At 38.9% G+C, this 144,179-nt stretch overlaps 2 protein-coding genes across 3 annotated transcripts; both read right to left on the bottom strand.

Moving 5' to 3' along the window:
- Positions 1 to 67,619: 67,619 nt before the first annotated feature.
- Positions 67,620 to 99,121, bottom strand: GXYLT1 (glucoside xylosyltransferase 1). Of its 2 annotated transcripts, XM_082280688.1 has the most exons (8): positions 98,914 to 99,121; positions 89,639 to 89,731; positions 80,096 to 80,270; positions 79,014 to 79,139; positions 77,946 to 78,197; positions 71,830 to 71,953; positions 71,354 to 71,526; positions 67,620 to 69,289 (listed from the first exon to the last, which is right to left on the bottom strand). In XM_082280688.1, exons 1-8 carry the CDS (start codon positions 99,111 to 99,113, stop codon positions 69,128 to 69,130), a joined length of 1,305 nt encoding a protein of 434 aa, XP_082136814.1. In that variant the 5' UTR covers positions 99,114 to 99,121; the 3' UTR covers positions 67,620 to 69,127. The 2 variants fall into 2 exon arrangements, with proteins under 2 accessions (XP_082136814.1, XP_082136815.1); XM_082280689.1 differs by lacking the exon at positions 89,639 to 89,731.
- Positions 99,122 to 107,800: 8,679 nt separating this feature from the next.
- On the bottom strand, positions 107,801 to 140,032 carry YAF2 (YY1 associated factor 2). Its single transcript, XM_082280691.1, has 4 exons — positions 139,703 to 140,032; positions 139,438 to 139,563; positions 119,638 to 119,790; positions 107,801 to 117,036 (listed from the first exon to the last, which is right to left on the bottom strand). The coding sequence occupies exons 1-4, from the start codon at positions 139,726 to 139,728 to the stop codon at positions 116,799 to 116,801; spliced, it is 543 nt and encodes a 180-aa protein (XP_082136817.1). The 5' UTR covers positions 139,729 to 140,032; the 3' UTR covers positions 107,801 to 116,798.
- Between the last annotated feature and the right edge of the window lie 4,147 nt (positions 140,033 to 144,179).

The raw sequence follows: 144,179 nt of genomic DNA, 5'->3' as shown, positions 1-144,179 counted from the left end.
TCTGTTTATCAATTGCTTTACCTATCCCATATTGCTCTGCCCCCCGCTTTCCCTTGCCCTAGCCCTGGCCACTCCCTCAGGCTCTCCCTATTGATTCCTGTACCCCAACTCTGCCCAGGTACTGCCCCTGCAATCTGACAAAACCCCCCTGCGCTCGATCACGAGGTCTCTCTGCTTCTTTGGGGTGACAGGGACAAGCTGTGAGATTGAAGTCCTCTGAAACCCTTATGGAGAGACCCTTCTCACCTCCTTCGCCGTCACTGGATTGTAGAGCTGAGAGCTGCCGGAGCAAGAGTGCGGGGCCATCCAAAAAGGACTACGGGAGGACAGAGTGGCTGTCCTGCCCTAAGAAGCCCCGCTGAGCTCCCAGGGAAAGCTGCAGCTTGCCAAACTAAACCTAGCACTACAACAAGAGAACATAAAAGACACATTCTACCTACATTTCTTAGGATTACAAATCACTAAATTGTAACCTTCACTTAACCTTACAAATTTGATAAAAACATTAATAGAATTAGGAGCTTATCTGCCTTACCAGGAGATTGTTAAAAACGGAAGCTGCAGCAACATGAAAGAAAGTAAAAAAAGATGGAAAGACATCTATTTTTATGGCCAAACCTGCTTGTATTTCTTATGTTTGACGTAAGGAGTAACTGTGTTTTCTCTTGTTCTGCAAGATTATACAAACCTTTTTAAAACAATGGAAGAAATCCTACCCATTATGGTATGCTTGTTTGGGTTTCATACATAATTAAAGCTCAACAAAGGCAGCCTCTGATCAGACACTAACAAGCAAATCGAAAAAGTCCAGCAGCAACCTGGTGCTGATAAACAGGAATTCTGAAGGGCTGATAAGCAGAGAGCCATTATTATCCAGGAGAGGATTTACTAGCCTCTGTTTGGTTTGTTTGCTGGCTTCAGGGCAGGATCATCTTCTGTAAAAAATATTGAGCTTTAATTGCTCTTCAGTATGCCCAGGTTCAATGAGCCTTGAAGCCAGTCAGATTTCCATCAGTTTCAGTGGGACTGAGATCACACTTGAGATGTGAGAAAAGTCCTACATCTTTTCTCTTTCCATCCCTGCCTTTGTGCAACACCCAAGTGAGTTTGAAATGTGTTCCAAATTTATCCTTGCATTGCTTTTTAACCCCTCCCCTTAAAAAAGTAATAAATTTGAATTTTACTACTTCTGTGCAAAACTACAATGTGGTATGCAGTAGTCTCTGAAGCTGTCAAGATGCGCAGATAAAATGGGTCCTACTCTCAGTCTGGCTACATGAAATCAAAGTAGGATTTAGAAGCTCCAACAAAAATAACTCATGCTGGCTCTGTTGAAGCGTGAGGAAGTTAGTGAGAAAGGTAACTTTTTCCCCAGGCTGCACAGAAGCAGTAGCTATTCTGGAAGTGTTACAGTATCGCGCACAGCTGATGTGCATCTCCTGGCAGCATAGAGAGCAGTTAGATCAGCATTGCTAAGGATGCCATCCTACCCCTGGGCAATGTCGTTCTTCTTAGTAAACAACAGCATTGTTGAATGAAGAACCTGCACATTCTACATGCATATTTCTAGTACCCAGCATGCTCCTGCAGCCATCCCAAGTGGCCTTAGCCTAAGACAGACATCACCTTCTGGCACCTGGAACAGGGAGGAGAATAGAACTAGGCAACTTAAGTAATAGTAAGTTTATTGCCGATGCTGGTGCTCATAAGACTCTCACAGTGCTGGATGTGGAACTGGATGTGGAAGAATTGAAGCCATGAAGGACAAATTGCCTTGTAAGACATTTGCACATAATAGGTATTGATGTACCGATTTGTACATCTAAACTGAGTGCAGAAATACTATGCTTTTGAGGTAAAACTGGGCCCTCTATAAGATCTCCTTCTTGACTTGATCTCCTTTTATGACCAGGTGATCCACCTAGTGAATGAGGGAAAAGCTGTGGATGCTGTCTACCTGAACTTCAGTAAAGCTTTTGACACTCTCTCCCATATCATACCCTTGGAGAAGGTGACAGCCTGTGGCTTAGGAGGGTGCATTCTTTGCTGGGTAAAAACCCGTCTGGATGGCTGGGCCCAGAGAGTGGTGGTGAATGGAGTTATATCCAGTTGGAGGCCAGTCACCAGTGGTGCTCCGCAGGGATCAGTACTAGGGGCCAGCCCTGTTTAGTATCTTTATCGATGATCTGGATAACAAGATTGAGTGCATCCTCAGCAAGTTCACAGACAACACCAAGTGGGGTGGGACTGTTGATCTGCTGGAGGCCAGGAAGATTCTGCAGAGAGATCTGGACAGGCTGGATTGATGGGCCAAGGCCAACTGTATAAAATTCAACAAGGCAAAGCATCAAGTCCAGCATGTGGGTCACAACAACTCCTTGTAGTGCTACAGACTTGGGGAAGAGTAGCTGGAAAACTGCTCAGCAGAAAAGGACCGGGGGATGCTGACCAGCAGCAGAGTGCCCAGGTGACCAAGGGCCAATGGCAACCAGGACTGTGAGAAGTGGCTGAGGGAATTTACATTGTTTAATCTGGAGAAAAGGAAGCTCAGGGGAGACCTTATCACTCTCTACAACCACCTGTCATGAAGGATTTTTCAGTTGCTCAAAGAATCACCAGCAAAGGTATCGGCAAAAGCAGGCTTAATATAAAAGTGAAAGCGTGACAAAGTTTGTCAGCAATGTTCACTCTTCTAATTACTAGATGGTCAAAGCTCACAGAGAAAAATTGGACTAAAATATAAAGTCAATCAATCTAAAATTAAAATCAGTCAAAAAATATATATATGGAGGCTGGGGATGGAAAAGGGTAGGGATGGGAAAGAGTAAGGATAAAAAAAAATAAGGGAGACCCTCCTGTCAAGTTACAAGATCCAGAGTGAACCATCTTGCCAAACTTATCCTTGGACTTGACAGTTAAACTTAACATTTAATCAACAGCCTAATTTAAATTTAACTAAAATTTCCATAGAATTTACTATAAGCACAACAGCAACACACAGGCCTAACAAACTCAAAAATCTTCTGTATGTCTGTGAGGACATGGACAGTTGTGCTACCACGTTACCTGAAAGGGTGTTGTGACAAGGTGGGGATCAGTCTCTTCTCCCAGATAACAAGCAATAGGACAAGAGGAAATGGCCTCAAGTTGCACCAAGGGAGACTCAGGTTGGGTATTAGGAAAAATTTCTGCAGTGAAACAGTAGTTAAGACTTAAGTGGAACAGGCTGCCTAGGGAAGTGGTGGAGTCACCATTCCTGAAATTGCTCAAAAACTGAATAGATGTGGCACTTTGCAGTATAGTTTAGTGGGCATGGTGGTATTCAGTCAAAGACTTCATGATTTTGGAAGTCTTCTCCAGCCTTAGTGACTCTATGATCTCAAAGACGTACACTATAAGGGGTCAAATGAGCAAAGAGCAGTTTCTGGGGAAAGGCACGAGGAGTGTTTGTTTATGCCCTGGGCATGTAAATTCCCTTTGAAGTCCCTGGAGGTCTAGCCAGGAGACCCTGGGAGTCTGTAGACCAATTGAGTTTGCCCCAGACACCCAATAGGTTCAGGGACTGCTTGACAGAAACCCAACCCAAAAGAACCTCTCTAGTTCCCTTCCTTGTGCTGATGAGGACGGTCTGAGTTGCCTGTTCATAATGTCTGGTGGTGCCTGGGATGGCCTGGGTCAGCCCAGAAGTGTGAGTCCCCAGCAGGCACTCTGTCATAGATGCCATCTTGAGCCTGTGGCACCCCAGGGCATCTCAAGTAGATGTCTATGATTACACGATTGAATTGATTCATGTTTTAGAAACTGGACTCTTGGGGGGAAAAAAAAACCCAAACAAAATCAAAAAAACACAGAAGCAGCATTTCATAAGGGCTTTTACTCAGTGGTACATACCAGAAAAGGACCTTGTGCAACTAATATTGTCTCTGCAGGAGCAGCAATGGTCAGATCACAAACCCAGCTCATTTACAAAAACTGACTTAATGAAATCCCTTGGGATATCACCTCAAAATTGGATGGAGTGGGGAAAGCCAGAAAACCAGACATCTGCCAGACCCAGGAGGCCTCAAGATTTTGACTTTACCAAAGGTACTGTCTTCCAGTCAAACATCTGAAAGAAAGGAAGCAAAGACCTCTGAACCTTAGCTCCTCTGAATGGAGTTAGGACAAGACTTGCATACCATAGGTTCCTTTGGAAGAGTGGGGGATTGCCAAGGCAAAGGTTGAAGGTAGTTATCTTTTAAGTGATTTTATTTATGTGTCTGTCTGGGGGATCTGGCTCTCTGGAAGAATTATAAAAGCCTGACTGATCACTCTTGCCATCTGAGATTACAAAATTTCTCCACAGTTTTAAATCAACCTGAGGTAAAAAGGGCTTGGAAGTTTAATAGAAAATTGAAAAATAAAATTAATTTTTTTAACTTGCTGCAAAGACATGAATAAATCTAAAAGAACTATGGCAGTTCATGAACTACAGGAGGTAACTAATTCAGTAAATATTGCTAAATATTAACATTTTGAACAACAGGATGTAACATATAGGCATACCTAATGTCTGGTTGTCATCATAGGGTGTGTGAGTAGTTACTATGCAAGCCCAAATTATGCACGAGACTTCCCTGTGTTAGATTTATCCAGAAAAAAATATTTTTAAATAGTTTTCTGCTTCTCTTTGTAGTTATTGAATGTTAATGGCTGGATGAAAATCCAAACTTAGAATTAAAACATTACACCAAAATACATTTCAAAGGTTTTAGTCTGTGTTCTGAAATATTTTCTCTTTTTCATGATCATTAAAAATACTTCCTGGAGCTAATTTCACACAGCTCACAGTTCTGAAAACTTCATTCTGGTTTGTCAAAATACAAATTCCCTGTCTATGGTGTGAAATCTTATAATCTGCCTTAGAAGCTTTTCTTCAGCTTGCGGACTCATGTGAGTAAAGCAAGAAGGATTTGGCAATATTTTTGTTTCGAAGTAAGCCTGCTTGCAGGAAATTTGTTTCTAATCTAGCTTTATTTCTGAGTTGTCTACTATCCAATATAGATTTCTTAAATAGCATTTGTTATCTGTGTTATTGTGTATTTTTATTATATTGATGCCTAAAGACCTTTATGAGGCTTGCAATTCTATTGTAGTAGATGGTGAATAAATAGGAAAATAAAAAGATAATGTGTGCCCTGGAGGCCTTACAGTTGATAAATATTTGCTTAGTTGTTTAAAGAAATAAAATTCTGCACATGGCTTGTTTGAAGCTATTCATTTCAGCTGTCCACTGCAAGGGTTACTCTGTGTCCTGCCTCACAGCCCACTTATTTTGTTCCCTAACTGGATGACAAACCTTTTAAGCAATAGAAAGATGAATGGTGAACAGTAAATAGCACTTTTCCTAGAGGAATTTTTGGGCAAATGACCACCTGTGCTAAAAGCAGTGAAACACTGAGGACTCATAAATATTCACAAAAACATTTGACAGTTCTCCAAATGTTTGCAAATTAGCAACATGACTCTACAAATAATGGTGACACTATACATTTCTGGAAAATAATTAGAATATATAGATGTGCTGTTCAATTTTGCATGCTTCCAGGTGTTTTCTGTTAACAAACCTCCCTTCTGAAAGATTTTTTCATCTCACTTCTTAAAGTAAGTATTACCACATATGCCACTGTCAAACACTTTCCTGAAAACAGCAGCAGCACTCTTGGCTTGAGATAGAGTTTTCCAGTGACACCACACATTTCAAACAAAGAGTACTGAGCACAAGAAATATGGCCAGGGCAGCATCTTTATAGATATCTCCAATAGATATGGTCTGGGATGGAAATTCATCTCAGGAGGGCAATAATTCCAGGAATGTTATTGTAAAGCTGCTGACATCCATTCCTATTAAGGGGAAACATGCAGTAAAATTCTTTCCCCTTCTAGAAACATCTGTACACAGACACCCATTTTTTCTCAACATGTCCAGAAAACAGCAGTAGCCAACCCAGACCCTTGTGTATCCAAGCAATTAAACCCACTGCAATTAGAAATAGGCCATTTAAGATAATAGCATTTTTAGAGATGAAGAAAAGCCTTTTAGAGAGATGAAGAAAAGCCACAGGTGGTAAATCATAGTCTGAAAAGATTTGCTAAACATACAAGAAGACCAAAGATTTGTAATCGTATACTTTGTTGATCAAACAATGGGGATATAAGCACGTCTTCTTCAAAATAACTCAACAAAGAAGGCAAAGAATAATCTAACACAAACCCATCTGTGAATAGAGTGATTCAGCTAAAGTTATAAACAGTACAAGTAAAAGAGGAAATAACTTGTGAGATTACAACAATATATTACTAATAATAAAAAAGCAGAATTAGTTCAGTGTAAAGAAACTTCTAAAATGTTTCTAAAAACAGAAGAAAAAAAGTTGAAATGCAGGATGTTATCCCTTCTTAAATTTACTTCCAACTCAGAAGCAGAAAGACTGCACACTATTTATATGACACCACAGAAGTGCATGGCTTCTTTTCTGTGATATATAAGCAATTTCGCACTTTAAAGAGCTCACAGTCTAAGCATCAGATTTCTCAAATGATACCATCAGTCACAAAGTTTAGTATCCTGAGTACTCCTTTTCTGAAACCAATCTTTAACTCACCTACTGCTCCTGTTCTGTTAGTGTTCATGGAAAAAGATGAAACACAGAGCACTCTCAGGTTGATGCTATAATTTCACAGTGGACACCACTCTATGCTAGAAATTAAATAATCGATACTGTTCCCCAATTAGAAGTGAGATTGGCACAACAGGCTGTTAAAACATATAACAATCAAATTACAGACTAAAATATTAATTGCTTATTTAATGACCCGTTCAATATATAATATTTATTTCTAAATGTACTAGGAGAGCTTTTTCTTCCCTTACATATTACTGGGAGCTTCTTGGCACTTTGATTTTGTAGCCCTGGTCTTACCAGAGTGAAAAAACCTCTGGTGTATTTCTGATACAAAACCCTAATGAAAGTTGCTGAACAGAGAGACCATCTGTCCTGTGCTTTACACGAAAGGGAAATGGGATTTTCCAATCTACTAACAACCTAGAACATCCCAGCTCATACTGTTAGCTGCATCAGTGGATGCTAGAAACTCAAAAAATGAGAAGGATAAACAAACAGAGAAATCAGTAGAAATTCTTAATTGTGAAAAAAAAACCCAAACTAACTGGATGCTGCAGTCAATCAGATATTACTTGAATTTTATAGATTAATGTGACACCGATAGTTATTTACGGTACAGAAGGGAAGAGTCACATCTGCAGCCTTTGACTGACTGACTGTTATCACATCCCTTCTTCCAAGGGCTCTTTAGAATTTTTTCTAGTGCTATTCATTCTTTCCTTCCTTATCTGCATTTCATCTTCTTCTTTTTTTTCCAAATGAAGTTTCATATAATTTTGTCTTTGAGGAAGCCCAGCAACTGGCATCTTAAAGACAGACCATTCATGGACATGAGGACATGTACCCCAGCACAGCTGAAAAACAAGTCACCTGAACAAGGATTTGAATTCAGTCCACTTACGAAGAAATGCTGATATTATCTACTTCTTGAAAAGACTCTTCTGTGCAGACCAGAAAGTGGAGGAAGTAGAAAGCTTTCTGACTACTAAATGTTTTCCATTTATCGTGGTTTCTGTGATATCCTGGCAGAGATTGATTTATAAAGCCAGTGGTCCTTAGTAGTTGCTAGGAAACAGTGCTCTGCACTCCATCTGCACACAAGGGGATGCACAGCTAGAAACTGTGGTTTCTAATGGAGTAATTCTTCTGACTCAACCTTGCACAGAGAAATATCATTGCACGGTTTCCCCAGAACAACACAAGCAAGTTTTAGTCCTGTGTGCATATATTGTGACTAAAACCAAGCTCAGCTAAACTGAGTCCTTAATAGCTTCTTTCCCCAGGTCCAATGACCTGCTGCACATTCCAAGTACAGAATGTATTCGTTACAGAAATTTAGAAAATCCAGGGATAAGCTGGGAGGGAATTCCTGGGTCATATATCCAGTCCTTTGATATGTCTGACCACCTATATAATCCCCTCCTTACATTTATCAAGCTCTATCTTTAAAAAAAGACAGGATTTTGTGCACTACAAACTACCCTGGTAAATAGCAGCCCTCTTTTAATGTGTAGCATAAATTTATTTACGGATGTTTTTGGGGTGTTGGCTGTTGTGAACATTTTAGTTTCAGCTAAACAGCTTTCTTGTCCTTTTTTTACCACATCAATTTGTCTTATCTCCTCTAAGTCTGCTTTTGTTTGACTAACACCAAACCCAACAAAACTCCATTACTCTTGTACTGTGAGATCTCTTTTCCTGTTGTAGTGTGATGCAGCACTTTTCTGTAATTCTTTCTTTGAATTTTTCTTTCTTGAATGTTGGTGAACATGAATGTGCACAGTGATTCCAAGTAACATATAAAAGCACATGGGTGCTTTCCCCTCTCTACTGGAAATACTTCTCCTGATACTGCCTAGCGTATGCATTGTTTTGTTTGTTTGTTTGTTCACACCAGTGGTTCAGCAACATCCTGTGACTGAAAAATATAAAACCCATCTATTTTTTCTTTTTTTCCTACCCATTCTCAGTGGGTAGCAACCATTCTTGTTATTCCTTCTTTAAAGAATCACCTTGGATTTTGTTCTAGTTTATCTAATTCCACTCTATAATTGCAGGCATCAAGTTAACCAGATTTCTACTGAATTTGCCCTATTGATATGCTTTGTACCTTCAACAAACTTAATTATTGCACATTGACTTCTTGATCACTAATAGAAGTATTTAAGGAACATTGTTTTAGAGTGCTAGTTTCCCTGTCAGCATAATACATCACTGTCTGCCCTTTGAGGAGTTCCTTGTACTAATTCTGGTGTCAAGGAATACCTAACCATTATATGAAATATTTTACTGAAGAAAAGGTAGGCTACAGATACTGTGTTGCTATTTTCCCTCTGCCCCCCAAAAAATAAAATTTAAAAAAAAAAAAAATCAGTCATTAAAGAAGCCTAAAAGTAGGTCCCTTTTAGTAAGATGATACAGTATTTTAGGATATCATCTATTACTCCCCATGGCTTTCATTTTCCCTAAAATATTGCACATCAGAACAGTTGGCCTGTGGCTCCTAAGTTTGTCCTTTAGCATGTTTTTGTAACTGACTCTTACCAGCCTTCATTCAGATGGGCATATCAACTTGGTGAGTTCTGAGCCAACATTTGTGGAGCCATTTCCACTTCTTATTACCCTGTTTCCCATAAACAGTCCTGCTGTCACATCTCTGTTCCACCTGCTTGTCTTCAGAGGTAGAGAAAAAGCATTATTTGTTTGGGGACCATCCCTACACTAGCCTTAAATAGTATCCTTAGGGTTTTTTCCTAGCACTTTATTTATTACAACTGGAGAATCTTTAACTTTTTCTTCTGATTTCTCAAGGTCTAAATTATTCCTGCAGTTCACAATTCACATTCTGGTCTTTCACTTTCAATCCTTCAAGTTGTGGGGTTTTTTTCTGAGCCAATCTGTTTTGACTCTGATCTCAAAAATCCTTTGACAAATTTCAACAGCCTGTTTAGTAGAATTATTTTTCTAGAGAGGTCTGGAGTTCTATTGCTTAAGAATACAAAATTCAGACCAGCACTCTACCCCAATAGTGTGTCTTTGCTGTTCAGAGTGAATTGCTATGATATAGTCTTCCCCTTTACAGCCTAACACCACAACTACCAACTGGTCTTTGTAGATACTGTTATTTCATTTAAATTGGAATCGGAGCAGTACTGTCATCACTTGATAGTGCATTATTTTCTCTATTACTTTCTGTATAATAACTTTGCTACTTGCCCATCACCAACTTAAAATACTATAAACTCTTAGGAGTTCCATGGCTTCTTCAAATAGGAGATATTTTAATCTTCCACTCTGAAAAATTACTGTGGATGTAACATCTGTTCTCCAGTCTGTGAATGTGGAATTTAAACTCTCCCACACAATCACCACGTAGCTTTATCTCTCTCATGATACTAAAGCAACCCCAAGTTCAACATTCATTGTAGAAACCAATCCCTTTCCCACTACAGAATCCTTTCCCAAAACATTTTGACATAAGCTGATCCTCTCTTATCCATACAATTAATTAACATTTCTCTACTGCCAGCCATATTCTTCATATATAATGTTACCACATTATCTTTACAATTCCTCCTGCATTCCTTTCAGAGTGTTCACCCTGTAGTACTTGCACTCCAGTTGCAATTAATATTCTATCACGTTTCCACTATCCCTCTACTATTCTGTTTCATGTCATGCATCAATAAGCCTTCTTCTTCCATCTTTGTGTTCAGGTAGCATTGTCGCATCTGTTATTGCCATCTCACTTCACCTGGTTTTGTAGCTTCCCTACCCAGAGCATTGGAAAGAGCTCCCCAGCCTGTTGTGTAGCCTTTGGAGTCAGCCAGGAGCAAGTGCAGATCATAATCAGGGGAACAGAAAGCCAAAAGTGCGTCTGTTAAGCCTGGGAAAATACAAGCTGACAGAGGATATCATGCCTCTCTGTAAACACATCCAGTATATAAGCACCAGGGAAAGGAAGAACTGTTTACTCTAAAAGCCAATGCTGGCACAAGTACAAATAGACCCAAACTGGCTGTGAGTACATTTTTACTGGGCATTTTAAGAAAACGTCCAATCCCCAGAGCAGTGAGGTTCTGAAACAGCCACTGAGAAGGCTGTTTGAATGAAAACCTGAGTCTCTTCAAGCTGAAATCAGTCAGTTTATTAACAGTGATCTAACACCACTGTTCAAGAGAACAGACACTTGATTCATGTCCCACGAGGTTGGTCCCAATCCTATGTTTCTTCCTAAATAATAATACATATTAATAAACCAACTTTTTCTCTTCAAAAACTGATTGCTTAAAGAACCTGTCAACAAGTGCTATGATTTCTTCTTAGAAGAGGGTATGCTGTGGTGAGGAGCTTGATCAGCTCAGTCCTGCATCTCATCTCAGGAAAAGCTTTAAATATAAGGTGTTATGATGAAAAAAAAAAATTGCAAGCATCATTGACTTATATTTAGAAGTATCTGAATAACAACGAGCACATGCCTGTTAACCCTTGAAAGTATTCTAAATAAAGATAAGCATATGTTTACACAGACATCGGCATGTAAACTCTTCAGGGCAAGGAGTCTGCCTGTACATTTTTTTTTTAAGCAAAGTACACATCTATATAAGCAACTACAAGTTTAGATTATACTGTTGATGGCCAGTTGACAGTTACTTCATTAACATCAGATGTGCAAGAGATTCCTGCCAGGTACTCAGACCTTTTTGAGCAGTGAGACATCTGAAATACTGTGCACTGGGCCTATTTCTTACATCCACAGCAGGGGTGTAAATATTCACAGTCATCTGAGCATCACTTAAGCAACAGCAATAAAGACCCTGAGCATTTTGTGAGAATTAATGACTGCTGACAGTGTTAATAGCCTGAGGTGGAACTTTGGGCCATTAACCCCAACTGGCCATTAAACTTCAAGAGAGGTCCAAGGCTGAGGTCATTATGACAGTTACAAATTCTGGGGGGAAAGGTATTTTTATATATGATGATTGAACAGTATTTAATCTGTACTTTTGTAGATCAAAGCTACAGATAGGGTAAAGAAACTACAGATCTCTAAAAGCTGGTAACAACCAATAACCCTTCTTCACCTCAACAGAAAAGACTGAAAATGTCAATATATCAGGAAATTCACAGCCAGGTTGAAAATGTGTTCAGCATTTGTAAAACATTCACAAAATTATGGAGGGACTTCTAAAATTTTCGTGAAATAAACCCTGGAGAATCAATCCAGACTTCTGCCTTAGAGTCACACAGATCCTTGTATGTATAAGCCCAAACACAAGGCAGGAGAAGGAATGTGAGGTGCATATAGACACTAAAGGGGTGAAGTTCACCCAGATCCAGGATCTAGCTCTTCTTGAAGTCGCATATGTATCTTGATGGTACTCAATGCACAGGCCACCTGCCAGCTTCTAGACCAATATGTAGTTTACACACCATGTGTTTCTGGCAGTGCACAGCTTTGCCACACACATGAGAGACAGGAGGAGGACCCTGAGTGCAGACAAGGGGCAGCACTCACACCAGCTCAGGAGCTGCCCACCACATGCAATGTTGTGGGTCAGAAGAGACCTGAGAGGAGCAAGGCACCCAGAGCACTGACCTCAGGTCTCAAGCACCCAGTTAAAAAAGGACACATAGCTACGGGCATCCAGATACTCCTTACACAAATGAATGAGTTAAGAGCAGTGCAAATGCCTTGATTTGTAAGTATTGAAGGGTGCTGCTTCATGTGTCAATGGAGCTGCCGTAATGACTAGGTGCCTCTCAGAGAGCATCCCTAATCCCCCACTTACTCTCCAGCTCCTGATTTTGTGGTCCGGCACTTTTCAGACACCTCTGTAAGACCATTCAGCTCACTGAACTGACAGAAACCTGGAAGACAGGGGGTATTTTCCCTTTCCTGGTCTGTTTATTTGGGAATCAGTAGGAGAGCACACCTTGCAACCAGGAAATGGGGATGGAGAGACACCACCCATTTAGATCAGCTCACCCTAAGCGATACACCATTTCACACAGCCAGAAAGAAGTATTAAGCTACAGTGATTTGAAAAGCTTATCAAACAGGGCAGAAAAGCCCCATGGAGAAATCTGTCTCCATGAAAGACAATGGCAAAATTCCCACCAGCTTCACTGGAGACAGGAGCTCACAGACATTCTTTGCCACATCTTGAGCAAGATTTCCTGCTAATTTCTAGGGAAGAACTGAATAGTACTAAAAAGCTTTAGAAAGACAAATAAAAATTTTTAAAAAAGAGCTAAGTAAACATATTACTCTCAGTTATTCGGAACAATTAAAATGTAGAGACAAGTCGCATTTCAGATATACACATACCCACTAAAGAGAAAAACTGCTCACAATATATCTAATTCCCCAGCTGTTTTAGCCTTAGCAGTAGTAGAAACCAGGCATGAAGTAAACTGTTGGCAAGGAGCCAGAGCATTCCTGGATCGCACATATGTTAGATGTGCCTGGCATTTACTACAGCAGTGCAAGAGCACCTCTGCAGTCAAGGGTCAGTGAGTATTTCTAATATAAACAAAGAAGTCAGGACTCTAATAGATTGCTTGTTTCAGAAGTAAAAAAATACAAAAAAAACAGATGTGTAGAGAAAAGCTTGACAAAGAAGGCTATCAGCCAATTTTAGTTCAGAGATCTTCCAACCTCAATTTTTTCAGAGCCTGGGGAAAAAAATGGCCTGTAATACTATTTTTAAAGCTTTTAGTTTGCTGGCCATTCTGGAGGTAGTACACATTTTTTTCATCTGCATGTTTGACCCATGAACAGTCGTGGCATCCTCATGCTCTCTGCCCTTGGTTCTCACCTCATACAGAAATCACAAAGCACAGCCACACATTTAGAGCAGGAGGTTATGGCTCACGCTCTCTCTAAAGGACTGGGAAAGGTTAATGCACCTGCCAGACACATCTTGATAGACAAAGTTTATTTTGCCTTCACAGGTCAGCAAGCTACCTCCCTATCAACCACATGTTAAACTGAGATTCTGCAATGCCCACACAGACATTGGCAAATGGATATTGATGTCCTGGGCTGCTTCGAATAAAATCAGCATACTCTGAGTGAGCCACCACGGCCTCAGGCCCATGCCAGATGTCAGACCCTGTGCCACAGTCTCCCCCCCAGCTGGAGCTGTCTGTGTTAGGTGGCCTCCAGTGTGTGCTGTGCAAAGCCTGTTAAGAGTGAGGCTTGCAAAGCACACCTAATTCTTCATGATAAAGGAGCGATTATTGGTGTGTGCCACTTGCACCAAAGGTAACAAGTAACTGAGATTATGCCTGTGCCTTGAATTCAGTGGGAGTAATCTGTTATTTCCATCTAAAAACTGAACAAGAAAGAACCTAACAGTGTTCTTTGGCCAGACATGACTGTTGTGGTGACTCTGAAATTGCTGTGACAGCTGCCTGTTTGAAGGAACAAAACAGAATTTAATAATTTATATTCCTTCCTTCCCACAAAGCATTAACCCAAGTTGTTACTAGGGATAGAAACACCACCATCACTCTACTAATGGGCTCTTGTAGATCCAGCATCATGCCACACAAAATGCCATGCTTTCTGGGATATTTATAAACAGACCTGAAGTATTGGCACACCCAATGCAGATGGGAATTCACCTTTTAAAGAATGAGCCAAATACTAAAGCATTCACTTTTTCAAGAAAAGGACAGGAGCCAAACAGTTGCTGTGCAGCCTCTTCTGTTAGCAAGAGTATCCACCAGTTTCACCTGCGTTGAGGGGCATTGCCTTCAGAAGGGCAGGTTTTTAGAACATGTCACATAGGTGTACTAAGCAAGAAACATTAGCATGCCCTTAAATCCTAGCTGAGACAGTGCAAACTCCTGCTCTCTGAGGACATGTCCTGGCCAGAGAGAAGGAATGGATTCAAAAGTTCCCCATCTCCCCTCAACATGAAGAAAAGCTATAGATAATGGCCTGTGGTTTGCAGTTATCTGCTCCTAGTTCTGTACAATCAGGGGGATGCCACATATCCCACAAGCTGAGTGCAAGATGAAGCAATTAAAGCAGATACTTAAAAGCAGCCTAAGTACACTTTGCTTGGAGCTATCCATTACAACAAGCAATATATCAGACACCCTTCATTATCAGGAATCTGTCCTGCAGGTACTGGAATTTCTCCCGCTTGCTTTATATTGGGCAAGAAGGTGAATTTTTCCCTATAGTCCCATACAAAGGATCTTACACCCGTTCCCACTGAGACTCATAAGCATACGCTGAGAGACCAGGATCTGAACTTTGAGTAAGATTTATGGATATGTTCAGGCACTCTAGCTAAGTGTAATGCTGAGTGACCTCATGTAGATAACTAACTACTGCTTACAGCAACTCTCCCATTCCTATTAGCTGGTATCAACTTCTGGCTACCTTTTACTTTGACAATATTTTTAATACCATTTCATTGCATATCATATGCATAACATTGTAAGAAGCCACCAGTGTGGTCACAGATATTTGTATTATGTTTGCTTTACTTTGATCTGCCCTCATTGCCTCTGATGCAGCACTCACCTTCCTTTTATGTTGGAGTCTCTGGACCAAAATCGGGTGTCAGAGTGTGAGGCTGTGACAATCTTTTTGGAGAGTTAGTTTGATTTTCTTCTCTCTGTCCTCTCTGTGGTGTAATAAAGATTCAGAATCTAGATCAGAGGAAATACTATTATTCCAGGACTAAAGCTGGAAAGGTTCAAGACATTGAGTGCTCTGTACTTTGGGGGCTTTTTCAGTAGATTCTTCAAGAAGAAAAAGTATTTGCCATGAAAATCCTACTCCTTACCCCCTTTTGTGTGTTTTGTGGCTAGGAGTAAGTTGTCTCTGAGGAAATTTATATTCATGCACTAAAAACCACCCGTTCTCCTTAACAACTGTAAATTTCATCATTACCTTCCATAATTTCAAGATCCTGCCCAGTCCATTTCCTATTGAACACTCCTTGGTTTCCCCTTCCTGTTTTAGCTCTGTGCTGCTGGAAGTACAGGAAGGTCTCATGCAAACTCCAAGCTGGCACCCTTTGGAGGGCTTTGGATTAAAAGAAATTGAAATGCTTTTACTTTCCTCGCTCCCTTGGTTTTAATAATTATTCTTTCCATGACAGTTCCCATCCTCAAATCTGGGTTATTTTGGTTCTTTGGATGTGACTCTAGTCCTTAATATCCCTTCTACAATGAAGCATAGGTGGGGTTCTTGTCTAATTAAGGAAGACACCCCTGTGAGAGCACCATCATGGAGCTGGAGTGCACACACATGCAGCTCTTTAGTGTTGGCTCCCTACACACCCCCACTTCAGGAGCACATCCTTCAAGGATCAGCTTCAGCAACAGAGAGTGAAAGTTTCCTTGCTTTGGAGATTAAAGTAAAAGTTCATGTGTGGTGCCCAGGCTGCGCACTGCTGATTGTTGCTTAGCAATGAAATGTGCAGCACACAGTGATGGTGCAAAGATACCAGAGCATTTTTTTGAAAAGGAAAAAGGAAAGGGATAAAAAGGTCACACTAATAATCATGAGAGAAATGGGAACATTATCAGATGCAGCAGCTAGAGACGAGGTCATACTCCCTAGTCTGTCTGTGAAATGTTCTTTCCTCATTTACTTCCAACTCTAAGGGACAAAAGCAGAGAGGCAAATTCAAAGTGTTTTGTTCCCACACCTTACTGTTAGCAATCCTATTCCATTTTAGAACACTGGAATAGGATCTTCTTCGTGTTTTTTTCAATGCAAGCTTGCTCCTGGGTTAAAGTGAAAAAGGCAAAAAATCTGCCACATTACACTGAAATAATGGTTTTAGAAAGAACAACATTTACTAGTGTGGATGAAAACATGAATACTATTTTCAGGCTAGAGCAAGACATCCCATTAATAATGTTCTAGCAAGGATCCCAGAGGCAGCTAAATAAAACAGGAAGGCCAGGCTGAGCTAGGCAAGCAGCTTATGATCACAGTTATACTCCAGCCCCAGTGGAAAAAAATTTGAAGAGAGAGAACTGACATCCTTCACAAAGCAGTGTACAGAAGAAATGTGACTTGTGGCCTTTTGTTAATACAGTATCAACTTTAATTGAACCTTCAGGCTTTGATTCAAGTCAATATATCTGGAGCTTCCTTGAACAATAAATCTTGATGTTAACCACAGTAGAGGTCAATTTCTGTCTAATATATGCTTTGCAATGCATTTAAAGTGGAGCTATAGTATGTAGATGGTGAATTATTCATACACACAAACTCTTAATGAATAAGTCAATATACAGATAAGATTTGGGGCCCTTAATATTACCAAGAGGAATTAGCTCTGCGAGAACACAGGTTCCCAAAGACAGTCTGACACCATGACTCACCTGTGCACTCATTCTATTTGTTTTTACCTCAATTATTTTTACCTCATCTGAGTCCATTTTTAGACCGAAAATTTGCATTCTGAGACTTGCTGCCTGGGAACATGCCTCTCCCATGTGGCACACAACCTGTGGGGAGAGACTGAGACCTAGCCATGGCTTGGAGGAAGCTGTGGTTTCCTACCAGAGCTGCCCTGCCTGGGGCTACAATGCATTCCTGACAAGGCACCACCTCACCCAGCCTCCCCATACCTCTCTTTGGCTGTGTGGCAATGTCAGCAAACTCTGGTGGTTCTTGCATTCCTCCCCCACCTCGGGCAGGCTGGATGAAGGACTGCAGCTGAAGCTGCAAATTCTTTCCTTCTGCCTGCCAGCTGTGGGAGGGAAGAAGGCAGACACCAAGGACCACAGGCACTGCAGCCACCAGAGAGGAGGCTCATTTCATATCCTGCAGCTTATCTATGCCTACTGGACTCACAATTCAAAGATGTTCCATAAATCATGGTACCGATGGGCACGGCCACTTGGCTCATCAGGTCTGAGGGTGGAAGAGAGATTACAGCCTGCATCAAACAGGAGACAGGGCCATGTGATGGTGGGCACAGCTGGGTCTCCCATGAATGAGTTGCCATTTTACAATGTACCCTGGTGTCTCAGCATAACAAACCATTAGCCTCAAAATTAAAGACCATGTACAAAAGCATGGCTGCAATTAAACCTGTTGAAAGCAAAGAAAGCCACCTCCAATTCCTCTGTGATACACAGTCAGTCCAGTCAATCCCTGCTCATAGATATTGCTAAAGAATATTACACAGTCATCTTTGAGACACTCTCATGAAAAGAAAGCCATTCTATGAAAACTGAAGTTGTAATGTTTAACCTCTGGTGCAGGAAAAGAAAAAGCAAGGAAATCCAGTAAGATACAATTTTAAGCAACATGTTTCCTGAGAAACCCAGTCACAGTTAGTGAGTACAAAAGACATGGGCAAGCCTGTGGCTCTTGGATGCAAGAAGAGATGTGTTAGAATACCTGCAACAAGAATGGGGGTTCTGCTTTAAACGAGATATGTCTTTCTTCATTCCTCAGTGAGCACACATCTTTTCCAATAACATTCAAGGAAGTCAGTAAGCACATCAATAAGAGAATGTGGCAGTGTTTGCCAAGTGTCATTCAGATGTGAGAGAGATTTAACCATTTAGCAGAGCTCCCCTGTCCCATCCAATCATTGGACTTGCTTGTTACAGCTGGCAGATTCTGAACAAATGTCTTGACAGAAGGATCCCCACTGGTATTGCTGCCAAGTCAGTCAGAGTGCCTTATCAGAGGAGAAAAAAAATTAGGGATGCAAACTTCATTCCCTAGACAGCAAGAACTTGCTGTGGTGAATAACAACTGCAAAACTTCACTTGGGCCTTTGCTAGATTTAAACAATCTATAGTAATTTCACCCAAATATAAATATGTGGGTTTTGTAATGTAATCTGATTTTTCTGTAATGCAATCTAACCCACTAACTCTGTGAAAAGTGCAGAGATCAAACAGACGAGGAATCACCACCTTGATTTCTTGGAAAAAGTCTATTTTTCAAATCGTAGTGCTGCTGTTTGGTGTGTTGTGCCACTGAAGTGACAGCAGTGGGTGGCTGACAGCTTCCTGCAAATGTCTGTCTGTAGTCCTTGGGTCATGGAAAGCAGCTTTCAAACACAGGAGCTTTGCTCTTCTTCTCTTTCCTCTCCAGTATGTTTCTGTCAAAAGTTCCCACCACCTCCAGCTTGAAGGATTTGTCTGGATACTTGCAATGATCATTTCTGTTGTTTTTTGTTCATGACAGCATCTTTCTTTCTGTGTAAAAAACTCATTATCACAGTTGTCTAGAAGACTGGACTATGCAGAAAGAGTTGGAAAACTTCAATAAAATAAAAATCTGGGTTTGCTGCCTATTCTACTCCCTTTAGCTGAATTCTAGACACAGATTTTATACTCTAATTTAACCATTGTTCCTGAAAATGCCAAGGAAAACACTTCTGTGTATCAGCAACCAGACTTCTTGGGGTGTCAGCACAGAGACTCTATCGGAAGAGGAGGAGCAGGCACTGATCTATTCTCTGTGGTGACCAGTGACAGGACCCAAGGAAATGGCCTGAAGATGAGTCAGGGGAAGTTTAGGTTGGGTATCAGTTGGGCACTGGCACAGGCTCCCCAGGGAAGTGGTCACAGCACCAGCCTGACAGAGTTCAAGAATTGTTTGAACAGCACTCTCAGGCACAATGGTGTGATTCCTGGGGATGGTGCTGTGCTGGACCAGGAGTTGGACTCAATGATCCTTGTGAGTCCCTTCCATCTCTTAATCTCTGATTCTGCAGATGTGACTTCTTGATATATGTAGCTACAGTGAAGAGCAATGTAACTTTTCAAGCAATTCAACACATTCAATATTTGAACTTCTCATTTCAAAAATTTACTATTCTTAATTTTGTGTTAGAGAAAAGAAGAAAGAGGATGAGCATTGTGTAGCTATGAGTTCTGACACAACACAGACCAGCTTCCATACCACTTACATACCAACCTCCCTACCCAGTATCCCTAAAACTAAATGACTGTCAGTGCCAGCTTCCCACTTCCTAATTTTTCACTATCATCTGCAACAATACTGATAGTTCTGTGGAAGAAAAAAAAACATTTTCTTTCACATTAGTGATTTTCTCATTCCTTAAAAATACTTTTATCAATAATTCTTGACAAAGCAGTCATTATTAGCAGTCTAGTGTCTTTTCTCAAGATATTTAAAGCTAACAAGATTTGCCATAGCTTGTTAATGCTCTCACTAGGCAGCCATTATCCAGACTAACCACCAGCTTCATGGCTAATATTGTTACTGAAATGTGGAACTTGAACTTTTAACCATTTGACTTACAGGACTGGTGTATTTGATAAACTCATAACTAACAGGGTAAATTGAGAGGGACAGGAAGTGTTTGCTCTTTCAGGCATTAAGCAGATGTTTAAAAGCTTCATGCATTTATGGAAATACTGGAGCATAGGTCTGCAAAAGGTCAAACAGACCAAAAGGTCCAGCTCCCAGCAATCAAGGACAATATGGAATAACTGTGTAGTCCAAAGAAGTGTATAGGACTGTAGAAAGCTTCTAGTCCTCTAGGTCTGCTGTTCCTGGAACACCTGTCTCACAAAGCCCTGCTCACCAGAGACAACAAATTACTTCTCAGTACTCTGTGTCAAAATGAAACTTTGTAGTCCAACTAAAGACTAAAAGATCAGAGGTATATGAATGCACCAAAGGTAAATACAAGGGGAGATCACTGATAAAAATATCTAAAGTCCCAAATGGAAGCCTCTAATAATCCTGTGGAATAGACTGGAGATAGTGAGTAGAACAATGTACAAAACATAAGCAAGACAAATTGCTTGGTATTACAAAGAAATTGGTAAATATTTTTCTTTAAAAATGCTCTTAACCTAATGACAACTCCACGTCAAAATTTCCTCTCAACAGCTTTCAGGAGTAAGCTATAAATGGATTTTCCTTTGAAGTTTAGGAACATTGTAATCTTGAGGGATTTGGAAAGTCACTCCTTATTAGAATTATATAGAATTAGGCACCCTACCCTCTGGAAGGCTTTGAAAGATTTACACTGAAAATCCTCGGCCCCCTCTTTAACCAATATGCCCAAGAAAATCAGGTACCATCATAGCCAGACCTCTGCATCTCTCCTTGGGTTGAGTTAGAGTCAGGCAGACGAGGGTGACACTGTCTCTGATGGAGGGATGCTTCGTCTTCTGGATTAAGCAGGATGCTGACCCTGTACTTTTAGCACTTGACCTATTTGTGCATGCTTATCCATACGAGAATATGGTTATGCATAGAATGTCCACCAGAGCAACAAGAGCAAGGGTGATCTTGAGGAGTGCCAAAGCATTTGAACTTAAGTTCAGTAGCTGGAATATAATCCATTTTATTAGTTACTGAAAGCTGTTTGTGTGCAATGGCTTTACTGTAGCCTCCTGGTATGTGGAATGACCTGATGGTTCCCCAGCTAGATCCTGTTGGTGAGGGTTGTAGATCCCTTTGTCAGTCTGATCTGCTCAGAGTCAGCAGAGGTCTGAAAATTACTAACGTCTCCTTCAACTCACTCTGTAAAAAAAGATATGCTAGCTGGGTCTTTCAGGGAAATTAATTTTCTCCTAAAGCTAGGTGCAATATCATGTCAATAGGTTTGCAGAGCAATGCTTCGAGATGCAAGTGATGCTGCAAACCTGTGTTTGCATGCTAGGGACAACTTGGGGTTTTGAAAGGACACTGTAAGCTACCAAGCTCAGAGTTTGTTTCTCTGAGAAATGAGTAGGAGGTCAGTGTTCTGGCACCCCAGAAGCACATGGCACGTTAAAGCCCGCTGGTGCCCTCCTCCTTGTCCCTTGCACTTTATGCGGCAGTTTCTGCTGACCACTGCCTCCCACTGACAGAGCTCAGGCTGTTTGCTCTCAGCTGGATACAGTGACTGAAGAAAATGGTGAAGATTTTTGTAGGCATTGCAGACAGGCTTTTACTCTGCTTGTGCATTTTATTTGACTGTGTCATGCAGTCCCTCATAGCATTCCCACCTCTGCCATTGCAGAGAAGATTTAGTTTCCTGGCTGCCTGTGCCGAGCAGCCTGCTGACAGACACAGGTCAGTGGGTGAGATAACTAGCTACCTCTCACTGAGACAGAGGCAAAGAGGAAGACCTGATGAGCTATACATATGTATCTACATGCCAGGCATATTATACCACTCAGTAGGTTTCCTACTCTAGCCTCTGAACCTCTCTTTTCCATTTTGCTGGCATCTGCCTCTGTTGCTTTCATAGATCTCACCTGGAGGTTTGCTGTATAAATGTTTTCACAAATGAGTTGTTAAAAATCATCTAATTGCTAATCAAATATTACAAAGCTGCTTTGTTACAGGTATGTTTTCTACCTCTTGACTAGAAGACCCTTGGATTCCCACATTTCTGTAAAAGGATGCACTCTCTACGTTTGCTCCTCTCCGCATTCCTCCTTTAGTCTAATTCCTCCCAATAACTACAATTTTACTTTCCATAATTTGCTCTTGCCCTGAACTTTCCTTCCTTGGATTCATGGTAACTGTAACAGCATTTCTGCCATCCTCAGAGAGCAGTTTCACTGGCCTCACAGATTCTGGCTTTTCCTGCCTCCAGAGCAGTAACACAAACAGTCTCTCTTTCCTACCACAATCCTCATTATTATCTATACTACAGAAATGTTCAGCCTATGATGGGATTACCTTCCAAGATGAAAAGCAGGATCCCTTAACTTAAAATACCTTCATTCCCAAACACAGTTAGCTCAGCCAGTGAGTGACCCCAGGAGACCCCTAGGAGTTTGTGCCCAGCTTCCGAAGAGTTTGCAAAAGGTGACTAAGAAAAGCAAAACTCCTCATACTGTAGAAGGGGCTCTACATGCTGTATATGAGAAATGTCTACAGAGGTTCACACATCTAGTTGCTCTGCACCTCTGAAGAGTTGAGACCTACTACAGGAGACAAAAGGAAAACCACGATGTGCTAAAGATGCCTTTTCACAGACCTTTTCCATATTTCCAGTGTCAAGGATTAATTTTCAATCCTAGTCCATCCAGGATTTAACAATGAAAGTTAACTAATCAGTGCCATCTCACAGATTTCCACCATTTCCATTTAACTCCTTTTGAAATATGACTGCAATGACCAAACCAGAGAATCTGCAGAGCAATCCTGCAGCCACCATCCTCAGATATCACTCAAGCCATCAACTCAGTCAATACACTCGAGTTAACTCGCCTTTGAGCAAAGCCTACACTGAACACTAGTGCTGATTCTTTACTAAAAAAACCTTTCTGATGGTGGCAAACTATTTCTGAAGACAGTTACCTGGAAATAAGCAACTGCTGAGTGCATCAACAGTGATCAACAAGTAGCTGCTGAACTGTTCTGTTCTTCAGGGTGAAAAGAAGTCCTGAAATTCTGCAGTTATTTACCATATGATTACTCTGAATCTTGAAAGAACAGTTCCACATTTAATATAAGAACAGTGAGCTTAATATAATATTAACGTTATGAATTCTTTGGGGATTTTGTTGTTGTTGCTGTTGTTACTGTCCTGTAACAAGTCATGTGGAAATACCTAAAAACTGGAAATTGGATATCTAGTGTAGATAAGCAGAACCTGAAATGACCCTGACAATACAGATGAATGATGCAAAAACTTCATCATCTCCTTCATCCTCAGACCAAACTGCCCACAAAGTGCTTCTGGTTTTGGGGGACTCCAGATTCTTCAAACTTTCTGGGCACCCAAAAACATTTCAGTGGTAAAATGTCCACTGTTGCCTTGATTAAGTGGAAGACTACGTATTTCCTAACAGATACACAGCTAGAACTGGTGATTTATGCACAGGCCTCATGTTTTTGCTCGACTGAAAGTGGCTTAACTTGTTAATACCATCTGCTTAGCAGTTTACATGTTAAACTCTTAGATATTATATGTATTTTCAAGACAGATCTTTCAAGACAGCTATTCAGAAAGTATCCAGAAATTATAAGCTTCATTGTCAAATGAGAAATTATTTATTAAAGAGTAAAAGATGGACATTAATATGAGATTTCTATATTGCATAGCTAACTAGCTGAAGGAGAGATGATCCTGTTCGTAATGGAAAAATTAAATCCTGCGCTGGAGGGAATTTTATGCATTAACAAGGCATGGGGCAAAAAAAAGGTACACTGCTAAAATTTGCTCAGGCATTCTTTGCAGAAAAGGTCCAGAGTGGAGTGTCATATGTAGGGACTGTGTAACCTTGAAGATTTAAGTAATAGAGGGAATTTAATAGAAGACATGAAAGGTCATGCCTGTAAAGATATTCCGCTACAGAAAATGTTTCTGTTAATAGCTGGGATTGCCCCTATTAGAAGTAAGAAAAAAGATATACTTGGATATACTAGGTGAGTACCTGGTGACTCTGAAGTGCCAGTATACTATGGCAATAAAAAGACCCCAGAGGAATCTGAATGTGTACCAGTATTTCCAGCAGAGTCAAGCTCCAGTAAGGAAAATTCATTCTGATGGACTTACCATTGCCAGACTATTTTCTACAGACAAAAGGCTGACCTAGGATTAAATGGCTATATACTTACCTGAACAAATTTCATGCAGAAATTAAAAGGCTTCTAAGTGTGAGAGGAGTGGATTTTTGGTATCAGAATGAAAGAAGATTTCTGGTATCTCTGAATGAAAGAAGAGGAAATAATAAACACCTCTGTTATTTTTAAGATGCAACGATCAGTTCTACAGCAGGATTATTCAGAGCTTTGTAGGGTCAGTGGTAACAGGGGATTAGGCTCAACACCAAATGTTCATCTGTATCCTCTACCCCTAGGTCTATACATCACCATACATACTTACGGTTGCTGCCTCCTGTTGCACATGGAGCATTATGCAGAAGCAATCCAGTCCTCCAGTTCAGGGCTGACATCGTTTCATCAGCTCTCATTTTCCACAACACCTTCCACTGGAGATACGAGGACACTGAGAAAAAGAATCATAAGAGCCACAAAAAAAATTAACATTGGTAGGACTGGATCAGGAGCATGGAACTCACTTGGTGCATATCCTCTGATACTAGCTCAGTTTGTCAGAGCATGACATCAGTAACACCAAGGTTGTGGTTTGATCTCTGCATGGGCCATTCACTGAAGAGTAGGACTTGATGATTCTTGTGGATCCCTTCCAGCTCAGAATCTTCTGTGATTTTGTCATCTCTATTAGCCTTTAGCACAGACCAGTAACACATCTATGAAGTGAACCTCCTGGTTGCACCAATGTAGAAGTGTTTGACTGTGTGCCGAGCTATACAAGCATGAACTGGATTCATTTCCAATAAAACTAAACCAGAGGATGCAATCTAGATGTACATGGATCCTCTCCCATAGTAACTGCTGCTGAGTCCTTGAGACCAGAAGAGCCTGGTACAAACTAATTTGCAGCACATCTCCAAAATGGGAAGAATGGGGCTGGACTGCTGGATCCACGGCACCAACTGATTTGCTTTGTAGATCTATTCCTGTTGCACCACAGTATTGCTTATGTAGATGAACCTGCTTATTCTTATCAGATAGAAATTACCATGTCCCTCAGAACAAAAAAATCTATGTAAAACTGATTTTTTTTTTAGTCCTTTCTTAGCAGTTTTGTACTATGCCTACTACAAATTTCCTGGCAAGTGTTATCAAAGTACTTACTATAAAGTCTATTGAAAATTGCTCTTTTTCATTTTATTTTGTGGGAAGAGTTTAGATAAGAAAGCCTGATGGAGCATGCAAATAGGGAATCCATGGGAACAGACTTTTCTCAAATGCATTTCAAAACCTTCCCCTGGAAACCTCAATGTGGGAATTTCAGATCAGTATGCAGTCTTACCAGAGTTCATGTTCACAGATCTGATGTTTACATCTACAAAAGTTCTTGTCAGATGGTGTTGTCTGATTTCTGCTGTTTCTTATTTCTGCTTCTACCCATCCTCCTTTCGGAACTGAAAAGTGAAGAACAACAACAAAAAAAAGACAATTTTGTTTTATACACTGTTGGCTTTGGAAAATCAGAGGCATTCTCCCCAGTACCAGACAGTTTCTGACTGCAGGCTCTGATCTTCCAATTGATAGGGTCTAAAATTAGGGTGAAATGGGCCAACATATTTACCCTAGGTCATTTGTTATTTCTGCCTGATGCTGTGGAAGCTCCAGGAGATGACTGCACAGTATGCATTGCTGAATTATGCAGATAACATATGAATTTAGGGCAGGGGCTGCCTTAAGCAAACACTATCTTGCTATTGTGAATTTAATATTATAACTATTTTAGCACTTTTCTGTCTTTCATCTGCTTACTTTAAAAGCGGCAGTATTTGTTTGCACTGACACTGTAATACGCTCATAATCTTAAACCATAATGCCAATAAACCACCACTGACAGTGTAATGATTCACATTACCATATCATTATAGATGTAGAAGTCAGTCCCACATACCTCCTACAACATCAGTATTGGTGAGGCAGCAATTAAGATGTCAGCGGTAGAGCAGAGAATCACCATTATAAGCTTAGTCAACATAATAAAACATTGCTAAAGGTAGCTACAGGGCCATGCTCAGCAGCTGTTTTCAAATATAAACCTCACAGCAGTTTAAAAATAAATTTTAAATTAGTCAAATGCTTGAATCCACATTAAGAACTGATGTTTATGTCAGCAATAAGAAAAAAAGTCCTATTTAAGACTGTCAGAGGTTGGGGATTTCCTTAATGTCTATTGTGAAAGGCATATTTTTAAAAAAATTATTTCTGTATATTTTAAATGAATGAAAAATTGAGGGACAAGAATTTTACTCCAACTGTAAATGTCTTGCCCTTTGTTGACAGCAAAGGAAAAGTTGTGCTTAAAGTGACAACGCACCCAGGTTGTATGTAAGTTACCATAGCTGAATCCAGTGGTGAAGTATTTACACATAGGGATTTATATTCTACAGCATACACAATATATTCAGGTCTTTTGTGGTCATTAGTATAATTCAAAGTCATATCAGATTAATCTTTTGCATGAGCTTTTTTAAAGCAATGTAAGACCAAGTAGACTGATGATAAAGACTCTGGCAAAAAAAGAAGTTACTTTAATTTGGAAAGTATAGAGAATGGAGACTGGCAGGCTGAAATGGGAATAAGGAAACAGAAAGCACACAGCAACAGAAATATACTAAAATAAGAGCATTTACTTCAACAGCAGCTTACATCCATGGATATTGCGTTCATGAATGTGTTTATATTATGTTATACAAACATAATCATATTGTTACATTTCTTTGTATCTTGTACATAAAAATTAGAGGTGACTCTCGTGAAGTGAATTTTAACCATCATAAAATTCAGATAACACAGAAGAAAACTTTGTTTCCTCTCTGTTTCTTAACTAGTCTTCAGGAGTAGATCATGGAGCTCTTGTCTTTATGGCTCATCCTGTATTGAAGCAGGAAGCACCCTGGTTTCACTTACATTTCTTAGATGGGTAAGCACTTGACAGGGCAAAGAAGTTCTTGAAATTGGCCCTTCATCTGACAGCATGCAATAAGGTCAGGGTGAAGCACCACTAATACATAACGTTCAGGGCTCCACTTTTACAAAAGGTTTTGTTGTCCAATGAGGAGTTTGACAAAGCCAAATTTTTAGCTCTCAACAAAAAATCTTCACAAACAATAGAAACCCTGTTGGGAATATTTTTTCAAATTATTTTTCTAACACCCCCAGTAAAACTGGAGTGACTAATTTTCAAATGCCTGTATGGATTGGTCAATTTTCCAGTGAGGTTAGAAGAGACAACAGAAGTAATTTTGACCCTGTATCTCAGGGCAATTTTTGTGCTTTATTAAAACATGTCATAACGATTGTTTTCAAGATGATCTAAATTTTATGCAGGGACATATAGCCCTCTCTTTAGATGCATTATAGCTCTGAACTTGACTTGGGATGTAAGAATGGAAGATGGTGGTCTTTGATCATATCTGTACACACTTGTGTATGTGACCATCTGTAAGGTCATATATGCTGCTGAATGCATATTTAGGAAGAGAGGCAAAACAGAAATCAGGGTTAATTATTTATCTGTAAGAAGCACAAGAGTTGTATTGATCAGACATTTATAGGCACTACTTTATTTTTGTTACCTTGGAAATAATACCTAAATTGCCATTAACATACAGTGCTTGAAGTAACTTCCACATAGGCTATTCTTTTTCAACTCCAAGCATCTAAAATTAGTATTGAATTGACAAGTTTCTCAATTCAAGCACTGCCACCATTGGAGGCATTGCAACACTTCCCTTCCTCCTTGTGATGGGCTGACACTGGCTGGGTGCAAAGTGCCTGCTGAAAGTGCTCTATCACTCCCCTCCTCAGCTGGACAGGGGAGAGAAAATAGAATGAAAGGTTCATGGGTCAGGATAAGGAATGACACTGTTGGGGCTGCCCGAGGTAGCACAGCACCCAGCTGCAGATGTCCTTGGCTTCTGCTGCAGCAGGCAGGGGTCAGCTGCAGCTTGCAAGGAAACCTGGCTCCTTCGCAAGGAGCGAGCCCCAAACAAAGGTGGTGTAAAAGCATCAGCAGAGGCAAAGGATGAGAGAGGGGACTCTGTATAGGTTCCAGCTGGCTTATTCCCGGTGGAAGGTCCAGGGACAAAGATAAAGGAGTGACACAGACCGCAGTATTTTATACAAGGGTGGAACAAGTTGAAACAACCAATGGGGATTGACTGAGAAGGAGGAGATAACAGAGGAATATCCAATAGGGATAACTTAAGGGAGAGAGTTACATGAACCAACCAATGGGACATCGAAGAAGGGAGACCTTTCCGGAGCTAATACATAGGCAATTGAGGGAAATGCATAAACATGAACTTATACATAAAACTGGGTGGAGAACTCCTGAACCAATAAACTTAAACATGTAAACTAAGAACCACTAGGAAGATGGGAACTCGCCTTAACCGCAGGTGGGAGTCAGACTTCTGTGCTCTGGAGGACTGTCCACTAGTCCTTTGAATGCTCTGCTGCACTGGCCATTGCCACCCGCACTGCAACAGAGGAAATGGAGGAATCACTCAGCAATTACCATTGCAGATAAAAGAAACTTGACTTCGGGAGACTAATTGCCCATCAAATCAGAGTAGGATAATGAGAAAGAAAACCAATTATTAAAACATCTCCCCCACACCCTTCATCTTCTCAAAATTCTCCCAAATTCTCTCCCTTCTCTCCTCAGTGGCATAAGGGGACAGGGAATGAGGGCTGAGGTCAGTTCATCACACATTGTCTCTGCTGCTCCCTCCTCCCCAGGGGGAGAACTTCTCACGCTCCCTGCTTCAGCATGGGGTCCCTCCCACAGGAGATAGTCTTCCACAAACTTCTCCAAAATGAACGCTTCCTACGGGCTGCAGTTCTTCATTAATTGCTCCATTGTGGGTCCCTTCTATGAAGTGCAGTCTTTCAGGAACAGGCTGCTCCAGCATGGATCCCTAACTGGATCACAAATCCTGCCAGAAAACTTGCTTCAGCATAGGCTTCTCTCTCCACACAGCCACAGGTCCTGACAGGAGCCTGCTCCTGTGTGGGCTTCCCATGGGGTCACAACCTCCGCTGGGTATCCACCTGCTCCAGTGTGGGGCCTCCCAGGGGCTGCAGGTGGATCACTACTCTCCCATGGGCCTCCATGTGCTGCAGAACAGACAGCCTGACTCACCATGGTCTTCACCACGGGCTGCAGGGGAATCTCTGCTCTGACACCTGGAGCACCTCCTCCCCCTCCTTCTCCACTGACCTTGGTGTCTGCACACTTGTTTCTCTGCAATATTCTCTGTACTCTCTTTGGGTGCAATTACTCTTGTGCAGGAACTTTCTCCCCTTCCTATATCTGTTATCCCAGTGGCACTACCACCATGGCTGATAGGCTCAGTCTTGGTTATCAGTGGATCCATTTGGACCCAACTGCTGTTGGCTCTCTCCAACATGGGGGAAGCTTCTGGCAGCTTCTCACAGCAGCCACCCCATAGCCCACACACACACACACATCAAAACCTGGCTATGCAAACCCAAAACTCCTTCAGTCAGAGATCCCTTTTAGACGCAAAGGGCTTCACATACTGCATTGTGAAGGGCAATTAACCACTGAAGGTCAAACAGATTCAAATACAGGGTCCAATTCTTCCATGCTATCCTTCCAAAAGATAAAATGTTTAAACACTTTTCACTACTGTTTTGCAAATTATGTAAGACTTAGCAGCATGAAGCCCAGGTATCTGCAGATACCAGGCATATAAACTGTATTTATAAATCGTATTATCTGATGGATAACCTTAGGAAAGAAAACCTTTCATTTAAGAATGAATAAAATTTGAGTAACTTCAAAAATATGAAGGGTTTTTACATTTTTGGCTGGTGGAATATGTGTACTTTGGAAAGAGACTGCTCTTTAATGTACCACTAAATTTTATGTATGAATCAAATAAACTACCTGCTACCTCTTAGAAAGTTCTGGCAGGACTTTTTATCTATATATTAGATGACTGAATGCTCAGGAAATATGCCCACAAAGTTTTAACACTTCGATAACTGTGATCACATCCTAAAGTAGTAGTAGTTAAAAGCATTTAGTACCTTTCAGGAGACATTGTGATGAAGCGGTGCTAGATTTTGGAGAAGGTGTTTATGAGCCATCCCTCCCCTGCCAGCTCTGGGGCAGCAGCACAGGATCTTCCTGTTTGTGAAGTCTGAGGATGATGAAGGTTTCTATAGGTCAGCAGTGGGCTTAGTTAACATGATACAACTGAAAAGGATCTTGGAAGAAAAATCAGTGTATCTGAGTAAGGCTATAGCAACAATGAAGAGCATCAAGTTCATCCGTACTTCTGTGGCTGGCACTCATCCTGTAATGGCAAAGGGCCGCCTTCCCTTCCCAGATGTCTTCATAGCTATTTTTTTAACTAGGCAGGATTTTATCAGCTTTTCCACTCTTTAAACCCTGTCAGTTAGTGCTAGCCAGACTTCACAGTTAATTGTATTCTAATCTACCCAATTAGTCCCCTATTCCCACAAAGACTTACACATGTGGTTAATTTAAAGTTTCATGCAAGTGTGAAACTCTTCTGTGCCTGAGCCTGCCTGCTTCTAATGAGTGAAAAACCAAATGCTTTTCTTTCTGAAATCCCTCCTCAAGAGCCACAGCTTTCTCTTGGCCTTTCATCATTAATCTCAGCTCCAGTGTTATGCACTATCTCACCCATGCCTGATCATTAAACCTAATAAAATAAAGTGAAAAACAAAACCAAAATAAAAGCCAAAGGGAATCAAATTACCTGATGGCCATGCTTTGTAAATAATGAGTCTTTCATGAAACAAATTCCCTTTCTTTTGCTTTCTGTTGTTTCCTTTCCTCTTTCACCCCACTGTGACCTTTCTTAGCCAATGTAATTCATTGTGTTGTCTGTTTTTTAAGCATCCCAGGGCAGGGACCTTGTAATCTCTGCAGTGTGCACAGCACCATGCACCTCAGAGGAGTGTGTAAATATTAATCAACACACATTCACATTCAATGAAATCAAAAGCCCTAATTTTATGAATCAATAACACTGTCTCACTGCGTATGAAACAGTAGTAATCCATGGCCACGAAATTTTATCCTTTTGAAAAGTGGTTTCAAATGGAACCTTCATGAGCAGTATGAAAAATACATGCAAACAAAGATACAGACATCTAGTAAAGCACTGGTTTGCTGTATGAGCAGTGTTTACTGACTTTAATGCACAAAGAAAAATGCTGTCAACTGCTGCCCCTCAACCTGCCACCAGTGATGTTAAACTCTGTTTGGAAAATTTTCCTAAATTACTTTTCCAAACTTTTGGATACTCTTAGTCTATCATTTCTCCCCTTCTCTACCATTCCCTTAGTGGTGTTAAAACATTACAAAAATGCTAACAAAAAAAAAATTGTAGAAATTAGAAAACAAGAGGTTTGTGATACTTCTCTGCAACCTCAGTTTATCCTTCCTTCTGCCTGTGTCTCATGCTGCAAGCTTCAATTGCAAGACCTTGCTCTATGATTTTTTACAAACCCCCTCCAACTCCTAGAAGCCAAGAGGAAGGGTTTTACAGATCAATCAAGCAGTGAGTGCAGACAAGGTGTTGAAGATGGTAAGGATCATACCTGCATCACAGGATGTCTAGCATGACCAGACTAATGAATGAACTACAACCCTTTCAAGCAAAATGTATATTCTTTCTTGCCTTGATTCACTATTATCCTCTGCACTGCATGGATTCGGGGCCTTCTGGAAAAAAAATCCTGCCTCTGGCTGTGTTATTGCTAGCCTAAGCTGTTAGCAAATTGTTAAGGGTTTGGTGGATTGTTTCTCTTAGGAGCAGAAGAAATTAAAGACAGAGACAGACATTTGTCTGTCTAAGTTGCTCTAACAGGAAAAAAACAAGACTTTTGTCCTATTTCTATGAATACATGCATGATCAAATGTGTACTCCAGCCCTCTTTCCACTCTGCAATGTGTTCCCTAAATATCACTGCTAATTTTATACCAGAGTCATGTAGTGTTTTACTGACTTTCTCTTATAAATCACTTCCCCTGAAATGGTAAACTGTAAAACAGAAAATGCTCTTGAAAGCATGGCTACCGTATATCAGATTGTTGGCTGTATTTGCTTATTTTCTGGAAATATTAGCTGGGAAGGGTTTGAGGAAGGAAAGAGATTGTTGCATTTACTGGACTTGGAGACATGTGGCAACTTACGGGAATACCATATGCTTTTATGAAGCTGCACAGTAGCTTCATCTGACTAGCCAGAAATCTGGCAGCCCCAGGGTCTACCAAATTAATGACGTGTGGTACACAGATGGCTCATGTACATACAGTAGGTATGATGTGAACTGAAAGCGTCAGAGGAGCAATGCACAGATTTAGTCCATGAAATCCCTCAGACACACAGCAGCCACACTTGAGATCCTCTGGCTCAATGTCTGCCAGATTTGAAGGTAGCGTTGAGCTCTGGGGTACAACAGTACTCTCTCCTGTATTTATTCCACAAAGGAGCAGATCAATTTTTCTATTTTTTTCTGAATTAATAAGGCTTCAGTGAGGGTTTTCTCACTGCCAGCATAATACAATTAAACATTATGTCATACTGTAACAGGTCTGCCCCAAGGGAAGTTAATTTTCTTCTTAGCCTGTATGGTGCTAAGCATTGGATTTGTAGCTAAAAAATGACCAGAACTCACCAATGTTTAGACTGTTACTGAGGAGTGCTTGCACAGCATCAAGGCCTTCTCACTTTCCTGCTCTGCCTTCTCATTACCTTGCAGTGGGTAGGCTGGGGATGGGCAGGAAGTTGGGAAGGGACATGGCTGTGACAACTGACCCAAACTGGCCAAAGGGATACTCCATGCCATATAATGTCATGATTAGCAATGGGTTAGAGGACAAAAGAGATGGAGGGGCTTTGGCTTCCAAGGCTGATGTTACTCAGAGGCTGGCTGGGCATCAGTCTGCTGGTGGGAGATGATGAGTGATTATTGCCTTTGCATTACTTGGTTTTGCCTGGGTTTTTTCACTTACTAAATGTCTTTATCTTGATCTATGAGTTTCCTTGCTTTTTCTCTTCCGGTTCTCTCCCCTGCCCTGTTGGGAGAGGAGGGTGGGTGAGCAGCTGTGTGGGTGCTTTGCTGCAGGCCAGGGTCAGCCCACAGCGCATTCCAGTGTGTGCACAGGCAGTGTGTTGAGTGGAACACAGCTTGTGTCAAAAGCCCTACCTCTTACATTTCAGGTGGATTTGAATGTGCAATCATCAGCAAGTGTACTTCCTTTCACAGCTAGATTGTCTCCTTCCCCCAGCAGCTCTTGTGTCTACTGAAGCACACATTTAACTGGTGAGTTTGGAATCTGTGTGTTTGTTGTCCCGTAATATTCAGAGTAGGGGCTTGGCCCCATCTATTTTCAGGCCCTGCTTCCCCAAACCCTCACACAGATGTCATTTTCCTGCTAATATCCACATGCTCTAGCTTACACTTATTCACTGTCTTCCTTGTCCTTCAGGATCTCGTGTGCACATCCTGCATGTCCAGGTACTTTGTCCCAGGACCTGCTCCTCATGAGGGACCTGGTTCCCACCATCCTACCCCATAGTTCTCCTCCTACCCAGAGCCAAGCATCAGCACTGGGAGCAGAGACACAGTGCTCCTACTCCCCTTCCTGTGCTCAGGAACACAACTGAAAGCACATGTTAAATGATTTACCTGTAGGTTTGTAACCTGCCAGCCATCACGATTTTACCACTTGTTTAAGAGTGTTAGTTCTTCATGCTGTTGCTCAAAAGTAAACTCCTTATTTCTGTAGGATAAGCAAGTTTATAGTGCTCTTGAGTGAGGGGGGCATTCTCAGCAGGTAGCTATGTGAGTCTGAATAGCTTGAGTGCCAGATGACTGCTGTTAGGGCATGCATTTATTTACTTTTACAGTTCCCAGGATCTTTAAGCTCACCTGATTTTCTTTGTGATCTGAATCATTAAATGTTTTTATTCAAGATGGAGTCCAGGATCAACAACACATAGTTTAGGAGAGTCCTACTGAAACTTTTTGTTTAGTAGCACTGAACATACCATTTCTTTTTAGAATGAAAATCAGCCTCTATGAAAGCAGCAGGAGTTTTGTCATTGTTTTCAACAGTATGGATTTCTGTTTTTTCATATAAAAGAATCACTTACTGCAGAAAGGAACTGAGATGCTGAAGCTTGGTTTGGATCCTGATTGATCTCCAAATCCCTTGTGCAGTCACCCAGGCAGCAGAGCTCTATTGTAAGTCCAGGAACAAGGATGAATTCCACTCACCTCCAAAAGAGAACAAGGATAAAGCAAATGTTTGGAGGATTTAAAGTCTTTAGGGACCAGAAGTGTTCATTCTTCTTATTTCCCTTAGCTGCTTTTGTAAGGTTTCCTTCACTGTGAATCTGATCCAATTGCCACTGAATGTCAGTAGCAAAACTGCAAGTGACTTGTAAGCCAGAATACCCTGGAAGGTTGTTATTGTTATTATTACACGATACAGAAATTAATTTTGAAGAACTTTTTGAAAAGGATGTGTTTCCTCTGGACTGTCACCTAGTCTGAAGAAGTTCCAGCTCTCAGCAAATAACACAGAATGACAGCTTCAGAAGTGTCTTACTAGCTCCCATTTCAAGGGATGTCATTTTTGCCTTCACTGTGCCTGTTAATGTGCCCTGACTTCAATGGGCTTTGCACATATCCTTTTGGTGATAAAAGCAGTCCTACCACCAGTAAAGCACCACAGAGAGAGCTTAGTGACAGCTTGTAGGAGAAATTCACCGTTACTAATTAAACCCACATTTTCAATGTTGGGGTCTTGCTGCCTCACCAAGTACATCACAGGACTGACTGGAAAGAAATCACAAAGAAAAATATTTAATTGGAATATTTAAATTTAAAAATATTTAATTGGAATTTGCCAAAAGTCCCCCCAGCATACAATTTTTAATAGAATTACTCAAATTACTGAAGGCTTGAAGGGCGTGTGTTCTTGGACAGTGCTAGTGCATTGCATGCTGGCCATAAGTGTGTAAGGGCAACTGTTTTTCACTTTCCCTGCTCCATGTCAGTTCAGTGTACATGAAGAAAGAGATTTTTGAAGAACATTTTTAGAGTTACTGCTGCTCGGCGGCTCCAGACTAGGAAATTAGCATTGCAAATAGAGATCACACTGCTGGAGATCCTTTCCATCACGTCTTCCAGCATGATGTTCCCCCACCCTACACACTTACTGTTCATCTCTTCTATTTTGCTGATTTGCCTGCCTGAGAGTCCCAAAAAATTCAATTACACTCTTTGAAGCATACATATTCACAGATTTCTTCATTTCTTCTTGCTGGACAATGAAGTTCTTTTCCTGAGCTAAGTACTCACACACATTTCACCTTTGGGTCAGTGTCTGTATCTGTGACAGAGAGATCAGAACTCTTATCACTCAACCTTCTAACACTTGCATTGCACTGAAGGGACAGTCAGCAACCTTTTTGACAGCAGATTAAGAAGTAAGGTGCTTAAGAGAATCTCAGAACACAACTTTCAGTGCCCTGCTAGTATGCTTTGAAACCAGTCTCAGTGTATATTTTCAATTATATATTTTTAAAAATTCAGTACACACAGAGTGGTCTGTTTGCCCTTTCCTTACACAAACGCATTTGCCTTCTGCTAATGGGAGTAGCAGAGGCATGAACAACATCTGGGTTGTAAGCACTAGGAATCTTTGGGGTCCTCAGCACTCCCAGCTGTGTTACTCACTGTTTCAGCACACTGCCAACAAAAACTCAGAGAGTATTTTTCCACTTCATTCTGCACTTTTTCTTCAGAAGCATAATGAACCTTCTTTCAGTCAAAGCTAAATATTTTACTGTGGATGCAAATATTTCGCTAATGAATGAATAGCAGACATACATTTTTCATTTGATAAAGACATGCACTTAACATTGTCATTTAAAAACTGTATATTCATATAGCCATTTAAAAATAACCAGCACCATTGTCATAATTATCTTTTCATATGTTCAGCAGTGACAGCAATTAACTATGAATGTAAATGTAATCAAGCACACTACCACACTTTTAACAACTAAGGCAGTTTCTGTAACACTATTGTGCTGGTAATGGTCTGTGGTTTGCTCTCAAGGAAGTTCTTAAGGGGAGTCTTTTCCCAACTAACAAGTATGTTGGCTCACTAGCACACCACGTTGTCCTGAGTCTGCCAGTGAGTCGGCTGAAACTCATGGTGAAGACTTGCTCAAAAAAAAGGCATCCTAGTCCAACTATGGGAAGAAAAATGAGTATTTGTGTGTGTCCTCTCTCACAGAGGTGGGGAGCGGAGGAATGTCTGAAAGTAGGTGTGCAAGAATGGATTTCTTTGGGGAAGTACTAGGCAAGTTCTCCAACACCTCTCTTAGCACACATGTTCTCTATGTTCCTACATCACAGAATGTAATTGCAACCTTTTTTCTATATATCCCCTTCCCCAATCTCCTTGGCTCAGCCTTCACCTGTCAGATGAGAGAAACTTTTGCTAATGGTCTATATGTTCAAGGAAAAAAACCCAAAACCATGTTCACAATAGGAACCAGGACATATGATCAGAGCACAACTTACTGCAACTTGATTATTCCACTTTGGTCTTGCCCCAGCTCCCAGCTCTCCTTGTCTCTCTCTCAGTGCCGATTGCTCCTCTCAGATTCTCACCTCCTTGGAGGAGACCACAGGTCTTCTCAAAACCCCTAAGACTTCACATCGGCAAAAAGATATCAGAAATATAAATGGTGAATTGCACAGACATAATATGATACCATTTCCTTAGTATGTGTTGGAAAAGTGGAAGGATTTTCTTTCAAAATCTATTCAGTGTTGTCACAAAATGCCCTATTGAGAGTCCTATCGTCCTTCAGGAAAGGCATAAGATAACCAAGACTGGGGCACACAGGCTTGTGCCTCAAACAAAACATGCTGTGGAAGGACTTGCTTCAGGGTTGAAATGGCAATTTACTCTCTGGAGTCCCTCAGGTACTCTGTATTTCTGCTGTGAGAAGGGGATGTCAGCAGCCATGAAAGCACCTTGTCCCTAGGAAAGGGCCAATAGAACTTGCTCAGTGAAACCAGGCCACCAGATGCCTGTCACTTGGTAACAGTTTTTGTAGCAGAATAGGACTGGACACTGTGCTCGATTTGCCTGAGGGTAGAAGCACCCATGTCTCCTAGTATTAGGCATTATTTTTCATTGATTTGACAGGGAGACTGCGCTCTGTTCTGGCATACTGAAAAGCAAAGACCGTATGAGAAGTTTCACCAGTGAACACCTCCCACAGGGGTCTGAAGACCCAAGGCACCTGATTAGGCATGGCCAGCCTTCAAGTTCAAGTTATACAAATCACTGCAAGGAGAAAGTTATGCAAACTAGTTAAGTCATTTATTACGAACATACTGATCTCTGTCTGTGAGGTCAAGATCATCGCTGACCAAATTGTTCTTTTTCTATTGGTCAGCCAGTTTTGCTTATCAGGGTATTCACTACATCTCCCACAGCTCACAGAGGTCATCAATAAGGTCACTGGCGGGTGATGAGAAGACTTCTCAGCTGGAGACAGATGCCAGAGTTCCTCATAAGTGTCTTCCTGTATTCATTCATTCAAATTCATGTAACAATCTTTTCATGAGGGATTTTTGTTTCTGCCTGATAAAAACTTCACTGTGTCAGCACCAGCTGGACCAAAGACTTCAATACAGGTTTTACTTCCTTGTGAACAGCAGGGAGAATGCTTTTATGCACCCCTGCACCTCCTATTTTCAATCAGCTCTGGAAGCAGAGTTGGACACAACAAACACCTTCTCCACTGCCATCTCTCCATACTGGGAAGAGGAGGAAGGTATCACATAACGAAAGGTTACTTGGGCAGATTTTCAAACTGAATCCTGTGCTTTTGAGATTAAGGCACTGGCAGTAAAGAACATCTTCTCAATACTGTCATACACAAAAATTGTACAGGAATGATATCTGTCTCTTAAGAAAAGAGAAATAAAAAAGAACAAGTAGCCTACAAATTCTGACTCCACAACAGAGTTTCTTGCTTGATAAAAAAAATACCTAGAGAAATAATGAGGAGAACAGTATCTTCACTTCTTTAAACTTAGTCCTGGTGCAGTGACAAGGCACAATATAATTAATATTATTTTTCTTTAATGGTTTTGGTTCATTAGTTGTCATCATAGTAGATTTGCACTAACTAGTTATGCAATTAAGTGTATATAACTGGAAGCATGATCAGTAAATTTAACTTACTGATTCCCTAAAGGGCTCATTTCTATCTTCAGCTTGGTGAAATCAGGAGTAACAGGCAGCACTCAGTTTAAAGATCATCCAAGTTAGCTCAGGATTTTTTATTTGGACTCCAAGACATTTGAGTCAGTTTCATGCAGTGTGTCCATTGACAGATATAAAAACACTTTACTAAAATATGAAAACTCATTTTTCAGAGATGTCTTGGTGGATACATACGTGTACACATGCCATGTTGTATGCAATAATTCTATTTTGTATATATCAGCCATTCATTTTACTTTCTTAAAGAGGTGTAAATATAAAAAATAGTTTCAGTGGCTGAATTCATGTGTGTGCATAAAATGAATTGCTGGCAGTGTAATAGAAATTATGATAAGGTGTGTTTCCACATGTAATTGAGTAGAGTATAAATTTTATGATTTTGCTGTCTGGCAAATAAATAATACAAATTGTCCAAAGGGCCCTTGCAGATATTAGGCAATACTTCTCTGGTTTTTTAGCTTCCAGACTGCTATTGGGCTTGTGCTACTGTTGTAAAAACAGAAAACACTCTGGGAGTTGCTTTACTTTTTTCACTATTCTGCTTTTTGTACTAAACAGACATTAGTACCAGAGTTTGTGCAGAAACATTCAAGTCTAGACAATGAACCAAATGCATCATATTTTGCCACTTTTTTCAGTGATGAAGCTCTTAGAACTGTTCTCTGACCAGAAATACAGCCATTAGAAATTCAGCAGTTCTTTAAATAAAGTTTTCCACAGATGATCACTACTGAAGAAATGTAATCCTGCTTGATATTCAGTATATATTTTCTCATGACAGTTTTATGGTACAATTAAATTTCATACTTTCTTTTCTACCACTCTGAATATGCATTAGAAAGCCAAGCATCATAATTCTAAACCAATTGGGTTGATTTGCTTGTTGAAATTCAGTTATTGCTTCTTTATGTGCATTTCAAAGAAAGGCCATGGGCTGTACCAATATATTTAGAGTCAACACATGGTCACTGAGGGTCTAGGGCACATCAAAATTGTTATGCACTTTATGTGAAAAATGAAATAATGTAATTCTAAAATGGTTTGTTGGAGTAACAAACTGTAGAGAAACAATAGAGTTAATGGAGGACTAGGGAGAGAGGCAGATTATGGAACACATTGTGTATTACTTGAAAATCATACTGATATTTAGACGGACATAATAACTTAATAAGACTCATTTGAATGCAAAAGAATGAACATTGAGTTGATATTAACTTTTAATGCTTGTCATTTTATGTTAATTTATATTTTTAAATTATAGTCATTTTTTTTGTAATCAGACTGGCTAATTATACCTCAAACATGTAAATTTGACATGATGGCAAAACCAAATTAAAAAAAAATTAGCAAAGTACTTGGTTATAAAGACCTGTAATTCACTCAAACTGGATTCTGGCTGAGTTCCTCCAACCACACAAATCATTATGCTTTGCAGTAGCAGAATCATTCCATTTCTCTGAGGTGATTTCTTTAGTTGATTTTACAAGGTGACAATGTTAATGCACTCTCTTTGCGCAATCTTTTCCTGATCACCAATTTGACAAGTTTTGAAGAAATCCTTCATCTAACCTTGATAATTGCAAATGCAGTTTTCAAAGATTCCCTCATGCTAAAAGCATCATTAACAAAAACATATTTTTCTAGCACCAAAATGGTCTCAAATTGGGATCATGAGCTCTATTCTTAAATAGTACACAGTAAGTTGATTTTTTCAATATGAAACATCTACTAACCTTCTAAAATCAAAATGTAAAACAGTGCCTTACATTTTATATATCTGATTCTCTTCAGGGCAATTATTTTCCAACACATATTAAACAAAGTTACTGTGTCTAAGCATGCCAAATAGACCAGAGCTTATACGGAAAATGAGCACTTTTTTTTCTTAACTTACACTTTGGAGTTAGAGTTTATTTCATTTCTTTTATTGTGTTTCCAGAATTGAAATAATAAATTCCTTCTGTCAACTCTGTTCAGATAGCTTTTTAAGTGCTCATAACTCAGATGTCTTTAAAAAAACTAAATATTTTATCTTGAATGACCTTGAGCTTCATCAAATTGGGAGATAATGTGTGCAAAGCTTTATGTACAGTGTTGAGCTGATAACCTTGTTGCACCAGCCCTCTACTCATTTGAAGTTCTTTGTTTCTTTAACAAGTATTTGTGTAATGGAACTCAATCATTTCATGAATTTTTTTTTTCCTTGTGTACAACTGAGCAGATGAGATGATTAACATATATAGCAATTTGAAAATCCTTACTCCTTCAGCAGGCTATTCTTTCTCGTCCTTCTGCCTTCCTTTAGGGTCAGCACTTTATTCATGTTGTCTTTCACAACACAGATTGCAGTGAAATCAGAAAGCTAAATTTTAACAAGGAAAATATTCACTCCAGCAAAACTCCAGTTGATTCAAGAGGGAAATTTCTCCTAAATAGTAATTGAAAGTTGAACTATCACTTTGGGGGTAAAAAAATGTACAGTTACTGCAAATAGCTAGGTTAGGTGAAGTGAATCTCTGCTTCACTTACGTCCATGGAAATGCCAAAGCAAAAGTCTGTCCCTGAGTTTATGAAGTATTTTAAAATGCCATCATAATTCCTCCTCACTCGTTCGTGCCTCTAATCCATGCAAAGTCCTGACTGCACAAAACTGTGGGTAGTGTCTCCTACAATGTTGAGAAAGCAGAATTCTCCATTCTGCCTGCCTACAAGGGCTTTTGAGGAGCAGCAGGATGTTACAGTACTACCTTTGCTAAGGCACTGCAGAGCTGAGGCAAACATGCTACAAGATCAGTGGCCTCATGAGTTCACCAGCTGCAGCCGAAGGCTACAGGGGCAGTTCAGTGGGGGGTTTTTGGTGGGTTTCCACCACTGCCCACCAGGACAGCAGCAAAGCCCAGGGCAGCCTAAAAGCAATTCTCTTTCCCATCAGGAGCAAAACTGTCAGTCTGTGGCAAGGGCTTGGTCTGCCTTATTTTCTCTAACCTTTCTATGTGTGTAGGTGGCCAAACTCACAGTCACACCCACAGCTAATTAATAATCTGTCTCATTCAACAGAGATTGTTCAAGCACCCATATAAATGGCTCTGCTCTAGCATCTCTTACCTGCTCTCCAATTGGACTCATAAAATGCATGTAACAGCAGTTACAGAGCACCAAGGTTTACATACCTTCAATACAAAGCAGTGAAAATTGAAGAACTTTGGAATTTGCAGACCATCCTTATGATAAGAACATATCTTTTCAGTGGCTCAGAGCTGATTTTCTTTTATTGAAGCATCTTCCATAATAGCTAGTGCATACTTACCATGCTAGTTACTTTTTTGCAATTATGTTATTCAGAAATAATTGGATTTCTGGGTTTAATTGGGCTCTAAATTAGCCATAGCTTTCATAAAAGCTATTACAGAGATTTCTAATAGCAGCTTTTCCTGCTATTTAAGCACAGAGTATTTCAATGAGAGTGATTCACCAGTGTAAAAAGTCGTGGATGCTGTGAACTCTAGCACAAGTTCAGATTAATTATGGCAATTCAGGCACCATCCTTTTGTAATTAAACATTTGCTCAAAACATTACCCGAAGTGTATAACTGTGTCAAACAACTGGTTGTCCTTTAGAAAGATACGATTTTGTTTTCCAACTCTGTGGAAGATTAGGAGGCTTTATGGCAGGTTGGCTCCTGATTATCGAGTTCAGAGGCAGAATCAGCACTTGTTTGCTCTCACCAGTCTTTTCACCAGCTCACCTGGGAGGAGGCTGCATGTGGTGTCCGTCTGATGTTCCTTCCCACCCATGGAGTCCTGTGCTCCATTTGCTGACCACTCCTGCACATGTGGTTGCATGGAAACATCCCGCTATTGGCAAAAACAGAGAAGTAAAAATGCAATCAGCTATTTTGGAGAATATCCTGGGACAATTCCTTTGACTTTGCTGCAAATGATTGAGGGGTGATGATGAGGTGATTCAGGGTTAAGAGAAACAGACCTGGCCCTTGTGCTTTTCCCTGGTTTCTGTCAGTGGCACTTCTACTCCAGTGCAGCAGTATCTGTGATCCTCACAGTCTTCACCTTAACCTGTAGGCTAGGCTACATTTCAGGCATCGCTTTGATAAGGAAAGGCCCTATCCTACCAGACAACATAACTCCTGGACCATAATGATGCCTTCAGTACTTTTGTCCCAGCCTGGTGGGGGATAAAGCAATTATTTCACTGTCAGCTGATTCCTGCTTACTGCATGGCCCTGTGTACCATTTTTGCTGCACTAGTTGAGAGAGGCTAAGGTTTTGCTCAGTCCTTCCTCATTTAGTGCCAGGTGAAAAATGAAGCTTCTCCCAGATCCACAACTCAAGACTGTGTCAATTGTGTAATACTGAACTTGAGGATGGAGTGTGACCTAGCATGACAAAACTCTGAAAGGATTTGAGAAGGCAGACTGATTGGGCTTTGTTTTTTAGAGAACAAGTTAGCAAACCTCTACCTGGTATTTTTTGCTCTGGGAAATGGATAATCTAAGAAAATTTAAAATATATTGTGGTAAAATTGGTTTATTCTGTAATGTGCTCACTCTTCTGATGAAGCCCACTTCTTTCCCAAGGATACTGCCAAAGGAGACAATATTGCCCCTTATTTTTAACATTATCCCAGAAAAACCAGAACACTCTTCCACTGATTCATATAGGTCTGAAAAATGTTTGCCCACATAACAAAGGTTGGAATTCAGCCCCAGATTAAAACATGAGAATCTGGACGCCTGCATATACATATTTATGTCTGAACTGGGTGGCCAAACTTCCATTTTATCTCTGCAATTTTAGTCAATACACTCACATGAGAAAAACAGGATTAAGCCCACTGTACTATGGACACTCTAGAGCTCAGCTCTGTATCTGAATGCAGGTGCTCAGAGGTACCTGAGGAGCTCTGGGGATCCCATCTGCCTTTTGGGTGTTGATGCTGGAGGGTGCATATCTCCCAGGGTTCAGCTGTCACAACTGTAACCCCACATCCATGACTAGGGCACTTGCACAAGAATCCTGCATTTACACAGCTGAACTGATATCAAGAAATCAAAACATTGAAAGAACTTTGGACACTCAGGGACTTAACAGAACATCATAAGGTATCACCATCAACTTAATTTATTATGTTACTATGAAGTCCAAACAATATCAGACGTGAAAGACATGACACAAATCCAAATTTGCCAAAATTAAATATGAAGGTTGAAACAATTCAGTTAAACTTTTTACTCTTGAATTTTTTTCCTTTTCCTTCAAATGCTGGAGACTTTGCATTTTCTGGCAAAGAAGTCCCCTAGTGACAGGGAGTTCCCCTCACAGGTATACTTTAGGCAAATGGTGAGTGATAAAATTTCAGTGTCTTGCTGCAGATACGTTTTGGCTTTTTTCTATCCATAATAGCTTGAAAGATTCTTTGAGATCTGCTTCAAGGCTGAGAACATTTTTTGTAAGTTCATTTGCTGAAGCACTTTTTTTCAACTACCTGAGAAAATTCAAGGCTCTTTTGTGTAAATAGTGAGGCATGTGTCAGCCCTCAATCCTTTTCTAGACAGCAACAGTTTCACAACTGATTTCAACAGAAGTAAACTTAAACCTTCTAATTCATTATTCCAGTTTGCCACAGACAAAAAAAACCTTACTAAATTGCAAAAGTAATTTGGTGAATTGAGTCAATTCACCAGTTAAATGATTTTTAAAATGTAATCAGAAGAGATGTCTTATTAAAAAGCAGTTTTAAAGTATATGAACTTCTTTTGGTGCCTGTTTCATATAACCAAAGATTTATCAATATTCATCAATAGTAAATTCACCTACAGTGACTGTGAATAATGTGATGTTTAAAATTCCCTAAATTTTTTAGATAACCTTCATGAAAAGTCATTAATTACAGTATTTATCTGCTACTCAAAAAAGAACATGATATAAAATGACAACTCAATTTTCCTTTTGACATTTCAAATACAACTAGGTCACATTAATCAATCAATAATGTGCTTATCATACACTGCAGTCAATTATATCCCAACTATCAGTGACAGTTTTCTGGCTTGCAATCTGGACACATATACTGTCATGATAACTACATTCTTTTTAGCCCTTTTGTATTTTACGAGCAGTGCTATTGCTTGAAGCACATCATAAATGTACACAAAGGGCATCAGATACTTCATAATCCCAATTCCATTTCTGTCTTATTGGTATATTTCCAAAGAATAAACTTTCAGTGCATTGAAATCCAAGAAAAATAGGATAAGCTTCCCTTCTCTGAAGAGAAAGTTACACATTAAATAAAACTGACAGCACTACAAATAGAGCATTTGCATTTGCTGATTGCAAGGTAGCGATTACAGCTCACCACTTTAATGAAGTCATAAACTAGTTGAGTTTACTTCTTTGGTTTATTGCATCATGATAACCTTTTATTTTGAAGTTGTAGCCATATAAACTATGATTATTAATGATATCTCTGTCAAAGACATTATTAATACTGTTTGCCAGGACATTATTTATATTCTAGCCTATCTGTAAAGATCAGACAGTATCTCCCAAATGAGCTTTGACACAGTTTTAAATAGAACTTCTCACCTTCAGACAAATCATATAAATCTCAACCTTCCTGTTTTTATTGAAATTATTCTGAATGAATGATACACTCACAGATCTTATGATATAGTATTTCTCCATTGGAAAATGCTGATTGGCAAATGGTGTAATTTATTATTTCAACAATACCTGACTCTAATTTCCCTTGAAAATACTTTCTGATAAGGAACAACAGAACATACTCAATTTTTTGAAGGAGAATTTTTTTTTAATTAACTTCTTTTCAAATATTTAAAATTATTTATTAACCCAGCATTAAGGAAAATTATGGAAGAAACAGTTCAAAAATAAACCCAGAATTTTTATTATAATATAATTAATTTTGATGTATTTGCTCAGAATAGGAATTTGTTTTAAATTGCAGAGTTTCCCATGAAACAGAATAGGCAGGTTTTATGAGGCCACAGACTCAGTCAGGCTAAGGACACAAGCACTGACTGATGAACTTTTTTCCCACAGAGGTTACAGCTCCTGAATAACCACCCTCCATGATTTCCTGAAAATGAGAAAATATGACTTTTCACATACACTTTTTTTTCATCTTTCCTGCATATAGTTTGCTCCAACTGGCTTGTAGATGGAGGGCTCAGAAGGGAGAAGATGTGTGAGTTCTCAGCCCTTCCAAGTGCATGATGAGACACATCATACATCTTCCTCTGTAAGTGCCAGCAGCAGAATATGGAAATGAGAGGAAATTTGAATATCAAAAGTCATTCTCCAGTTTACCCACTCTTAAAGCCTGTCACAACACATTCCCAGTAGTAATTAGCTACCCTGTTCCAATTCAGAAACAAGGGTATCAGAGAGGTGGTTGAATGACCCTAACTGTTGCAAACTGTTAATTTTTTCAGGATAAAAACAAAGAGAAAGCAATTTTAAAACTGCTGTACATATCTAACTGTTCAGTAATAGCTGTTTGCTTGGTTTTATTGTTTTTACATCATATTTTGATGCTGCTATACTCACTGGGACATTTAAAGGGTAATATAGTAATAATTTATGAAATAAGATAGTCTGATATGCAACAGTATTCCTAGTGGTGCATTTCATTTCATATTAGCAACACAAAAACTGTAAAAAGCTGATGGTGGCAGTGGGTTCCCACTGAGACATACCCTATTACAGTGGTATCCATGTCAGCATGTCAGCTTTTTGCTTTTTAATCACAGCTTTGACATTCAGTGACTACAGTGTTTTTCTTTCAAAAATCATATAGGTTTTCACCCAGGAGCTAAAATCATTTAGATGACATTCCTTCTCCTACCTTAAAGCCAATTAATGAAAGGGGTGTGGGTAACTTCCATTGAGGAAGACAGATGTACCAACACTATTTGTGTGTGCAGGCTATAAAGAAAAAGCCCTTCCTTAACCCATAGCTTGAGCCCAAGTAGGTGCTGCAATGGGACATTCCTATGGCAATCTGAAGGTACATTTCTTTTGCCCTCACAAACATTAGTTGTGCTACCAGTGCACAATATACATGAAAATTGTCAATGAAACCTGACCTTTTGATATTTAGTTCATGTAGTATACCCAAAACAAAGAAAGGCAAGACCCAGAAATTCTGACCTACACTTACAAAGCTAAAATTAAAATGTTGATGAGAGAGGTATGCTGATATATTGGTCAGCTCAAATAATTTGACTTGGTGAAAAATGGTCTTTCAATCCCTGGAAAATGTCTTAATACTTCAATAGTTTTCTCATCAATTGTAAGAGAACTTTCTCTGAGACCTTTGCCATTGCCTGAAGTGTGGTCAGACTGCCAGCCAGACCTCTTGATCCAGAGGGGGCAGAAAGCTTCCTGTACAGAGCCTTGTTTGGATTTTAGTGATGCTTTGAAAGAGAGATACTGCATGTCCACAGGAGAAAAGAGTAGGAGAGGGGCTTTAACAGATAGGCAATGTGCAGTGGCACAGGCTCTGCCTGAGAATTACCTTATTTTCCCCAACGATGTCTTTAAAATTGAATCATCCTGGTTCTACAAAATCATTGAATCTATTATTCAGTCTCTAGTTTATTTTCTTTACACAGTTTCCAGATTTTTATTATACTACCATCTCCCATCAGAGAGATCATCTTTGTAAGAGGAAACTGAAAATCACTGGTTATGACAAAAAGGAATTCCCATTAACAAGTCATCATCTAATCATTTTAGGATCTTCATATCCTATTATCAGCTTTCTTATGAAATACCATTTCTTAATGACAGGGATTTGACTAATACTGTGTGAACTCTGTTAACATAATTTGAAAGTTACAGCCAAGTGTGTATTTATGGAATAAGGCGTCATCTTTTTCATGCTTGCACATAATTTTAGCTTGTAATTTGATCAGCTGTGAATGTTGAAAGTTAATTTTCATCAACTGGGGAAGGAGAAATAGAGTTATCAGCATTTTCTGCTGGATTAAAACATATTGGCATTGAATTCAAGGGGCCTCAAAGAGAATCAGATTTCCCTTCTCTACATCCACAAAATTTCCTTTGTGGGTGACAGAGGCAATCTATCCATTTAGTACTTTCTTTGAGGGCCGTGGTACAGCTTGTATATGAGATATGTAACTTTTACTGTATTTCAGCTGGTTTCAATGAAGGCTGAGCATTAGGAAGAATCCAGGCCACTTCAGTCACATTCTTAAACCCTATGCAGTGAGCTCAATGCCTGATTAATTTCTGCCACCTCCTGCACTCTGAAAGGCCATCTTTCCTTCCCCATGTTCCATCTGTTGCAAATCCAGATCTTACCTTAACCTGAGTGGTGTGAGTCAGCTGTTCTGGCTCCCCAGAGTGTGGAAATTATACTCTGGTGTAACACATCACCTCATAATTATAGGTCTACATGAAACCATGTTAAAATGGAGAAGAAATTTATCTCTTTATTTTTGTTCTGTATGTCTTGTTCCTTGTATCTCTAATTCAGGGATAAACCATATGATGCAACACATTTAACAGTTCACCTTCCATCAATCTGAAGACAGATTTCTTAGGTAATAGCTTGGGGAAATGTTGTGCAAGACAGAAAAACAAATTCAGCAATTTTTTTATAGTCTTGAAAAGACAAATACAGATTTTGGTCCCTTTCTCATTGATGATCTTCATAACACCCTTCCTCACAGCTAAAAAAAAAATTGTTTATTTTTAGAAAATAAAATCTTCTGTGGGAAAAAGACACTTTGGATTTATTTAAGAGATATACACTCTACTAATGAGGATATCAACTAACAGAAATAGAATTTTGCTTTATCTTTTCATAGGTAGATTGACTTCAAGATTCTGAATGAAGAAAATCATTAATAAATTTATAAGGCTTTTCTTTCTGATTGAATTAAAAATTTAGCGATCCCTATCTGAAATAGTACATATAGAATCACAGAACTTCAGAGAAAAATTTCCTCAGTCGATAGACTGTTCACGAGACAGCCTCCCAGTGGCAAAATGCTGGGCAGTAAGGGCAGGCAGGCACTGTCCTTTCAGTTTGTGTTTATACAGCATCTACCATTGGCTCAGGTGAACGAGTGGTGTTCTCAGCTCTAATACCACATAAAGAGCAATACATTTTTTATCAAGTACATTGTCACAGAGTGAAATAGGTAATATCATAAAATGATAGCAAATAGAGCAAAACTGTCCATATGAGCAAGTTACCTATTGTGTTTCAGTATTCTTGGTGTCTTTGTTACGGAAATCCAGGTAAGGGGATAATATAGGCACAGTAATGCTAATGAAAGTATTTACTTTGATTTCCATGAGCCTTGCATCATGCTTTTACTTCTTAATTTGCAAAATCTGATAATTCACAGTACAGCCTATAGAGTTATTAATTTGAACTAGTGAAGTTCTCTACCTGATTGATTTTAAACCAATTTATATAGGCTTGTCTGTTTAAGCTGTTAATGCTGTTGAAGATTACTATGGTATTACTGCAGCCTGCAATATTTCAAAGATTATGGTGCTGTATCTCACCAAATCCTCAAAAAGGATTTGACTCTCCACACCACTTCTGGTCATCTAAGAGCTATCACTTGTGAAAAAAGCCCCTGAAAGCCTGGGCCAACTGTGCTAAGTGTCAGAAAGCAACATTTACTCTGCTGAAAGAGCTAGGGCAGGAATTCAACTATTCAGCATAAGAACAGAGAACACATTTTTATTTCACCCAACTTCAGGTACCTGGATAAACATTTTGGTTAATTAAGCTGTGAAACTCTTTGCTGGATTTAGAGATTCATTGTTTAAACTCAACCTGTATTTTCCTTTGTGATTCATTCATTTTAGTGAAGAATTACCCATTTAAAACAAGTACTGGTTTTGCAAACATGAAAAGAATACCTTAATAAATGTAAGTCACTTCTCTGCTCTAACTGCACTGGAAAGATAGATTACTGTTGTAAATTAACCCACATACAGACTTTATGCTCTCTTGCTCCTTAAAACAAAACCAGCACATGGCTAAGTAAACCGTCTCTGAAAATATGTGGCTCCAATTGCTCAGCCAGTGCAGAAAACATTATTAATAACCTCTAGCCTTGGTTTGAAAAGTTTAGCTGATGACAACAGCCTGCAGAAGAAAGGGAAACAGAGCACCATCTGCTGTACAGCCCTGCAAATGTTTCAGAACAAAAGCTGCAAGAAAACTGTCTTTACCTTAAGCTTTCCAAATAGTTAGGATTTATGGAAGGTCACTGTCATCCAACAATGCATGACCACGAGATTTAGATAGACAGAGTCAAAAATTAGAGAGGCACATGAAGACCCAGAGTTCAGAGTAAGCTGTCAAAAGCTACAGGGAGAAAACGAAGCATGGACTGTTGTTTCTTTGGAGAGACTAGCATGGCTGTGATTTTTAAAAGTACAGAGTTTGACAGCCTATATATGTATATCTATATGCTACTATATTGACACGTCATTTGGCAGACCCCCCAGCTCAGGCTAAAACACTGTTGTGATAAACCACTCAGAAGTTGTGCTAGTATGCCTACACCTCAGGAAAAGGAAAATTAAGATGCTCAGGGGCCTCATCCCTGTGCAAATCCTCCTCACGGTCAGTAGACATTTGAAGATGAGCCTTTTGAAGGGCCTTTATTTGTGAGAGTTCTTTGGGGGAATCTCAAAAAGCAGATCAGGCCTAGGCATGCCTGTCACAGACTGCAGAGGATCTGAGAGTTAGGAAAAGTGATGCCAGTGACTCCTGAAGCACCCAGCAAGCCTGAGGGTAATGTGTCTTCAACACATCCAACATGAACCATTGATCAGTACAAGAGTGATGGAAAGTGATTGATTTCTGTCCTATGAATAGAAAAGAAACTTCACATTTCAGATTTCAAAATGCCCAAATCAACATCAAGACCATCACCCCTGGAAGATGAGGAAAAGCTACCTCTTTTAAAGACTATAGACTTCATAGCCACCAACTGAAAGAGCACATAAGGTGTGTAACAGCCCCTTTCCAGTCCTGAAGAGAATGAGGGACTCTCCGTAAGCCTGACATCCCAAGATACACATCATCTCCCTTTATCAGTTGCTCCAAAGAGTCACTGTGGATCTTCTAAATTGCCCACTAAATAATGGGCAATACAAATGAGCAATAATCACAGAATCACAGAATATGCTGAGTTGGAAGGAACCCAAAAATATAACCAAGTCCAGCTCCTGGCCCTGCACAGGACCATCCCCAAGAGTCACACCATGTGCCTGAGAGCATTGTCCAAACACTTCTTGAACTCTGTCAGGCTTGCTGCTGTAACTACTTCCCTGGAGAGCCTGTGCCAGTGCCCAACCACCCTCGGGGGAAGAACCATTTCCTGATATCCAACCTAAACCTCCCCTGACACAGCTTCAGGCCATTCCCTCGGGGTCTGTCACTGGGCACCACAGAGCAGAGATCAGTGCCTGCTCCTCCTCTTCCCTTCACAAGGAAGTTGCAGACTGCAATGAGGTCTCCCCTCAGTCTCCTCTTTTCCAGGCTGAACAGGCCAAGTGACCTCAGCCGCTCCTCATAATGCTTCTCCTCAAGCCTCTACACCATGTGTGGTGAGGCCACACCATGAATCCTGTGTTTAATTTCACCCTAAAACTGAGACCCCAACATATAAAGGAAGCAGAACATTTCAGCACCCTTCTGTCTCTCCCCTTCACTAGGCACATTCACAGGGTTCATTAAGTCCAAGAAAGAATATAGGAAAAGCCATCCTTCCTTGGAGAAATGCAGTACTGTGATCTTCCACACCAGTCTGGGATGAAAACATCTGGATGAAAACTATTTTTTTTTCCTTCTGATGAAGTAACAAAATCAAAATAGTATCATTCAGTTTATTCTGTAGCTATAGAGGCTAAAGAAGTTTAGAAACATCTTATTTCTCATAGCTATTATATTGAAGGTGTTTTTTTATTTCTCTTTGTGTGACTTCACTGGAGTGAGTGAGCAGTTGAAAGTCTACAGGATTATACCAATGGTTTTCAGAAGAAAAAAACATCATGAAAACCTTCTTTAACAAAATGAGGGCTTTGGGCATCAAAATATGGCCATGTTCTTTCTGTTTTACTCCAGACCACAGGAATGTTTTGAATTCACACACACAAAAAAAGGAACTGTTATGTTAAATTAATATGTGCTTTCTCAGAAAACTCAGTTTTGCACCAAGTAACTTCTCTCAAAAATATATTAAGAAGTTCAAAGAACACAGCTTGTAGTAGTACTCTTAATATAACAAATTTGGAAAGCTAACTAAAAAGCTTGAGATAAATACACATCGGATGCTATTAGAGTCGCACTGTTGTACTCCCTTTCTCCTGAGATTCTGCTGAATCTAGGGCTCCTAAATGACTGCAAGCAGTAATGGTCTCTTAAAATTAAGACCAAATGTGAAAGAAATGCAAAGCAGTTTGTGAACTCTTCCTGTCCACAGAACCAATTACATTATTAAAGACTGCCAAACCATTCTGTGTTTTAATTGCTGTTTGAGATTTCACTGCATCCTGAAAAATAAAATTCTGTTTCCTTTTCAATTAGTGCCCAGGAGATATTTAAGGACAAAACTGCATGAAAACAACGATAATACTAAAGGTTTTATTGAGAAGAGTACCACTTAATTTCCATAATTTCATGCATTTCCCAAAAGAACAGAACACATAATTCTTTGCCTATCCCTTGTTCTCTACAATTCCCAAATGTACCCCACTGATTTTCAGTCCACAGAGTGCAGGGTGAAGAAAAACAGTAACTTTATAGAGAAAATGTTTATTTAAACCCCTTGATTCAAAGCCCTAAGGTATCAAAAGATTAGTTACTTTTAAGGACTGTACTGAGGGTGACTTTTAGCTACCTTATTATTGAAAAATGCAAAGCAAATAAACCCTGCTATTCAAAGCAGCAAGATAGCAATGCAGAAGCTGTTACAAAGCAAGCTGGTTTGACACCCAACAGACTAGCAGAAAGAGACCCAAATAGGCATTGATAATGACTGTTTCAGTGACAAAAATATAAATGCTACATCTTTCAGATGAAAAAAAAATCCTTGGTGTTTCATTGTAATCTCCAAATGAAAAAGGAACAGCAGAGGATAAAACTCTGTTGCCCTGTGAGATCCCACAAAGATGCCCTCAAGCATATGATGGCCAGATAAACAGGACCACGAGGAGGAAATCTGGTGGGCATTACTGCCTCTTCCCAAGGCTGCTAGGAGCCAGAGAGCCTCAGTACCCACAGCCATGATTTGCAGGGGTTTCATGCCTGAATCCAGGGCTGGTGCTGACACCCTGCCTCACTCCAGCATGACTGTGGCCCACACCGGGCACTGCTGTCAGAGCCAGCTGGGCTGGGGGATGCTGCAGGTTCACCCCACATATAATGGGGAGAGGAGTGGGGCACAAGGTGTGTTGGGTGTGCAGAGCCACATGGAGAGCCATGGCCATGGGGCAGAAGCTCTGAATTCAGTGGAGCTGGCTCCAGGCAAAACAAAATGCCTGACAGTATCAAAGGAAAAACAGTATTTAATCTACTCATAAACCACTCCCACAATCTCCTTATAAAACTCAGGACTGGAAATAGTGAGGAAGGGCTACTGTCACTAGACCTTGTTTTTCATTAACAATGTGGTAGGATGATCCTGGCTGGACAGCAGGTACACACCAAAAGCCATTCTGTCACTCCCCTCCTCAGCTGGACACGGGAGAGAAAATAGCACAAAATGCTTGTAGGTCAGGATAAAGACAGGGAGAGATCACTGACCAGCTACTGTCATGGGCAAAACAGACTCAACATGGGAAAACTTTAATTTATTACCAATGAAATCGGAGCAGGGCAGTGAGAAATAAAATCAAATCTTAAAAACACCTTCCCCCAACCCCTCCCTTCTTCCTAGGCTCAAGGTCACCCCTGGTTTCTCCCTTTCCTCTGCCCCTGTACAGGGGGGATGAGGAACAGGGGCTGCAGTCAGTTCCTCGCATGTCTCTCCTACTCCTTCTCAGGGGGAACTGGACACAGCACTCAAGGTGCAGCCTCACCAGTGCTGAGTACAGAGGGATAATCACTGCCCTGGTCCTGCTGGCCACATACTCCTGATACAAGCCCGGATGCCACTGGCTCTTGGCCACCTGGACACACACACTGGCTCATGTTCAGCTGCTATCAACCAGCACCCCCAGGTCCTCTTCCACCAGGCCGCTTTCCAGCCACTCTCCCCTCAGTCTGTAGCATTATGTGGGGTTGTTGTGATCCATGTGGAGGACTCAGCCCTGGGTCTTGTTGAACTTTGATACCATCAGACTCAGCCCATCAATCCAGACTGTTGAGATCCCTCTGCAGATCAACATTCCCTCCGAACTTGATGTCATCTGCAAACTTACTGAAGGTGCACTCAATTCCCTTGTTCCAATCATTGATGAAGATATTAAACAGGACTGGCCCCAATACTGAGCCCTGGAGAGCCCCACTGATGCCTGGCTGCCAGCTGCATGTAACTCCATTCACCACCCCCCTCTGGGCCTGGCCATTGAGACAGTTTTTAACCCACTGAAGACTGCAGCTGTCCAAGCCATGGGAAGCCGGTTTCTTTCAGGAGAACGCCATGGGAGGCAGTATCAAAGGCTTTACTGAAGTCCAGGTAAATGATATCCACAGCCTTTCCCCCATCCACTAAGTGGATGACCTTGTCACAAAGGAGCTCAGGTTGCTCAAGCAGGACCTTCCCTTCCTTAAGCCCTGTTGGCTGGGCCTGATTCCCTGGTTTTCCTGTATGTGTTGCATGACAGCACTCAAGATGCTCTGCTCCATGACCTTCCCTGGCACCAAGGTCAGGCTGAAGGCTTGTAGTTCCCTGGAGATACCTCAGCAGTTACCTTTGGCCAGAAATTTAGTTACTTGGCCTTCTATGTCTATTCAACCCTGTAACACAGTAAGAGGGAGGTAGTGAATATTGTTTCCACAATGCTGAAAATGAATGCAGATCTCAAATATGAGTATTTGGCAGAAGCATGTTCAAGCTGCTGTCTAGCCAGTACTTATGAGCACACACAGAGCACAAATGAAAAGACAGTAACTTGTGGAAACTTCCTAATTAGCTTTGTTGGCATAGATGGATTACTTCCCAGAACTGAAAGGCAGAAGGGCCTTCGATCAGTCTCTGAAGTTCAGTATTTTTTAATTATGCACTACCTACACTAAGGTCTTCTTTTGTGATCAAAAGGACTTTGTGAAACAAACCAGCAGCCAGAATTAGAAATGCTGACTGAGGAGCAGATGTAGAGGATACCACACCGCACATATCAGCCAAAACTCTCAGATCAGCAATAGTCTATAGATGTAATGTGTAGATGCTGCAACCGTTGGTTCACCTGAAGTTAATTGGCTTTAGAATCACTGAATATCTCAAGCTGTAAAAGACCCATAAGGATAATTGTGCTCAACTCTCTCCTCCTCACAGGACTAACTAAACCAAATGGCTAAGAGCATTGTCCATATGTTCCTTGAGCTCTGGCAGGCTTGGGGCTGTGACCACTTCCCTGGGGAGCCTGTTCCAGTGACCGATCAGTGAAGAACCTTTTTCTAATGCCCAATCTGAACTGCACTGATTGTTGTTAGATCACCTTAGAGGTCACTAACAAGAGTAACTAACAAGAGTAACACAGAATGGATTTTTCAGATATATTTGCTAGGAGAAAACAAACAAAAAAAAAAGAATTACACTTGTATTTGCATCAGAAACCCTGACACAGGATGCTTTCCTGCCAGGAAATGGAACATGTACTACCTACTATCTACTGATTTCTCTAACCACAGACCAACACTTAGCATTTAAATAATTTCAAAAAGTGTTTCAGGGAAAAAAGTTCTTTCCTGGACATATTCACAAATACTGGGAATGGCAAGGAATAAATCTTAAATGGATCCGGCTATGGCTGGGATTCACCTTAGCTCACACTAGGAATCTGCATTGTGGCACTTGCTTCTAAGCTAACTTCCTAGTCTCTATCAGGAGGAAAAAACAACTGCTATTACAGTAAAATTTCTTTGACTCACATTATATGTTCACCTTAGGATGAGACGAATCAAGTTACAGAATTTCCTTTAAATGGTGGTCTAGAACAATTATTTCAGAGAAGTTTGATGTTATGAATCCAACACATGATTTCAGTAAAGGAGATATAAATTTCCTGATGCACAAGTCCCTCCTCAGGCAGTGTGAGAGACTGAAATGTTAAAGGTTAATGACTCAAACAATTGCAAAAGCAGCAGGATGCTGTGCTCTCATCTGCCTCAGGGGTGGGTCCTAGCAGGTAGCACCAAAGAACATTTGAAAAGTAGTACCAGGTATATTGTATATATACATATATATGAGGTTCAATATTATTACAGTGAGAAAAAAGAACTGAGTTACACCTAAGTTTTCTGAATGTAACAGAAATAACTATGAGCTACTTCAGAACTGTTATCCAACATAGCTATGCATAAGACCATTAACAATAACTACATAATTTTGTATCAATACAAGTTTGCAACTCAAAGGATTGCTGTATAAAAAGTAACTTACAGGCCAGTTCAAGGACACCAGAGACAAAAGCTAGAGCACTCTGATGGAAATAAACTGAATGTACTATTAGTAGCAGAAATGTTTGCATGGCAAAACATCTCCATTCCTTCAAGGTTCACATTCTGTTTATTTCCTGGTAATACGCTAAGATGATATAACCAGACTGTTAACTTTAAGGAGAAAATAAACAAGACACAAACTCTGTTCTGAACCAGGTACTAGCCTGGCCAGCAAGGTTCCTCTTTGTTGCTGTCCGAAGAGAATGGGCATTATGTACATTCCCTGAAGAGTTTGATTTTCAACTATTTTAACAACAAAAACAGGCACAAACTGACATGCAGAAGGTTCCCTCTGAACATCAGGAAACATTTTTTTTCACTGTGAGAGTGACCAAGCTCTGGCAAAGGTTGCCCATGAAAGTTGTAGAGTCTTTGTCCTTGGAGATATTCAGAAGCCAACTGGACCGAGTCCTGAGCAAACAGTTCTATGTAGCCCTGCCTAGGCAAAGGGGTTGGAGGTCCCTTCCTACCTCAATCCTTCTGTGATTCTAAGATGTTTTTAGAAGTTCTGGGAGCTACTCTACTAGTTCTGCTGCTTATGCTCTGAAAGGTACTTCTTACTCAGTTTACCAGCTATTTCACATCCATGAAAAGAGGGTGCAACATCCATCATTCAAGCCTCAGAAGTTACTTTTTCATTTCTATGTTGAATCTGGGTATTAAAAAACTAGAAGATGGGGGAAGGAATGTTCTTCCCCGTGTCTTTGTACTACACATGTACAGGCAACTTTGTGCACAGAACAAAGAGAAAGAAAGATGGGTATTGATTTTTTGTTTGACTCAATACTGTATCACAGTCTCTCTGAACCTTGTAGCATGACCCCAAAGCGAATAAATGTCTGGTGCATCTCCTTTTTCTTGGCAAGACATCACTCCAACACTCCAATCTCCAAGATACCAGCTCTAAAATGATATGGTATTTGTGCTTACCAGTGAACTGATTTGAAAAGCAACACTTCTTCCCACCACCTCCCTTCCCAATTAAGGGGGATACGATGCTGTAATTTTGGGAGTAAATTAAGAACAAAAGAAATTAAAACTGTGCTCATTACTAATTAAAATGTTGTTGATAATGTGAAGGCATTCAAGTAAGTCTTCTGCATTCAGAAATAAAATGTTTGCATCACATGAGACTGTTGAAATACTTTCTTGTCCATTAGGAAACCATAAGAAAGTTAAACAAACATTGACCAAGTATAAACATTTCAAAATCAGCAGATCTAGAAAATTTACAGTAGGAAACCGCGAAAGAATTTCTGGAAGAATGCTGCTGTTAATACACTCAATAAATCTTAGAATTCCCAGAAAACTCCACAAAACAACCTAAATAATTTTAATATTATTTAAAATACTGAGTAACTTTTAGTTAAGACTACTATGAGACTATTGTCACACCAAAAAAAAAAATATTTAAAAAGTTGCAATACAATTATCTGGAATGAAACTAGAAGAAAATACTACAACCAGAAGTAATCAATGTGCTTTCCAGGAAAATAAAGCTTGTCAAAAAAATTTTACATTTACTCCTGAATATATTTTTTTGTTCCGTGAAGTTGAAATTATACTATGCAGAGAAAAAAACAGAAACACAAAAAACCTGCAAGATTAACTGGCCACTCTCATAAGATTTGATAGAAAATCATTATCAAAGAGCCGTTTCCAGTGATGTTATAAAGGACAACATTATTAAAAGCTTTCACTGGTAATTTGGAAGTAAATATAAAACTATGGCTGCTGAAGTTTGCAGATAACAATACCTGGTAAGATGATAAACAGTGATAACAGCAGCAATTCCACAGCTGAATCTGCATTGCTGTGATGAAATGGCATTAGGCTGAGCTCATTTTAACAAAGACAAATGCTTCCCACAGCAAGGAATGAAGATCTAAGCCCAGGAATGGAAAGTATGCTAACATGAGCACTCAATGTACAAATTCAGAAATTACTAGGAAAATTTCATCTATGTATTAAAATTACCAAATTCTTAACTATACTGAAATCCTGTATACCATATTTTATGCTGTGCCCAGATTTTAAGGAGGCTTCTGGAAAACTGATGAAGAGCCACAAAACCTAAGAGATGTGTTTGAGTAAAAGTTCATGAACTCAATTTGTTTGACTTACTCAAAACAAAACTGAGCAGTGATCTGGTCACTACATTTAAGTATCACCACAAGGAGAAACTGCAGGATATTAAGGACCTCTTTACCCTAGTGGGGAGAAGCATAAAAAGAATCCACGGCTGAAACCTAATACCAGAAAAAATGCAAATGAGACACGAGGCACCCACATCTCTGTGAGAACAAGTCCATTGCAACAAACAGGCAAAGGGAAGCATTTTCTTTCTTCTTGCACTCAGACCAGGAATGGACATCTCTCCGAAGGCATGGGCTAGCTGGACAAAAGTTATGCTTTGGTCAAATAAATTATTGGGTTCATTACAGCTGTAACAGGAAGAAATCTGACAGCTTGTGATATATGACTGATGAGACTAGATGAACTAACATCCTCCCCGCTAAGGCCAAACTTTATTAATTGACTTATCAGTGCTTTATGTGGCCATCCACTGCTGGGGTATCTGAGCACTTTCATATTAAATCAATATCAAAATTCTTAATGGACTTCAAGGAGCTTCTGAAACGTCTACTTTCAGAAGTAAAACTAATTAGGGGAGAATTTCTGAAGAGGTCAGAAGGTCTGTATTTATCCTTCCTGTTAAAGGCAGCATATTACTGTATTTCTTTTGTGCTTATAGAGTATTTTGAAGCAGTGAGCCAGTAATTTCAGTCAGGCACAGTACTGCTAAATGGTTCCATTTAAGAAACTCAGTTCAGTTTGTCTCCTCTAATGCCGGCCAAGGTGTCAGTGGGTATCATGACAAAACTCTGCAATTTCCAGTGCTATTTAGGGTAATGGACTTGCTTTACTGACACACAAAAAAAATTGCATCCTCAGAGAGTCATAATTTAGATGAAAATGAAGAGTGCTAGTATGCAAAAGGCACCACAATCTACTCCTTAAAAATTACACCTTTTCACAGACACAATACTATTCTATGCCAAGAACAAGCACTTTCATATCTAACAGTTATAAAGTTTGGGCACAGGATGTGGGGTCCTCAAAATATTTGCATTTTGCAAAAAGATATTAATTGAAATTTGGACTCTAAAATTTATAAAAATACTTAAGTATTTTTTATACAAACACATGAAACTTTCCAGTGTATTCTTTGACAAATGTACACTAATAAAGTGACTTCTAATTAATTTAGAGACTGCTTGAGGTCTAGCACATAAAAAATACAGCAAATTTGCTAGCCGCTCCATTCTTCTTACAATAGCAAACTGTTAATACTTTATTCTTCAAGTTAAATCAATTTTCATTAATTATACCCTATCCTTCTGGGCAAAGAATAATCAAAACAGGCAAAATAGGATTACTGCAAAAATAAGATATTGATCTAGTTTTTAAGCAGTATCCTATCATCACTAATTTTTGCTCAGTTTATTCATTGTTTTTATGGACCAGTGAAGAAGGTACTTCTCAAAATCCTGTGTTTCAATGGGCTATTTGCAGCTGTTAATTTTTCAGCCAGAACAATTTTACATACTGTGCGCTCTATTGCATTCTGCAATCCCTCTAAACTTTGTTTGGGCTTTTTGAAGTCATAAATCAATTTTCTCTCTTTGTACCTTCACAGAAAGAAGAGCTGATTGAAGATTGCTTCTTCCTTAGAGGTTGTACAGCACCTACAAGAACAGGGCAGAGACCAGGCCCTTCTCTGTACACCAGGTGCCCTGGCAGCCAGGTGCTCACCCTGTTCTCTGAAGCCCTGCTGAGCCTGTCTGCCTCAGGCAAGCAGAATGGCTCAGATCACCTCCTTTTAATTGTAATGGCTTCAACAGCCAAGCTTTCTTCCTGAAAGCATGCCTCTAGTAAAAAGCCTTTATCTCTACAGAAAAATAAAGATGGTTAAAGTTTTGTAATAGTCTATACAAAGCTGAAAGGGAAACTGAATTTATTCCCCAAGTTACAGTCAAGAAACACACAGCACTGCTTATGAACTACACTGGGTCAAGAACACGCTTAGATGCCCAGACACATCTCAAGCAATAGCTCTGTGGAGAAAGCAGCATGCCTAATCACTCCAGGGAAGCCTTCTGGCTTGAACCAGTACTGTTACCTCATTCCATCAAGCAGTCCTGAAAGCACAGACCTGGTGGCAGAAGACATACAACAGCCAGTGAGATCCGGAAAGATCAGAAAGGTAGAGTGACACCAACTCCTGGAGAAGACAGGCAGCAAGTAGACTGGAGGGCTAGTGAAGAAAGGAGACAAGCCAGGAACAGCAAGCAGAAAGGAAAACAGGCAGTAAACCCCCAATACATCAATTTTACCCACAATGATGAATATCAAAAGACAAACATATATAACACACTTTCAGTAGCAAATTTTTTTATTTCTTGGGCTTAGATCTGCAATCCAAATTCACCTTGAATAATACTATCCATGGCATAAAAATGTAAAACAAAAGACTAAAGTAAAACATAGCAAAATATTTTAAAATGAAAAAAATAGCAATACCAGTGACTAGTCAGAACTGAATTGAACACTTGACAGAAGTTATATCCAATAGGCAACCAGAGTTTCCTAGACACCAGTGAGACACAGTAGGTCAGCATTATAAGGCTAAAACATCAGCTTTAATTAAATTTGATTTCCTAGTCTTAAACCATGAGTTAAAACTGATTAAATTGCTTTAATTTTCTTTGAAGCCTAAAAAAACATACCCTAAATACTCATTAATTCAACCACAAAGATTTTGCAGTTTAGGATAACTTCTACATCTACTTTTGTATTCCAAAGCTAGTCTTATAAATATTACAGACTGATTTAATGTGAATTACTCTAGTAAAATGTGTACAGAAATGACTGGCAGTACATTAACATTCATAAGACATAGAAGAAAAAACAGACCTGTTGTACCCAGATTATAACTCTGAAAATGAGGGCATGATATTAAATGACCCAAAGGAACAACAGGAGGAAAAGTGAAGGCAGTAGAAAATGCTAATAAATTGCTCATCTCAGTTTAATTATTTAATACAAGCTGCATAAAATAGAAAGGCCACTTAGGAAGGCACAAAAAGCATTTTTAGCTATCTGTGTTCAATGCTAGTAATGAGAAAATTAAAGACAGCACCATCTAGCACTTCTCCAAGTGGTGAGAAAGCCGTAGGTAAGCCCTAAGTTTGCACTCTGTGGCTTTAGAGAGGTCTGAAGTGTGGAAACAATCCCTAGCAAACAAACTTCACAATCTCTTTTCTCCCCTTGCAAAATTCTGTTTGGTTTCAAGTGAACATTTATTAAAGCAAATTCCCAAACTTTTGCTTTTCTCTAAGGAGACAAATCAATAAATTATCTGTGGAAAAGAGCACAAGGAAAGGAAGGGGAATTTGAGTGAGAGTATTGGTTCAAAAGATACTTTGAAAAGCAGTCATAACACTTAAAGACTACAGGTTTAGATTATATGCTTAAAGGCTTCTAACAGACTTACTCTGGGAATATAACAAGCCTGTATTTTACAAGTTTGGCACTCTTAAAACAGCAACAAACTGTATCAGACTTAAGAAGTCCTGCTTTAGAAAGCCTGTTCTGGTAAAATAGTGCAAGGAAATTGTCCTAATTTCTAATCTGTGAGTAAGACCCATGACCCATATTCCTAAATGAGGGTGTTAGTGTGCTAATCTCTGGTTTTGACCCAGACTCTCTGTCCTGGGCTGACATTATGAAGCCGCTTTACTCCTCACCCATCCGCTCAATGCCCGAGGACGCTGTGCCTGTAAGAGGGGCCCGGGGCCGGGGCCGGAGCCAGGGACCGGAGGGGGCAGGTGAACGGCTCAGCCCAAGGGCTCCGGGCTCTGGGCAGGGCTGGGGAGGGAGTGCGCCGGGAGCACCGTGCTGCTTTTTGGGTTTCCTTTGTGTTCCAGCTAGCTGGGAAAAGGTTCTGTTGGGTTTTTTCTTGCTCTTTTTTCCCTTTCCTTCCCCTTCCCTCCTCTCCAGTCCGGGGAGCCTGCGGGTGGCCCTGGCAGGCCTGCGGGGTGGCCCCAGCTGGTCCAAGCCCGTGTGTCTGTTCCCTCTCCGGGAATTTGTTGTATTTTGAGGGGTTTTTTCCCTGCTCTACCCTGTTTTGTTTGGTATTAATAAACAGTTTGTTTTTTCCACTTTCACTTGCTGTCACCCACTTGTCTTATTGGTGGAGGAAAGGGAGGCCCTTTTCCCTTTGGAGGAGACACTCATTCCAGAGCGTTTCCTCCTGAAGTTTTGTCTCCAAAACCGAGACACTCTGAAATTGGGTTTTGGTTGTTGGTTTTCAAGGGTCATGTGGAATTCTAAAGATAGCAGGCCAGGAACTTATAAGAAAACGCAAATAACTGCATCATTTCCCTTCCCCTTTTAGCTTGACCATTAAGAAACAAGTAAAACCAGTACAACAATACAGCAGCAAGGGGGTAGTTATTCTAGTTTCAAAGAGTTTAGATAGGGTGGTACTAAGGATCTACAGTGACAAGTTACAGTTCTTTTCCTTGGAATTTACAGTAAACAAGGAATCAGTCTTATAAGAGTTATCTGCCCATCCCTCCACATAAGGGGCTGACACAGGAAAAGTCAAATGATTTGACAAACCGAGGACACTAATTCTTACATCCACCAAATCAGAAATTAGACTCAAGGATAGAGAACTATTTCAAAACTGTTAACGGTATCTCAGAAATCTGGAGCTCTCTAGCTTCTGTTGTGAAAAATAGTTCATTCCTTGTTATCTCACTATTTTATTCCTATGGATTAGCTGGAAATTAAAATAAGGAAATTAAATAAAAAATGGGACACCTTAGAGCAGCCTTCCAGTACCTGACGGGGACCTACAAGAGAGCTGGAGGGGGACTTTTTACAAAGGCATTAGTGACAGGATAAGGGAATGACTTTAAACTGGAAGAGGGCAGGGAAAAAATACTGTGAAGATGGTGAGATACTGGAACAGATTGTCCAGAGCAGCTGTGGATGCCCCATCCCTGAAAATGTTCAAGGCCAGGCTGGATGGGGCTTTGAACAACCTGGTCTAGTGGGAGGTGTCTCTGCCCATGAGAAGGGGTTGGAACTGGATGAGCTTTAAGGTCCCTTCCAACCCAAATCATTCTATGATCTGCAAGTGGAAATAGACTGGGTCCCTGGTTTGTGCAACTAAGGTGGCACCCACATACAGGATAAGCATTTAAAATCCAAATTTGAAAGAAGTGATAGTCATTGCTTTGATTAACGAAACTTGCAATCATATAGATCAAGTAGGCAGGCAGCAGCCATGCACCTGTCATAAGAGAACAGATATTCAGGGAAGAAACTACCAGATGATCACTCAAGGAACATAATGACTTTACTAATGGCTGCAAAATTCCTCCTACCTGAACATCATCAAATAGCAGTCTGAAGGAAAAGGAAAAATAAAACCCAACCACAGCAGGAATACAGATCCTCCTTTAATTACAGGTTTCTGTAAAGAGACCTGTAATAATACCTCCTGTGTTGCAGCGGGGATTACTGTAACAAGCATATTTCAAACCAGGAGTCCCGTGGAAAAGAAGTATATATGGACAGATTCGTGGTAGATGTTTCAGGGATGTTTATTTCTCCAGCCGCATGGCCGGGGCTCTGCTCAGGAACCCCGCAGTCACGGGACCCGAGGGTCCTTGGCCACACCGGGGAACACAAACCAACCCATGGGAAATGAGACTGACCAGGGGCAGAGAGACCCCGTGTCTCCCCCCCAGGGCCCCTCTCCCAGGGCTCCATGGCAGGGGAGGAACCCCAACACTCCTGCAATTTTTATAAGCGTTCAAATGAAAGAAGAGCTTAGTGTAATGATTATCTTTTAAAAGCAGTGCAGGGAAAAGGCAGAGAATATACAGAAGATGCACATTCGTAAGTTTAAATGAGGACTCTCTCAAGAACTGACTGCGGCTGTGCATAAAGCAACCAGAAAACTGAAGAGACACAACTGAACTTTAACACAAGAATTTCCAATTACTTAATATTCCTTCAAGAAACTTAAAATTTTAGTAGGCCCACATAGGCTTGAAAAGGCACTGGAGGCCAACATATCTTAAATTTCATGACAGCTTGGGAGGACAAGCTGTTCTTATATAGGTCCACTAAATGGTTACAAGAGATTTTGAGAACTACTTTAAAATGAGATTTCCTCCTCACTTCCTGAAGTGGAAAATTCACTATTACTTCTGCAAACATCTTCTGTTTTGAAACCTGAATAATAGTTTCAAGTACTCTACTAGGACTACAATGCAACTGTGAGGCAACCTGCATTTCTATAGGAGATTAACTTAAGATTTGGCAGTTGAATACAGAAAGCAAGTTGTTAAATGTTTCTCTGTAGTGTTAAAACAGATCAAACAACATTTTTTGTTTTCCTAAGGGAACCTAGGGTGCATACACTCATGTTTAGTTATTTTTTACTTGCTGGGTTCATGCTTTGCCCATTTGGACAACATGAGCAAATAACTTGGCTGTTATTTGTGCAAAACTCTGTAGGAATTTCAGTTATTTTTTCTCAAATATACAGAAAAATGCAGCTGGACAAAACTGAACCTCCAAAGAGAAACAGAAGATATTCAAAAGAGATTAGAAATAAAACAGAAAAATCACTTCTAAGTTCCTGTGCATAGAAAAATGCTCAGAATGACAGTAACATAAGACTGTGAGACATAAGACAGATACAAGATCTTTTGCAAGATCCATGGTGATGAGAAGTAGGAAGCCATTACTTCACACTTCTACTGTCTCTGCTACAGAAGAATCTACTTTCTGCTAATAAAAGTCATACATTCTCATTACAATTCCCTGCAACTTATTTTAACACACAAAATCACTGGAGCTGTTTCAAATGCCATCCAAAGTGGTGAAGTGGGCAGGAAAGCCACAATAATTATCATAAACACATTAGATAGGGTGAGACAGAAGTTTAAAACATTAACTCTTCAAAAGCGGATAATTTACTAAAAATTCTGGACAAAAACCCTATACATTCATTTAAATTATACATGAGTATTCCACTTAATCAAGTAAAAAAAATAAATCATACTGTCAGTAAATGGATATTGTTAAACCTGTTTTGACAGCTGAAATATTTTCAATTTCAACCAGAAAACAGACAATGAAGAATAACTTAAGACAGGGAGTAGAAACTCTGTATGTGTCTAAACATTTGGAGACACCTTTATAAACCAGGCAGAATAAACCAGAAATCTAGTGTTTTCCTACAGACAAGCTGAAGTACCTTACTGCTCAGTTTCACCCCATTTAATCTGCCACACACACCATCGCAGCCATACATAAGTTAATAAGCAGCAGCACTACATTGCTATTTCCACTCAAAAAAAGAGCCCAATAATGCATATACAGCTAACACATTACACCTTCAGCTATACCTCTTACATGGTTCTACTTCTAAACCTTCCAAGCAGACACAGACCACATCCCACCACTAGACTGTAGCTATTTCCTTTTCCGTGCTGTGTAAATGGGAAATATAATTTGGGAGGAGGAAAAGAAAGGCAGCTGGTTTCTCAGTCATCCTGTTATGTAAAGTGTACAGATGGAAGTGTGGAAAGACTGTATGGTTGGAGTATGTCTGGTATGGACAGGTATCTGGCACAAATTAAGAAATATGTTGACAGTTCAGTCTTCAAAACAGCATTTTGCCAGAGTTTACAACTTGACCAAATTTAGGTCAAAACCAGCACAAGACAACTCCATACTCTTTCAAAATATGTTTAAAATAAGAATAACGAAAAATATTTTTTCCCCCTCTAAACCTCTTTTCTTAACCTTTCTAAGCTTAAACCAAAAGCTTAGCAAAACCAATTCAACTGGCATTAAAGGTCACCTCAGTCTAAATTTCAGCAAAACTGCAAATAACTGGACAGACATTTCCATAAGGCTTATATAGCCTTATTAACCAGCAGTGGCACAAGCACCATGCATAAGGATGTTTCAGTCCCATTAAGGGATAGCTTGCTTTTCATACTGTCTACAAAGAGTGACAGAAGTTCATCCAAACAAGGTAACATCATCTTCACAGAGATCTCTTTACCGTGAAGCTGTGATCCCTTTAAAAGAGACAGAATAATGGTACCGTGACAGAGACAAATCAAGCATGAGAAAGACAGATTTATCTTCAGTTAACCTGAATGTACATTTCCTGATGTTTACATTTTTCTATCAAACTTTACACTTTATAATACCTTTATAATAAACAAATAAATCATTAAAAATGGGATTCCTAGAGGTCTGTAATTTGTTAGGTCATTTTTTTTTGGTTACTTACAATGTTTGTAGAAAAAGCAATGTATCTAAAACTAGACAGCAGTACATCCTTGTATATAATAAGGATTCCCAAGCTAGATGTAAGCTCCTACACTTCTAAGCATCTAACCTTACAAATCAGGTATTGAAATATTTGGGACCATAACTGGTTTCTATCACATTGCCTGAATTCCCAATCTTTTAAGTGTCTCCAAATGTTTCCCTTGTAAGCCAGATTTTGTTTTTTGTTTGTAAAGGTATGTTGTTTTTCTATATTTAAAACAGGGATTAGAGAACTAAAAATGTGTTTGAAACAGACAAATACTCTGGAGAATTACTTAATGGAAGCTACTTGCTTTTTTAAAAGTTTTTTAAAGTGTTCATGAGTGTTACCTGGAGGTAACCTGAGGTGAGCAGTTTTCATTTATATTAAAAAAATTAATCAAAACCTATGGCTTAAGGCCATATTCTGCTATTTGTAATATGCTAAGTAAACATTCCTAGACATAAGCACAAAGTAAGAATTTTTGTTCTACAATAAGCATCAATATTCTTTTTGTTCTCCTCCCTCACAAAATTTGAAATTTAAGTGGAAAGACTGCTGCTAATGTCCACATTCCCCTTTTTTTTTCTTAAACGGCCCATTAGGTTTTAAGAGTATCTTGATGTGTCTACAACATACTAAAAATAAATTCAAAACTGGAAGTTTCTGCAAAGACAAACACAAAAAACAGGTCAAAAGATTTTTTTAAATACACACAGTACCAGTAAAAAGGAAAGCTGAAGACAAATTGATATAAAAATCAGTATTTATGTAAAAAAATAATGCACTGCATATTGTAAAATCAGTCAGTTACAGTATTCACCTTCACACAGATTTCTACATTTTCAGGCTTCAAAAGGTTACACAGCAAGGAAAAGAGACCTACATGAGAGGCAGACTGCTTCCTAGACTCCATCCCAAGAATGTATACCCTGAGCCCGCAGGGAAATTAGAAGCAGGATACAAACACTGCTGACAGTGGAGTGTGTTTTTGTACTGCTAAACCATTTATCCAGCTCACATGGATCTGGAAGTCAGAGCCAGTCTATCTCTGACAAGGAAACAGCCACAAAAATCAAGCTTCTAAAATGGGGTTGGGACGAAGGTGCAAGTCAGTGAGTGGATCCTCCATGTTCAACACACAGGAACTTTCCTGGAATCCAAAAGCTCACTTTACGAAGACTTCATCTCAGGTTATCCAAGTTCAAATATACTTTACAAATACATTTCATACCATGCAAGTTTAAATATTTTACTGTAACACTAGAATTCAGCCCTTTTCTTCATGTTTTCCTCTGGAGAAAAAGTTTGTATTACTTAAACAGAAGTTTTTCTTTTGTCACTAACATAATTGGAGAAAACCTAATCCTTACCTGTTGCAAATCACTATCACTATTGACAGTAATGCACTAATGTAGTTGAGGGTCTGCCCCAAAACTATTTTAAAGCCATTTATTAAAAAAAATATAACAGGATATATTCTCTAAGAAACCCATCTACTACAGAGTCTGATAAGGCATCAGAACTCTTACTACAGCTCTTCACTTTTAGGTACTACATACTCTATAACAATAATCAAGTAATAATTCCTAGTATGGAAATACAACAGCAACAGCTTTCCACCACTGGGCTTTTTTTCTACTTCCAAAATGTCCTATAAAGCTGCAAAACCATGACATTTTTAAAAAGTATTGTGAGACAAGCAATTTCAAACTGGATTTTTACTTAAAAACCCCTCAGTTCTGCTCTACCTTTTGATACTAATGGCTCTACAATGTTGAAACAAATTATTTTTAACATAAAGTCTCTGTATTTACTAACAGAGAAAACTAGTATCACATACTAGTTATTAATTTCTCAGAAAATCGTATAGTGTGCAGTTTACATCTGAGATAAACAAAACAAGATTGTCAAATCAGTACTTCAACATGTAAGAGATGAACATATAAAGGCACATACAGATTGTCAATGATTACAACACATTTCTTTGACAAGAGAGTATTTTCTGCGCTTGTAAACAACTTTGTTTACATAAAGGCTCACACCTTTAAAGTGAGGTTAGTGCTGCTGACTCAGTTATTGCTACATTCACAGTTTAAGAGAATTTTAGACAATATATGAGGTACACTCCCAAACAGAGCCATCTTCATTTCTTCCTTGTTCATTTATCATTAGATAACTGAATTATGCAGACTAAAACTACTGGCCATAGAAGCCAGAAACACCCAAATCATCAGATGCGAGATAAACATTAGCACTGATTAAACTTCAAAAGACCAAAAAGTCACCTTTGCAGAAAAAAGTTCCTGTTCTTCATTACATGAATATTTTCTTCATTTTTATGTATGCTAGTAAACTTTTTTCTGGGCACACTAAGAGCCCATTCAAGCTGTAATAGAATTCTTGCACCTTTTGACCAGTTCCGTTAATTCAATCTCCTTCAGCTGGGAGTCAGAAATCACCTTCCCTTTGATCTTCTGGCATACAAGTCTCTTATGCTTTTTGTTAGCTGCTTTATGAATACTTTGTATACTCTTCCACAATATGTATGCGTGGTTTTCTGTAATTCCCGTTCTAGGGGCTGCAAAAGCGAATGAACCAGATCATCTCCAAATGAATACTGTAAAGAAGTTAAGAAAATTTAAGGTTAATATGGAAGACTGTCATTACTCAGAGGTATTAGAGTTTTATAAAAATTATTTTTAGCATCGTATTTGCTGTCTATAAGCTTATTAAATGTTTTCAAGAACTGACAAGTGCTTCTGAATGCAGTAATTTAAAACACCTCTAAATTACAGAAATATACTCTCATGCTTTCAATAAACCTAACAAGAAAGATTTTTTTTTAATGTTAAGCAAATGAATGTATTCAGACAGGCAAGGAGGAAATTTTAAATTACCTTACCCAATTAAAAATTTACAAATCTAAAATGTTTTCTGGATTTTTTTGTTGTTGTTGTATGGTAACTTTCTCAAATGACATATAACCTTTAAGTAATACAATTCTTACCAAATTATAATGAAACAGCAGTATAAAAAGTGGTACTGAAGTTTCATTAAACTGAATGATGGTCAAACACATACTATGTTTAACATGGGCATGAAATAAAGTTGTCATTAAATCAACAGCACAATGTTTTTTATAAACATATGATAAGTTAAAACAGTGTTTTGAAGTAATGTAATTTTGTTAATCTTATTACCATTGAATCAGTAGTGGTTTACGTACTTTCTCTGACATGTTCATATACAAAATGGGATCATAAATATAAGAAAATAATTTTTTCTTCTATTTTTGACAATGCTCAAAGGAAACAAAGAAATCATATTTTTTATGGAAATACAATCACTTTCCCTGCAATGTATTCTCAGACCCCCAAAAGTACTTCTCTTCATTTTTATATCTATATGACAATGTGTAATAAAGCAACATTAAAATATACTATTGATTTTTGTAGGTTATACACACACAGTACCGTGCTACATTAAAATGCATCAGTGCTAAATTTTACAGCTCTTCAGTGAGTACACTGATGTAATGATAAATAGTTTATTAGATGACTTATTTGCAGAATGAAGTAAGTCACTGTGCTTAGTATTTAAAGGAACAGCAATGTATTAATATACTGAATTTCTGGAAAAGGTCAAAATACAGTATGTAAAAAAAATTTTTACAGTCTGAATCTAGACACAATTAAGTATTAAAATGTTGCAGAAAATACATACAGACTTCGGGAAGAAGGGATTTTTCCTGCACTTTAAAATCTCCAGAAGAATGAAGCTTCTGGTGATAGCTTGTTCAGCCTGGAGAAAAAGACTGTCCCTCTCTCCTCTGCACTGGTGCGGCCTCACCTTGAGTAATGTGCGCCGTTTTGGAAGCCACAATATAAGAAGGATATAAAGCTATTAGAGAGTGTCCAAAGGAAGGAAGTGGTGAAGGGCCTTGAGGGGAAGCATTATGAGGAGCAGCTGAGGTCACTTGGTCTGTTGAGACTGGAGGAGACTGAGGGGAGACCTCATGGCAGTTACAACTTCCTCTTGAGGGGAAGAGGAGGGGCAGGCACTGATCTCTGCTCTGTGGTGCCCAGTGACAGGACCCAAGGGAATGGCCTGAAGCTGTGTCAGGGGAGGTTTAGGTTGGATATTAGGAAAAGGTTCTTCCCCCCAGAGGGTGGTTGGGCACTGGCACAGGCTCCCCAGGGAAGTGGTTACAGCAGCAAGCCTGGCACAATGTTTGGACAATGCTCTCAAGCACATGGTGTGACTCTTGGGGATGGTCCTGTGCAGGGCCAGGTATTTGGATTTCAATCATCCTTGTAGGCCCTTCCTATTCAGATATTCTAAGATCTCCAAATGCTTATGGAAACAGTTTACTGGGTGATTTATTAAATAAACAAGAATAAAGCCTTTTAAATAAACACTGACAACTGCAGGCACTGTTTTAGAATCCTAACCTAGACATAGCCTACACTCTGTTTCAGAAGATGCTCTTCAAAACAGGAATATACTGCAACTCCATCCAAACAATAAAGAAGAAACTGGTGAAAACACCTGACACTACTTAAAAGAGAAAAAAATTACTTTGTTGCAATCAAGATGAATATCAACTTACCCACAAAACACATGTACCACTATAGATAAACATACATAAAAGAATAACTAGTACAATGCAAAAAACACTTACATTTTTTATTGCTTCATAGACAGCCCTAAAAGTCGGCTGTTTATCATCGTGGTAAACACCTCTGTTTCCATGAAGAATAAATATACCTTCCTCTTCAGCTGTCCTACAATTGCTTCCATAGATGCAGTGGTCAGGCCGGTAATTCCATTGGCAAGGAAAGACATAAAGACTTTCTGTGCAGAAAAATGAAAGCTCTGGGTTAAGTAGCAAAATTGTTTCAGAAAATAAACCAATCTTCTCTTTATTTATTTATTTATGACTGCTTTATAAATTTCTGTACAGTTGTTTTGAAGTCTCACAGTGAACTACACTCTAGCAAGCTCCATCACTGTCTCTCAATTGCTTTCAAAGAATTAAAGAATAATCCCATCACTGCTTTTGCCCAAAAGCCTGCTAATAGAATATTTTCCTGGGTTTTTGAACACCATGGAAAAGATAACTTTACAGTGTGAGACTTAAAATCAATGCGGATTTACCTGGATTGTGAAAAAACATAATGTTCAATAGATCCTGATCACCCCATGTTATGTTCAACTTGTATTTCTTCAGTAATGGCATAAGAATTTCTCCCCATTGTAACCGGACTGGTGTCATGTCATTCTATTTAACAAAACAAAGCAAAACAACACACATTCAGGACAGTTATACCTATAGGGAAGGAAATGCCTTACAGAATCGCAGTAACTTGCACTTCAAAGTTACAAATCTCAAATGTATAGATGACTCCTTCCTTTTAAACCAACAAGTCTATCTAAGGAAAACAGTTATGGACACTTCCAGTATGTTTTATTTCTCAGTTATTAACTTACCAGGAAAATTTCCCTCTAACATCTTAAACCAAGAATTCTAAGAAATAGCAAGGAGTTTTTTTATACAGCAGTAGGATCTAACACCAAAACTGCATTTAAGTCATGCAGCAAGTAGATGGGAAGTATTTAAATATCCACACTTTACGCAATTTCTCTCTTTATCACTGAGTGATAATACACACAAGTTCTAATGCTAATTCAAACCAGTTCAATATAAAATTAATTCTTAAATAGTTCCAAACACATACAGATAATAAATACTGGCTACAAAGCAGTGTACAAAAATACAGAAATCCTTCAAAGGTTTTCAGAAGCATTTTCATCAAGTTGAACTTATTTTTTTTAGTTACTGAACTTGAATTTCCACATCAATGGGACAACTTTTCACTAGCAAAAGTCAGAAAGAACCAAAACAACAGCTGTTACTAAATTCCCAAATTCTTGATTTAGCAGAATCACTTCAAAAGAAAAGGAGTTCTTCTAAGGTTCTGGTTGAGGAGCTGCTACTTGGAGTAAATTGGCCTACACTGAATACCATGTTACCAAAGGGATTAAAATCTGCAGTTTAAATGGTTGCATAGTCTACAGCTAATCTCTTACTTTTACTTAAACTCAACTAGAACAGGAAAGGAACAAAGCTGCTCACTTTGTACCCTGTACTTCACAGTTTTGAGAGTAAGGATGGAATAACAGTAAGTCCCACAGAGAGATAATTCCTGAACAAGTACAAGCATTGTACCCTTGCTTCTTTTTAACCAAGTTGCCAAAAAGAAATTTTTATTAGAACTCCAGTATAGCTTGGGATTTGCATATAGGAATATCATGTTAAGAGACAGATTACCAGGAGCAAAATACTCAGTTTGAGATTTACAGTATCAAAGAATTCCGTCTCTGAGCTTTACACTGACAAAGTGCACAAATCAGCAGTTCAGTTTTTACTCTTTCCTCAAATCATTTCAGCCATCAAATATGAAGAGCTTTCAGAACTGAAGACTAAACCGAGAAATACTACAAGATTTCAGACAAGAATTAATACAAAAAAAGATCTACAGCTTATATTATGTAAGAAGCCAAACAGAATATTACAGTTCCTTCTCTCCTAAAAAATGTATGACTATGATTGCCTGCAAGTATTTGATGAGCACTGGCATAAGAAATGCACAAGAAAATTGTTCTCTAGTAAGAATTATCATTGGACTCAATATAATGTGATTAAATGAAATAAAACACAGGCTTTAACACTAAGCTAAAACCATCCAAAAAAAGCAAATAAATCAGACTGACTCACAGTCGGTAAGGATTACTCCCTCACCTGAACTTTACAATTCACAGAATACTGACCTAAGGTTTAAATTTAGACAAAATGCTATGAATTAAAAACAGAATTTAATTATCTCATTCATACCAGGATAATCATGGTAAGAGAATATACAGTAGCAAATAAAGTTTTAGAGCAACCCACAGAAATAGAAGTTTAAATTGTTAAAAGTCATTATTTAACAGAATTTTCTTTTCACTTGTACAGTTTTAATAGCAGAGAAATCCAGAGGATATCCCAAGAAGATGCAAAGCAGGTAACAACATGAATCATATAGCCAGATGTCTAGAAGCACTACTACTTGGCAAATAGTGCTGTCAGATTTAAGAACTGGAAATTGTAATATTTCCATAACCTTTGCATAAATAGGAAAGAGCTATATATTAATAAAATAGCAGTGATATATAATGACACCAATGTAGGAGCAAGAGAAACTACTTGAATAATTCCTTGTTTTCCTTCTTCCAAATATTCTATGTAACTTGCAGTGAGGTGAAACAGCCTGAGAAGTACGATGGTGACAGAACTGCTTTTCAGAATTTACTCAAGTAAAAAAAACTCCAAGAAAAAACTCTACAATAATTTTAGAATTTCCAGAATATAAGCCTTCTCTTCAGTATTCCACAACATGCAAAGAATGTTAGAGATTTGAGAAAGAAAACCCAAATGACAATAGGCATTTCTGTGATGCCATCAAACTGATACAGACAGGCTCTTAAGAACTCTCAAAATTCTAGTTTACTTGAGCAGAAGAAAATGTGTAAGAACAAAATATATGCAGGGACATCAAAGTATTTTCTGACACTTTGGGTTGGTTTTTTGTTTGTTTAGCTTGGTCATTACTCATTTCTGTACCAGAAAACTTCTGCCTGGCCAAGACTGAAATCAGACTTTAAAAAGCTGTCACATTTAGCCTTGCATTACCTTTTTCTAAATTCTAGGAAGAAAATATTAAAGCTGAGGAAAAGTTCTCAAATCACACAGCAATATCTAAACTAGTTGCAGTTGTGTCGCACAAACAGCTGACCAACTTAAATTTCCTTAATGCCAAGGGAGAGCCAGCCCTCTTCTTTCTGGTTACATGATTCTACCCTGTTCTTGCACCAGCAGTGTAGTGCTAACACTTACTGCATGCTTTTGTAAGCTGATGTACTTCAATAACCCAGCAGAAGGATTTCTTTTTTCTACTGTTAGCAAGTTGAATTGAATCACATAAAGCACCAAACACCAAAGGCTACGACCAAGTAAATAAGAAAAGCAGGGAAAAGCAGCTGGTAAGAGACAGCAACCTTCCTTTTAGAAGCAATCTGGTTTTGTGCAGGCTCACCATATTTCTTGAAACTACAGCCCTAAGCAACACTAAATGGTAGAAAAAGGTTATAATGGTTTAGGTCATAGAAGCTCTCTGAACTTTGGGGTTTTTTTCTAAAGCATACCCATGAACCTCTATTTTGCACACTCTATTTGAAGTTAATTTGTTTGGGGCTTGTTTGATTTTCTAAGAGCTTGTTCCCTTCCTTGACTACATCTCAGACATCACAACTAACCTTCTTAATAAATGTGATAGAAGTCATTCCTCTCTATTCACATTGCCTCATTGGTCTTTTTGTTAAAAAGCACTGTACCTCTAGCAATTGCTATATTTCTTCCAGTTTTAAAAAAAAATCTACATCTATATGTATACAAATACAAAAAAAGTCACCTACTATTACATCTTCCATATCCTAAACAGTCTTGAATGCTTTACATTCCCGTTTTCTAAGTGCTGCTTAGCAGAGACAACATGTAGGCACTAACCATCAGAAGCTTCATTATGAATTCTAGTCTCATGTCCAGTTATGCAGTGTAATGACCACACTATATTCAGTAACACATCTGTGCATGCACATGTATCTGTATACCAGCATACACATGTGTGTATTTAGTGCATGTATTTGTGCTGTACATATACACAGAGACTCACAACACACAAGACAAATAAGACAGGACCCGGAGTAACAACATCCATTACGCAACACCAACAGCCAAGGAGCTAGGTTGCTTGTCTGAAATGGCCTGACCTGACAGTCCTGAGAAGATTGAGACTCAAATAAGTAAATGGATAAAAGATGACTTAATCCTGGAGCAGTACATGGAACTATAGGTTATTGCTACCCAGATGAACATTATAACCATTGGCTAAAGTCTCTGGTTCTGCTTTTTTTAATCTATCTTCTGGATAATCCTGACACAAATCAATGTGACAACAGAAGAAAGATGCTTAAAGGCCTCAAGCAGCTCTCCTTGTAATTTGGGCTACAACAGACAAAGAACCCAGAGTTTTAAACCCATAGCACTGGAGGAATATCCTGATCCAAAACTTTCACTTCAGATAAATGCTCTAGCACTACAGTATCTTGCAAAAAGGTCTACAGGCATCTTTAAAAAGATACAAAAATTCCCAGAACTTACATACTCCTTGAAGAATTTGCTGAGCCTCCCGAAAGAATATAAACAAATTCACACCTTCCTATAAAACAGTGAAGCATTTTCTAATTCTACTATATTTCACTGGAATAATTAATGGGACACAAGATGGAACTGTTACCTCTAAGGTCCAAAAGCATCTGCAGTGTCACTGGCAAGGGGTACTAGGATAGTCCCTACCCCTGAATTTGGTTTACCTCTTTTCCAAAGGTGTGAGAATAGTAGCTCCTTTGCTATCAGTCACAAGCAAAGTCATACACTCTCAGGCCCACTGTGTAAAGATTCAGCTACACTAAATCCTTTTCCAAGTTTTGCTTTGATGTCTGCGATTTTTTTCTTATTAACCAATTCTCTTTATAATTAGACATTCAAGGAACGTGAAGATGAGAACAAAGTCTCTGCAAGTTTCCATGAATAGTTTTTGTAATAAAGCTTGTGCATCTGAGGGCACTGGGATGCTCTGCAAGCTTGTTGGGACCACACTCCAGGTACTAAGGGAGAATAAACTAAATGGCTCCCCCGCTCAGTGCTGTCTTAGCCCAGATCTCACAGAATCACAGAAAAAAAATCCTAGCTCTCTAGAACCAAGGGAAAGAGCAGTGTTTCATTTTGAATTTCAAAATAATCATGAATTATTTCACCTATATTTTAAGTATATGTATACACACTTAAATTCAAAGAAAACACCAGTTTTAGGTGTTAAGCAGAAAGGACTTCATGTTGTCCCCTAGAAAACTACAGTTCATTTTATTGACAATTTTAGTATCCTACATAATCTGTATACTTTTGAAAATTTTAACTCCAATTTTACCAAAAATGCATAAAGTTTCCAATGAATTTATAACCTAAGTTGTACTGAGAAGTCAAACCAGAATTCTGGCATAGTATTAATGAAAGACCAACTTTATCTTAGTGTTTACCACACTCAAAATAAATCACTATACAGAAATGCACTGTCAGAGGATAAGATATATGCGTGTTCAATCCCATGTTTTTCTCATTATACTTTTCAGTATTTTCATTTCTCCATAGCTATAATCAGTAAAACAAACAATTTAAGTAGACAATGCAAGATTTCATTGATGATATATATAACAATGATAGAGATGTCTTCTTGGAGAAACTACAGCCATATATACTACAGCTACTATAACTTTCTACTTTACAACTGAGACAATCCATTCTCCAGTTCTCTTAAATTCTCTGAATTTCCTTAAAGAAAAATACAGAGCAAGAATGCTAGGACGAAGGCTGTTTATTAAACTGGAAATGGGGGAGAATGAATGTCTACTGCAAGTATTGCTCCTCTCATGGATGCATCTTCCAAAAGTTTTTGGCTGCATGATTATTTTTCCCTAATCAAACTTCTCTTAAACAGAGATGTACTTTTCCCTCAAGCATAATCACGTAGCACTGCTATTGTACTTGTGTTTCAAGTACATAAGAAAAAACTTCAAGTCTCAGAAGCAATGACCATTTCTACTGCTGTGTGCATTGCTTCCATGCACAAAGGAAAAAACTAGGACTTCAAAGCAAATAAAAAGATACTTAGGGTGATAATCACCTGGCTACAATGTAAAAGAGCAAAATTTGGAAACCTTCGTTTTCAAGAACTTACTAAATGTTTTAGCACCACCTCCTGGTCATACAACTACACACATTTTACAAGTTTACAATAATAGGTTTCTGGGATGCCTGTAGTGAAGAAATAATGTAGGCATGCCTGTTAGCAAATGTAATTTACAGCAAATTGTATCAAGTCACAAGATCTCTCAGAACTAAGAAAAATTAAAACAATCAAGCACACTTAAAATTCAAGAATTCCAACTCTTACAGTGAATGTCATTTCAAAAATAGATACTATTTTAAACACAGTATACTTTGAGAGTGTTATTACAATTACAGAAAAAACATTTTGAAAAATACACATGAATATGAAACAGGAATAGAATTAAAAGATGGAAATGCACAGAAAATGCAATAGAGGCAATACACATACCTTGAAATATTTTCTTCTGATACGTGTCATATTCATTAGCATGACTCCAGAATTAATTCCAGTTACTCCATAATAGGGATGTCTAGCAAAACGATTATACCACCCAATACGAGGTTCTTCATGTTCCGGTGCCATTGCAGCAATTTGTGTGGAGTTGAACTTTCCCAGAAAAGACCAAATATCATCAACAGGCCTCAAAAACAGGATGTCAGTATCAACATACAGTAGTGAATCCACATTTTTGAGGATTAACTGTGAGGGAAAGAAATTTAAAACCAAAATTTTAAGTTTTATTGAACTTCTCTTCATAAAATACAATAAAGTTTAACAAATTTTTGTCATATGCAAATAAATTCACTTCAGGCTGACAGTCTGCAGCCAATAAAATTGTCATCATTCCTTTTCTCTCATTTTAAAGAATTTTTGTAGAGGGAACTAAATTTTATATAGAACAGCAATGCAAAGGCACTCATTCCACATTTTATGTATCAGGGCTCCTTAGGATTAAGTGGAGACCAGGTGTAATGTTACTCCAACAGGAGCTCCTGTCTTGCTCTTGTTCCCTTGCTTCCCCATGCAGCTAATCAGACAAGTGTCAAGAGCCCCAAAAGAGACAGTATTTGGGACACAGCTGCCACTGCTCTAATTCACCAAGCCTGAAGTATGTTTTCTGAAGTGTCTTAGATGAGCATATGCACAAAACACTGGCAACAATAGCCCATTTCTTGTTTCCTTTTCTCTAACACTTCTCAGACCCATGCATGCAGGCTTTCAAACTGAATGAGGAGATGAGGTGTGATAAATCCATCTTATCTCTGAGAAGATGACATGACCTATTACCTCTTTCTGAGGATATTGTGCCATATGCATCAAGTGAGAAAAGAACTTCTATACCATAGGGTATAACAGCAGAACGTTAAACTCAGAGGGCTTTTTAGGATGTCATAAAAGTAACTTTCAGGAGTAGTAGTAGTACTACATTTAAAATCAAACAAAAATCAGAGTAACAAGGACAGTTTGATGCTTCATAAACAGACTTCTAGATTGTCTTATTACAAAGTAACTTACTGGCAAAAATAGCCTTTGTGAAGCACATGGTTTAAACAATTTCTTCCATTCTGCTGCACTCTCAGATGGAAATGTTATTGGATATAACGTGTAATTAACTTTTCCTTCATATGGGAATTCATCAAGCTATGTGAAAATAAGAAATCACAAAAATTACTTCAATTCTATTACAAAAAATAAATCAATTTCACCATTCAAATTGATACTTGCACACAAGTGCAATGCCTCTTTGCCATAACAAAAATACAATAATCAAAAGACTTGAACAAAAAGTGGCACCTGCAGGCCACTATGAAGAAAACACATCATGTCAGATCACATGCAAAAGGAAGAGAAAGTAAAATAAATTTGTATTTACAAAAAGTAAGTACATGAATTAAAACTCTTCCTCTCTTAACTAGTTACCACATAACAAATACCACTGAAATCTTCCGAAATTTAAAGTAATCTTACCCCATTTTTGCCACAGATTCTGTTTGCATAAGTGTATATAAATTAGCATGTGTAACATACTAATGTCACAGTTAATGTGACATTTTAAGCGGAAAAATAGTAAAACCCTCCATAGTGATAGCCTAGTCAGCTTCTAAAACTGCTACTCCAGTCATAATGTAATTTTCATTAACTGAAATTTACTAAAATTAGACATAACCATACCTACCACATTCAAAAATTGGTGTTTCACTTTCTCTGAACAATGTAAGACTGACTCATGCTGTAAGCACAGGGACAAAAAAAGGACAGATCTCTAATTTTTTCTTCTAAACCCAACTCTAAAAAAGCTCACACAAGGTAACTTGGTTTGCATTCAGAACATCAGGCTTGTATTTCACAGATTCAAGATGACAAAACAGGAAGTTTTGTTCTGACTCTAGAAGAAACTCTGGTATCAGCAGCTGGCATTATTCCACAGGAAAAAATTTCAAAGATCCTCATCCAACACTATGAATGTCTCATTACCTTACTTTTAGGCTCCTGCATTTCTGCCATTCTACCAAACAACTATCCAAGAAGTAGAAGATTTGCTGTATATTACTCAAATTGTGCTACAAATTGATTGAATACATTTTTTTAATACTTACTATGTCTTTGAAACTCTCATGCAACTGGTCCTCAGCAAAAATATGAAAATGGAGAGGTTTGATGCTGAAAATAATGGCTGATCTCAACATAGTAACAGTCTCCTCCAGTCTTTCACCACAGGCCACCACTGCTAGATGCATTTTCTCAGAAGGATGTGTTTTCATATAATCATATCTGATACAAAAATATTTTTTCATTTGACATTATTTCTAGCACAGGCTTAAAGAAAAACTCTACTATTTACTGCAGCAAGTAACTTAACAAAATACCCTTTATCATACTTAAACCAGTAAAGTATAACTCAACACAGCATGCAAACTACAGCATTACACCTCGTATGTATGCTTACATTTAACCTGAATCATTCTCATGATCACTCCCACCATCCCAGCCTACAGGGGAAAAAAAAGGTCTAGAAGTTCTATACACAAACATTTATTCTTTACAATCTTACTATTCATTACTAGCAAGGAAATTCATCAAAATAGCTATGCTAAAAGAAAAACTATATTAAGTTACATCAAAATGTCACAGGCTGACAGCACATTACGTCTATACAGAAATTTTTTCCCCTTTCCCTGGACTAAATACAGACATAGGAAAAAATGACAAATGCAGCAGAGTTGAACTCAACAACAAAAGTGAGATAACCCCTACTTTCAAGAAGTTCTCTTAAGAACATTTTTGACTGATCTAGGTTTTGTCCATTTTCTGCTCCAGTAAGTCCTTTTTGGTCAAGTACACGCTTCAGTGCTTCACCCAAGCACTCACAAAACACAGAAAGTTTTCTCCTATCCTTCCGTCTTGCAGGAGTACAACCTGGGCTGGAAGAGGGGGGAAACTAATAGCTCAGATGGCCTTGTGGGATGCCCTGGTGCTCCCAGTGGTTCTGGAAAATCCCTCAGGCACACTGACCACACACACAGTTCATGTCCTTGAGGCTAAATCATTGCAAGTTGTGGGGACTGGGAAATCCTTTATTCCTGAAGATACCTGTGCAACAGTTATGCTGAGAAGTGCCTGGAATGTATAATATAGGGTACATTTAAAAGTTATTTCATTATTTTTATATAATAGACTAAAATTGTTGTCAGGTAATACCATTAGCTTGGTGGCAAACACAGTGGGTATACTAAAAATCTCCTGGATTTCATATATTTAGTCACAAAAGCTTTCAAAGCTTTTAAACACACATCAACTCAGAGCCCATCTTCAAAACAATATTATGCACTTGAGCTCTTTGGACAGACTACGGGAGGAAAGGGGCTAATAGAACCAAAAGTATCTGAAGGTTTAAATTACCAGTTTAATGCCAAATTATGCAGACAAAACCAATTCCGAAGTTAGAAAAGACTTTACCAAACTAGTAACAGTAGAGAAGTGCTTGACAAATCACCCATTCTTAGAAACTTGTCAAAGACAGGCACTTCAAAATGGGAATTACCAGATGTGATTCTTAGCACATAATCTCCACCCAATTTATGCAACTATGTAAACACATAAAAGTTTTCCTTCAAGTTGGCAATACATAATATGCAAATATGCCTCTTTTCTTTAAGGCACAGAAGAGCTACACACATTATTTTCAGTTCCACAAGGCAAAATATAAGCAAAGCTATCACTATAAAACTGCTGAATTTTAATGCCATAAATAATTGCAGCGTTTAAAAAACATTCTCAGTTTTGAAAGAACTTAATACCCTGGAACTGAAAAAGTCCTTTTTTTTTTTTTTAATCTTAAATTCGGGGATTTATGATTAATAAAATTTAGATTAGATTATGCAGCCAGTCTTAAGTCAAGGTTCAGGGCATTATTAAAAATCACATGGATGAAAGACCTTATAGGTCAGATTTAGATCCAAAATAGGGCACCTAAATGAAGATGCTAACCTACAAGATTGTGTCCAAAGTCTCATTAAAGCCAATAGAGATCTAGTGAGCAGGTTTTGGAGCATCGAGAGCAGTTAATCTTATTTCAAAGTAAACACCTAAGGCTTGAATCGATTTTTAACATAGGTATAAGTGCCACTTAATAAGTTCTAGAATATCCCACCTGATCTCCAGATGCCAGTCCAAAAAGACTGGGTATTTCAAAGATCATTTTGTGTCTACTAGTCCTAAAAAGATGTCTAGGGTACCCAGGTGCTTCATGATTAACACCAACTATTTACTTCTCAGCAACTAAATAGCTGGTCACCTGGATCATCCTCTATGCCCTTTCAATTTTAGTGACTGTTTAAGACCTACCTGGCATAGACACCAATATGCAGACATCTATATTCAGATGATTTAATCTGCAGACTGAAACCTTTTATAAATCTTGAAGCAAAATCTGAAACTTAGTTCAGGTTAACACACACACTCACAAAAAAAAGAATCTTAAAATATAATCAAGACATGCCCATTCAGACCTTTACACATATAGCTAATTTAAACATTATACCCTGTAGTAAGTAGTAATGTCAAAAACACAATGCAAGCTGAATATGATGAGGGTAGTTGAAACCCAGAAATAAGTACACTGCTACAGTGTGAACAAGCTGCAAGCAGCAGATTAGCCTCATCACTAATCCACTGAAAAGGGAATTACAATAATTAAGCCCTGAAGTCATGAGAGCCTACAGTGATATTACAAGGTCATGTGATAAATAAGGGCAAAACCTACACAAACTGCATAGCTGAAAGCCAACCTCCTGAGCCACATGTAACACAGAGCTTTCCATGAATAAAGTATGACAAAAATTATGCCAAAGAAACTCTAAAATGCACTGAGATTCAAAGACTGTATTCTATTATTTCTACATCTAGTGACATCTGCAAATAAAAGAATATTTCAAGCCACACAACAAAAAACTGACTGATCATGTTACAATGCTTTTACAGTCACTTTGTTCACACAATCTCTGTTCTCTAAGTTTCAGACTTATTGAGTTCAATTTTTTAAACCTGTGCTTAAAAATTATTCCTTTAAAGGCAAAAAAAAAAAAAATTTAGAAAGAGCTAACAAAAACTGAATTTCAGATCATATCATATAGGAAACAGCTGGACTCAGATCCATAAATTCACAACATAAAGCTTTATCCCTGAAGCAGATAGAGCAAGAAGCTGTTGGAAAGAACAGGCCACCATTCCCTCTGTGGACTATCCACTACAAAGGGAATGAGACATATTAGATCTCAAAAATTTATTAAGGCAGAAGTTATGAGATTTCGGAATTGTGGTCCTTACTCCAGACTCCAGGAAAAGACATCCTTTAGTGATTATAAGCTGCATTTGACTTCCCTGCATACAGACCACTGAGAACCATAGCCCCCTTTTTAGCAACCGGGGCTCAGTGCTGCTCCTCTCCCTTTCATGTACACCTCTCTCCACTGCCAGGGAGAAGTCCTATCCCCATCTTCATCCAGGAACATATTTACTGATAGCCCTCAGCTGCCAGCGTCTTTCATCGCTTTTTCCTCTTCCTGATGCGAGAGGCAGCATAAAGTGTAAATTGTTCAGCAGAGCTTATCAGCTTGAGCTCTGCAGTCTCATCTTCCATGTGAACACTTCTACCGACAGAGCCAATTATCTTTTTCACTACTTGTCTCATACCCTTCTTCAATATTGTGTCTACATGGCTTTAGTTTTCCCACTAATTTCTTCCCGAATTGTCTGCCCTCAATTGCTCCCTTCTTTTCGCACCTCTGCAACCCTTCTCCCCATCTTTCTCCACTGAAGTTAGGCATGCAGCTACCTCATCAGAAGCCAGGGAAAGGAAAAGCATGTTCATTTAGATAACTGGTCCAGTATCTGTTATGACCAAGTGATATAAGATCTTTTGGCAATACATTTTTTTAGCAGTTCAGTTGATGAGTTGACAAACAAACATTTATTCTACAAGAACAGTGACTTGTCTGAACCTGAGGAGTTTTGGTATCAAGAGTACCACAGCTCTGGTATGAACCTTTATTGAAACTCAAATACAGGTTCTGAAAGGGTTAAGATGCTTTCAAAAGCGAGGAGATGCTTTCAAAAAAATTGTTGAGAGGCAACATGAAAACACAAAAATACAAATGTATATTTTTATATGCACATTTCTAATTACTAATAGCTTGATCTTTTGGTGTGGGAGAACCTAGTGGAAAAGCTGGGAAACAAGCAACAATAGAGTGAAATACAAACTGTATTTTAGTAAGGATTTTAGATAGAGTAACAAAGAAAACTTGACAGACCTAATTTCTAAAGAAAAATAAAATCTCCAGTAACGTGGGAGTCCTAGCTCCTGTAGGGAAAGAAAAACCTCTGGTAACTAAAATGGAAGAGAAAGGCGGCACCTGTAACCCAGTAGAAAATACTGAGCAGAATGCCATGACAGGATTTGAGTCTCTAGGGAGAAATAAGAGAACTTCATTTTTGTGAAGACACTAATTACACTTGAGGGGTAGGGACAGTAAAAATAAACAAAACACTTGAGACAGAGCTCCACACATACTCCCATGAGTCTAGGAAACACATTTAAAACAGTCCACTTTTGACAATGTGAGTAAAACACATGTATTTTAAAACATACTTCTCAGCAGCAGCATAAGGCCAGGTACAAGCCTTGCCCTGAAGTATTTCTGTGTCAAGTGTAGACCTTCATTCTGTACTGATTAATTTTGCTGTTAATAACCTCTGAGAGAGGAACATAGGTGGATATCCTCAGTGAATCTGCTACAACAAGGTTTTCCAGAGCCTGTCTGTCAAGACACTGCCTTATATTTAAGCATGTTTACCATGATGCATTGTATATTAAATTAGCATTTCTAGGTCAATTACAATTATAAAGCTGTAATTCAGTAGTACACTACAGAGGTATGTTTTGACAGGTTTACTTTTCTAGAACCTTCATGGCATCCCAGATGCACTTCCTGGGAAAAAAAAAAACCAAGTAATTTTATTGGCACTAAAACACCCACCAACTCCACAAAACACTTAGCTCTGTCCTTTAGACTTGACACAAGGAACTGCAGTAGAGGTCACCTCTATTTGTTTAAGGTAGGGTTCTCCTCACATAATACATGGAGTGAGAGGGTACCAAACCTCAGGAACATCCTGTATAGTGTTCCATCTAATTTGGTGTAATAGAAGTGGCTTTTATAATTAGCATGGAAAATGCTAATTATATTCATTAAACAATGCAGGGAAAGTATTTTCACATAATCAAACTGTATTATTTCAAATCTGGCACTACAATGTACCTCAGAAAATCAAATTGTAGATATGTAAGTACAATACAGATGGCTTACTTATTGCATCCTTTTTCCTTTAATGCCCTGTTTGATCTAATCAATCAACCACTAAGAAGCCCAACCCAGAAGCCTTTAGCCACCAGGAAAAATAAAGCAAATAGGCAGAGTAAGAAGGCAGCAAAGCTACACTGATTAAAATGCAGCTGTTGAATCACTCCTACACTTATTACAAGTAGGATCAAGGTAACTACAGACATTATCCGGATTTGAAAGTGATGAAAATTCTAATTTTTATTTAGCTTAACGTTCTACTACAGCACTGAATGAAAAACATGTCATAATCAGAGTTTATTTTGTAGAACTATGCTAATGATATCACTGCATATGATGTCCAAATGTAATCTACTCAATGCCAACTCAATTAGTAGATCAGGTTTGAGTGTTACAATATATTAGTAATTTTAAATTGACTGTAAAAATATGAAGTCCCGTTCTCCAATGAGCCAGATAGTTTAGAGAAATTCCTTGTTTCAGGACTATCACAATTCATCTCAATATAACCATACCACATGAAGCTCAATATACCCCAAAACTTAGTGAAACTTTCTACTTTAGCAAGCAACACAAGTTAAAACCCACTTAGTTGCAACATCCAACAACTGAAATCATCCTAGTCAGATAGCCATAATAAGGATCCCTAGGAATTTTTTCTTAGTCAGTCCCAGTAGGAAATAAGCAGTCATACCAGCTAAACAACACTGAGCACTTTGAAAGTGTACTAGTAAAGCATCATCTAGACCATACAAAACCTGAGCATCATGTCACCTTTATCAGCATTTGTTAATTTTGATAAAATCTATACCATTGTACGTAAAAGCAATCTCATGCTTCCTCTGTCAATGTGAAAGCTAACAAATAGTCTGTGCCAGAAGCACAACACATGACATTCTCAATAAAGTTGATAATCAGAATAGTGGAGAAAAAATGTGGGTGCAGAACAGCTACAAAATCCTTCCCACACACAGCACAAGCAATTGATCTTACACTGATTAACCTAAAGATCCTTATTATTCATTATTAGAATCAGCACCTGTTCAGAGCTCATCAATTTCAAATGATCTTCAACTATTGCATGACTCATACTGAAGTCTAGATACACACCTCTCTCCTAAAAACTTTCCAGATTCCTCTACACATCTCCAACACTTCTATCATACACATTTGAATCTTAAAAATACATACAACATTGGTTTTCACTTTATACACTTAAGGCTACTTAGACGAAATACGTAGCAAGCTGCCTTTCAAAAATGTCTATGACAAGTTCTCTCATGGGTAAACAAATCCCTGTGGTTCTGATATCCAGGAGAAAAAAGATAACTGAAATTTCAAGTTAGAAACAGAGAGATAACAAGCAGTTAGTTTTTTCAACAAAAACACTTAAAAATCCAAAAGCTCCCAATGTTTTAAAAACTTCGGTGGAAAATGGAAAGGAGACATTCTAACCCTGAGATAAATTTTAGGACTGTACTATGGGCAAAGATATCCCAGCTGTATGATCTGCTCTTCTAAACAAACTCATTTGGTTAGTTTATTGAAACAGCAAGAACAGAACATTAGACATTCCGTTCACAAGCTGATTAATGATCTGATTAAACAGTGCTGCTCTCACAGATTAAATCAGGCCAAATAGATTCAAGATTTGTATTAGTGCATTTCAATAACCAGAGTCTGTCACCTCTATTAAAATTCATTGGGAATTCTATTATTTTGTTGTCACCGTTTAAGCACTGGAGTTAGCTATCATCAGATTTCAATTAGATATGTAACTCTTACGTTCTCCTTATATCCCTCTCCCTATCCTAGTCTCTCCATAGTCCAGCTTTATTCTGTACCTCACTACAACAATCACACCTATGATGAACACAAAGGTTTAGTCAATCCAGGATGAAATTACTTGGAATAAGACATTATTATGGTAGAACAATCATTCCTTCCCATTTCAGAAGATACCCAACTTAGAATCACAATGTTGCCTCTTTATGGAAAAAGGTTTCAAGAGACTGTCTTCATGAAGAATCTTGAAATGATCCTATAGATACTATCTCAGAAAACAAGAATTATAGACTTCACTTGCAGTGGTTAATAACCTTGCATGCAATTAAATTCATTCCTCTTCCTCCAAAAATCCTACTGCAAACCTGAGAACAACTAGTATCATATTTGAAGCAGCCTTCAGCTTTTCAGGGCACCTAGCACAATGCACACACTTTGTTTGAGAGTTAAACAAAATTATAACTCATATCCAAAGCTCAAACCAAACTGCAATTATCTTCTTTGTTATTCCAGCCCAAATGAGGCTTAGGGCCAGAGGCTCAGATGTTGGGCCTCTGGAAGTGCTTGTACTATCCAAGGAGAGCACACTTTCTCCTTCTCCCTGCCATCTTCCCCTCCTCTTCTCTTACACAAACACACTGCACCTCTCCGACGCCAACTAAACTGATTAAACAGAATAAGAGTAAGTAAAGTTTGGGAGAAGCATAGTGGCCCACTAAGTTAGAGCATCTCACTGAGGAATTCAACAAGCACTGAAGTCAGCACAATATATGGGGATTAATTTAATAGTAATATATTGATAAAATAATCCAACTTAATTAATGTGAAACGCTTAATCTGAACACCGCATGCCCTTTAGTCATTTAAGCAGCTTTTTTTTTTCCATTTTAAAATGTATAAACATGAAATTCTGCAATCATTAGGGGTTCACCATGACTACTGTTTCATCATGGAAGTGGACACATCCAGTAAAGTCATAAACAATGCATACTTCAACAGAATTATCTTCACAGCCACATATGGCTTTCTTAATAGATTAATACAAGTTACAGCTTAAGGTGTATGCAAATAAACTGCATGGGATTTGTCCATTTCTGGTTTCAAGGTTCCTCTTGCCTCAAGCCTGACAGAATATCCAGAAAGGAAGTTTTCTGCTATTTTCATGCATTACTTTGTATTGTGATGGACTTCATCATGCTTACTGGGGTCAGAAAACAGCAAGACTCTCTCCTCTCTCAGCACTACAAGTGTTAGATTGGCCCAGATATCCAAGGACTAAATGAAGCTTACAATCACATCCTGTCCCTCCACTTAGCATAAGATAAGCCCCTACACCCTCTTCACAACAGCATTTGTGATTTACCCCGCTGCACTAAACTTCATAAAGCTAAACTCCCAAAAGCTAACCTATAAGGAAAAAAAAGTTATTTCTGTCCATTCAGATAGCTAAATCTGCCTAACAAAGTCAGGTGAATCCTTATGGATTGACACACTACGGATTGCTACCAATGGCAGTGAGAAAAACTCAGCAGCCCCAAATTGCAGCTGAAGTTCATTAACATAATAAAAACCAATCTAAGCCACCTCTGTAAGAAACTTCTTGACAACTGAAGAGCTTAAAAAACACTGACAACACACAAGCAGAGAGGAATAAGGGATCTAAAGCCTTTCCCACAACCATAATTTTCAAAAAAGCACAAAGACTTGTGAAGCTAAACTTCTTTTCCCCTTTGCTTTCCCAGAAATATTCAAGCTTCATACTAACAGGAAAAGATAACCATATCAAAGAATGATCAGCAAAATTTTAAATATAAGAAAAATTGACTTACAACTTTAGTTATATACTGAAGAGAACTACACAGGTTAGAGAACCTGACAAGTAGCTTACTTCTTTTCAAGCTACCTGTGTAATCTGACAGCCTAAAGCATCTGAGCCACCACAAATGTCAAAACATTTAAAGTTGTTGTTAAAGATGCAACATTAAGGAGACAGTCTATACTTTAACATACTATATGTTAAAGAACATTCAAAACGGTTTCTTCTGTGCTTTTGGATGAAGAGCCCTCCTTAAATTCTATAAAACATGTAACTTGAATTTAAAAAATCCACATGTAACTACTAACCATATCTGACAGTTTTATTGAAAGTTATATCATGGGTATTACTGTGCAGCAAGTTTTATTTTAGGAAAAGAATTTATCATTAACTTTTCCAACTATATTCAGACAGACTCTTAACAGATGTTATCAAGTTTCTATTTAACGAAGCAATATAATTGAAAAAATTTACTCTTGGTAGTAACACTTGAGCCTACGATTCCAGAATATAATGTAACAGGAAAAATCCCAGCTAAAGGCAACCATAATATAAGAAGGTGAAATGCATGTGAAGTAATGAAGATATTTTGTTTTGTCACCTTGCTAAAGAGCCAAAAAACATCAGCTACATCTGTCTGCAATCAAATAATAAAGTACTATTTAATAACATCCTACCTAAAAGCAGCTTCCCAAAAGCAGTTCATTCCACAAACATCAGAGGGCAGCATCCAATAGGAATTCCAGAAAGATACAGACAAATTCTTACACCTAACAGAATAAGACAAAAATAACCTATATAAATGTTACTGATTTTATGGCAAAGTTAAATGGATTGTCTTCTAGCTCAAGCATAACTTGAACAGTTAATTAGTTGGCAGAAAACTGGCTATGTAATGCAACTTGAATACAAAAGGTGTTAGATGCCAATCATAATTTTCTAAAGGTAGAATGGTCCCATCCTCTAGCCTTTCCTCTTCATATATTTTCAGAATGAGAAAAACAAAGGGGCTGGGATTTTTGAGGATTTTCTGTGTTCTAGGCTTAAATTAAACCCACAGGTAATGACTGAATGGCAACACTTGCTACTAGAAAGAACTTCACCTTTTCAATACCTTTGTCCACTCAAAGCAGAGGGACAACTGTAACTTTTAATTTTTGAGGTTACATTGTCCATTTAACACAATTCCTATTCATCCATTACTCTAGTCAGTGTAAATGTGCAAATCTGATTTTTAATGAGAAACAAGACTTAGTAGCACCAAGGAATTCCACTGCTTCATAACAAATGGTTAATGCAATACAGAAATAATCACATTTCACAAGTTTTCTTTCTTCATACTAATAGCAAGACAAATAATTTATTGACTTCTGCTACACTAGCAGCTTAAAAAGCAGAGTTTACTAATTCATCACTACATTTTATGCAACAGCAATACAGGAAATAATTTAAAATAGAAACAAAAGTGTATTTTCAAAGGGTCTGGTGAGAAAATCAACATCAAGATTTACAATCTGAAATGAGTAAGCAGAATATTGTAAAGCAAGAGATATTCTTGAGTGACCTCCTCTGCTCCCTACCATAGTGATATAAAGCCAGTAGTGTTTATTATCCTTTGAAAGGTGGTATCTGTGAATGAAACACATGCATAAGAAGAAAACCGACACAAAAGCTGCTGATGAAAAGGTATCTAAGGACTATAGCTCAGAACTCTACTGAAAGCTGGCTTCGCAAGTTTGAAATTAATCAGTACCATCTTGGTAGTGTAATATGAAATCTGTAAAGGCCAATGTTTTGCAAATACCAGACAACAATAGCTTAGTGTAGCATCAAAAAATGTCAAGCTGTGCAATTTCTGCTTTCTATAACACTTGAGAAAAACGACCTGATAAACACATAGTGTTTCACAAAGCCTCATTTAAGTGCTGTGGGGGGTGATGCAGTTCTTTGGTAGATCACAGGAAATCTTTGTATTCTGTAGATAAATGTCTGCAAGAATTTTTAAGTAACTTTATTTCACGACTTAAGAATGCTCTCCACAAATAAATACCCAGGTACAAAAAATGAAAATAGAGACTGCAACTCTATTTCACGGATATCTGCACTAGTCTTTAACAAAGTAAATGGTATAAAATCATGAGTTCTCTATGCCAGATTCTTTCTTACATTATTTTTTGTGGCTTTCAAAGTTTTATAAAAACTTCAAGGCACATAAGGTCTTGCACTTATCTGAAGAACAACCTTTATGATCTCCACTAGAGAAAAACTAGTAGTTTTTCTCTAATAACTGTTATGAGTTAATGAGTAACTGTTTCTCATTGCTTTTAGGATAAATTAATAGACAACTTCTCAAAAAGGGTTGTCTGTTTTGGAAGATCACTATGCTATTATTACAGGGGACTCCTCTTCCAGCTGTCAACAAGAGTTTTCTTAGCTGTATTGAGTATTACCCTACCCAAACTACCAGGGCAAGAGGCAAATTTGAAGTAATGCCTAAGTCATTTCTCTGACATATTAAGCCTTTCCAACATTCCATTTAGCACAAGATTATCCACCTTGGGTTTGATTCATAAATTTCATGTTTAAAACAAAAGTGTTTCTAGGATACATATCTATGCAATTTACCCAATCTTAGCTCAAGACATTCTCCTGTCAACAGAAAGTCCCTCTCAACTGACCACATGCTACCATATTCCCCAAAGTTTTTCATATAAAGGATTAAGAGACTGGATAATTGGACATTTTCTTCTTGTCATTCGCAATAAGATCATTTAAAATGCCACTCATTAAGGTATTTTTTTACTTGAAATAAAATTGAGGAAAGCTTGGACTACAAACAATTGCTTTACAAAGCTAGGGAGATGCATCTTACCTGTTCACAAACAGGCACAGTCATTGTTACCTCAGAGAGCTTACTAGTCAGACAGGAATAGTCACCTTCAGTACTAGGGAGGGATATTTTGCTCACATCAATTATTGTTACGTGATTAAAGGCCAGTCCCCACAACTAGAAAGCAGAAAATAATGTCAGGTGAAACAAACACAACAACCTAACCCAGGCACTCTGAACACCCTAACACAGCCCCAATTCACAAGGGCAGAGAGCCCACGAACCAGACAGATGCTTCACCAGACTAGGTAACAGGAGAAACTTTCCAGGCCAGTTTACCTACTGCCTAGTGGAGTTACTGCCTGCAAGGGTGTAGGACTCATTGTGGGATCAAGGTGGACTGGGGGGGAACAAGAATGCAAAAAACAGACTGAAGATAAGAGGGTCCAGTCACATGTGAAGATTTCTAATTTCCTGGGTGACAGCAGTGGCTCCATTCCATGTGCACAGACAGAGGTCAAAGTGCCCACAAACGAGAAGACGGCCACAGATCCTAGGGGCCCATGAGCCTGCAGGCTCAGGGACTGGAGAAACGTGTCACACGGCACGTAGGTGCGTGCATGTTGGTGCACCTAACCACCAGCAACTGGACTCGCCCGCAAGTAGAGCAAGAGGCTTGGGAATCAGGCGTCAGATAGGCCGTAAGATTAGGCGAGACATGCAGAGAACACAGAGTCTGAGCTACTGAAAGAACCTCTCTCTTACATAGCCACAAGAGACTAGGGTCGGAGGGGTGGCAACTGGAAGCACCAGAAAGTCTGAGCTGGCCACCTGGGTTTTGAGGAGTGGCTAATGTTTAAGGCTATAGGTCAGGACCAGCTATCCGAAAAACTCCCTTTCATGAAGCAATCCTGTGGCCAGCTGCCACAAGGCTAAGGCCAGTAACTGGAAAGATCCAGCACATTCACCTGTACATGTGTGTGCACATCCAAGAGGGTGTGAGTACCAGAAACTGAACTGGGGCTGCAGGCTTCGAGGGTTCGCACACTCCGGTCAGCAACAGCAGAGACCAGAGGATCAGGAGCCCGTTCCTGGATGGACCAAGTGTCTAAGGCCAGTTACTAGAGGGATCCACAATACTGATGTATTTTTCACTAAAACCTTTCACCCTGATCAGTCACAGAAGGGAACAGGATCAGGACACTTGTTTGTGGTTGTGCAAGCACTGTTTCCTATGTGCTGATCTCTGTGGCCAGCCATGTGTGTATGCACTAAGAGTCTATGTTCCCATTGGAATAAATGCTCAGCTTTGCTACTGGCTGGACCCAGGAACATGGAAATACAGCAGCCTTGCCTCCATCACACTACTGTGTTGGACAACTCCTAACACCTACCACTGTCAAAAATATAAAAATGAGGAAATATGAAGTTTCAAAAATCACTGGTGTCTTAGGCAAGCATTCTAAGTAATGTTTGCCAATTCAAAGCATCTCTCCCTTAAGCAACCAGCCACTTCTTAACTACATTTATCAGGTAATTTAGCTTCAAAAAGGGGAGTAGAAATTTTAGTATTGCAGACACAGAAAAAGTGTCTATATTGTGACCTGAAAAGCAAACTTTTCAGATGAAAGGACAATTTCAAATTAGTGTGCAAAACACACAGCAGTGCATAAGTTGCAGCCATGAAGACTGAGGCCCTGTGCTCAGGCAAGTCAAGTTTTAACCATAAGAAATCTCACAGCAATCAGTGGTAACTTCCTTTTGTTAATGGAGATCACAGTTTTCAGGAATACTTCTCAATCCAAGTGGCATCTTTTGTACTACTGTAACTTCACAGCAATCTTAGTAGAATGTCTAAATGGTGAGGGTTTCAAGCCCTGATGACTACGTTCTGTCATAATTCCTCTCATTAACAACCTAAGTTTTATCAACTGCATGGATCAACCAATAGAAAGATTCATGTCTCTCCTACAGCACAGCCCACAAGAGCAGCAAAACAGGAAGAATGAATTTCCTTCCTGCTCATAATCACACTGGACTAAAAAATTGGGATGATAAGATGCTCTATTCAACTCCCAAATGCACTAAGAATTTCTAATTCTTCTCAATAGCTTTTTCTGAATATTTGCAGCAATATACAAATTTGTTATGACCTATTTTGTCATAGAGGCAATGGCTTTATTAGACAGGAGATAGTAGATGCAATGTTAGATGTCTGATACATAAACTTTTTAACTGGAAAAATCCTTATAACATTTCATTGCCTCACAACATTTCTATGCAAAATAACATTTGGTAGTCAACTGCTTCTCCAATTCAGCAGTTTTTAAATGAAGTTTCACCTTCAAATCATTCAACATTTCATCCTTTAAATCGTATTTTGAAATTCTTTGACAGGTTCTGCATCGATTTCTTAAAATAAGAATAGCTGAGAAGCAAACTGCTGAAACTGCTGGTTAAGCTCTGATACTGATGAAAACAGCTGTGCACAGGCCAAGGAAAGAACCAGCTACCTGTCACAACCACCCTCCTCGGCTAAACTTGTGGATATACTTTCTACCCTTTTCCATGCACTATAATCTCCCTTTGCCAGAACAGTAAGAGAGCAAGAGACCGATACAACTGGATATCATTGTCACACATAGCGTAACGGTATGGCTGGCAGCACAAAAATGCTAAACTACAGTGTAAGGGAAAAATGTTCTATTTTAATAGGGTCAAATTCATTGACCTCATTAAATTCACAGAATTGACAACAGACTGATTCCTTCTGTATATCTCAAAATTGCCATTAGAATAGCACTTTTTTGGACCTGAATAGAAAGACGAACAATTATCTGCCTAACTGAAGCGGCAATATTGACAAAATTAACTGAAGATTCACTTCCGAAACAGTCTGCTAATTAGCTAATCTGAAAGCATGTGGAAAAAGACTGACTTGAAATGACACTCCACAGACAGCAGATTACAGCACTGTTTAATGACATGTGTAGCAAATATACATTTATGTGCTGTTTGGGGGTTTTTTTGGTTTATGTCTCATTTTTTTCTGAGTCACCTTCTCCACCCATAAATAATCCTAGCAAAGGAAAACAGGCTGACTATATGTACTACCTTTTGATTGATTTTGTATTTTCTGGAAGTAGAGATGCCAATGTTTTCATTTTTACAAGTTCAGAACCATTGTTCATTTAGCTGTTATATACGATAGTAACAACTATTCATTACTACTTCACTCACTGGAATGAATAATCAGTAGGGCAATTTACCACCAGTGTTAATCTTTCTTCAGAGCTAAAACCCAACCTTCAGATTTACAGAATCGCAGAATATGCTGAGTTGGGACTCACAAGGTTCATCAAGTCCAGCTCTTAGCACTGCACAAGACCATCCCCAAGAGTCACACCATGCGCCTTAGGCTGTTGTCCAAACACTTCCTGAACTCCTGGTCCTGTGACCACTTCCCTGGGGAGCCTGTGCCAGTGCCCAACCACTCTCTAGGGGAAGAACCTTTTCCTAACATCCAACGTAAACCTCCCCTGACTCAGGCCATTCCCTCGGGTCCTGTCACTTGTCACCACAGAGCAGAGATCAGTGCCTCTCCCTCCTTTTTCTCACAAGGAAGTTGCAGACTGGAATGAGGTCTTCCCTCAGTCTCCTCTTTTCCAGGCTGAACAGGCCAAGTGACCTCAGCTGCTCCTCATACAGTTTCCCCTCAAGGCCCTTCACCATCTTTGCTGCCCTCCCTTAGACACACTCTAACAGTTTAGTATCTTTCTTGCATTGTCGTGCCCAAAACTGCCCCCAGAACTCGAGGTGAGGCTGCCCCAGTGCAGAGCAGAGCGGGAAAATCCCCTCCCTTGCCCGGCTGGTGATGCTGTGCCTGATGCACCCCAGGACACAGGTGGCCCTCCTGGCTGCCAGGGCACTGCTGATTCATATTCAACTTGCCACTGACTGACCAGGACCCCCAGGTCCCTTGGTGCTGTGACCACTTCCCTGGGGACCCTATTCCAGCACCCAAACACCCTTTCCAGCATCTCATTCCCCAGTCTGTACCTACATACAGGGCTGCCCTACCCCAGGTGCAGAATCTGGCACTTTCCCTTGTTGAACTTCATATGGTTGGTGATTGCCCAGCCCTCTCATTTGTCAGGGTCTCCGTGCAGGGCCTCCCTGCCTTAGAGGGAGTCAACAGCTCCTCCCAGTTTTGTATCATCTGCAAACTTGCTTAGTATCACTTCCAGTCCTGCGTCCAAGTAATTTATGAAGATGTTTAGCTATTAAATTCTTAAAGTGTTCTTCAGCTGTTTATATCAAGTCTCAAGATACAAGCCTTTAGTCTCCAGTTGTCTTGTTCCTCAGGCTAGAGTAGCCTTTGAAACAAACAACTCCTTACCAAACTGATTACCCAAAAAGTTCCCTAGAATTATTATGTTTATTGGAGGCTCTTGCCTCAACTTGTAATTCTAGTTTCAATATGTTACTTCCTTTTACATTATTTTCTTCTTAAACATGTCATCATCATTGCTAAATTCTTCTAGGTGTAGTATTCCAAAGGCTTATACAAGGTTTGCAGTTTTTATGTTTGCATGTTTCCAAAAACTTAACAGCAAATTCAACACCTCCTGCCCCTCTCCCAGAGCACAATCAAGCTTTCTCTGCCCTTGTGGCATATACCAAACTAGACTATTCAGGCAAAGAAAACACTCCACGGTGAAAGAAAAAAGAACATTGCTGAGTACATGAGTGCCTTCAGATGATAGTTAGATTTGCTTTGCTGAAATGTATTTTAAAGCTATCACTGAAAACAGCTGAAGCAACCCATTTATGGAAAGTTACTATTAATGCATACAAAATGTTAAACTTCAAGGATTAGAACGTGATCTAAATGCAATTTATTCTGTAAGGTTATCAACCCTTCAGGATATTACATGATCACAAGACAGTCAGAATTGGGCATAAAACAGACATGTGGCCATTGTGCTCAGTCTCCACTGAAGAAGCAGCTGATGTATAAAAACTGAAAAACTGAAAAACACCAAGACATTCAACAAGATGTGTGTATCACTTACAAAAGTCAATGTAACACAGTTTAATACTCAAGAATAATTGAAAAATGCATCTAAAGGAACATTCAGTGGAACATTTCTTGACTGCCACAGGACAGAGTTTTTGCTTCAACAAAAGCCTTTTAGGGACTTTTCTAAGAGTCTGACTCACAAATAAGTTTTGCACACACTGCTTGCACAAACAGCATGTTTCAATAACTTACAACAGGGAATGTTTATCCTGAGCCTTCAGCTTGACAGCAGTTTATAGGTAAAAAATTCCCACGTAGGTGACAACAGACACTGGTTTTGCAAGGAGCTATGCCCCCACAAAACTGTATACAGTGGAATTATTTGTGGCACTTGAGACCTATAGAAAAAAACTTTCTCAGTTAGTAAAACTTTTCTACTTCACAACACAGGGCAGATTTATATCTCATCTGATGTCATTGCAGCAAGAAGCTTCTTGCACCTTGCTGAGATTCTTCTCCATGTATTTAATTTAAAAACTAAACTTTTAGTACAACTACTAAAACAGTATAGCTTTTAAAATAAACTTGGTTCTTCTTTTGCTTACCAGTAGTATGATACATGTTAAAGTCATTTCAGTGTTTAATAAAACAAATCATTTATTTAGATTATCATCTTCTACCCAACAAAAGTTTGCCTTACTTAAACTTCGTGTTTTCTTTAGTAAAGCAAATATCATACATATGATTTTTTCATCCTATTTTTATTTAGAGCTAGTAGATTTCAGCCACTCACAAGTTTTTAATCATGAACTAGAAGTGAGGAACAATCATCCTCACATTTTTTCACATTCTAATCTGTATTAACTTGAACTAAAGCAAAAACATGGGGTAAAAAATTCTTTTAAGTAGTTACACCAGTCAAAAGCTGGGTTTCACATTTCAGCTGACTCCACCCCTAGTAACTCAGAATGCTGTTTCATGGTGTTTTAAGATTATTAAATCAGAGCTTGTCATCCTGCCATCCTCCGTAAGTCCTTTGCACCAGCATCGACACTTTCATAATTAGAGGATGAGGCAATACAGAGCGCTGAGCTGGCCAAAAACTAGGTAGTTTTCAAGCAGGTCACCACACCAACTCACTCGTGTGCTCAGAGGAGCACAAGCAGTGCAAGGACTGGGGATGCCAGAGCTTGTACAGCACTGGGAAGCAGTGATCATCGCCAAACCAATAAACTCACTTTGCTTTAAACTCCTGTAGAATCTAAGCAGAGTTAGAGCTAGGCTGACCCAGAATGGTCTGGTCCTAATTTCTCCTCCATTTTCAGTAACACATCTCTTGCCACGCCTCTTTTCCTGGCGTTAGGCTTCCGGTAGCCACAGGTGAACAGGATTATGAAACTATAATCTAAAGGAAAACTAGGAATTTCCATTCCATAATCTCATTCATCACTTGGCCACATTAAAATTTCTGCTGACAGAAGGCAACAGAACTATGTAGGTCTGCAGAGTGTGAGATGCTCGGACATACGCCCCTTTAATTATAGAACTGAACTCACTGGTTTCTGTGAGAAGACTGGCTGTATTAAGGTACCCCATAATAAACAGTTTTGCTTCAATGAAGTTATATTTGATAATCATAAAGTTATTAGGTTTCAGACCTGAAGGAGCACCGTGAAATTTTCTCTGCTTGGAAGAAGGAAACGCACCCTCCTCGCTTCACCCGTCCTATCCCACCAAGCAGCAGCCAGGGACGGGCTTAGAGCCGCGGGGACGCGCACGGGGGCGGCCTCGGTCGCCGGCAACGCCACTCCTGAAAGTTTTCCTTGTTTGTTTAAGGCTTCCCCAGCCGCCGTTTCCCGGGACCCGGCCCGCGGGACGCCGGGAGGGAGCGCACAGACACCACGACCCGCTGCCCCCGAAAGCGCCTTCCAGGCCTCGGCGCCGCCGCCCGGCCGGCACCGCGCAGCCGAGGGCGCCCGCGGCCCCCGCGCCCCGCTCCGCCCGCGGCCGGGACGGAGACTGGCGCGCTCCCGCCCCTCCCCGCAGGAATGCGGCGGGAACCGCCGCCCGCGCCCGGCCCCGGCCCCCGCGCCGCGTACCTGCCGGTCCCCGCCTCGCCTCGGCCCGCGCTCCCTGCCGGCCGCCGGGCGCCGGGCGTGGCGGGATCTCGGGCCTGCCTCTCCCGGCCGCCGCCGCCGGGCCCCTGCTCCAGGGAGAGGGCCAGCTGGCTGAGGCCGTAGAGCAGCGAGCAGACGCCGCAGCCCAGGCACAGCAGCGCCACCCGCGCGAACCGCCGCATCCTCCCGCCCGGCGCCGGCACAGCCGGGCGGGCCCGCGGCTCCAGCGGCAGCGGGAGCACGGCGGGAGCGGCAGCGGCGCGATCCCCAGCGCGATCCCGGCGTGCGAGGGGCGGGGCGGGCAGGGGCGGGACCGGGGCCGGGGCCGGGCCGCAGGGCGGGGCCGTAGTGGCGCCCACTGTTTATTTGCCCCAAAAGTGAAAAAAGCCGCACGCCCCCTTTTCCCGCTGCATCCCTCCATCGCGGCCCTGTGCTCAGCGTGGTCTCGTCCCCGAGCCTCCCGAACATGGGTCCCTGGGAGAAGTCGAGAGACGAAATGTCCCGGTCCGCTCCACACTTGTGCGGAGCCTCACCTTGAATCCTGTGTGCATTCTTGGGAACCTCAATATAAGAAGAATATAAAGCTGTTACAGAGTGCGTGTCTTCATTAAGGGCAAAAGTGGGGCTAAAGCCTCAAAATGACACTCCTTCCACACTTTCAATGTTTCTGTTGCACTAACTTCGATTTTCCTGTGTAAATCTTCACAGCTGCCTCTGCACAAGGATGCTCTATACGTATAAATATCTAAAAGGAGGGTGCCAAGAGGATGGAGACAAACTCTTCTCGGTGGTGCCAAGCAATAGGAGGCAACAGAAGAAACTGGTGCACAGGAAGTTCCACCTGAATATAAGGAAAAACTTTTTTACTGTGCAGGTGACCGAGCACTGGAACAGATTTCCCAGAGAGGTTGTGGAGTCTCTGTCACTGGAGATATTCCAGAACCATATGGACACAATTCTGTGCAGTGTGTTCTAGGACGACCCTGCTTGAGCAGGGAGGTTTGGACCAGATGACCCACTGTGGTCCCTTTCAACCCTTACCCATTTTTTGATTTTCCCACTCATTCCCTAGGCAACTGAAATTACACAGGTGTTCATTCTTTCTCCTTGTGCTGTCACAATCTGAGCATGCAAATCACTTTGGACTCCAGCCCTCTTCCCTCCTCTGTCCTTGGCACACAGGTGACTGCACAGTACCCTGGCCCGAGGAGCAGGTGGGTGCTGCTGGGCCAGGCAAGTTTGGAGAACTGAGCCTGAAGGATTTGTCTGCGGTCACTAGCAAAGATAGGGCTATTTTAGCTCACCATGTCATGCTTCTGGACAACAAAATGTAGGTCTGGGAAGTGGCAGAAGAAATAACAGCTGTACATCTTTCTAGATGCGGGGAATATTGGTTGGGTTTCAGCTGAATCCAATACAGTAGTGCATCCCCTCTCTCTAGCCCAGACCACTGAGCAACGGCCCAACAGCTTAACTAACCTATACTGTTGCCAAGGTAAGTATTTTAAAGTCATCATTCAGTGCTGCTCCCTCAGCTTCTGATGCTGATTTTTAAAAAAAACAAACCAAGTTTGGAATAATTCTGCTTACTTCTTTGCCCTTACAGTGCATTCGGCTCACATTTTCTCTATGGACTGGAAACATCCTTTTTTAAAATAAGTGATAATAACCCACTCAGGACCCTGCATTTTAAGAAAAATGCCAATATGATTTACAATAAAGCATAAAAAAAATAGCTGTTACAGCTTTTGCAGCCTAAGGATGTATGTTATACATGAATGCCCATAAAATCTGAGCCATAGCTTACTGCTATTCTTGGCTGTGCTTAAAAGAAGGGGGAAAGCAGGATGCCAGCTGGCAACTCTGGTAGTTGGAAGAGAAGTAACGCCAAAATTGTTCATCACCTCTTCCTCAAAATAAAAGAAGAAATGAGGAGAAAAGGTGGCCCTCAGAAAATATGGGATACTCAACTCTGTTTGCAGTGGAGATACTGGGATGATTACTAAGAGGTACAAACAGGGAAATTGGGTCTGAGGGAAAAAAAAAAAAAAGTAGATTTCAACAGAAGTAAGGAACTAGGGAGGATGATGAGAAATCAGGCCAAATATGGCAGGGTGATGATGGGAGAGTCATAGATTAAATGGTAGAGGATTTGTAAAAAGAACTTGGAAAGATATTACTGGCTTGCATTGCAGAAAGAACTAGCTCTGAAAGCACCATTCAAAGTCTTAGCTGGGCTTTCTGCCCCCCTGTTCTTTGTTCCTCAGTGCTTTCTGCCACACCCTGCCATTCAGCTTCCCTGATTTTGTGTTTCTGCTCAAAATCGGGTCCACTGCTCTCATTGCATACCTACCTGCTGACCTGTGCCATGAATTCCTGCACTCTCCCACTTCACAGCCCCTTACACACACTGTCAAGTCCATATAGCAGGGAATGAGCAATATAAGTCAGCGTAGAGAGATACAATGGAGTATTTACTGACAGCAAGCTTAAAAGCAGAGACCACTCAATCCCTGCTGAGGTGTGACACTTGTCTTTTATATGGAAGAGTGTTCCAGCCAGGGAAAATGAGGTCCGAAGTGTGTTATAGTGGCACCGAGAATGAATGTGGCAGATGGCCAGTAATAAAGGTCTCCTCCTTCAGAAGAAGAAACTATATTCTTAGAGGAGAAAAGAATAAATAAGGAGTGCTAAAGAGAGGTGACATAGGGAGATTTTTTTATTATTATTATCAATCATGTCATTACCCAAATACGAATTTTAAGGATTCTCTTCATTCAGTGCTGTTCAATAATATGTGAATAATTAATGAATGAGAATGTATCTGCAGTGCTCCAAGAATATAACTAAGGCAAGGGCAGAAAGAAAGCATCTTTGTTAAGCTCTCTGATGCTATTGGGGGCCAAAGCAACTAAACTTACACAAGGCTTTTTTTCACACTGCAAAATCTGTCCATTTAATCTATCAATTGGTCTGATAAAAGATAAAATGCTTCTTACTACAAACTTGGCCTTGTGAGCAAGAAAGATAAGCAAAAGTTACTGAAATGCCATACCCGAATTGTATCACTGAGAAAGAAAAAACATTATCGGACAGTATCTAATTACCCAGTTCAGTTTATAAAGTCTTTAAAGATTAATAATTATGTATCTTTATTACTAACCATGAATAGTTAATGAAAAATATGTAACATTTTAGGCTACAAGGTCTGCCAGTCTTTAATTAACTCAAAACATGAAGAGTTACAATTAGACACAAGATTCTCTCCTTTTATTAATGAGTCTAAATCTTTAAATCCTTTTCTTGACTAGAATTTAGTTATTTAGCCATGGTAACTTTGTATCTTTAGGATTCAATTCTATTTACTATGTCCAGAAAATAGCCCAAATCCAGAAAAAAGCTATCTTCATAAACTATGGGTGTTAAATAAGTAGTTAAGACAATCAATTTTTTTGAAAGAATCAGCATCTGATACTTCTGCAAGTGTGTTCAAGGGTCATAAGAGCAGTTACTGTGAGCCAGAAAAGGAAACCAACATTCTAGCAATTCATTAGATCATGAGATAAATCAGATCAACTTAAATTTAAAAAAAAAATAGTCCTAATCAGATGCATTTGTATCATTCCCCCTGGTTTTGTTCTTTCACAAAATTAAACCATTAAGTTGGTAAAGCAATAAGATTTTGTGCTGATAGATTTGTGTCAATGCTGCCCTGCATGTAGACCAGTTAAAGGTTTTTCAAAGGCAAAGACACTTCCTTTGATGTTCACATGCCCCTTCATACAAGCTGCAGTGTCAGCACTTGGCTATGATAGATTGCAAGGTTGGGGAAGCAGGAAGAAACAGCTTTGCTGCCATGTGTTGTACATATGGTATCATCAGACTTCTTGGGGTAATGAGACTTTTCTCTTGCTGCCAGATACCACTTTTTTTCCCTTCCCGTTATCTTTCAAGAAAAATACTTAGTTTGGTACAACTACTTTCCACTCTTATTGAACCTAACCCTTCAAATTTCCTCATGTATAAAAGTATTAACAAAAATTCTCAAAATCAACTTTTATTGATGACCACAATATTATTACCTTCCCCCCATTCCTTTCCTATTTAGCTCTCATTGTTTAGCATTGTGGTGTGTTCAACCTATTTCAAGCAAGAGCTTAAAATATTTTACAATTATTGTTGATAACCATGATAACACCCCAGGGCAATAGAAATAGAAAAAACATCTAGGACAATAGTGCACAAAATTAAGTAAGCTGCATTGTAAGCAGTTCAGGAAGTGGTGTGATACTTTGCAAATTTCCTGGTTTCTTCTAATTTGAATCAATTATTTCTTCATCAATAGTATGTTTCAAAATTTATTTAATAGATGCTTTGTGAACAATTGCAAGTTAATAAACATTATTCAAAATATTTGTATCATTCCTCTTAAGAAAATTCAACTTTCATGCCCTAAATAAATAAATAAGCATCTATATATGTAGACTTGCACAGTATTTAGTAGTTCACTATATTAAAAAAGCAGAATGAATACTCTCTAGGAGCACAAAGAGAATTTTCTTTTAATCTTTTTTTCAATATTTGTGTGTCAAGTCCTTTCTTTTCTGTAAAGATTTCTACATATAAAGCTCCAGAATATCAGTCCAGAAGGGATTATAAATGTTGGGCTTTTGTTTCTTTGCATAATCTAAAATTTTCCAAAGACTGTACCTGGCATGGGTATAATAAAGAGGTGACGGGTGACAGCCAACATGGCTTTACTAAGGGCAAATCATGCCTGACCAATTCAGTGACCTTCTGCAGTGGGCTCAGAGTGTTGGTGGATGAGGGAAGTGCACAGATGTCACATACCTGCACTTGTGCAAAACATTTGAAACTGTCCTATGGGACGTCCTTGTCTCTAACTCTGTGCCTGATGAGAAGCTCAACATGACCTGGCAATGTGTGCTCACAGCCCAGAAAGCCAAACATGTCCTGGGCTGCATGAAGGCAGTGTGGGCAGCAGGGCGAGGGAGGGGATTCTGCCCCTCTACTCCACTCTCACTAGACCCCACCTGTAGTACTACATCCAGCTCTGGGGTCCCCAACATAAGAAGGACATGGACCTGTTGAGAGAGTCCAGAGGAGGGCCATGAAGATGACCAGAGGGCTAGAGGACCTCTCCTATGAAAAAAGGCTGAGAGAGCTGGGGTTGCTCAGCCTGGAGAAGAGAAGGCTCTGGGGAGACCTTACTGCAGCCTCCCAGTACCTGAAGGGGCCAACAAGAGAGCTGGAGAGGGACTTCTTACAAGGGCATGTAATTGGTAAGACAAGGGGGAATAGCCTTAATCTGAAAGAAGGTAGGTTTAGGTCAGATACAAGAAAGAAAAAACTCACTATGAAGATGGGGAACACCAGAACAAGCTACCCAGAGAAGCTGTGGACGCCCCATCCCTAGAAATGTTCGAAGCCAGGTTGGATGGGGCTTTGAGCAACCTGGTTTAGTGGAAGGTGTCCCTGCCCATGGCAGGGGGGTTGGAATTAGATGACCTTTAAGGTCCTTTCCAACCCAAACCATTCTGTGATTCTATGATTTGTGTTTAAGTACTTTGGTGAAGAGTCAAAGCAAACTTACTTACTTACACAAATACATACCATATACAAAAAAATATAGAAATAAGGCAAGCAGGGCTGGGTTTTGCTTGGTTTTTTGTTTACATATAACTACACAAGTTTAAAAATCCTTATTGTGTCCTGCTGTTGTTTGCTACGGCATCAAGTGTTTTGAGTGGCAACACCCAGATCAGGGTTTTTTAATTTCTACAATATATTTTTTCCTCTAATAGGAAAAATATTCGCTAGTAGTAAACATGTGCAATAGTAACTTTGCACTATGCCTTGAAAGTTCAATTTTTAAGATGAAATATATCAAATAATCTGAAAGTAGTTACCCAAGGTAACTACTTTTTACCTTTTCCATTTCACAGCAACAGTGCAGATTCCAGACAGTGAATTTATACTACTTGTACTAAGTATTTTATCCTTTTCACTTTTTTGAAGATCCTTAAAAATGAATGCATTAGCTCAGGAAATCTTCAGACCATAAACAGAAAACCACTGCTTTTATTTTAGGGTTTCTTTTTTCATGTTTGATGTAAAAATTTTATGCCTTTTATGTTTTATATTTTTTCCTATCAGAAAAAGGCTGCATGTCTTGGAAAGCAAAACTGCATCTAGCAAACAGCTAAAATGGAAAAAAAAAATTAAATTACAACTGCCAGCTGTCCTTATAAGTGGAAATACAGGTCTAGGAGAGTTGTCAGGTCCTTAAGAGCCATTCAGCAGTGCAAGCCAGATGATACACTGGAGCCAGTAGCTCCTATTTCGAATGGAAGAGACAACAGATGGTCATTCAGTAAGGAGGTGTTTTGGAAAGTGGTCTGTCAATCAAACCAGGTAAAGTGTTGACTGACTTTGCCAATTTATTTACCTTTTTCTTTTGTTCATCTGTACCCTGGTTTTATTCCCCCTTCAAGTAGAATTTAACATGTCAACCAATGTAGAGACAATGTCAGAGATAGAGAAATCCTACTGTTTGTCTCTCTTTTTCTCTAAGGGTTGCTTAATTTTTATAAATAGAAATTGAAAACCATGAGTACATCAAAACAGTCAAATGTGGTAGTTGTTTAAAGCATTTAGTACTTGAATAATCAGATAAGACACTAATATTGCCCTCTTTTGCTGACCGCTTCTTTTAACACTGAATAGACCAGCCACATCACAGACAAGTGCCTAAGGCACCCAGCACCCTCACACTTGGTGACAGCCTTGGTCATGCCTGAAGCTCACAGAAGTACCTACTGTGAGCAGTCAGCCTGCCCTGCGCTGCCCAGTGCATGCCCTGGAGAGTGCAGACATTACACTGCCTTAGCTGTGGTGTCAATTGGATTGTTCTCAGACCATCCCGCTGCACAAGCGGCAGCAGAGCCAGCGAGTAGTTGGGATATGTGCAGTGCTGAACTTTGAGCCTGAAACACCCAGAATAATTTGAAGTTCTGCTAGCTCAGGATTGTACTTACGCATAACTCAGCCTTCTTTTGCCTATCTTTAACCTGTAACTTTACAAATTTAGTTTTTACTCTTTTTTTTTTTCAGGACAAGAAAGGGTAAAAAAAAATTGGACACTGTCCTAAACTATCTCCAGGCACCAGGCCCATATCTGCAGGGGAATGCTGTGATCTCCCATGGCTGCCAAAACATTTGTGCGGAATTTAAGAAATTTGTTTTGATCTTCAGACCCATAATTGTGTAGCAGTCTTACTGAACAGTCAATAGTGGAAAGAAATGAATAAAAGGGTGATAGGAGAGCTTTACAACTTGCTCTCCTCTTTTGAATCCCTTCTGTTCTTGCAAAATAGATGAGTAAGTAAGACTAAGTTAGACCCCTTTAATTAGTGACAATAGCTCTATTCTGGTATCTGATGCCAATTTAGTCAGTATTTCTGCTAGTACCCAATTTGGTAGTTACATCAACAGTTTCCCAACACTTGCTGCCTGCACTTGGGGATCTGTGCCCAACAATGACAGCGTGGCATTAAAAGCATTCTGTACCCAAGGAGGCATCAGTCTTCCATGCTGCCTCCTTGGAGTGGAGATGAGGTTCCATACTCATGGCCGACACTTCAGTTACCTGCTACACAAATGGGAAACTCCGACAGTCTTTACAAGAGAATCAGCTTCTTTCAAGAACGCCTTGCAGGACCCCTGCCTCATGCTGCAAAGCAACACAAACAACAAACAATTCAGACAACTGAACATGGGAACTGTAGAATTGAAGACAAATTGAGAGAACCCACATAGACCACTGTTTTATAACCCGCTTCAGTAGCAAAGAACAGTTTTTATATACAATGACATGAAGCCTTAGACAAAGCCCCCTTCTCAAGTTTCTTACCTCCTTTGTTACTTTAATTTGCAAGCACAGATGCTTTCATAGTTTCTTGCTTCAGAAGCAGTACTCCCAGGAATAACTCAACTTCCATCATAACCAAAAGCGGTAATGAATCATCTCTGCAGTAAATTAGCAGAGTCCTCTTGGCACTTTGCGATCAAATTCCCACTGTCTGCTGTTTATCCCCAAATTGCCCACTTGTATTTCTTGCACTTTCTCCTAGACAGTACAAATACATTCAGAGAGAGGTTCTGAACAATTTAATAATTTTATTTACCATTTTATCATAAGACACCCTAAGCATCACCACTGCCAATCAAGATTGTAGTGCACTTACATTAGTTTTCACCAAAAATACTTTCTTGTCAGATTGCTCACAGGCAAGAAGTATTTATTTATTCCTGGGAAAGGCATTTCAATGTGTGTCACTATTCTAGGCATGAAAAACATCTATTTATGCTCCTCTGAAACCAAAAATATGTCATTGATGTGAAATAACTATAGGGGCGTAAATTTTTAAACAATTTCATTATCATTAACTGTGTAGCATTTATCATAGAAAAAAAATAGTCTTTGCACTGTGATTCCTACTGTTTCTTTCTTTCCAGATACTTCCCCCCAGCTTTCCTGCCAAGCTTTCAGAATTTTAAATTGTTCAATATAGTCTTTGAACTGAGGTCAGGAAGAGGTCAGTTGGAGGTAGTATCCCAATGGGTTACTATACACTAGGCTAAATGCAAAGTATTGCCATCTTTAATATTTAAAGGAGTGCTTAACTGGAATTGAACATAGTTTATCAGACAGAAAATTTGTAGCATCTCATGATGCAAGTTGTACTTTCTGACTGCTACACAGAGACCTTTTAAATAGATCAATATACTATGGTTTTCCTAGAGCACCTTTAGATTTTTTTAAAATGAAATTTGCATATATTAAAAAATTACAACCACACAAAATCTTTCATTCACAGAGATGTTTATTTTTGTCTTCAATGTTTGTAGGGAATACGATTTCACTACAAAAGTGTCTCAGAGAAACTCCATTCAAAGTCTAGGCTTAAGAATGAAGGGAAAATATACTTTCAGCTGTACCAGTCCTGAGCAAAGTTTAAAAAAAAATTTTTAAAAAAAATCCTCTAGAGATAGGAAGCAGCACCAATTAAACCAGAGGGCCTCTTACTGATATCTGCTTATGCTTTCTTTTCTGCTTTGAGAATTGGTAAAGACTTAGGTAGGAAAAATTACTTTATTAGAACATGGACATAAGATTTACAGTCCCAATCTCTCACCAAATACCACCCTTTTTTTTATAGTTAAGAGTCCAGGGCCTCAGTTTTACTTTCTGTTAAGTAGTCAGGACTGCTAACAGCAAGACTGTTGCCCCCATGGTGTAACATTTTCTCTTACTCAAATTGGTAAATAAATATTTATTTAATATACTTCTTTTAATAAATATTTATTTCCTATCAATATCAAGTTCCTGAAAAGTTACATTGTTCTTAGAAGTATACTACTCGTAGCAGTTATAAAACTTCTGATAACATCAGGTCTCAAAATAATTCAAGTGGCTTACAATCTGTCTTTTGTTGTTTCAGTGAAAGGATTTCAAGCCATTGGTAGCTCTCAGTACTTAATAGTTGGTTTATCCAGGACATTCAGATTCAATCTGACAAAGTAAATACTTCTAAGAGTCAGAACAGAAAAGGCACTTACTCATTTTGGGGAAGACACCTGGCAGGTAAGATTTTTATTTTCAAAATAACAAGCCCTTTTTCTAATAATAAAACCCTTAAAAAACTAGTTGGATAAACATAAACCCTATGAACAAAACCAGCTTAGGTACCCCTTCCCAAGAAAGATAATACTGTCATTGATTGAGAAACTGAGAAATGTGAAAGCATCCAGAAATACTCACAAGTTTTATTCACTTCTGTGATATTCCAGTAGACCATCACAGCTGACTAGAAGAAAAAATCTCCTCCAAAGAATGGATGTTTTACAAATTGAAAGCCTCAAAAATTTCTGGACTATTTTTTGTTAGGTACTTGTATCAGCAATAAAATGTAAGATTCTAATGTGTATAACCAGGAACATCACCTTGGTTACAACTGATAACCTGTGACTTCATCCAGAGGAGCAAATCTTTTATCAAACTTCCTTGCAAATGAATCATTGCCTCAGTGATGCTCTGTGTAAGGCACTTAGTAAATTTTAAGAGCATCTGACAGTACTGTTGGTAGTTTTGATTTGTTTGTGAGGATGCTCTAACAACGCTTCAAGATTAACAAGTTAAGGTGTGGAATAATCACTGAAAACAGCCATATGAATTACTGGCCACAAAACTCTTCAGAAACCACATCCATTCTAGTCTGTGTTCTTATTACCCTTGCAACAAAAAGCTATCCTTTTCTTAGCAGTCCAGGAATTAGACCCTTTAAAATTGTGTAGTGGCTAATTGTATGAGAGGAATTAATTTTGTTCCTAACTCTTTCATCAAAACTTCTGCCCTTTCAATAAATAACCTGCATCCAAGAGTGAAATGTTCATGGTATCTACTACTCAATTCACAATTAGGCCAAAGGTCACTGAACCAACAGGTATCAAGAATTATAAAGCAAGACACACCTCTAAGAAGTGTGATGTTGCCTACTTCCACTACAGTACACAGAGAAAGGAACACTAAACAGACAAAAAAAGACAAAGAAGCCATTATATGGCTCTTCTAGGGATTATTCTGGAAAGACATTTTCTTTGTTCTTCCTTCCCCCCTCCTTATCCTCTGTCTTTTTGTTGGACTGGGGGTTTTTGAAGGTGTTTCACATTTTAGAAACAGAAGCTGCCTACTCAGAATTTCTGTAGGAAAGCTAAGAAAGAACTCAGTATCTGTGCATGCTCCTGAGATCTCCATCTCCAGCAGGGACTAAGAGCATTTTACTTGGCAACATTCTGCCTCCATCAGTTGGAAAGAATTTTGCTTATTTTGCGACATATGGAAGCCTCCCTGCATAGAGTAAGACCACTTGCAGAAATGCAGATAATTGGCATCCCAGAATGCCAGGTACCTCAGAGCGTTTGAATGGTACAGGATCAGTGTAACTGAGTTTGCTCAGCAAGAATCTGTTCAGGTAGTCAATTATATAGAAACAAAATTGATATTGACCTCTAAGCTCCCCATACCATTATTCTGAAAGACCATGTTGATCTTACCAAAATATAATTGAAGAACTGGGAACAGCAGTCAAATTCCTCACTTACAAAAGCACGCATAATAAATTACTTCAAACTCACTGCATCCTCAAGATGTACTTAAGAGAAACAAAAAAAAAAAGGAGAAGGAATCAGGAATTAGAACGTGTTTCCTTCAGAGGTGGGAGTAATGATAATACATAAAACCTGAAGATTTCCCTTGCCTAGATTAATTCATAGCTGAAGGCTGTTACAGTAAAAGATGATCAGTCAGATGCCAGATTTTCCTGCTCAGAGACCTGTGCCATCAGGAACTGGGCTTGACACTGAAGCACTTTTATTTATTCTGTGCAAAGAAGGATCAGTTTGAAACAGATTATTCATGGATGGCAGTTATATGTTAGATGCCTACAAACAGCCGATTAGATCTCTGTGTTCCCAAAGTGGGTATTCAGAAAGTATAATTGGCCTGACCCCTCACTTGTCTTAACAGATGCAAAGCTATTTAACAACTCCATCCTTCTTTAGTGACAAATCACTGGGACTATCTTTGAACCAAACAGAACGTGCAGTTTGCAGACTCTAGTGATCTTGGTAAGAGGGTAAAGAGCCACATTTCATTAGCCTGGGTTAGGCTTATTTCCTTTTTCTGCATCCTTTTGCTTCTTCACACAGAAGAGGAAAATTACATGCATGTGGGTAGCAGGTTATCAAAAAATACATTAATAGGCTCTTTTCCTCAGCTATCTTCTCAGTAACTCCATTGTAAATTAAAGGTCCATTGGTCTACAGCTACATGTCTTAGAAGCTTGAGGAAGCACATTCACCTTGCTTTGACCAAGATCAATATTTATACACAGATGTGCTGGTTTTGGCTGGGATCGTTAATTTTCTTCACAGTAGCTAGCATGGGCTTGCATTTTGGATTTGTGCTGGAAACATGCTGGTACTACAGGGATATTTCAGCTGTTGCTGAGCTGAGCTTACCCAAAGTCAAGGCCTTTTCTGCTTCTCACCCCACCCCAGCAGTGAGCAGGCTGGGGGTGCACAAGGAGCTGGGAGGAGACACAGCTGGGACAGCTGACCCCAACTGACCACAGGAATACCTCAGACCATGTGGTGTCATGCTCAGCATATAGAGCTGAGGGAACAAGAAGGAAGAGTGAGATGTTTGGAGTAGTGCTGTTTTTCCGCCCCAGTCACCACTACCTGTGATGGAGCTCTGCTCTCCTGGGGATGGCTGAACAGCTGTCTGCCCATGGGAAGTGGTGAATGTTTTGCTTTGCTTGCATGTGCAACTTTTGCTTTACCTGTGAAACTGTCTTTAGCCCAATCCATGACTCTTACTCTTCGAATTCTCTCACCCACTGCACAGAGGGAGAATGTGCAAAGGGCAGTGTGGTACTTACTTGCCAGATGGGGTTAAACCATGACAGAAAACTATGTAATTAAAGACTACACTTTTCCAGGTGGCCTAGATCCTGAAAACATAGTCCTGCTCAAATATTCCTCCCTCTGCCAAGATATGCCGTACTTTCTACAAAACAATTAACATTTTGGAACTACTTTTTAGAATATTGTTACTGAACAGTATTTTTTCTGGTGGTAATTTTCTTTTTAAACATATGGGACAAGAAGTGATTAGATAAGGTTACAATTTTGTCTTTTACAAAACCCCAAAAGGGACAGCAATCCCTTGTGATCATTCTTATTAATAATCATTAGGAGCCATGGAATATGCTTTTGCCCTTCATCCTCCATGTTTAACTTCTTAAAAGTACACCTAAAACTTCCTGTGCCCATTAAACTGTCTGCTCCTAAAATCTGCCATCAGAAGACAGAGCAAGTTCATTCTGATGACTTTTATCTGTCTCCCATAATAAAAGGAGGAAGATTAGGATTGAATACATCAGAGTGATTCAGTGGTGGTTTGTTTTTATTAATTTTCATCAACACAGTTAAATAGAGGTTGTAATCAGCTCCTGCATTACTACAACTCTACAATCTGAAACTGATTTTTTTTTTTTTCCACTGCGTTTTCTTTCACTGTTTGAATCCAATGGTACAGTTTAGGTAGGGGGAACACACCTGGACTCCTAGGCCTCATTAACAGACATCACAATCTTTTGGCACAATGTCTTAGGAAGGTCATGTAAACATCACTTGCTATTGGATAATAGCATTTTCCAGCAAGCATGCAGTTTTCCATTGCTGTTGTACCATTTACTCCATTCTAGGCAGGAAGTTATAATAATTTCTATAGAGTACTGATTTGTAATTAACTTGTGAAGTACCTTTCCAAATTTAATATAGTGGTTAAACCCTGTTAATTCTTGTTAAAACATGGGTTCTTTAGATATCAAACTAAAGTCAATATATGATTGTTGTCTTAGACAAGTCTTCTAAGTCTCTTTTAACAGTTTCTCCTCTGTTTAAAACTTTAAGAGCACAAAAGAAAATCATCCGAGCTTCTACAGTTTGAATGATTTTACTGTACAGTTTTTGCTACTTTGAAGTTACAACCTTCCAAACTGAGACTGCTCTGACATAAGTTGGGGCATAATTTCAGGTTAGGAAAACCTCTGAAAACTCAAACTGTATTTCCAGCACACCCAAATCTTAACATTGAGATAGAAGTATGCATTTGCAAAATGCCATATTTGACTGCCTGGTCCACCAGCCAAAACCAGCATTAAATTTTTATCTTACCTATCTTATTCCTGAGTAGGCACAGGCTAAATTTACAAGTATAGCACTTGCTGTTGCCTTTGGAGAAATTAAATGTAAATGCCTTTCTATTTCCCTACAGTTTCTGATTTTGAATGAAGTACACCCAGACTCCCTAGTAGGGAGAAGAGCCAAATAAAGGCATGTTAGAGAAAGAAAACCCCAAACAGATACAGTTAAAGAACCCTGGACAAAAAGTACACAATAGACAGTTCCATGCCAAATCAATCCTGTATAACAAAGTAAAATCAATCAGCAAAATGTAGGAAACTGTCAGGCTTTTGAGACAGGAGAGAAAAAAGTAAAGAATCTAAGTTGCAAGATGTGAAGTTTAGAAGAACTGCCTAAACACTACAGTGAACCAATAGAAACAAATTCTAGAAAGTACTCTGTCTTGCATGGCTACTTGAAAATGTGCTATTCATAATATCAAAAAAAAGTAAAGTGCACAAATTATAAAATCAAACCATTTTTGAGATTTTACAATCTATGCCCCAAAACACCAAATATCTAGATAAACACATAATAGGTTAAAACTTCAGTCATATTCTTAATATCAAGACTCTTCATATCAAGAATTTTAAATTTTTAAATGTAATTTATTTATTACTACCTCCTCTGTTGGAATCAAGATTTTATATGGCATAATTCAACCTGCTACTGAGAAGAATTTTTGTTTACCTCTAATATGTAGATTTAAATTAATGAAAAAAAGAAATCAGTCTGAACTGTATATTGTTCTTTTTCTTATACCACCTATAATTAATGGCAAAGTTAGGAAGATAAGAGACTGAATTACTGTACCCTTTATCAATGAACTATTTATATTTAATTTTCCCCCATTTCTCCCCCCTTTTCCTTTCTGAAACCAGACAATCAATCAGCACATAAAGGAACTCATTTACATGGAACACTATCACACTTGTCTTTGTTGGGCCACCATTTCATTAACGTCCCAGGATGTATGGCTGTTGCAGACTGGTGCATATATAGATTTAACAAATAACAGTTCTTATGCAGAGAGCAATCACAGAGAAACTTAGCTAATCAGAACACATTACAACATTAAATTTTCACTTTTTATAAATGGAGTAAAGATGCTTTTAAATATATTTACAGTTAGAAAAAAGGACTTAGGATTACTACAAGTCAAAATTATTTAGAAATTATGAAAGTGAAGTTCACTTAAATTATATTATGAACAGATACAAATGCAGTATTTTGCTTAGAATTTGTCTACTCTGCTGTCAGTATTGTCATATCCCTTTAATCACCAACAGGTAAAAACCTAACTTTGCTTAATGCTAAAACAAGCATCATTGCAATGAAACTCTGGCAACCTAATAGTTCAATTAAAACCACCTCAGCTTTTTAGATCCTGACTTCTGTTGCACCTGTAGTAGAAATTGCTCTTCAGTGTCTTGTTCCATAAAGAACAGTGAGACTTTTTGCATTCCTTTTGATAACCATACTTGTACTACATTTTTGAGATTATTCTCTAGAGACAGTTGAATCATAGTAAAATCCACTCCATCCTTCCTTTCAAACCAAACAGCTACTTAATTCTGAAGATAGAGTCCTCTTGTTGGCAGTGCTGGGTGGTTTATTCACATAAACTTAAATAAAAATACATTTCCCATTTAGTGAATTACTGGTAATAGATTATTATTTCTTTGCAAGGAATTCTGAAATGTGTTAGCATTCACTACATTTTAAATTAGAAACACATTTCATAAAACTTCTTGCAATGAGATTTACTATCCTTAAACTGCTTACTTTAAGCAGTTTCAGTTCTTTTGTAATCCATTACATCAGTATATTCTGCAAATAGTCCCACCTAAAAATAAAATATAAAAAAATAAAGTTGAGAAGCATGTATTTTTCTTTTAAAAACTAGTGTATGTTATTCTGAACATTAGCCCGGCCCCAAAAACATTTAAGAACCTTAAAAAGCATTGTTTTACAGATACTAAATTTGGCCAGGTAACAGCAATGAACAGACATCCTATTTAGTAAGATAAAGCAGAATACATAATAAACAGGTCAGTAGTTATCCATCTGAAATAGCCTATAATTAACATTTGATGTCTAAAAAGTTTAAACAGCAACACCAAGGGATGAGGTATGTATGTTCTCAGATATCACATCAGACTCTCATTTTATGCAACTAACTGTATTTCACAACTAGCATCTTACAAAATAGAACAGTACCATTGTGCCTGTAAGTACTGCATTAAAAACAGAAAAATACATTACTACAAGAAACCACCAAACATCACAATTGTCAGGGGCTACAAAAATCCATTGTTTTAAGCTGTTAAGAAGACATATCATATGTTGGTAATAATTTGGGGCTGGATTCAATACCAAGAAGGTCCATCCAACTTTCACATGGGCTTAAAAATATATTTACTTTGAATGAAAAAGAAAAGGTTCACAGGAGTGTAAGTGCACAACCTCACTAAAAGGAGCTAAATGGACTTTTGTACTGAACCAGAATATATAATTTAAAATCTATACATGAATTGTATGTATGTATCAAAACACTTATTGGTTGTAAACAAAAATGCAAAATCTGTATTCACAAAAATATTTTATTGGTAATGTTACATAATACCAGATGGTATTGTAAATAGTTCTGCTCTGTATCAGTATATTGCTAAGTGCGTAAATGTTGACAGTTTATGCCATAAAGTAGGATACTGAGTCTTTTCCAAATTATTTATGACATAATATATTCTAATAGGCCAATTTAATATTAAAGAAATTTATTCAGAAACAAACAAAAAAAAAATTGTTATTTCCTTATTCTTGTGCAACATCTGATATTCCTGTACTGAAATCATAAGTGACTACGTGACACTAGAAAAATCTGGGGCAAGGAAACAGCACTAAGCAGAAATGAGAACTGCAGTTCTGTTCTTTTTAAAGCTTTTCTAAACTTTCATATTTCCAAATAGTTTTTGCCAAATGCATCACCATCTGAGGTTCAGTATTTGTTACACAACACAGAATACCAGTGTACAGCGACAATGCAGTACTTTACCTGAATTGCAAGGTTAACTAATCAATGCTTAGAATGTGTTTTCTATTTTGCTTGTAAACATTACAATAAGTGTTTTAAGTGTCAAAAAATATTGGTAAAACCATCAACATAATTCAGTAACAGTAATCTAGTAAAATGTGTCAAACATTGGCAAAAATCCATACAAATGTTTTCTTTAATAACATTTTTCCTATTTAACCACACCAAGTACCAGCAGGTGTTTTTAAGAAGATAATTATTATGAAAATTCTGTTGCAGCAATAATTGATTAAGTTGATCTTTGACTTGCATACATATAACTATGTTTCACAATTCTCAAATAATACATATTTAGGCAGCTTGAACTATGTTATAAAAATTTAAATTCAGTACATGCCAATAGTAGAGACTCCAAGAGTTGTGTTAGAATTCACTAAACTAAAAGTGAAAATGGACATACCAATAACACTGCATAATGAACATTCAAACCACATTTTCATGGCACCCTTACACATGAAGATGAAAAAGTTGGTCTGAAGATGCTTCATAACCATTTGTAGGTTGCATTTAAATTACTATAGAATCACAGAATAAGCTGAGTTGGAAGGGACCCACAAGGATAATTGAGTCCAACTCTGGGCCCTGCACAGGACAGGCCCAGAGTCACACCATGCACCTGAGAGCATTGTCCAAACACTTCTTGAACTCTGTCACGTTTGGTGCTGTGACCACTTCCCTGGAGAGCCTGTGCCAGTGCCCAACCACTCTCTGGGTGAGAAACCTTTTGTGGTATCTAAACTAAACCTCCCTTGACTCAGCTTCATGCTGTTATTGTTTCTACCACTGCACTTTTCTTTCTTTTTTTTTTTTTTAACTGCATCATGTCCACTCAACATATCAATTATGCATGACTAATCTGTCATGAAAATGTGGTAACAGGTGACAGAAGTTATGTATTTGCATGTTTTGAAGAGACTAAAGAAACTGGAGGAAATAAACTTTAATGAGATTCCCCATTCAGTGATGACGCTTCTCCTCTGGGTGAAGATGACCTGGACATTCCCCTCTCTGTGTTGTCAGAGCTAGAACCGCTCTGACTGTGTTGATCTGCAGAAGTAGCACTGGAAGCAGGTGGCGACTTAGTTTTCTCCTTAAAGTCTGTAATAATGACTGTCAGATCTCCAACGGTAACTTCCAAATGCTGAGCGCTACTTCGATCCACATTTTTCAACCTTGGCCTAAATAAAGGAAATAATCATATTAAAAGCACACACACCATCTTATTATCTTGTCTCCCTCCTACTTTTTAGGAGCTCTGGAGAACAAACGTGTATATAAGATTTCTTTTTGCAACATGTATTATGTAGGAAAACAATGTACCAGAAGTATTAATGGCAGTTTCCCAGTATGTTTTACATTGAAATAGTTGAATATAACACATTACCTTCTTCTAAAACTATTTAGAACTTGACATTATGAATAATGTCACTGTGCAGCAATATGTATGTGAATGTTTTTACTTTTGAAACCCAAGTCTTTATTGTGACTATGCAAAGTTACAAATTTGATCCAAGGAAACATCCATCTCTGCAGGAGAGTGAAGCAACAATTCTAAGTAGAAAATTATGCTCAATAATGAAGATGTTGGTGTCTGTCTTTTGAATTCAACAGCACAGACAGTGTTAACTTGCAGCAGGTGTTACCTCATTTCGAAACCTCACTAGGATCACTAGTGTACTATTTGAACTGGACTTTGTGTTTACAGTATAACTCTGGTATTCCTCGCATAGGCTCTGTTCTAAATTAAGCAGAGATGAGTGTTACACACAGTGTTGATAGGGTAACATCATCTAATCTTTCAATTGTTTGATTTTTCCCAACAAAAAGAACTAAAGAATAATTTTACTTACATTTTGCCATCATATTTTTGCTAGTGACAAGCATAAAGTACTTTCAATTTAGTCCTTTCCCATGATCATCATGAAAAACTGGTACCGGACAGCTGAATACATACAAGCAGTTATGAACAGCACAGTTTATTTAGTCAGTGCATTTAACTGACTCCACAGCTATCACTGGCTCAAGCTGCAATGAAATAATGACATCACATGTTTGCAGGTGTGATAGCACCAAAGCCCTAACCTTTACGCTATCATCTGACTTTGTTTGAAGTAGAATTGGTTCCCATTCACTTCAGCTGAAACAACTCATGCCTTTCCTCCACTAGAACTGAGATAGGCTTTGACATCGTGCTCCCCTGAGGCTGAAACAACATGACTGAAGCATCTCAGAAAAAACTGCAGATGTGCATCACTGGAATAGAGAGAAAACTTCAGAATTATCAACTTGTGCAAGGGCTGTGTACCTGGAGTTTATTAATTATATTAAATGTGCATGAAGATTTTTATGGTTGTTTCCAGTAATAATAGACACATTTTAAGGCAAAAAGAAAAGGATATCCTTTCCCCAAAGAATACTAAAGAAATCTGCTTAAACAAATCAAGCATTCTTAATTACTATCCTACCTAGTGAAACAATTCTTGGAAAAATTAACTGTTTGAAGCATTAAAAAAAAAATAGCAATTCTTAATGCAAGGTAATACTGGTATTTTGGTACAAGATTTTATTTTAGTTATTTTTCAAATTTCTTTACTCTTTCCCTATATCACTTTTTTACTGTACATTTTTACTGTACTACTGCAATTTACCCACTAATATTTCAATTTATAATTTTTAATTGGCTTAACTAAGGCTCACTATACTAATGTCAAATGCTTCATAACTGAAGAACTTCAGCTGCATGAGGTAAGCTTGTAAATTTGAGTATTTAAAAATGAAAGAAGGAAAGGAAATAACACCTCAGTGTCCTTAATCCTAACCATGACTTTCCTAATAACTGCTCTCTCTTGACTCTCAGTCTCTCCCTTGTTCTGATCCTAATGATCCTATTTCAGGCACAACAGAAGCATCTGCTACTTCTCTGCATAACTAATCCCAAAGGATATTTCTTGGCTGGGCTATTTTAGACTGCTTCCAAAGTAAAAAAAAAAAAAAAAAAAAAAAAAAAACAACCAAAAAAACTTCCTCCCATATTTGCTTAGACTTCATGTCTTACCTACTTCTCAGCTTTTTTGGCACAGCATTCTTGCCACAATAACTTTATGCTTCGATTATGATGAATTAGGGGTTAAACCTGCTGCTTTTGTTTAGCAGTTTGCACCGTCCTTCCTTACAGCAAGATCAATGCTTTTACAACTTCTTGTCTGTACTGCAGTATTTCATGTTTTCAGTTCTAAGAGTCTTTCAGCATCCCAGATGTAGCATAGAGACTTCTATCACTAGGTAATACACATACCTTATCCTGTCACATTAATTTATGCCCTAGTTCAGCCCTTCAAAGCTAAAGGGTTCTACAAGGCTATCAATAACCAAGTTCTTTTCCCTACTAATCTGCAGTCTGGTACTGGTTCTCTCTCCTCCCACTATTATTTTGCATGAAAACCTGTCACTTCCACCCCCTCTCTTTTCCAGAGATTAGTATCATCAATTTGCCTATCAACAGTTCTGTATGATGTGACAAATACTTCTATAACCCTTAAAACAATATCCTTAATAACCCTTAAAAAGTCTTTCTTCATTCAGCTGATCTCCATCTTCTGGCCACAACTACACACTGCAGATCTTCGCATTTTATAAACAGCCTAAACCAATGAAACTCCACACCAATATAGAACCTGTTTGCCACAGCACTTAGAAAGCAGTAAAATCAAAGAACATTTTCTTATTTTTGTTTGTAAATTACATTTTACCAATACTGCAAAAGTTTCTAAATTTTTTACCTGGTTTTCTTATGACTGTTCTTTTTGCTTGTTGTTTCCTTTTCACTTTTTTCCTTTTCTACTTTGTCTTTTTTCTCTTTCTTTGATTGTGTAGGGGGCACAAATTGCTGAGGAACCTGTTGTGCAACCAGCTGAGAGACAGGTCGAGGTTTCCTGTGTGCACATATATATAGACATGCATAATGCTTAGACTTTGCAAGTCTCAAACTGTCTACACTTCAGTTATTAACATTAACTATCACTGTAAGAAGAAATATTGTTTAAACAAATCTTGCTGCTAACACTCCATTAAGATAGCATATAAAATTTAAACCCATTATAGCCTTTTGTTTCACTTACTTGCATTATCAACAAATGAAATTTCTTTTTTTTATTTTACAGGATTTAGAGACCATACTTTGCAATGTGCCCTCTTCTCCCAGCTGTCATATCCAAACAGAGAGCTCAGAGTGAGCTCCAAAAGACAATGCTTCCAGAAATTACTTTACCACCCACTCCCAGCCACTTCAAATGATGAAATGGTCTGTTCTGAGTCTACTCCAATACAGAAGTAGACAATCCATATCACAAGAAGGAAAAAGCTGACCTTTGAGGTACCAGAGCTAAAGCCATTGTTTGCCTTATAGAATAAAACTTAAGTGTTTTCAGCTCAAACAAATTCATTGCAGGCAATAATAAATCCTGTTGTGTATCATTTTTATCATGTTCACTGGAACAAAATACACTGCTAATTAATATTAGTAGGATATAGCTGTAAGAACACCTACACTTTGGAAGCTGGCAACAGAAACATATGCCCGCATTCCACCAGTATACACAGTGCAGGTTTCATTTCCAAGTTTTGATCCAAGCTAAAGACCAGTGTGAGAAGAGCAATGGCAGGCTAAAGAATTTCAACAGTTTATTATTTTTACATTTTCCAAAAGATTGTTTTGAAATTGATTAATTTTTAATTCTGTTTTGTATTGAAATACAATGATCCTAGTTTGAAATGAAACATTTTACTCATTCCATTGCAAGTGTATTTACTTGTTCTGTAGTTTTGAAATTAAGAAATTTCAAGTCATGATATATAAAAAAGGTTCTGTTATTAAGACTTTGAAGATGTAAATTTCTTCTCCGAAAGAATGCTTGCCCTGCCAAGCTCTTGGGTTTTGTTAGTTGGATTGTGATGTTAGGTTTTTCAAAATAGAAAAAGCACAAATTATATGCACTGTGATACTCTGAAAATACAAAACCATTATTAAAGGAACAGAAGCTATCAGCTCACACACATACTTATTTATCCCAGCCCACAGGATCACACTACTGGCATTTCTTGCTTGGGCAAAGAAATGAGAAAAATAACAAATGCAGGAAATCAAGGCAGCTCCCATAAACAAGTTGTAATTTCAGTAATGATTGCAATATTTCAAGTTAGAGTGAAAGCCAAATTACAAGAATTTATAAAGTGTGGGAAAGGCAGTTAATATAAATCAGCTGAGATTTCATGATTCTTCCCAGTAAGTTCTTAACAAATTCAAATAAATTAAAAGAAAGACTATCAATAACTTGTCAACACAATAGAACTTTGGGATAAAAACTAGACTACCCCTTACCCACTCATGAACTAAGCCTACGCTGATGCTGGAGAGATGAAGGACAGGAACAAATCACTTAAGTGAAAACTACCCAGCTTATATCAACTGAAAACTATATCACTACAGGCTTTCCAGGAGAGCACTAGGACCTTGCAAAGCACTCACTGTATTGAGTCCACAATGAACAACTCAAATGACCTCAATGGACTACAAATATGTAGGTTAACAGAGTACAGAAGACATTTTAAAGAAAATTTGTTTCAGAATTGTTTTGACCTTTTGTCATGATAGTTCACAACAGAGCAAGAACCACGAAGATGTAATTGATGCACAAGCTTATAATTTCAGGTAGAAAACACTTGTGATATGCAAAGAAAACTGATTATCTGTCTTGAATTGAAGGTTGTTCCAGTAGATAGGGATACAGTTTCTCATGACAGTCAAGTGACAATCCCGTCATTACTAAATAGTGACCTGAGAGAATAATCTGACATGCTACTTATGAACTAAGACACTAGTGAACTTCTTGACAGAGAATGAATAGTTTCCCAGGACTATGGAAAACACCATGAATACGGAAACTTGCTAAAAAGGGGTGGAGGGGGAAAAAAAACAATCTTAGCCAAGTAAGTTCTCATTTTATAAAAATTTCAGTTCCTGAGGGCAAACTAGATAATTTCTATTACAGTACAGCTGGGAAATTAAGCTTAGTTCTAAGTCCTAGGCTTAGAACATTTTTTCTAATACCATGAAACAAACGAGACTGGAAAAAAAAATCCTGTCAACAAGGAACAGAAGTCAGTAAAGACAAAAAACCCACAGAGAAATCACGTTTTGGAAGGTGCACTAAAAATTAATCAAGAGGTTCTCTTATGTGGCTTTGCTGTGACAAGAGATTCCACTCCATTTTATTCCTTCCATTAAAGAGCCATCTTTTTGTTGTCAATATTTTCTGTAGCTATCAGTTATATATCTGTTCTCAATTTTATTATCTGCTTTGTCACATCCCAATTTATTAAATGAGACATTCAATGTCCCTATACTTAAAAAAATCAAGAAAAAAAGTAATTTATCTCCCAACACTAGGAACACCTTTCAAGCATTCAATTTTTTTTTCCCCAGGTACTCAAAAGGGGCTAAAGAACTGCAACCAAGCACTTTGCAAGCCATGCAGGTGTCAGGAGATAACTCTACTACACTCATGAAGCTTGAACCTGATAGAATTGTTCCTGCTTAGTGGTAGCTGAATCATGTCATTCAAGCATGAATAAATCCATGCATAAAAGGCTATTTCAGAGAAGATAAAAGTAAGAGAAACTATCCCTGTAACAGGAAATCTATTTTGATGATTTGCCAAAATACAACATTTTAAGTTACTCATTTTCAAAACCAGTTAAAGATTCCTTGTAATACATTGCTACAGATTAAGTAGATACAGTGTTAACACTGTCTTTTGTTTATATTTATGGTAATTTTCTCTTTAAGAATATTCAAGAGCACCTGAGCTAACTGGTGTTTAGAAAGAAGCTCTATAATCTTCTGCATTAAGATTACATACATTTTTGCCTCTATCACTGGACCACTATTGGACCACCACAACCGAACAATCCAGAACTACAAGCAGAAATGTTCATAAAAACAATACCTGTTATTTAGCCAGCCCCTAAAAGCTTTGTATTTTTACCTAGTAATTCCACTTCAGTCATTTGAAGGAGAACACTAAGAAAGAAAGGCATACACTATTACAGAAGATAAGAGCTATCAATTCATTCCAACAGAGGTGAACTTTATGGTTTAAGCATTGTAGGCATATCAACAAACTTATTTACTGAGCTTCCAAGAGCTGTCTAAACATCACATCTCTGAATACTGCACATCTCCAAATATTGCACCTCTCTGAATATTGCACCTCTCCTTCTCTACTACCTAGTTTTCCCTTTCAGACAGTGTTATCTTCTAAGTTGACATCAGCCATACTTCTACCTACACTTCTATTCCAACCTCATCCATTAGTTTTATTAATTATCTAATTCCAATGTTGTTTTCAAGATTGTAAATACTTCATCGTTTCCTTAAAAAAACTAGGAAAACTAACATTTTTGGGTTTTAAACAGTCAACAGTCATTAATACAAACATACAAGAGTAAAGTTTCTGTCTTCCCTAAAATTCCCATAAATGCTCAACAACAAGGATGTCATCATTTTTACCCTAGTCTTCTTGTTGTAGGATGTGACTACATTTTATTTTACAGGGTTTGATCTAGCTTCTGGTTTAGAAAGCATATTTATAGAGGCTGCAGAGACTTGTCTTGCTTTAGGATTTGTGTGCGGAAACTCATCCTATACTGATGCTCTCAAAGGGAGAAAATATTTAATGCTGCAAAGGACGGACTAGTTTTTGTTGTTGGCACTCTTAAAAAAATTCTTCATAGCACAGCAATTTTCATGCCTAGAGATGAAAAATACTCAAGAAGACCACACGTTATCTGGAACGGTTGCCTTGAGTCATTTCCATGACCCAGAGCTCAACACAGCTGTTGGGGTCCCTCCCCCCAGCCATGTAGTCCTGGGTGGGAGGCACGGGGTTTCCCTGGCCAGCCTCGTTCCCCATTGGTTGGTTTGTGTTCCCCTGCATGGGGAAGGACCCTCGGGTCCGGTGACTGGAACAGTTCCTCGGCAGAGCCCCGGCCATGCGGCTGGAGAAATAAACATCTCTGAAACATCTACCAAGAATCTGTCCTTGTATTTCTTTTCCACGGGCCTCGTTGACTGATACACGTGTTGCGACATCCCTATTGCAACACACAGTACCTTCCTGCACGTAACTAATTTTAGACATCTCACAGCAGTACCTGCTTCCTTGATTTCCCTCACCTAGTATTCACCAATAACCTATGTTAATAGTATTTTGACTAATTTGATACAGTGAGTAATTTGATCTCATTACAGCAAAGCAGGTCCATTTTGAGAACCAAAGAAAATAGAACCAAAGAAAATAAAACCAAAAAATCTATGTACAGTACTAATGACCAACACATGCACCAGAAGTACAGTAAACTCTCAGTTGCCCGAGTTGTGCATCAAACATGCAGACAACCAAACTGGCTTAATGCTGAAGCATCTTGGGGTTTAGCTGAATTTAATTTATATTGAGCAAAACTACATTTGCACAATGCTGCTTCTGTAGCCATCACAAGTCCATAAAGCATCTAATGTCTCCTGCACTACCCAGAGTAGAAGCTCCAATTCTGACAGGCCTGAATTACTTATCTGTCAACCAGCTTTAGGGTTCATCTGCTACAGTCTGGAAACAAGGAGCATGATGGGGCCAACTGTGACAGTTTTTCCATGAACCAACTCCAAATCTACCTACATCTCAAGAGAGCCCATTAGCATGAGGCACCCCTGCATGTAAAGTTGGGATTAGATTTGTCCATTTGGTGCCACATATCCTGGATGCCCAGCGCCAGCCAAAAAAGTCTGCCAAGTAGTACATGGCACGCCAAGTGAGACTGCCGAGAAGCACAGTGCAGAGACATTAACAGTCCAACAGAGCAGCCAACATATTAGCTTTGATTTAGTGGAAGCCATCCTGGATTTAAAGTGGTCCACACAGAAGCAGTACCCATATCCTCCCATTATCCACACATCTCAGAACACAACCTATACTTTTCTATACAGAAATCTTGATGCTCTAATTAAATCCCAGTGCTTTTTTCAACCTGTTGTGGGAAGTGTATTGTCATCTGTAATGTGCAGTTTAGAAGGTTCAGACATCCTGAAGAATGGGAAAGTTAGTCAAAGGCACACTCTTTCCTGAAGCTCCATCTCCTCTGTTTTGTATATTTTACTACAGCAGAAATATTAAAATTACAATTTCCCAATTGAAACACAATGGGTCTAGATTAAGGGAATGCTGTCACCTCAGCATTCAATCAAGCTGAAAACCTGGATCCAGAATATCAGCCAAGCAGAGCTTCCATTTTAACATGATCATTTCCTTCCCTTTCCTCTTCTCAAGCCCAACCACCTCCTGGCTTCAATTCAGGCCAATAGCTCTTTCCAGAGGCTTATCCTGTCTCAAGTGGCAAATTATCTTTTTTCTAAAGCTATGGACACACATGACTTATCTAAAAACTTTTGAAGTAGCAGATTAGGCCTGATATTTAAGTCTGCTGTTGAGCTCTGGTCAGCATACTTACCAAACCTTTCCTCCAATAGCTAGAGAATAACCTAGTCCGGTTTTACTAGACTAGATCTTGTCCCATCTTAAAAATCAGGAAGAAATTGTCTGTGAAACCCTGTTCCTACAGAAGGATGTTAAGACCTAGCTGCCCAAGGTGGTATTGATTGATTCTGGGTTCATGGATTCAAGTTTCTCTTCCAAATACTAAGCAGTTACCTTGTGAATGACAGCAGGATTCAATGAAACAGGTAATATTAAGGAATCAAAGGATCATTTGGGTTGGAAAAGACCTCTGTGATCACAATGATACTATCAAACAGAAGAGGCAACTATTATATATCTGGAATTGTCTGTTCACCAGAACAGGTCAAGACTGATCAGCAATATCTTATCTCCTACCATGTTTTCCTTCCGAGAAAAAAAAACAGTTCCTGAGAAAAACAAAGCCTGTGGTATTTCTTCATAATTTTTCACCTTTTAAAATGTAGAATCTCTACATGGTATCTCATACATTTCAAAATTTCAACTTTGCACATGAATTTCATCCTTTTCTCCACTTCTTAGAAAAAAAGCTCCACCACCAAACCAAATCAGGCTTCAGAGACTTAAAGAGGTTTTATTCAAAGGCACCCCTAATCCTTAAGCAGTACCATTTATCTACACTTCTCTTCCCTGCAGGGAGACATTGACTTTTTGCTCAAGACAGCAGATTTATTCCTCAAGAAAGAGAAGTTAGAAATTCTAGAACAGAAACATGACTGGTTTCATCTTACCCTTGGTCACAGAATACTTTCCTCAAAAACGAAAAATCCACATTATTCTTTAAATAGAAAATATTCTTCCCTTTCAGGTGATTCAGGAGGACAGAATAAATGCTTCCAAGATAATAGAAGTTCCCACATCTTCTACTCAACTTCTTGCTACTTTTAGGCCTTCACTGCACACAGCTCAGGTAATGAGTTCAGCATGTTTCTGAACATCAGCTTCTTTCTGTCCTACCAGCACGGCATGATGGGACTCATTCCTCAGAAACCTGTAGTCTAGTCAATTAGCACCCTGAATTTTACTCTCCAGGTTTTTACAGGACTTGCTATTGTGAAAAGGTCTCACATGTAGTAAATAATCTATCTATATATGTCATCTTTGGTCAAACTCATGTACCTGACTGCTAAAGAATAGAACCTGTACAAAAAAAGAAATGCTTTTGCCTTTACAGTTTCCACATGTGAGTTTTTTAAGGTGTCTCCTTGGGAAAGTCTTGGAGATCGTTCCAAAAGCTGCACTGTAAACACAGGGTATGCTGATGCATTATGGACTGAACCCAGAACGCTTGTCACAGTTCTGACTCACATAGGAGAATCTCTAAAATCAAAGTTGGGCATTCCCAATTAAGTATCTTTGTGCAAAGCATAAAAGAACAAGGTCAACCAGCTTGTAGGAAAAAATACCTAGAACTATTCACTGGGCTTCAGAGAAAGTCAGTCAGGTCCTCCACTTAACCACTCAAGTTATCCTAAAACCCACCTTCCCCTTCACTTAGACTTTTGAAGGACAACTGCTTAAAAAGCAACCTTCTGTAAACATATGATTGTATCCCTCTCTCATTCGGGCCATGCAGACTTGTCGATCTCCTTTCTATCTGCTCCTGTGCAGCTTCTGTGTTTTTAACTGAGCTGACTCAGCTAAGATAATCAATACTTTTTTCAAATGGAATTCTAACATCATTCATATACTACTATTCCTCCTACACCAGCTTTTGCTACTCCCTCATCTAGCAGTGACTTCAGAAATGCCTTGTTAACATTCCAAACCCTAATAAAAATCCTGATTTGCTGATGTTTCTTTCATTCACGTCTTTTTAAAGTCTAAACAGAATACAGTTAGGGGCATTAAAATCGTGTTGAGAATGAAGGTAAATCATTTAAATTCTACTCTGTCCTTTCATTACTACACTGGGTCATTTTGCAATACAGATGTACAGGCTTTAAATATCTTATAATTTATCTGAAGATCATTTTCCACTCAAATCTGTCCTAAATATTAATGTCTCAAGAAGCTAATAGAAATCTGATACCCACAGTAATACTCTAATCTCCATTTTTCTAGTTCACAGTCATTACTGGAACCTCAAGAAAAGCTTATCTTCACATACTTTCTACTTTGTCATCATATTCTAGCTAGTCTCTAGTCAAATCTCCTCCACTACATGTTCTCATTTCTCTAACTACTAAGGTCCACATTCTCAAATATATCTTGACACAGTAACTAGAGCAATTAATTAAAAAATAAAAAGTTGTTCCTAATCTTGAAAGCAGGCAGGTATATACAGGGACACAAACAGAAAGAGGCATGATTTTACAGTAAGCAGCTTTTAAAAAAATTGAAAGATGTGAAGAAGTGGTTTTAAGTAGAAGATTTTTTAAGGAATGAATACTCCTGTAGCACATATTAGGAGAACACCTTCACATAGATATGAATGTTTGGAGCAATTCTTACAGCATTTACTTCAGTAACTTCTACAAAGCACAGCTATAGTTAAGTATTGTAGCAATATTAGAGTATGACAAGCTTCCTGTGCATTTTCAAAAAGACATTAATTATGCAATGATCTAACTCTAACTTTGTATTAGAGCTTAGACAGCTTTTCACTCAGCAGATCACAGAACAGGTTGCAACCAGCAACTTTGGAATGTGACTTTCCATGATGGATCGATGATGTAGATCTAGATGGCAGAACATCTAAATGGCTCTAAATATCAGAATGGGGGGGGAAAAAAAAGATAGTTCAAATTCAGTTTCTGCAACAAGTAACACATTACCTTGAAGTAGACACTACTAAGAAGTGAATAAACTTTCCTCCCACCCATTGGCCAGGCTTTTTTGAAGGTTACTTCCCTTCTCCCACCCCCAAATACTGATAACAAGTTACTATATAAATAGCAGGTAATTTCCTCAGGCATGTTTTCTCTCTTTTTCAGAAGTCTTCCTGCAAAACAGGTAACAAAGACACTAGTGATTTTTGTATCAATGCCACTTCCAGAGTCTCTTTTCCCTCCCAATGTAACTGGTTTTAACAACAAAAAATGTAAGCAACTTCACTTAAGCATTCCCCTAAAAATTAAGCACATACACAGCTACCTGAGTCTTCCTTGCTTTGAGCTAACCTCTGCCTCCAAAGAGCTTAACTTCAAAAAGACTGGTCTTCTTTTCAAGACTAGGAAATCACGGAAAATTTCAGTTGAGGCCTACATTTGTATAGACACTGAAATGGTATTGACAGTGTTAAACAAAAAAAACAGGACCAAATTTAATTTCACATCATAATTGTATCATGCCTTAAAATGCAAAAGAATTTCCTAGAAGTCATGAAATTTTTACTTGAGTTCTTTATATTACAGAATGAAATAACTAGAACCAAGACGTGCACACATGCATTAAATCACTGCAGTAGCTGTCCTAATGTAATAATGCTGACAATCAACAACCAATTTGACACATACTGAGTGGCAGATTCTTATTAAACTCCCAAGTGAGAAGATAAAAGTTTAACTGTTACATATTGGGCCATTCATTCCAGTTTATGCTTAAAACTGTACCATTAAGGTGTAAGTATATGCAATCTGGCTGCACAGAAACCAGGCAGAAAATTCCCTATCTTTTTTACTGATCTTTCTTTGTGCTTCAAGACAACAAAATTTTCAAGTGTTAGTCTGACAGTAAACACTTAAAAGCATGAAATATTTTTTAAACTTCAATAGTGGAAGACTGTTTTTGTCAAATGTAAAACACTAATTCCCAAATAATTAGAGAATTGTTAAGCATTTGTACACACAAAATGCACAACAGCTTTTAATATATCTTTCCATATATCTGCAGACTAGTAGCTACAACGTTTTCAGATTTTATTTTCTTCTACCAGGCAATTTTTCAATAATATTTTCTTCCAGATTTGATACATAAGCAAAATTTGCTTTCTAAAATTATATTTATCTTTTTATTGACTATCATATCTACTCCACAATCTCTTTCTGCAGCACCTTGTACAAGAAGACCTTTTAGGTTCTGCCAAACAATATTCCAGAACAAGGGAAGTTGCTTTTGCAACTTCTCTAAAAACCTAGCACAAACATATTCCATTACTATTGCTGGTTTTTGAGATCAAGTGCCAGTAGGCCACAACTTACCTTCTAATAAAAAAAAAAAAAAAATTCTGTATAAGCACATCAGTGGTATTATTTAAAGTGAACAGGAAATCATCAGGGACAGTGTGTATAGTAAGTAGTATTGCAAATGCTGTGGCCAGCTAGATCTTGTAAACTGTTCTACACAGAAGCAAGCAGCTCATGTAATGATGCCACTCCTGATTTTTAGCAGCTTAAGTCCTACTATGAAAAGTAAAAAATATTTCCTACTACCAGTTCTTGTAACGCAAGTACAAGTTGCTATCAATTAAATTAAATCAAATCACTACCAAGAGAAGCAGTCTTTGGTTCTGACACAGATGAGCTCACTCTCCCTCAGTCATCAGTACTCTATTAAGCTATTCATAGAATAAAAACTATCAGATTAAACTACATTTAGCTTGCTGTGTCACATGAATATGCCCTCACTAATCACCACACAAAGCCATCCTGTGAGAAACTAGTCTTTATTTCTACATTGAAACAGTTCATGATTAAATACATCTTCAACAATTTGGTATTCAAAATTATTTTTTCTCATTACCATTACTTCTGTCATATCCTAGAGTATTAACAGTCCATTTCAGCGCCTCTGCAAATAATGCAACTGAATAATTATGACAGTGCAAACAATGGAGCTAGTGGTCTGTATGAGAAAATACAATATAGATCCATCTGCATATAGCAGAGTAGCAATGCAATTTCTACACATCCTATGTATATTTGAATTCTAACTTTCAGACAGCTCTGATTTGTGCTTTCATATCCCTAGCTGTTTTACAGTGTGAATAATTTACTTGGAATTCATCCATTCAATGCATTTCTAGCAATTCTGTCTTTCAATAAAAGCTGATTCAATTAGAATAGACTCACAAGACCCATATGGTTTTATCAGTCACTGTGAAAATGTGCAGAAAACTACCCCTTGAGGCAGTGTCCCTATTTAATCATTCCCTTAAAGGGAATGCCCTATTTTCCAGATGACATTTAGCAGATGAGGCCAGCAAGTCTCCTGAAGACAACTGGTACAGTGCACAACAGCCTGCTCTAAGAAATATCTGTATCAGGACCTTTAGAAAGACAAAGTTCATCTTCATGGATAGTTTTTAAAGCAGCCATCAGACGTTACTTCAACAACCAGTTTAAAGGCTCCCACCTCTTGCATACTGTTGTTAGAATTCTTCCCCATGTGCCACAGGCCGTGGTGCACCAATGCTCAGTGTGACAGCTATACTGAAAATACTGTGCTTGAGAAACATATAGGCATCAACTAATTTATGTTTCCTAGATGACACCTTGCTATATACGAGCAGGGGTCAGAAAGCTCAATTTCCTCTTAACAGCATCCTCTGAGGAGGCAGTATTGGGGAGTTTACAGAAAAAGGAGTGGTTACAGTCTCCTAGACCCCTAGATCCTTGGGATTCATGGGGAAGTGACCTCTTCCAACTGCCAATCTCACAAAAGATTGGATCCACCATGCCGCTCCTCTGCCCCTTTCCTGCAGAAACTGTGAAACCTCTTGCACCTATGCAGAAAAACATGCAAAATATGAGGTTCACACCAATGCAGCAGCACAGTCATTGTTGCACTGAGCAGGGTCGATACTTGGTACAGCTATTTTTGTGATCAAACCAGAAGGAGCTTGCTTCTGACCTATGTTATTTGTTCTGCATTGCAGGTATCATCTTCCCAGAAGGTTGCAGCAATCTAGAAACTTCTTCCATTCAGAGCCAGCCCCACCATAAAGATGTCCACCTTGAGTAGGGGAAAAGGCTACACACTTTCCCTAAAAAATCAAGTCTCTCTAATATTTTTCATTAAGATGTATATTAATCTAAAAAGATACCACAGAATGAGTCCTCACCTTCTCTTTTATCCTTCTTATTCAATCACAGAACTACTAGTGCATGACCCAATCACAGATTTCAATGATAGCCATAACAAACACCTTTCCTTTCACAGCATCTGCCAAACCAACTTTTTTCAGCTTTTAAAGCTGGGAACTCTATTTCCATAGTGAATTTTCAAACCCCTACTCTTTCACACTTTTTTTCTATTAGGCACTGTCATATGAGCTGTATGGTACAGACAAAGTATATTCAAGCATCATGGAAAAGTTTAAAGATAGGTTCCAAATCTTCAGTAAGTTAGAATGGGAAAACTTTCAATTGCTTGTTTCCTCCCCACCCCTCAACTCCAAAGAAAACAAGAAAAAACTTGTAGCAGACGTCAAGGTCATATCTTCTAGTCTTCAATCTGACTTCTGATGGAAAGTTTGCCAGCCAAAAGCCTCCCAACAGCATTCTGCAGCTGAACTCTCCAAGTTCAAGCCTGCTCTACATCAGTGTACCACATACCAGTGGAATGCACTTCAGAGAACAGACAATCCCCAGGATCTCTCTGTCCTACTTAAACCAGGATAAGCCACTGCATAAAAGTATAAAACCTGAACACTTAGTATTTTGTTCTAACTAGCCTACTTCAAAAGTATCTCGTAGCTGACTGTATGAGCCAAGAAGACATCATTTGATACTCCGAGGAAATGTTTTCCAAAGCATACTGTCCTAACCTGACTTTCAAGATGAAAAGTACAGGCATTTCTATCAAGTTTTAAACAGTAATAGGCATAGTGGGCTGTCACAACAATCAAGAAAAAATTGGTATAAAAAGTTAGGGGCAGAAAATGCAACTTCTCATCACTTCACAGGTGATACAAGAGCTTCCTTTTTACCAGCTAATCTTCTCTTTTAACATACTTCATCTTATTTGAGGTGTTTATTCAAATCCCAGTAGCTTTTAGTTTAGGACAGACAATTTTCCCTATAAAAGACGCATAGAGTAAGAATACCACTGGTGGCACTAAACACAAGGATGACATTTCCACCAAAAAAAAAAAAAAAAAAAAAAAAGCAGCAAGCAAAGCTACAGATATCAAAACACACACTACTTATGCCCCAAAGGAAAGTACTTAATCATGGAAAGAAAGCAAATACTGGATGGCATAGTCTTCTTTGCTTCAGTACCCACACAGAAGTTTAATTCCATAGAACCAAATTAAACAAGGGAGTATGAGTTCAAGTCAGAATAAGAAACAGACCACTGAATGTTTTTTATGGCAGTCAACAGCCTCTAATGAAATTCACCCTCAGAAAAAAAATCTTTAGAGAACTACAGGAAAGGTGAAAGAAGTCAAGTACTGCAGAAGAAAAATAAAAGGAAAAAAAAGAGAAATCACAAGATGGGGAAATGAAAACTCAACCTAACCCAAATTTCAGAAAGATACTAGAATGAAATTATTTAAGAATTAAAGGGAGCATTAAAGGCTAAAGCCAATTGGCTTGACAGTCTAGTTTCTTTCTTTAATGGACTAGTAGTCCTACTAAGTAGGAGAAAAGAAATACATGTTGCCAGTCTTGACTTGCAACACTGTCAAAAATATATTCTCCCACTTAAGTTAAACTATGATGAGGACAAAGTTGTGCAGAACCAAGTTCAAAATTTGGGTTTGCTTGTTTAATAGTTCTCAACAACCAGCTGTAGATATATTTACATGTATCTATAGGGTAGCATTTATAGTGGGGTTTTACATGCATACTATTTGATATTTTTAATTATACTTTGGACAAAGGTATAAGGAATAGAACAAGAATCAAGCTGAGAGGTGGTGAGAACTATCTGACAAGACAATCTTGAGTGAAGGTGACTCAAAATGAAAATTATCCATTCCAAAAAAGACAGCACAAAGCACAGCAGGCCCCACAATTGCATGAACAAAAGCCCTGTTTAAGTAACAGCAAGATACAAAAGGACACCAGACTGTAGCAGTGTAGATTATATTAGTAGTAGATTATATTTTTCTGGGAGCTTCTTAGAGTAACAAATTAAAATACCTGTCAGGTTCAAAACGACAAAGATTTAACATGAGACTTAACCTTAAAAAAAAAAGTCAACAACCCTCCCCCTACTCCTTTCTAAAATACAGACTTGATTTTCTTTTGATTGGCTGCCCATTGCATTCTCTATTGCCCATAGAAGCTACACCCAGGAGGAGCATCTAACAGAGCCACCCAATCAATAAAAATTCATTCATTGTTATATAACATCATTGAAATTGATGTGTGCAGAATTCTTAAGTTTCACTATATTTTTCAGGGAAAACAATTCCTAAATAAATTCCTAAACAATTTCAAAGGTTACTTTTAAAAACTCTTCTTAAAAATAAGACTGGAAGTCCAGAATGACTGAATTATTCAATGGCTATCTACAGAGCAAAAGAGAACTATTTATTCTTGCTCCTCTTCATCATTTAATATTAACACTAAGCCATAAAACTTGTAATATATAACCCATATTTCACCAAGCTCTATATGACTCTTCTACTCACTTCATTCTTGCAAATATTTCCTTCTCTAAACTATCACAAGTAATGAACAGCTCTTGAGTCTGTTGAGTTTGATTCAGTCATGTATCTGTAAAATCAGCATGACAGGCAGTTCTTCCTCTTTTTCTCCTTCCCAACCTTTCCCGACACACATGCGCATGTGCACACACAGAGGCTGCATTTTGGAAGGCAGAAGAGTCCTTAACAAGCTGTTGTGAAACAGACATGTTAAACCAGATATACAAGAGAAGTACCAACTCTCTGTCCTCAGCAGTACTGCATTTCAACAGAAATACAAATACCAGATTTGATTAAATGTAACTGATTTGTGCTTATAAACATCCAGATGGTACATGACTAAACACATTGCACATGTTTTCTGAAGAAAAATGACCTTGATATCCAAGTTAAAAAATTAAACATTTTATTTATGCGTCTTGAAGCACAAAACAAACTCCTGACAGCTCCAAGTAGAGACCTCATATTTAGGAGATCACCAGAACGACTATAAAATACATGCATATATTAGATGGCCAAACTCTCAGGCACAATCAAGGAGCACAGACCAAACACCAAGGAAATGTACAAAGATTCTATCCCAGTTCCTTATATCTCATACTCTTCTGTCTGGTGGGATTTAAATTTGGCTTTTCATACCTTAGCCTGTGAGAAAAGGAACAATTCAGTGATGAAGATCGATGATCATAGAACATGGACGCCATGCCCCCATTTGGCTGGTTATATATTATCTCCACTTCAGCAGCAAAGGACGTTAAGTGGTATAGATCCCAAATCCACAAAAATTCATCCTGACTTAACATGACTTTCTCGTTCTGGCTACAAATTTCAGGGGCTATTTTACAAATGATATTGGATATAAGAGCTTACTCAACATGTGTATCAAATAGGAATCCCTTAACAAAAACCACCCTAAACCTAAGCAAAAAAAAAAAAAAAAAAAACAAAAAAAAAAAAAAAAAAAAAAAAAACAACCAAAACAAAACAAAAAACAACCAACCAACCATAAAACTCAGATTCACAGGCAAGATTATGTTTTTGCTGAATTCAAAAGCAAGTAATGAAAGTAGTTCTAAAAAATAAAGTAAAACCCTAACAATCATAAAATACACTTCTGTACAACAAATCTTCCCCTATTACTAGCTAAAGGAACACTATTAGTGAAAACATCCTTTGGAATTCATCCCTTTTTCCTAATCTAAAAATCACAGAATGTTATCAAGTCTGAAAAGGGGAAATTGATTGCATGTCCCCGCACCTTTTCTTCCTTTGTTTACACAGTAGAATATCATTCCAAGTACTTCAAAGCTTAAAAAGCCAGTATTTGCAGTTCCTTCTGTAGCTCTCGCTATACTGCCTGCATGCTCATCATTCACACTGAAAGGAGAAGTGGTTTGTCATAGCACGGAAAAAAGAATAGGATCTTGCAACTAGAGATCAGACCACATGCGTAAAAACCACACGAAGGAAAGCAAAGGGACAGGTAATTATAAATCTGGATGCTACTGCTAACTGAATAACAAGAGCATTAATAACACTTCTGAGGACGTTGAAGCAGAAAGATGACAACAGGGCAGTAATGCAGCCTCCTAGAAGGCAGCAGTGAGTAGGAAACGTGCATTCCTTCAGAGGGAATGCCAATCCTTTTGTGTACTTCTTCCCAGCAACACAAACTCTTCAGCTTCACAACACATCTGAATTATAGTGACTAATGGTGTGAGCTGGCAAGGAAAGCAAAATCCAAACATCTATTGAAGGACAGACAAACCGGGAGCAAATACATGCTGCAATAAGGTCTGTCCAAGGATCCAGCCCAATTCTTGAAGGTCAACCAGTATTAGTACACTCCTGATTCAGAGAGTGCCATGAAGAACAGAAGCAAAGAAAGAAAAGAAATGGTAGCTTGCCAATGGAGGCAACTTTCTTTTGACAAAGCAGTAATTGTGAAAGTCAAACCAAATTCAGCAACCCCATTATAACTTCTCCAGGAGCCATATAATTCCCTTCCGTGTTTCCAGCATACTGTCATTGCCTCTGTTGCTTTTACACAATTCCAGTCTGGGCTTTTTCAGTGTTCTAGCAGAGACTTTTCTGTACAACATGAGTGACAGAAGGGGAATGACAATTTTCAAGTGATATAGTCTCAGCAAAAGTTAAACAACTTCATGGGGCAGGGAAATCAGACCACTTATTTAGCCTAAGGACTTTTCCTTTTGCCAATCTGCAATGGCTTTTGCAAACAACAAAGTTTCTCAAAAAGGTCATATCATTTCTTTATAATGGCAACTACTAAGCAACCTAAATATAGAGGTTGCTACCACTTCCTTCCATAACACAGTACATGAGGGTTCTATTCAGTATTCCTTAGTTGTGTTTCTAATGAACTTCAGCAGGAGATTTGTTCAAGAAAGGAATAATTATTACAGTCCTATGTTCCTTATATAACATCTTTCATCTAGAAAGATTTCAGAATGCTTTAAAGGTCACATGTAGAAAATTACTATACTCAGTGCAGTCTCCTTTTAAGAGGAACATAGTAATTTCTCAGTACCCAAGCAACAAAACAGAACATGTTTTTTTATGTTAGAAAGTAAATACTAAAGCCATGTCTACAGGGAGAGTTTAGATCCTCAGTGACATTACCAAATTAATGTCTGGCAACAATTGTAGAGTAAAAGGTAGAGGGATCTCCATCTGGCAGATAGGATCTTAGTTTTACAGCTGACCTGTGGCACATTTAACTGGCACCACGCTGGGGCACTGCTTTAGCACTAAACCAAAGAGTGCCAGCTTGGGAATCAGTTACACCACTTCCTGCTCCATCCAGGACTTCCCTTGGGACATCCCCCTCCAAGCACAGCCCAGTTTAACCATTCAATGCAATACTGCCATAGACAAAAAGTTAATTTAACTCCATGATCTAATCTGCTTTGAAAATTCAGTCTAGAAATAAAATGTAATAAAGAAATTGTAAAAATTATTTGCACTTAAAAATAATCTTAAAAATTCTATCAATTACTAGAGAACATAATCCACATCTAGCCTCTGGTACAAAAGGTAACTCTTTCAGAGAGAAGAAATTATTCAACAGTCAAAACTCCCACAAACCCTGCCCATTCCTGAAAATATTTCTATAAAGGTAAATGTGCATAATCAAATGTTTTAATCAACTTCGTACCTAATTTCCAGTGGCCTTCAAACCCACTTAACTTCAATAAGATTGCCTGTTTTTCGAGGTGCAAATCTGATCACATTTAGTGAAGTTTAACATTCAGAATCAGGTATTACACATTTCAACACAAAGAAAGAGATTTCTCTGAATTAAAAAAAAAAAAAGTTGCATTTTACAGTGTCTTATAGACAAAGTGCCAATCAGTAAAAAAAACACAGTTGAAATTTTTAAGTAAGAACCATTGCACAGCAGCAACCATGCTGATGCATCAACTTAATCTAACATCAAACTTCAAAATGGAAGACTAAAATAAATAAATAATGCATTCTCAGTGCCATCAAAACATGGTAGTATTGTTATCCTGCCCCATGTTGATGAAAACCATTTTGTCCTAAAGGCAACACCAACAAATGCTTTAACAAGGTAATAATTTGGTCACTTGGACTCCAGATCCTTGGGAAAGATTAAAAAAAATAAAAAAATAAAAAAATCCACCCAGCTGGCCTTTTGTGCTTCTTTGGCACCCTAATGATTCTCTCCGTGTACACAAAGGTCTACTTACTAGCTCAAATCATATATCAGAATTGGAGACAAAAGCTGCCTGGCCTAAAACCTCAACTTTTATCTACCTCATGCCATGTGTAAAACCTGGACTTAGCAAACATATGAAGATGCAACCTATCTAAACCTTATGGGAAAAAGAGTCCCATAAACGTACTCAGGTACACATTGTTACAGAGTTTAAGTAGAAAAACAAAAATCAACCACAGTTCACAGGTCAGGTCACTGTTGGGGAGAAAGTGGAAATCAAAGGGAAAAAAAAGACACTTTGTTGCAAAATTATTTAAAAGATGAACTATTCAAGTAGGGAAACTAGAAGGCAATGAAAATGTTTGTTTCTCAGGAGCTCTATTTTTCGTTTGTTTGTTCAGTTTCAATGCTTTTATCCAGCTGAGTTTCCAATGCAACAAAACATAATTTTAAACTGACTTTTCTTATCAAATTGACTGGATGTTAAAGAGGCTTTTTTTCATGCTGTTTTTAAAAACTTTGCATTAATTCAGCAGTCTTATTTTGCTGAACATTGCCAATCTGTACACATCTCTCTGTGATATAAACATAATGTCATTGTTAGAACTGGAAACCACAATGTATGTGACAGATGCAATTCCCTCTTGGCACATTTACCTTACTGATTTCCTTTGTTAAAAAGGAAACCCAAAACATTCAACTAATATTCAGAACTGAAGTTATGAGAAGTCCTTACAATATTCATTCTGTTTTTCAAAAGTCAGAGAAACCAACTCCAGAAATAGAGAGTAATCATTTTTGTCAAGCAATTGGACCCAACCTTCTACTTACAATTTCAAACATGTAACATTTGTTGCAAGTCATACTCAGCACTGCTTTGACCAATGTCTACAATGTAATTGCGGGTTTTGATAGGATTGCAATTTCATTGCCATTTAAACTTCTCTTGCAGATGGGATTAACCCATAGGTACGGTAACGTAAGAAAGGATTCTTGAGCACGGTTCTCTTCCGTTAGCATGCATGGCTACAAGTGCGCTCAAGTTCGTTTGTAAAAAGCCTCCATTCCCCAAGCACACATGTTCAGGCCACCGGCAGTCACAGGAACCAGTTAATCCACCGCAAGCTTTGTGACTGGTGTACAGAGAAAAGGTTCTCCTGGGCAGTCACGGTTACACCGGGAGGCAATTCCATACAGCGCAATTCAGCTAACAATTCCTCCCTAAACACTGAAGGGTTATAATCCACCCTCTGTAGCCCCCGCAAACCTGCACGGTGATGCTCTGTGATGAAAAACGAATTAAAATAATACTAATACCACTAATAATAATCAGATAAAGGGGTTATGTATGAGGCAAAGTTAAATTCATATAAAAAAAAATTTTAAATTTTAAAAAAATATTAAAAGGGTGAGCGTCTTAGCAGGCACACCCCAGGGGATAGCTCTTCTTCGTGAGAGGGGCACAGTCTCTCCAGGGTTAGGCTGTGCAGGCAATTATGCCCTTCCTGGTATTTATTATTTCTGTTTCTACACACGCCGGCGCACCGCTGGGTCAGGTTCACCGAGGAGCCCCGGGCCGAGGGAGGCTGTGTGTTCCCGCCCCCACCCCCGATAAACGAGACCCGATTCCTGTCACGGCCACCCTCCCTCACACGCTGGGGATGCACCGCGGCTCCCCCGGCCCCAATTCCTGTCACGGCCGCACAGCCGCTCCCCCGCCGCCCCCGCTCCCCCTCCGCCAGCGACCCACCGTGTGGAGGTGCCCTTCCTCACGTCGCACATCAAGCACTTGAAGGCCTCGGCGCTGTTGCGGAAGGTGCAGACGCTGCAGTCCCAGTACCCCTCGTCCGAGGAGGGTTTCGGCTGCCGCTTCGGCCTGCGGAGACACACGCGCGCCAGGGGCAGCACCGGCCGCGACGCCCCCGCCGCCCCCGGGGCGCCCCCGCCGCCATCGCCGCCGGCCCCGCGCTCCCGGAGGGCCCGGGGGAACGAGAAAGCGCCGCCGCTGCCCCTACCTGGTCGGGCTCTTCTTGTCTCCCATGCCGGCTCCAGACGCGTCCCCGGCCCGGCCCCGGCGCGGCCCTTTGTGCGTTTGTCAATAAGGAGGAGCGCGGGGGGTCTCTGTGCTCTAGCGGGGACCCGGGGAGGAGGAGCCGCCGCCGCAACCTCCAGCTGTCGGGGAAACTCCCGCTGCTGCTGCCGCCGCCGCTGCCGCCGCCTCCCGCTCACGTGTCCCCCCGCCGCCAACCAGCGGCGCCCGCAGGCCGCGGCGCCCGGCGGGCCGCGCACGGCGGCACCTTCCCTCCGCCGGCAGCTCGGGCGCTGCGAGCGGCGGCGGCGGCGGGGCCGGGGCAACGCGGGGGCTGCTGGGGGCGGCGGGCGGAGCGGGGGCGGCGCCGGCGCCGGGGGCGGCCCCAGCGGGGAGGCGGGAGGCGGTGCTGGGCAGAACGGGCAGACCGGGAGTACGAGTGACTGCAGCCGGCCTGCACGGCTCTTGCCTTAGAGCCGCCCCTCTGTTGTCGCCCAGGGTTGCTCGCTCTAGCATCCAGATTGTTTTGTGCTTCTTCCCACGGAAATTGCTCCATGCCGTGGTTTACAGTAAGAAACAAACGGGAATAAGCTGAATACGAAGTTCTGCTTAGAAGTCTTGGTCTAAAGCATCCCGTTGGCCTGAGGCCAAGGGAGAACACCGTGGGTACCAACACAAAACCAGGAGAGAATGGTGTTACCTTGTACCTGTGCACAGGGTGGTACTTTTGCACTTAAAACCTTGCAAGTACTGTGGGGTTCACATGCATCATAGCAACCTCACACAGGACACGGGTGTTTATCACGTCTACTATCAGAGTGCACCCGAACCCAGTCACAGACTAGGATGCCATTTTGCAGGATGCTGTGCAAACAGAACAAAGAGCACATGTCCTAAGTACATAACAAAGACAGCAGTTAGACACAGGTAGACAGGAGAATGCAAGCAGACAATGAAATTATACTGGTCAGCATCTCAGTGGCCAAAGCTATTGCTGATGCATTGTCTTTATCAAGAAATGATGGAATTTTGGGACCAAAATATGCCCAAGGGGAGTTTCACTGAAGTGTGTGAGGACATAGAGGTGTTTAAAAATTAGGCAAGTGGACAACGGAGAAACTTTCTGATTCTGAAGGCAAAGTTGTCAAGACAAATTTCAGCTAGAAATGCTGGGATATGATGAAGAGAGGGAAAATGTAGGTAAAGTACTTGACATCTTAGGGAAGCAATTAAAGACCCCTTAACTGGGATGTAACATTTTTGCAAAAGAACTAACATTTTTATAAGACTCGCAGTTTTCTGTGTCTCTCTAGGAATGCTGTGTGTCAGCAATTGGAAACCTGTGTGGGATTTACTTGTGGCTGGCCATTTATCCTAAATTCCTTCTGCATTCACATCCTACTTCCAGTACTGCAATTTCCCTCACCTTATGGTTCTCCTTGTGTATTTGCCTGACATTTTCCTTTCTTTCTCTATTGCAACTTCTTTCTTTTCTCTTTATGCTTCTCATGCAGTCTTCTGTAAATTATGAATAACATGTATGGATTGCACATCTGAGGGTGAGGCATGCCACACACAGACAGCTGGCCTGGGTTCATTTGCATTTAGTTAGACATCTACATGAACTAGGAGCCCAGACCCAGGTCTCAGCAGGAGAAACAAGCTCATGCTGAAGGTGATTGATCTCATGCTAGGACAGGAATACAATTTTCTCACTTATGGGGGCTATCTCTTTCCATTGACTATAAACAGTGCTTTGCACCAGTAGTCCAGAATTGGATGTTTAAAATTACAGAATTATATGAGATGTCTCACCTGTGCTTGAACCTGACCTTATGTAGAAATCTCTTGATGGGAAGCAGTGGAGAAACCTGTCTCCTTGAGCCCTTTTCTACAGCACACTCTTTCTACTGTGTAAATAAACATTATTTCCCCACTTTTGGAAAGCAATTATTTTGAAATAACTGCTTGCTCTTGACCTTTCCTCCGCCACGGCCTACTTTCTCCATACTGATTGTGAGAAACAGAACTTCCACTGATGGTTACAAAATGCTGAGATATGTTGTAATCCCTCAGGAACCATTCTTGGAGAGGACCATTTCTAATCAAGAGGAAATGCAACTGGCAGCCATAGATGTTATCCCTAACAGAATAGTAATCTTTCTGGGTTTGTGCAAGGGTGGGTCTTATTCTTGAATAATATGGAAAAGGAAAAAAAGACTATTTTCCTTGCAGCCTTGTTCTGTCCTCAAACAGGAGTACAAGAGAAGACCACTGAAAGCATCGAGCCATCCCATGTCATTTCTGCAACTGAAATGGTTACGGAAGGCATTATTTAACACCAATGCTGGAAAGCACATGAAAGAGGTGTGTGTAGTAGTCAGATGCTGAAGAGATTCAGGGGGACTTTGATACAAACTGAAAAAGCTGAGAATTCTATAGTCAGGTATTTTGTCATCCAGTGGTATTCATGTGAACCCAGAAAACTCAATTGTCTTTGCTAAATATTTGAATGACACATGATCTAGAAAGTTTCAATGACAAAATTGATGGCATCAGTATTAGCAGTCTTTTAAAAAATGTTTCTGGGAAAGAAAAGGGATGAATGAACCATCATTTTGAATACCCTTTATTGAAGTTTGACTTCGTCTAGAAGAACAGCTGTTCCACAGCAATTATTTGCACCCTGTTTTAATTCAGGTGAGACAGAAGGGATGGGCAATATAATTGTATCTTTTTACATCAAGTATTCACTCTCTAGCTAGTGTTTAATCTCTTATTATCTTAAAATTGACTTTTTTTGTAGCGTTGTACAAGGGAAATGCTCACAGTATGATTATGATATTGAAAATGATATATGCTGATAGCTTTGTGGAAGTTATGTATTTCAATATATGGTATAAATGTTCTGGCATTCATGACTTGTCAGTTAAAAGTTTATTCATAATAAAGAGGATGTGAAAAGGGATGGTAGCAATTTTTAAGTACCTATTGTGTGAAAACTCATGCTGCAGAGAAAATTACAGTTGTTCCTGAAAAAAGGTGTTCACATATGAGATTATTAAGAACAGGCCGGTGCCATGTAAATCCATACCAAGATTTGCCATTTAGTCAATACTTGAACCATTGCTGTGCACATCAAACCTATGCCAGTTGCTGCACTATCAGCTTCTTGAGCAATTAAGTAATCACTTAGTCACTGCTCGAGCTTAACAAACTCTCCATAAAGATGATTATCATTATGTTGTAGATAAACCACATTTTAATCCCTATTCATGAAAAGGAATACTGTGTAAGTACAAAATTGTACTAGAACAAATGCATGTTATTCCATCATGGTGTATCTGTTTTGCTTGGGTTGCACTGATAAAATTAATACAATTAATGGGAATTTTACTGGTGAGGGGTTTTTTGGCATGTTAGGTATAATAAGGCCTGAATCCTGCCTAAGCTTCTATGTGATACTGTGGGGGGAAAAAATTTAAAATCAGAGATAGTGAAAAGGGAAAGCTGCTTGCAGACTATAATAAAGACAATAAGACTGGTGACAGTGAACACTGCCCTTCCAGCCTATGTTTGCCCAGCCTCAGGGGCAGCCCAAGCTATCAAAAGACATACCAGTGGTTCCTGACAGCTCACGCTTCTCTTACTAGTGTGTGGAGGCAGGAGAGTGAAATTCTGCTTTAGAAAGGGCCAGAAGAGAGAGGGACCACACCTAGAATACTTCATAACATCAGAGAGCCTAAAAGCCGTTTTAAAACAGTTTTCACTTCCTTGCATGTACAAGCCTGACCTAAACATATTGTATAATTTTTAGGGAACTATACTACTTACGAGAATTGTTTCATCATTATCTCTTTCAGCTTTCACAGAGTTAGAGTGGCCTTGACATCTGCAGGGATATGCAGTCATGAACCTTGAGTAACATAGTGGTAAATAAGTCCAGGAATCTTTCTAGGGCCATAATTTAATTGTATCTTTATGCAAATTTGGCTCCAAATTCATAATACAGAGGATTGTACACAGAACTCTTGCAGGTTACAGCACAGCAGCAGTAGCTAAGTACATAAGATCAAGAAAAATCTGATCAAAATTGGGTTTTTTTATATTTGTCTTCTGTGAACTGGAACGAAATTATCAAATCACTTACCTTCTGATGCTTGGTAATTATCAAGTAATTATTTCAGTGACTGCTTACTTGTCATTCACTCTCCCAGTTTGGGGCCAGCCATTATCCTTTCAGATTTTCTAGTGAATTTAAAAGTTGTTCAGATCTATAGTTTCTTTAAATCCTCTGCTTCATCAAAGAAAACTCTTGAAGTTTCCTACCTTTGCCATTTGGCCTCTCCCTGAGGTAATCTAAGATGTGAAGGATCACTGGTAGGAATGAAAGAACATTCTCAACATTCACTAAATATTTCTGGTCCTCTTGCTGAGATTTGGTGGCACACAGTCTTTTAGAC

The sequence above is a fragment of the Coloeus monedula genome, assembly GCF_965178545.1.
Source record: "Coloeus monedula genome assembly, chromosome: 4".
Taxonomy (NCBI): domain Eukaryota; kingdom Metazoa; phylum Chordata; class Aves; order Passeriformes; family Corvidae; genus Coloeus; species Coloeus monedula.
This window is presented reverse-complemented; position numbering and strand designations above follow the sequence as displayed.

What these genes read in the sequence shown, in the direction of transcription:
- GXYLT1 (XM_082280688.1), bottom strand. Translation starts at nt 99,113, where the DNA reads ATGCGGCGGTTCGCGCGGGTGGCGCTGCTGTGCCTGGGCTGCGGCGTC. An exon ending in GGCGAGGCGGGGACCGGCAG is followed by an intron (nt 89,732 to 98,913) that starts GTACGCGGCGCG and finishes TTATTCTGTTAG; the next exon opens with GTGTAAGAATTTGTCTGTAT. An exon ending in TCAGAAGAAAATATTTCAAG is followed by an intron (nt 71,954 to 77,945) that starts GTATGTGTATTG and finishes TTTGTTAAATAG; the next exon opens with AATGACATGACACCAGTCCG.
- YAF2 (XM_082280691.1), bottom strand. Translation starts at nt 139,728, where the DNA reads ATGGGAGACAAGAAGAGCCCGACCAG. An exon ending in AGGAAGGGCACCTCCACACG is followed by an intron (nt 119,791 to 139,437) that starts GTGGGTCGCTGG and finishes ATGTGCACACAG; the next exon opens with GAAACCTCGACCTGTCTCTC. An exon ending in AACAGTCATAAGAAAACCAG is followed by an intron (nt 117,037 to 119,637) that starts GTAAAAAATTTA and finishes TCCTTTATTTAG; the next exon opens with GCCAAGGTTGAAAAATGTGG.